This window comes from Colossoma macropomum, unplaced genomic scaffold, assembly GCF_904425465.1.
Source record: "Colossoma macropomum unplaced genomic scaffold, Colossoma_macropomum, whole genome shotgun sequence".
Lineage (NCBI taxonomy): Eukaryota > Metazoa > Chordata > Actinopteri > Characiformes > Serrasalmidae > Colossoma > Colossoma macropomum.
The window spans coordinates 8,811,461-8,955,639 of NW_023494801.1; the positions used below are offsets into that span (position 1 = coordinate 8,811,461).

At 38.7% G+C, this 144,179-nt stretch overlaps 5 protein-coding genes across 6 annotated transcripts in view; all 5 read right to left on the reverse strand.

Moving 5' to 3' along the window:
• znf385c (zinc finger protein 385C) overlaps window positions 1–3,113 on the reverse strand; it is a 140,107-nt gene extending 136,994 nt beyond the window's left edge. The window contains exon 1 of the mRNA XM_036590549.1: window positions 3,015–3,113. Within this exon, the coding sequence (XP_036446442.1) occupies window positions 3,015–3,057 (43 nt within the window). The 5' untranslated portion in view covers window positions 3,058–3,113. The remainder of the gene's footprint in view (window positions 1–3,014) is intronic.
• Window positions 3,114–33,124: 30,011 nt separating this feature from the next.
• On the reverse strand, window positions 33,125–45,296 carry dhx58 (DEXH (Asp-Glu-X-His) box polypeptide 58). The gene is made up of 12 exons (XM_036589925.1): window positions 45,191–45,296; window positions 43,714–43,887; window positions 43,274–43,478; window positions 42,296–42,486; window positions 41,128–41,241; window positions 40,838–40,964; window positions 39,775–39,960; window positions 38,671–38,918; window positions 38,026–38,337; window positions 36,331–36,521; window positions 35,426–35,519; window positions 33,125–34,742 (listed from the first exon to the last, which is right to left on the reverse strand). Exons 2-12 carry the CDS (start codon window positions 43,885–43,887, stop codon window positions 34,554–34,556), a joined length of 2,031 nt encoding a protein of 676 aa, XP_036445818.1. The 5' UTR covers window positions 45,191–45,296; the 3' UTR covers window positions 33,125–34,553.
• Window positions 45,297–46,525: 1,229 nt separating this feature from the next.
• Window positions 46,526–65,568, reverse strand: kat2a (K(lysine) acetyltransferase 2A). Its single transcript, XM_036589587.1, has 18 exons — window positions 65,068–65,568; window positions 63,326–63,449; window positions 61,814–61,959; window positions 61,520–61,609; window positions 60,721–60,902; window positions 60,179–60,370; window positions 58,895–59,001; window positions 58,695–58,784; window positions 58,267–58,403; window positions 57,426–57,634; window positions 56,028–56,154; window positions 53,978–54,088; window positions 53,622–53,765; window positions 53,034–53,148; window positions 52,873–52,909; window positions 52,681–52,744; window positions 51,683–51,767; window positions 46,526–51,554 (listed from the first exon to the last, which is right to left on the reverse strand). Exons 1-18 carry the CDS (start codon window positions 65,290–65,292, stop codon window positions 51,361–51,363), a joined length of 2,379 nt encoding a protein of 792 aa, XP_036445480.1. The 5' UTR covers window positions 65,293–65,568; the 3' UTR covers window positions 46,526–51,360.
• Window positions 65,569–68,732: 3,164 nt separating this feature from the next.
• rab5c (RAB5C, member RAS oncogene family) lies at window positions 68,733–90,337 on the reverse strand. Of its 2 annotated transcripts, none has more exons than XM_036589254.1 (6): window positions 90,193–90,337; window positions 79,211–79,578; window positions 73,227–73,378; window positions 70,154–70,276; window positions 69,950–70,043; window positions 68,733–69,189 (listed from the first exon to the last, which is right to left on the reverse strand). In XM_036589254.1, the coding sequence occupies exons 2-6, from the start codon at window positions 79,377–79,379 to the stop codon at window positions 69,062–69,064; spliced, it is 666 nt and encodes a 221-aa protein (XP_036445147.1). In that variant the 5' UTR covers window positions 79,380–79,578; window positions 90,193–90,337; the 3' UTR covers window positions 68,733–69,061. The 2 variants fall into 2 exon arrangements, with proteins under 2 accessions (XP_036445147.1, XP_036445148.1); XM_036589255.1 differs by lacking the exon at window positions 90,193–90,337 and adding an exon at window positions 89,739–89,834.
• Window positions 90,338–99,895: 9,558 nt separating this feature from the next.
• kcnh4a (potassium voltage-gated channel, subfamily H (eag-related), member 4a) overlaps window positions 99,896–144,179 on the reverse strand; it is a 60,052-nt gene continuing 15,768 nt past the window's right edge. Inside the window, exons 2-16 of the mRNA XM_036590350.1 lie at window positions 128,991–129,224; window positions 127,562–127,693; window positions 126,595–126,719; window positions 124,511–124,772; window positions 119,965–120,122; window positions 116,396–116,603; window positions 115,196–115,390; window positions 113,884–114,083; window positions 109,293–109,542; window positions 108,646–108,845; window positions 108,506–108,544; window positions 105,231–105,562; window positions 103,559–103,644; window positions 103,290–103,366; window positions 99,896–101,174 (exon numbers count right to left, since the gene is read on the reverse strand). Coding sequence (XP_036446243.1) covers window positions 100,257–101,174; window positions 103,290–103,366; window positions 103,559–103,644; window positions 105,231–105,562; window positions 108,506–108,544; window positions 108,646–108,845; window positions 109,293–109,542; window positions 113,884–114,083; window positions 115,196–115,390; window positions 116,396–116,603; window positions 119,965–120,122; window positions 124,511–124,772; window positions 126,595–126,719; window positions 127,562–127,693; window positions 128,991–129,224 — 3,416 coding nt within the window. The 3' untranslated portion in view covers window positions 99,896–100,256. The remainder of the gene's footprint in view (window positions 101,175–103,289; window positions 103,367–103,558; window positions 103,645–105,230; window positions 105,563–108,505; window positions 108,545–108,645; window positions 108,846–109,292; window positions 109,543–113,883; window positions 114,084–115,195; window positions 115,391–116,395; window positions 116,604–119,964; window positions 120,123–124,510; window positions 124,773–126,594; window positions 126,720–127,561; window positions 127,694–128,990; window positions 129,225–144,179) is intronic.

Below are 144,179 nucleotides of genomic sequence, written 5' to 3' on the forward strand. Positions count from 1 at the left end.
TCTCTCTGTGCCTCTGGCTCAACGAGAACATCATAACCATACATCAGGCGAGACACCACAGAGAAAGGGAGAGTGCAGTCAGTAGCCATGCTGTCACTAAACTAACCTAAGTAGCTGAAAGGGCCTCAAAGGACTATCGAAAACCTGCAGAAACTACGGCCACCAAAGTGAATGAATTAACTTTCATCAGTTATCTTAAGCACTCAACAGGCTCAGCACATTTACTTAGAACTGACGTTCACAACTTCTTATCATCACTGTCACAACAAAAATGCTGAAATGGGAACTTTATATGAGAAGGAAGTTGTTCTTTACTGTAATAGACATTAACGTAATAAGAGTTTATTCCAGGTCATTTTGGACCCTTTTTTGGTCCATCATAATACATTCACACAATGTAAAGGACAGCTGGTCTTTTCAGAAGGTGTAAAGACAATGAAACAACAAAGCCACACATTACAAGGTTTTGATAAGACAGTGACAGTATGAATCTAGGTCGTACCTAACATTGGCTATGTTACAATCTAACATATGTTATCTTAAAATCATCTTAAATGTTAACGATGTTACATATCGTCACTGCCCAATGAAAACCATCTCCATTTTTGTCGATTTTTAGTTTTCTACATCATTTCAACACACCAGCTGCCCTTTATGTTGTGTAAACATTGTATGATGCATGGACCAACAGAAATGTTCCAAATTCAATTGGAATAACTTACATTAACATGAACTTACCTTAACTTGAAAGGTATGAGTGTTTTTGCTCTCTCCTGTAAAGTTACTATTTTGGAGATACTTGTTTTTCTTTGGACAGCGACGATTTGTCATCTTAAATTCAACCCAATAATGACGAGCGTAGATAACCAAGTAAACCTAAGCTTGTACACACTCAAAGACGGTTATTCAAAGGTTCTTTAGTAAAAATGGTTCATACATGCCTAAATGTTTTTTTACACAGTGAAATGGTTCTTCAGAGTGATGGAGACTGTTGTAGATGGTTCTACATAGAAACTTTTTAAAAAGGGTTCTATATAGCACCAAAAAGGATTCCTCTGTTGTTACGAGCTTCACATCATAATGATAGCAGAACCCTTTTCAAAAAGGTTCCATATAGAACCATCCACTGCTCCTTCTCTATCTGAAGAACGATTTCATGATGCAAAGAACCCTTTAAATCACACAAAGCGTTCTTTGAGTGTTCATGGTTCTATACAGAACCATTTTCTTTCCTAAAGAACCCTTGAAGAACCATCTTTTTTAAGAGCAAAGTTTAATTTATAGAAAGTAATTACAACTTAAATCCCAATCAAACAGCAATTTTCTCCAGATCAATCAGCCCTAATGCCACATTTGCTTCATCACTCCTATCAAAGATATCCTACATTTCTCTTGTATTTTATTACCTCTCAAGACCCAATTATAACATTTCTGTGATTTTATGTACCAAAACCAGTCATAAGTCATTTTAAATGAGCATTTTCCAACTTCTCTTTATCCCTTAGAATTAAGCAGGCTGGTTTTGTTACTATGCATTTAAAAGTGCTATAAGATAAATGAGCTCTGGTTTGATTGGCTGCCAGGTATTGTGTCTCATCTAAAAAACCCTTAGAGCTGAAATCCTCCTTACAACTTCAGCAAGAAGTGGTGGAGCCTAACTGTTGTATGCTGAATAGATGGATATATGTAAATGAGCTGATTCATGTGATCACAGAAAAAAAATGAATTTAAAAAAGCCTATTTTTGCAGCACACTTTCCATATATGGACTGTATGGACTGGGACGTGAATGGCACGTTCTGAAACTTGAAGCATTTTTAACAAGAGACCCAGAGAACTAAACCTCATTTATAACAGTAAACAAAGGCTGAGAGATACACTGAATGATTGTCAAGTTAGTCCTGATGTAGACTGGCTACAGAGGAGCTAGAGTGCTAAAATAAAGATATAAACAAACATACAATAGAACATATATAAGGTAATAAACTAGCATGAATTTTAAAAATAAATACCCTACAGAAATTAAAATGTGGATAATACATAAAAAATAATAGAGCCTATTTTTGGGACTGCTCTTTAGGATTCATTTCATCAATTTATTTATTTATCTTAATTTTTATCCACTTATCAGATATTCTACTTGCTTAACTGCTTTTGCTTACATTTTAAACGAGTTCTCACACACAGGCCGCGCGCTCACGTCTGAGGAGGTCCACGCGAGCGAGCGCTCACAGAGAAGCGCAGGAGAGCAGAGCAGCAGCGCGTGAGGGCGCGCGCGCGCGAAAGAGAGTGACACCGAAAGAGTGAAGCAAACAAGGCAAGCAGACCAATTCAGACACTCAAACCAGCGCGAAACGATACGGTTTAAAAACAGTTACAGATAAAAGGCGGGAAAGGTCGCTAGAAGGAACGTTTAAACCTACACGCTCACTCACAGCGCGCTCGCGCCGCTCACACATTCTAGAACAGCCCCTCAGTTGTAACCGACAATATTCCGTAACGACCGTTACGTTCACACAGTGAATCAAACACGCTGCTCACTGAATACTGACTCATTCAGACACCTGAGATGTTTGTTTTACCTCTAAAACACAGCATCAGCCTGACTTCTGCGTGTCACCACACTGAACACTCTTTCCTCACCTCTCCTCACGAAGTGCCGTGTTAGTTGTCAAGTTAGCCAAGTTTGCTAGCTTCCTTTCTAAAAACATGACAGCAGATAGTCAAAGTGCTGAAGTCGTGACCCGGCGACTCTGAGGGCACTAAACAAAGCTCTGCCCATACAAACACTCTCCATGGACGCTCGTGCTCACAGTGGCCAGCAAAGGATTTCGCTCCTCTCAACAGTTTTTCATTCAAGACTAAAGTCAGTCACCTTTCAGCTCCACTACGAACGGCTGACTGGGGTCAGTGACCGTTAACCTGAACGTTCCTAAATAACGGCTCAGCAGGATTTAAAAACCTATCTACTGATAAAATAGGGCGCCCAGCGCGCAGATTCCCGTCGGTCCTTACCGGTTCCGTTTGTCTCCTCCGCGTGGTCCTCTGAGCCCAGCATGCTCCCGTAGCTCCTCCTCGCGCTCCCTGTCACCGCGAACTGTAGATGGAAGGAGGCGCGCCGTGCTGCTGCCGGAGCTCGAGCCTCGCGCCCCGGAGACAACTCGCACGCGTCACTGCGCACGCGCCGCTGCACTTATGGTTCGGCACGCGCCGAGACGTGAACCAGACACTTTACATTTGAAGCTTTTTTCGCCGTTTTTGTTTATTGTGATGCTATTTTATCAACAACAAAACGGTAAAGGGCGCACACCAAGACCTGCACTGGAAAACAAGTGTTTTATTTCGCTTTCTGCATCAGATTTACGTCTTTGAAGACCCGCTGACACTTTGTTTTGATGCTTTAAACTAAATAAGCATTATGCAAATATGCATTAACATCACCTTAAATTTTCCTTCATGCATCAATGTTTACTGTGCATATTGGTCCACCTTTGGTCCAAACGCCCCCTGTGCTTGCCTGATCAAACCATGTGACTAAAAAGTCAATTTCTGTCGTTTATATTATTATTATATTAAATCCTCTGGTTTCATGGAACTACTGTTTTTAGTAAAAAGTAAAAAAAAAACAAAAAAGAAAAAAAATAAAGAATCTATGTTTGATTGTGAAGAAAACTATGAAAATCATATATATCAAAACTAATTCACACAAGTACTAATAGATGTTTATCTCAAGCACAATTGTACAAAATTTCATCACTTTAGACCAATAGTGGGTCATCCTTAAACTTAAACCTTACCCAAAGCTCACCCACTTTAAGTATAAACTACATACAATCTGACTGCCTTTCACCAAATCATCTGTTTACGATTTGTGCATCTATACAGAATATATCATATTTATTTAATATATAATTTGGCTAGTCTTCTGGTCAAATAAAGTAGGAACCAACACTTTAACAAAACAATGTTGAGGACAGCTTCAGGCCTCTGTGTTACAAATGATCGGACCATCACATTCGGCTGAGTGCAACTACCCAGGTTGGCTTATATCCCTGTGTTCCTATAATGACCAAATGTCAGTCATAAATTAAGCTCAGTGTTAAATGTGAGTTCCGTCAGTGACTCGCAACCGCTGGCATCAGCGCCCATCCTGAGGACAGGGAGCTAATTACACACCCTGTGGCATCCAACACGTGTTATCCATCTTGGCCGTAAACAACCTTCCTGATCATTTAGTGTGATGAGAGAGGCATTATAGTATCACCTTTATAAACATATTCCTGCAGGTACAGGAGACCTGTAAGCTTTTCCATGTGTCCTGTAGAAACTGTCCTGTACAAATGTCCCATTTAAATTCCTCTCAGAATACTTCCAGTGGGATGATCTTATATTCCTGCAAAAACTGAATTATCAAAGCATATTCTTGGGTAAAACCGAAGCTGCATACAATTTTACAACAGAAATGTTCTGGAAAGAGTTGTACAAAAGTCCTGTAGGAGTCCTGTATGAATGCATCATTAGTCCTGTAACAGCTTTGTATTAGTTGATCATTAGTCATGAAGGAGACCTCCAGGAGTTGTACTTTAATCCTGTAAAAGTCATAGAATAGTTGTACAGGAGCTCTGTACATGAGTCCTGTATGAGTCATATAAGAGCTGCACAGTGGTCTTGTAAGGGTCCTGCAGAAGTTGTACATTAATAATATACAAGTCCTATAAGAGCTGCACAGTGGTCCTGTAGAAGCTGTACATTAGTCCTGTATGAGACCTATAAGACTTGTACAGTGGTCCAGTAAGAGTTGTATAATGGTCCTGTAAGAGTCCTGTAGGACTTGTACAGTAGTGTTGTAGGAGTCCTGTACAGTTGTACAGTGGTTCTGAAGGAGTCTTGTTGGAGATGCACAGTGGTCCAGTAAGAGTTGTATAATGGTCCTGTAAGAGTCCTGTAGGACTTGTACAGTAGTGTTGTAGGAGTCCTGTAGGAGCCTTGCCATCTACTTTTTTCATCAGCCCATTCAGAAATAAAAAAATGTGTGGCTTGCTATGAAATACATGTTGAGTAACAGGATTGCTTGTTTTTTTACAGTGTCAGACAATTCGGAATTTAACTTGGGACAGAATCTACTGTAGGTTCTTAAGTTTCCTTTTCCAAAGCTGCCCACATCTTTCCACTGGGGTTTAATAATAGACAGAACGTTTATAATAATGATATAGTCCATTCTGCATGTTTTAGGGTTTCATACATTGCTAAATTTAAATAAATATTGACATTTAGGCATTGAGTAAGCTTCAAAACACACGCATGCATACAAACACACCCCACAGGCTTGTGGCATAGCCCCTGGTCACTGTCTAACTCTTTGAGGAAGGCTATTTTTTATGCTGGGGGATCAGGGCAGACAGTAGTCTGGCTGTCCTTTGTGTGTGTGTGTGCGGGTCTTGAGTTTTACTGTCAGCACCTGTTTGATAGATGCTGTTGAAAACATACTTGGATCTCCAGCAATGTCCTTTCCCCTGTGTACCAGCACTCTGACATTCTGCTCAACCAGCAGGGAGCAGCCAACCAAAATAAATCCTCAGAGAGAGAGAGAGAGAGAGAGAGAGAGAGAGAGAGAGAGAGAGAGAGAGAGAGTCATACTCAAAATACAATCCACCCAGCCACACCACACCTGATTCAAGCATTCAATATGCAATTTATCAACCACCATTCTGTCTCTTCTGGCATGATTTTTGTGATAATTGTTTTTCATGTTGACATTTTTCTCTTGCTTTTCTATGGGTAAATCTTTAAGAGGCGTACAAATAAATCATCCAGGCTATTATTTGATCTGGGATTGTGTAACATAAATAAAACCATGAGTAAACAACCTGTTCACTATGTCTCCTGCAGGTTTACTAACGCATAAAGCAGATGAAGATGCACAATTAAAGCTGCACTACGTAAAATTTTGTCATTAAAATTGAAAGAAGTAGCAGGAGAAAAAATACACTAAAATACACTAAAATATGGCATGTGTGCACTACTTTGAGTCACTCTGTAAAACCTGAAATAATAATTTAAAAGTCAGGTGTGGATCAGATTACACATGAGTTTTTTTGTACAAAGTCATATGTCTTTACTTGTTAACATCATACACACACACACACACGTCCTTTAGAAAGTTTTGACTCTTCAACACGCTTACAAATGTCAGGTTCATCCACTTGGGGAAGGCATCTGAATCACAGCTGACATTACAAAATGTTCTGCACATTGCATGCAATTACACCAGAGAGGTCTCCACATTCCTAAAAACCTACATACTGTAACTCATTGTTTTTTTTTTAAGTAGCAGCAAAAAATAAGTTCCTTTACTTTTTTTTTTTACTTTAACCTTGCCAAAACATAACCTAACTCTGTGCCTACCCCACAGACTGTGACTAAGAGAGAAGTGCAATGATGGGGCTAAACCAGTACTTAATTTAAGGTAGACTCAACAGGATTTCTTAACAGACCAACCGGACAACAGTGCTCAAATCTAGACTGTTCAGTCCAAAACTGGACACCTGGCAACCTCAATGCACTCTTTCACACTTAATCAACATACAACCCCACACACACACACACTATCACACACTTATTGACACAAAAGCCCACACGCACAAGCATATAAACACACACACACTCATACTCACTTTTTCCCACCCACCTAGACACACGCACAGACTCACACACTCTCAATCACACACAAACGCACATTCCCTGTAATCAAAATGTGTCCAATCAGTCCTGACTTTTCCATTTGACTCACCTGGTTTCCACGGTAACGGGATGTAAAGTGCACATCAAGCTTTCAAACAAAAGGGACTTTGAAATTCAGCTTAATGGATTCTTTTGAGAGCCTGTGAAAAAAGCACAATGAATGGAAAAAGTGGACGTGAAAAAGAAAAGACAAATGTATGCGCTTGATTAAGTCTTGTGTGCCCACCAAATCTACTGTATAAAGTGGAACACCTTACATCTGAACACAGCAGAAAAAGCAAGTTTATAAAGCAGCAGACGACTTCGCAGCCAAAGCAGCATGAGGGCCTTTAGTGTTATGGGAATAAGAATGTAAGGGCTAGCTGGAAGGTCTATTGGCTCAGTTGGCCTTGTAGGTGCCATAGAATGCATTTATTCTCTATTTTAAATTGTTCTTTAATGTCTACATAAAAAGTAGGTTGACTTTGGTCAGGTACGTCAGGAGGTACTTTTTTTTTTAGTTTTTGTGATGTCATGAGCACCAACACATTCACATGCCTAGTCAGCCTACAGCAGCGTAGCCCTCCCCTATTCACACCTAAGTTGTAAGCAGTACTTCAGCCCAGAGTGCTTTTTAAACAAGGCACAATACAGCGCTGCCAATCAGAACAGTGGTCATTTACATATACAGCTGTTTGCATAAGTTTGGGCACCCCTGGTCAAATTACAATTTGTTGTCTACATGAAATAAGTGAATACATTCTCTACAGAGAACACACATCTGCACTTTTTAATGCACACTGTTTATTTATTCAATTTTAGGACAAAAAAAAAACATAAAATGTGGCCTGTGCAAAAACTATGGCACATTTTATATTTTGGTGGGTTTCTTTCCCCCCCACTATGTTAAACTAAACACTAGAATTAGCGAATATATTTAAATGTGTTCCCTGTATTTTCACTTATTCTTCACTTATTTCACAAATCAACAAAACATGTCATTTGGCCAGGGGCATGGGTGCTGCCAGGGATTTTGGGCCCCATGGAAAGATATCACATTGGGCCCCATCACCTCAGGCCACGCCAATGTGGTGACAACAGCAGCATAAAAACTTACCACTAGCTTGGTTACTCAGCTGATAGCCAGCTGGCTATTTTAAACTATAGCCTGAGGCTTCAAAATTAACATTAGCATGTTAATCCCTCAGTGTACTGAAAGCTGTAAAATGCACACTCACTAACATTGAATCACAAATATGATGATATTTGTTTATCTTTCTTACAAAAAAAAACACAACACAGAAGTTATAGCTATATCTAAAAATGAACTGTGGAAAAACAATTACAGTGTTTAAATTATTGAAAATTATTTAATCACTTTTCTTTGAATTTTTCGTAACAAAAATATACATTCCCACAGGCCCCTTGCTGTTATGACAATTTATGTCATTCAACACAGTGCTGCTCACCTCCTTCCTCAGCTGGGAGCGGGGCTGGTTCACGGGTAGGGGGACTGTATGTGGATGAGACAGGGCTGCTGAGCCTGAAGTTGCATCTGTTGGGCTGGACACCAGGCAGGGACAGACAACTGACTACAACTGATTTAGTATGAATAACTGACTAAAAGTTTGCCTGCTCTGATTAAATGTCGGCTAAAAGAGGAGACGAATGTAATCACTCAGATTGTTTTCTGAAGATATTAAGTAACTATTATTAGGGAAGCAGAGTAGCCTTTTTCACTAAGGACCAAGCTAACAAGCTAGTTTCCTCCACTGACGGGACTACACCCATCTCTCTTTGTGAAAAACTAGGTAACAAACTGTCGCCCTTTCTTTTCTTTCTCTTCGTTTTTCGGAAGCCAGTCGTTTCTTTAAGAAGCTGAGACACGACAATCCAGCCCTCATTCGCAATTCACTGCTAGCAAGTACCGTTCGCGCCTGGTTTGGACTGAACCATTTCATGTAAATAGAGAGGGGGGGTGGGCAATACAGAGGCTCTGTGGATGTTTATTTTATGCCAAAAACAAGAAAATATAAAAAGAAAATGTATAAAAATGTTCTATTAATGATGGTATGTTATTAATTTAACATAAAAAAAATTTACCTAATGTTCTAGTAATTTTAGGGCTCCTGTCAGTCACAGGCACTTAGAATCGTCCTAACTCTTCGCTCCTATGAGGCGCCCCTGACCAGCGTTTGCATACGGCTATGTCAGTCTTAAAGGCACAGTAATAAAACCCTGTTTAATTCCAGGAGTTAAAACGAGGTTAAAAATTGCCATATTAAAATAATATATGACTGTTTTTTTGCTACATAAACCCACACAAACATCTTAAGTGGCGCTCAGGGAAAAAAAAAACAAGAAATATGTAGGATATTGGCCAATTAAAAATGTCAAGTAAGAATATCAAAATATCAGAGTGAAATTGGCACTGAGAAGATTTATGATGAAAAAAGATGCTAAATAGGAACACATTTGTTTCACATTTCTTATAGATGCAACTGTTATTGCTGTAATAATTAAAATAATGAAAATTAGCAATGTAATGTTCATGATAGCACTTCCGGTCATCCGGATAAACATGAGGAGAGGTCAATGCGGTCCTAACTATAAATTAATTGGTGTCTTGATGAAATGTCTGCAGATCTGTCAGGAGCACCACAGCAGTGTTTTTTTTTTAATAATGCAAAAGGTACTTTGAGTGTTCATGGCTCTATATAGAATCATTTTCTTTACTAAAGAACCCTTGAAGAACCTTTTTTTTTTTTAACACTCCTGTTTGGAGAAAAATTAAACATATGAATATTCATTGTCTTCTCATTGTCCTTTTTGCCTCTCTGTTCTCTTTTCCCTTCTGTTCCTGAGATAGGGGGATCGGTGTCAGCAGAGAGGAGAGGGACAGCAGCTCAGCATTTCACATTTACAACACTCCATTACCCCTCCAGATTCTCAGAGAGAGAAACAGAGGCGGTGGCGTTCCACGTTAGTGACGCTGCTTTGCTCTAATGCATGTACACTGTGAAAGAAAGAAGAGAGAGAGAAAGAGAGAGTGAGAGAGATTTAGATGAGAACTTGCATCAGTACAGGCAAACAAATGTGACAGAATCTGCCTTGTATTTGCTGTAGTATAGCCCTATTCAAGCTGGATTAGTTTTACCTTGGGAAGTACTATAATTGAAATGATTTCTGATTAGAATCCAGTGCAAGTGCATACTGGACATATAGTGTGTGTATTTTAAAGTCTGACAGTTATCTCTATTGTGTGAAAAGCTTTCTGTGATTGGCTGAATGTGGGGCTTCCTCTGTAATAGTAGTCTGCCACTACACTAATGGAATAACAAAATATGCTATTAGACATACACTCACCGAGCACTTTATTAGGAACACCTCTTTGTTTCTACACTCATTGCCCATTTTATCAGCTCCACTTACCATGTAAGTGCACTTTGTAGTTCTACAATAAAAGACTGCAGTACGTCTGTTTCTCTGCATACTTTGTTTCCCCCTTTTTACCCTGTTCTTCAATGGTCAGGACCCCCACAGGACCACTACAAAGCAGATATTATTTGGGTGGTGGATCATTCTCAGCACTGCAGTGACACTGACATGGTGGTGGCGTGCTGGTATGAGTGGATCAGACACAGCGGTGCTGCTGGACTTCTTAAACACCTCAGAGTCACTGCTGGACTGAGGATAGTCCACCAACAAAAAATATCCAGTCAACAGCGTCCTGTGGGCAGCGTCCTGTGACCACTGATGGAGGACTAGAGGATGACTAACACAAACTGTGCAGCAATAGATGAGCTGTAGTCTCTGACTTTACAGCTACAAGGTGGACCAACAAAGTAGGTGTGTCTAAGACAGTGGACAGTGTCTCCAGCAGCAATGCTGCGTCTGATCTATTTTTACCAGTGTAACACACACTAATACACCACCACCACGTCAGAGTCACTGCAGTGCATTGATTCACCACCCAAATTCCTGCTCTGTGGTGATCATGTGGGGGTCCTGACCATTGAAGAACAGATTGAAAGGGGACAAACAAAGAATGCAGAGAAACTGCAGTCTATAATTGCAGAACTAAAAATTGTACCTACAAGGTAAGTAGGTGATAAAAGCTCACTCAGTGTAGCTCAATAAGTATAGATACAAGGAGGCGTTCCTAATAAAGTGCTTGGTGCATTGCTATGTGCTGTGTTGTTATTGTTAGTGAGTATGTCCTGTGGAATGATGCTGATGTGTACATCCAGACTAAGACTTTTCAATCCAAGCTATCTGTGAGAATTTGGAGAAATTACACTGAACTGGTTGGGGCATTTGTGGTTCCTTGCGCATACAAGCAAGGAACACAAGGCCATAGGGGGTCCTGTTTTTCATTTCAAGACTCAAAGGGGTGCTCACAAGTATCTTTTATACACTCCTAGTGCACCTTTTTATAGCATCCTTTTTCCCCAAATTCCTTGTGATACAGGCTGGGATCAATCATAGCAACTGGGGTTGTTCACAGCTAGTGGAGAATCTCAGAATCAGTGTGTGAAGCTGCTTGTCTGCCCTCTGTTCCTATTCTTTGCTGATGTTTGAGACCTCCAAAACACATAAAACAGATCAGATGAAGTTATTCTCAGTGCTAAAAAATTGGACCGCTCGACTCATATGCTTCACTAGAAGCCTTGAATACTGACATTTGGGTTTGAGTCAGAACAAAATGGACTGCAGTTGTGCTCCTTGAGGAGCTTTCATCTCCACTTGAGTTTAATTCGTGATTCATTATTCACAAATGAATCAGAGCAAGTTTTGGACACAGAGTTCTTCTTCCTGACCAGCCACAGTGAATGGAGTTTTTAAACCAGCATATACTTCACTAAGCCTCTGGACTTGTCTAATGAAGCAGACAGGTAAGGAGCCATTGAATTCTGTAGTGCATTTAAGTCCATTACTATATTATATTTTGCTTTTTCCCAAAATAACTAAAACTGAGCGTTTAGGATAGCTCCGTATGTGGTTAAAGCAATAGTTCAGCATGCATAACCATTTCCCCACAACCTCAAATGTAGTCGGACAGTGAAGACATGTTTGATGTCTGAAGTTTAGTACTGCTCCTTGCCCAAAATAACCAAAATTTTATGTTTAGGATAGCTACACATAGGGTTAAAGCGATAGTTCAGCAAAAATAAAATATACCATTTCCCCCTACCTCAAATGTAACCGACCAGTCAAGACATGTTTGATGTTTGAAGTTGAGTTTTACACTTCAGCTATGAGGCTATTGTAGCCATCAAGTAATTAAAACGCAATCAATTAGCGCTGTTCAATGGCACGTCTATAAAAAATGGTAGAAAAGATATTGTATAACTAACACACCTCTGCCATGAAATGACTTGCATGCACACATTTTATCATCGTTACATGCTGCCAACAGTAATTGGTACAATGACTGACCATGAAGATATGCACATGCACAGTTAAGCATGATGTGTTGGCACACCTCTGTACAAATCTGTTCTGTATTTACATACCTCTAAAAACTCATATGTTCACAACACTGTGAAAATTAGAACTGACACAGACCTTTGAAAAAATCTGATGTGATCACATACCTGTGAAAATAATTAGATCTGTCATCACATACCTTTGAAAAAAATCAGAATTGTGTTCATATACCTCTGAAAAAATCAGAATTGTGTTCATATACCTCTGAAATAATTAGACTTGTGTTTACAAACCTCTGAAGAAATCACGTGTTCACAAACCTCTGAAAAAATCACGTGTTCACAAACCTCTGAAAAAATCAGATTTGTGGTCACATACCGCTAAAGAAATCAGATTGGTGTTCACATACCTGTAAAAAACAGATCTGTGTTCACATACCTCTGAAAAAATCAGATCTGTGTTCACATACCTCTGAAAAAATCAGATCTGTGGTCACATACCTGTATGTGAAGAAGCTGGCCTGCAGGTAAATGTGAAAAAGATCAAACAAAGAATCAACACAACAAAGACAACAAACACATCAATCAAGAGAAAACTAGTAGGATGAGTGAATAGGTTTATGTGTCATGGAGCTGGAATAAGGAATGAAAACCAGTGTCTGATAAATAAGACCCTGACAATCAGTGCAGACCATATCTTTCTGTACATTAGAAGACTAACGTAAGCTCACCGTGATCTAATATGTGATCTGGATTCCTCTGAATGAGGGAATCTGAAACTTGTCTGCTCTTTCTACTGGTAACATACTAGTTCTCTCAAAGACACTTCATCATTGCTTAATTAACTTAAAATCAATTACGTTCCTAATTGAACGGGGGTCATCCATCACTTGATCGTTTTTAGGATCAATGAGTAAATGATAATTTATTCCTCTAAGCAACTTGATGAGTTAATTGATTAATTAATTCAGTGACAAATTAAGCAGAGTGAGGCTCCTAATTTTTGGTGAGACTGCTCAGCATTCTGTAATGAAGCACTGATGTGGATCAGCTGATAACACAACCAGAGGCAGAAGCCACATTCACACCAGTACTTTATTCATCACTTACATTGGTTTAAAAACTACTGAGGGCAGAGACTTATTTACAAAAAAGCTCTTTGTTAACACTTTATTTGAAGGCTACTTACATAGGTACTTTGAAAAAGCGCTAAATAACACCTTTATATGGCAATATGAACAGCTTATGACAGTAGATGAAAGATGATGTGTGATGTTTTATAGATAAATGGCATTGCAGTACGAGGCATTGTATTGATATAGGGGGAATTAAACTAAAGTGATGGACACTGCTATGAAGCATCATTCCCAAGTAAGACAGAGGCCTATACACTGAGACTGAAATGCCCAACTAGACTTGTATAATGAAGCAGCCAGTGAAGTGACCATTGTATTCTCTTGTACATTCAGTCTAGTGTGCTCAGTTATGGTCAGAACAGTGTCCAACATTGGTATTGGCTGTTTAGCGAGAGTGAGATACGATTTTTGTTAAAATAACTTTAGAAATATTGAATTAGTAATTTTCTTTTGTACATGCAACCATGCAGTGTGGTGTGATGCAACATGCTGTGTTTGATGGCCACGCTGTCCCTGTTTTTGACGTTTCACTCTGCCATTCCACAAACTGGCACAACGCAAAGACTAAGGCTGACATTCCTGACAATACTAGGAGCTACAATGGACAATAAGGATGAGCTCAGATGTGGCCTTGTTCATCACCCCAGCCAAACATTTACCTCTGCACTCTGCAGTCAGTTCTTTTAAGTTTGTTAAGTTTAGTTTAGTCATGGAACGCTAAAAGCACTTCAGAGTACTGTTAAGGTGTCTGTGTGTATGTGTGGAGAAGAAACAGAGTGAGTCACTGATTGAGAGAGCTGGTCTGCGTGTGGGAGCAAACAGAAAGAGCATCATTTGATTCCGCTTGTGAACACACACACCTGCCCTCCGCCAAGTGAATGTGTGTGTGCACAATTACCACAGAGTGAAAAGAAAAGAGCCGTCTTACCTCAAATCACATTATCAGCCCCTGTTTCATCTGTTTTTCTTTTTCTCTCTACAAGGGCGAAGTCTCATACCTTCATATTAAGCGTTCTAGGTTTTAGCATATGCGCTTCAAAGGCACATTTTGGTTACTTGGACGGAGAGTGCTGTGCAATTATTTAATTTCCACTCAAAATAGTCTTTAAGTACAAGATATTTTTCAATATTAGGAAAAAAGCAAAAAACATATATCTAACAAAAATAACATGAAGAAGTCTGAAGAAGTCTCAACATATATTAATATATATATATATATCTTTCTATATAACTTTTGGTATAATTTTGAGCTCCAGTTTCAGAAAATCTGCATATAAATACCTTATCTTATATCTGTTCTCCTCAGAAGTAGCTTGTGCCTAATAGCTATTTTGAAAATTGAATAAATCTCTGGTCTTGCAAAATGTGAGGAAATTGATATGGGCCCTTTAAAATGTACTCATCATATTTATTTTATTATATTTAGGCTTGTCAGTTTTTAAATAAGGCTTTCAAAACATCTTGTTTTTCCAAAATTGTTTTTTCAAACGTGAACTCTGTTGTAACATGTCTATAAAACGGTATAGCACCTCACACACGTGTTGATATCCCCTTCAGGGTGATTAGAAGTGCTGTGCTGGAATGATGTGATGTTGGAGAGTCTCTTGATGTGACCCAGAGTGGGGCAGGATGCTGAATGTCAGCCTGAGATGATGCACCTTTCGCTGGACACTTTAGCACTGAGGGCCCTCGACAGGCACTCTCAGGAGAAGCAGCTGAGTGGCTGTGAGTGGTTTTACCTAACCCACCCACACAAGCACATTTTAACATGCACACACATTCACACATGCTAGAGTCTCTCGCTATGCACAATTCCCCAGTGTTGAAGGGTGACATTCAGTTTTAATACTGAAGTGTCTGGTTTAATATTGAGGTACAATACATTTGTCCATTATTGGGGTAAACAACATTTTGCACTAACCCTTTAACCTTCAAAATACCCAAACAGCTGCTCAAAGACTTTTCACAAAGCGTTTTGCTAACATCTTAGCTTATCATTTTGTACTGCCAAATGTGTCTATATCCCAATAATATTCTATCTTTAAAATCACATTTTTCATTGTGTATAATGAATAAGGTATATGAATAAGGTATATGAATAAGGAGGGTGGGTGGGGGAGGGGCTGACTTACAAGATGAAAAGTGTGTGAAAATATTTCAACTTTAATCGCAATTGCAAATGTTGAGGTAACAAAGTATGTATATGTTCACCGTGTTTGATTGAACTGGAAAGTATGGCATAATTCAATTGCAAATCTCAACAATGTTGGCACTGTATGTGAAATGCCAATTAAAATAGAATGCAATGATTAGTAAATTCTGTTTTGACCTATATTAAATTGAAAACAGCACAAAAAACATATTTGTCTACCTTAATTAACATTTTTTTGGTAAAATATACATTCATACCAAATTTTTACCAAATACGTTTTCAAAAACACCAGTTTTTAAACTTTTTTTTTGTTGTTCTTCCATTGTATGAGTCTTCAGCTGTGCAGCCAAAACTCAAAAGGGCATCAGTTGCGGGGCCTTCATTGTCAAATTTTATGCTTCACAATACAACACGTTTTCAAAGGGAGACTTTAGGCCTAGAGACTTTAGGCCAGTCTAGCACCTACATTCTCTGATTACACAGCCCAGCTGTGGTAACATGCAGAATGTGGCTTAGCATTGTCATTTTGAAGCAGGCATTGATGTCCCTGACAAAGACTAAGTCTAACTGCTTCAAAATCTGTATATCTTTCAGCGTTCAGCACAATGGTGCCATAACAGTTACCCATGTCACTGGTACTAGTAGACCCCCATATGATGACAGATTCTGGCTTTTGACCTTTACACTGGTAACAATCTGGAAGGTCCTTTTCTTCTTTGGCCTGGAGACACCCTGTCTGTTACTTCCATAAACAATCTGAAAGGTTGACTCGTCACACCACAGTATATGTTTCCACTGTACATCAATCCATTTCAGATGAGCTTGAGCCCAGAGAAGTCAGTGGTGTTTCTAAGGCTACTGCTGTGCATAGTACAGTCTTAAATTGCATTTGAGGATGCAGTGACAAACAGTGTTTATGGAGATGGTTTGTCAAAGTATTCTGAGCCCATGTGGTGATATCCATCACAGAAGCATGCTGAGGGATTGAAGGTCAGAGGCATTCAGTTGTGGTTTTCAGCCTTGCCTTTTACGCACATTTATTCAGATTTCTCTGACTTTTTTGATGATATTATGCACTGTATGAATCTAGTGAATCTGGTGAGGGTGAAATACCTAAAATCCTTCCAATTACTCACTGAAGAACTTTGTTGTGGCAAAGCAGGAAGTCTCAATCCTACAAAGGACTCTGCTTTTATGCCCAGGCATGATTACATCCCATGTTTAAGATGTTTTTTTGAACATTTCTTGTCTTAAAATGCCCATCCTGACTTTTTCAGAATGTGTTGCAGGCATCAGTTTTAGAATAAGCACATATTTACAAAAAAAGAACAATGTTAATAAAGTAAAGTACATATCTTTTCTTTGTAGTGTTTTTGTTTACGTACGGGTCAAAGTGGATTTCCAAAGCATTGCTTTCTGTTTTTATTTGGATTTGGAATTGAGGTTTGCACATATATACAGTGAGTTGATTTTTTTTATTATTAAAAAAATCATTATAAATCATACATATCCTTTGATATTAATGGCCATGGTTGACATTGCTATATAGTTGAATAAATTAATGATAAAAACATACAAATTAAATACAAAAAATGTAGTTTTTAGAATGGTGTTTTTTGTTCCTTTGTTCATTGATTTAATCTTCATCATATTCCTGTCCTACATTGCCAGACTCGGCTTGTAGTCTAAGTCAGAGCTGAACAGTTGAAGCATTGCTGTGAAATGAGCCACAACTTCATCTAGACACACAGATAGCATCAGCGAGCCAAGGGAAACCACTTCCTCCCACAATGCTCCTCTGTTGCTGACCCCTGCCAGCATGAAAGCGCAAAACTGGGAATAACACTTGGACTTTTGAGCCCTAAACTCTTAAATATAGTGTGCTTTGGATATACAAGATATAAGACATACAGTTCAAGTCTACCTTTGTGGTCAAAGGAATAGTTTAGTGAAAAATCAACCCAGTTTCCCCCTTTACATAAAATGTAGTCAATCACAAGACATATGTGGCATCTGAAGCTTCCTTAAATTAGCTACAAGCTACGAGGCTAACGTAGATAACAGGTAATACAACCAAATTCACTCACTCTCAAAATTATGTGGGAGTTAAATCAGGAGTGTTAGCATAAGAAGTGAGCAGTAAGTAGTTCGATTTACTCAGTTACATGATGAAAAAAGACTTTTCCTGCATTCCATGTCATTTATTTACATTTACTTCCTAATTATGTTCTGTTGGTTCAGCACAAGCCTCAGTACTAATAAACTTCAGTTCTATGCTGGACGAGGCAGGATAAACTAGGTTCTTCTGCAGTTCTATAGAGAACATTGTACTTTAGATTATTTTTTGTTTGTTCATCTTTTTCACTCATGTTTTTCCAAAGCTACTTTTACTTCTGAGTCATAAGTTTAATGACATAACACCTTTAGTTGAGTTAAGGTTTTGGCTTCTCTGCTCATCTCTGGTTAGAAACCAAATCATGTGGCAGGTGGACTCCAGCAGCAGGATTAGGACACCCTGATCTAGACAAATCCTGCATTCTCCACTTCTGATTTGATGGCTTATTGTATACTGGGCATCTAACACTGTAGCAGTTTGCACTACGTGATAGGTTTGTACTACGTGCTGTCAGATGCTCTATGATCAGACATGCAGTGATCAAAGTAAATGACAGTGAGATAATTATAGGAGCACACTGGATTCATCAACACTATCTCAGCTGATACTTTAGTGATTATATGGACTTACTGTAATATGACTCTACAAACCACACTGTCAGGCTGGTGTCTGTGAAACACCAGTGCTGGGGTAGTACTAAAGAAAGTAATCCATTACAAATTACTAATTACTTCTCTCAAACTAGAGATTGGATTTACTTTGCTTATTACTTCTTGGACAAAGTAATCTCATTACTCACTACATTACTATGATATTATTGTGACTCTGTAAAATCCACACAAATCTGTACCAAGTGGAAAGTACAAGGAAAACCCAGACATTCAGATGTTTATTTAGAAAGAAATAGCCAGTTAAATGTCATGTAAAAGACCTGTCAGTATCCCTGCATTTGAACAAGACAAAGACAGTTACACTGATTAAAATGATGAACAGCTTCTGCTGTTTAAAACCCTGAAACTAACTACTAGAATCAGTCTAAAATAAAACCCTGAAACTAACCACTAGAATCAGTCTAAAATAAAACCCTGAAACTAACCACTAGAATCAGTCTAAAACAAAAATCTGCAATACAATCTTAATGAAAGAGTATAAAGCTTACAGAGCTGCTTCTGAATGAGAATTGAATCTGGTCTGTTGAGGTGAGGTTTGGACTCTCTCTTCTTCATCACTGGGATCCACCAGCTTCATATTAGCATGATTAGCAGAGGTGGGCAGTAACTAGTAACATTGTGCTGCTGTCCAAAGAAAAACTTCTCTAAATTGGTGATTTTACAGGAGAAGGGAAAAACATTCATTTCCAAGCAATTTTGAAGCATTTCTGTTGGTCCAGTCATCATGAAATTTTCACAGAATGTGAAGGGTAGCTGCCTCAAATAAAGTAAAAGAGTAAATATGGAAAAATGGAGACATATATATTTTTTTCTTTTTTTACTTTAGTATATTAGTGAGTAAAGAAATCTACTTTTTACTTAAAATTACATTATTGCCATTCATATTGAGTTAACTAATTCCTTTTTGTGTTTAATTTCATTATAGATTGATTGGTCATATCTCTGACTTTGAGCTTTAGCATTTTATTTTTTTCTAAAAGAATCCCAAAAAGAGAAGAACACTCCCTCCCTCTGCTGATAGACGCTGGATGGCCTCCATAGTTCCACTGCATTTCTGTAAGTTACTCAGCACTTGAGTAGCTTTTTGACCTGAAGCTTTTGTACTTCTACTCACGTTATTTTTGAGATACTTTTACAGAAATGGAAATGTTGCCACAACAGCATTACTGACAAAAATGGATGATTATCAGAGGGGAGCTTTAGATGTCGATTCTACATTTAAGGTAAAAAAAGAAAAAAAAAAAAGGAGGAGGATGCTCTGTTCACTATGCCACTGAGGGTAGTCGGATTGTCCACTGTGACTGCATTGAAAACAACAGAATATCCTGTTTGTCATCGTCCGTGTACCACCAGCATGCAGCGCATTATAAGAATTTATTCTGTAATGCATTATATTACTTAATGACAGGAGGAAGTAATTACATTACTGTAGAATGTTAATTTGTACTGCTCAGGCCCAGATCATTAGGTTATCCGCCCCCGGGGAACAAATGTTTAGTGGGCCCCTACCTTTTTTAAGCGGTCAGTGATTTTTAATGACATCACAGTAGTTTACATGCTGTAAACATTGAGGTTTTTTTGCAATCTAGGCAAAACTACAGCCAGATTACTTTAACATTAATGACAACGCAAGAAACAATGCAACGCTTCCCTATGAAGCATGCATCCGCTCTCGATCAAGCACAACATTTACAATACAAGATGACATTGGACAGCTAACATACAAAAAGATGGAAAAAAGCAGCAAACTTAAAATCCAAACTGGCAAATATTCTAGAAAAATTGTACTGCCATGGCAGGCATGAAAACTTTTTTTTTATATGTATTTTGGTGTCAGTATGGAAGAAAATGCGGAAAACTTATGTGCATATAGGCGAAGGCTCTTTTATTTTGAACAGGCACTTAAACAGGCAGCAAGAACTGTCAACTCAGCACTGCCCCTACATGCAACACAGAGGAGGATACAAGATGCGAGGAGTGTAGACACTTCTAACCACTAGTTACACTACAAAGCACAACAATGAGCGTCCTTCTTACCCAGGAGTGTGGTGTGGTCCTAGATCCTCTTCACATGGCGGCAACCCCTCTAAGCTCCTCATGGCAGAGTGGCCTGTCGATTCAAAGGAACACTAGCTTACTGCCAAAAACCTGAAAGCTTGACTGATGAAATGGAGGAGAGTGAAACAGTTCCTAAGCAGTGACTTGAAGAGAAAATTAAATAGATGTTTAGAAAATACATGGAGAGTGTCAGGATTACGATTGGCCACAATACAATCACACATTACACTGTCCTAACAACAAGTGAGTGTTCAAATGTAGTATCGCATCACAGGGCCTTCAGGACGACTACACTGGAAACGTCAAGTGCGCATCAGGTCAAAACGTGAACAAACCACAGTCCCATCAATAGGTAGCTGCTTTACTGATGGAGCTGTGCAGCTGTTTGGGGCATGAATGTAACAGGTTATGCTTTATCCCTACATCAGTAGTCTGAGTAACACAGTTTAAATAGCATTAAAATAGCTGTTTAGATTTTCTTACAACTTCTTGCGAGGGTCAGCTCGTGGCTCAGGCCCCTGGGCACATGTCCATAATACCATTGGATTATCCAGGACTACCACTTTACCTCCAACACTGCATAGAACACACACACAGGTAAAACAAGTCAAATATCACATACTGTTATCTACAAAAAATGGGCAGACGTACAGGCAAAATTCAGGCTTCAGTATGAAATTACATGGTCTATCTGACAGTTTGAGTGCATGATGATGTAGGCATACATTTTCCATGATGCTACACTATTATAAGCTTCTGTTACATATTAGCTACACTAGCATCGTAACTGCAGTGCACAACTAAAGAAACACATTTCAGACATCAAACATAGCATAGTTAGACTGAAGTTTTCACCAGAGTATTTCTTTAACATACAAGGCGGCAACAATCAGAATAGAGGTTTTAGCAGTTATGTCCACACAGGGGCAGCTGAGATTTGTTCCTAGAAGGCAACTGGCCCGACAAACCATCTAACTTCTGCCGTTAATCCCCCCACCCCCCTCTCATTCCTCATTCATTGCGTTTTTTTGTGTTTTCAATCTCAACACCCCAGTAAATCTGCAGCCTAATCCTCCAGCGCAGCACTGATTGAAAAGCTGCAGCAGCTCGTCGATGCTGAGGGTTTTTACGGATGTAAGTGATCGTCTTCAGTCCAGCAAACCTGCTCGCTACAGGAGAGAGAGCTTGTGCTTTCACGCCACACCGGACGAGCGTTTCGAATTCCGAAAACAACCTATCAGCTGAGGAGTAGGAAAACATGAGGCATCAGAAAGCTCAAGAAGTATTGAGCTGTTGTTTATAAATGGACAGAAGTAAACTGCACCTATAAACACAAGCGGCCTGAATTTTGTCCATTTTTATAGATAACAGGAGGTCACATAAAATACACAAAACTATTTAAGATTACGTGACAATTTGACACAGTTGGAAGCAAGTGAGTAATGATTTAAGCATGCAGTTTGCCAATGCTAATAATGCTAACTGGTGCAGTATAAGCTTCCCTTACTTGTCACGTACATTAGCCTTATAGCCGTGCCTGGGGGAATGTACTTACACTCCCAGGGTTACCAGGGCCCTACGTTCCCAGAGCCCAATGTTAACAGAGGGCCCTATTTTCCAAAGCAATGTTAACAGAGCTCTATCAATCAATCAACCTCAGACTCAGAGTACATTGAGGGTGACCCTCATTTACAGTGTAGCTGAGCATTATATAAAAAAGAAAGGACTGAAAAGAGTAAATGAACGTTTATGATAGTAAAAGTACAGCAATAAAATATGACGAAGGAATTATTAATAAAACAGTACATACAAATAAAAATAAGGAAACATTATGACAAATAAGTCAAATCAGGACAACCAATTAAAACAATTAAACAGATTAGTTAATAAAATAAATAAATAAAAATGAAAGTACCTAAGCTTAGGAAAAGAACCAAAAGAAAACAATACTAAAATAATAATAGTAATGATAATATATGTATATGTTTCCGTGGCCCCTATATTCTCAGGGCCCTTTGTTAACTGGGCTCTATGTTCCCAGGGCTCTATGACAACAGGGCCCTATTTTCCCTGGCTCTATATGATACCAGGGTCGTATGTTAACTGGTGCCGATGTTTGCAGAGCCCTACATTGCCAGGTTCCTATGTTCCCAGGCCTCATCCATCCCTCACTGCTCCAAAGAGTCATTTTAGCTAATACTGTAATGGAATGGGCCTTTGGCAGGCATTGAGGATTCTCTCAGGGGGAAATGGTGAGGGCAAGTTGACAAGGACCTATTAAAAACTGTGCTGACAGGTTATTGAGGATGTGATCAAAGATTCCTTTGTTCGCATCATGGTATTTACTTTGGTAATGTTTTGCTATATTTTTAATCCTGTGAAATTAATAAAATCAAGCAAAAACATTAATTACTGATGTCGGTTCACATTATAGATTAAACTGCAATGTAAAATTACAAATCAAACTTCAAATGTTGGTGATCAGCCAAGACATTTTTGTATGGAACACTTATCTACAAGAATGGAGAAAAATACAGACAAAATTCAGGCTTCAAGATGGCTGGTGCTGGTTTTTATTTAAATCAAAGTAACTTTAGCTATTTTTATAGATAACAGTATGTCATACAGTGTCAGAGACCACATAAGCAAAAAATCTTTATTTGAGATTTTTTTAACAACCCAACATGAGGAAAGTTTGAGCTTCCATTACTTGTTAGCTTTTAACCTCGTAGCTCCAGCACAAAGAAGCAAACTTCAGACACCCACTGTGTTGGCTGATGGACTACATTTGGGATAAGAAGGAAAATCATGACTCTGAACTGCAGTGAAGGTTAAATGCCTCAGAGTTCTGCATATGTTAGAAGTGGAATAATGTGTGAGTGGCCACTTGTGTCCGAGTGAACAGGGGTGCTCCAGAGCTTTGCAGGGAACACAGGGGTGCTTGTTTGACATCAGAAATGAACGGTGCTCAGTGAAATTCCTGCAGGCAAGTCCGGCACCAATACCGCTCCAAACACACACACACACACTGTGCCAAACCCCTGCTCACCCACCGCTGCTTCCTCTCTCACTCCTTTCCACTTTCTTTAATGGCAGCGATTGCTGGTGAAGGTTACCTGTGCCTGCAGGGCAGAGTCTCGGAGTGTGTGTATACGTGTGCGCATGTTCATTCCATTTTCAGCTACATAAATAGCCATTTCCCACCAGAGCAAACCCACTTTTACTCCGCCGTCCCACCGCCCAGCTCACACAAAAGTCTCACCAGACACACACACTCACAGCGAAAGTCTCCTGTTGAGATCATTGTCAGCTCTAGCCAGACAGTCTGATGGTGTAAGTTTGAGCTTCGTCCCTGAGGCTTGTCTCTCTTGGTGTAATGATGCAGCTTGTGTATTAGATTTATCCACTCTGAAACAGGTACACTGAAAAAAGTGATGTATTGAAGGTACTTGACTCAAACATGCATCATTTCCTTGTGAATAATATATTACATCATGACAATTTTGTCTTTCAGTCGACTTTCCTTTGCTAACAGTTCTGTTGTAATACAGTTGTATGCAGAAGGTAAATTAAACACTGTTCAAATGACATGATTTACTGATTTTCTAAGTGAAAAGACATTCATTCTCTACAGAAAACACACTAAAATATCACAATGTTCTACAAATTTTATTTTAGGCTGAGCTTAACATATTGGGGAAAAAATAGAATATAAAGTATAAAGTGTGACATAACTTTTGCACAGGCCACATTTTGTGTTTCCCCCCAAAAATAAATAAATAAATTCAGCAATAAATAAATTCAGCAAATAAACAGTGATTGTGAATTCAAATGTGCAGAGGTGGCAGAAGTGTGTTCTCTGTAGAGACTATGTGTCAAACATAAGGCCCGCGGGCCAAGTCAGGCCCGTGACACAGTCATATTTGGCCTGCAAATTTATTTAAATTTTCTGTTCTTATTAGCCCGTTTCACCCTAAGATGCAGCATGCACTGCAACGTAGTGTGCATTCTGACCCCCTTCCCCCAACAACAGTCACTGGGTCAGTGGTTACACAAAAAGAAAAGATGCCTGGTGTCTAGTTAAAAAAAAAAGACAGTTACCAATTACCTAAAATAAACTATTTTTTATTATTTAGAATTATATTTGAATACGTACTAAGTGCCTATTTTGCTGTTGCAGTTTGGTCTTGGCAAAATTTTAAGTAAAAATGAAATAAAAACACAGCTGGCCCTTGCTGATATTTTTTAATATGGCCCTTCTAGTGACTCAGTTTGACACCCCTGCTGTAGAGGAGGTGTTCACTTATTTTCAAATACAAAATCAACAAAACATGTAATTTTCCCAGGGCGGCCAAACTTTTATGTACTACTGTACATGAATATAATACTACTGTAAGAGCAGTGGCGTAACTACTGGCAGTGCAGGTGGGGCTATCGCACTGGGGCCCGTAGCATAGGGGCACCTATGGGAACAGGCCCACTAATGTCTTTATTGGGTCTCTCATGGATAGTAGCAGTAATTTAAAATCTACTTCAACCACTAGCCGACTTACTTGAGACATTTTTTATTATTTATTGAAGAATTTTCATATGAGAACATTTAATTTTTGGGGCCCATTAAATCCTAGTAATGCCACTGTGCAAGAAACTTTGGTATCTCCGAATGGTACATTTTAAAGCAGCAGTGTGCAAGATTTGGTGGCATCTAGTGGTGAGGTTGCAGCCAACTGAATACCTCTCCCTCACCCCTCCCTTTCCAAGCATATAGTAAAACATATATAAGCCACACCGGCAGCAACCACTGATCTTTCAACTGATGCTATAGCGCCACCAAATGCAAGCTGCCGCTTCAATGTAACGATGTGAAAGGCACTCTCTAGAGTCGAGGTTTGGTTTGTCCATTCTAGGCTACTGTAGAAACATGGTGCAACATGGTGGCCATTGGAAGAGGACCCACATCCTGTGTCTCAGTCTCAAGCTTAAGAAAACATGTGATTTATAATTACAGGTGATTATATGCTAATGAAATGTGGATTTGTATTGGGATGTGGATTTGTTGTAACAGATCCCCCTAAACCTTACACACTGCACCTTTAAGAGGAAGGAAAGGGAAGTAATTTTGGCCTGTTTTAGCAGATGATCTTAGCTCCTCCCTCACGCTGCACTGCCAAATTCTCTCTTCAAGAATGGACTGAAACTAGATTTTGTCTATACAATGTCCATTCAAATTCAGCATCACTTCATTGGTCAAGTACAGGGTGTGCACACAATAACAGAAACACTATATGAAGTACTCATACTGTAATGCATTAAGGGTATGGGGGGCAGACAGATGGGCTACAGTCATTAGCCGACTTACAAAGAGAGGGTGTTTCTGATAAAATGGCCAAAGGTTATTATCATTACCTCCTGTATATGTGCATGAAATGCAAATGACCAATAAATTATAAATATAACATACAGTCTGTTGCTGTCATAAGAAAAACTGGTATTTCTGGCCCATTTCTTTTGGCCCACTCATCACAAAATGTTCACACAATGTAAAAAGCAGCTGCCGTTTTCAGATGGTCTAGAAAAAGTAAAAAGAGTTTTGTTATGACAGCGACAATATTAGATTCATGTGGAAATGAGGTTTACATTTGAATTTAATAAACTGAATGCATTACACTGTACAGTGTATTCAGGATCCAGCCAGACTCTCTGGGTCTCTCATTAAGCTGACCTTTGAATGAATGAATGCTTGTTTAGTTCTTCCTTCAAAAGGTGAACGTGACAAATTCGGCCCCCTACATACACAAACAGCGTATAGCATGACAAGATACGATAACAAGCTAAACAAAGTGGACCTGACGCACAGGCTGCACTCAGAGCTGAGAAAGAACGAGAGGCTTGATGGCAAACAGAGAGAGGGAGAAAACAAAGGAAACGAGAGATAGAGAGAGAGACTGAGAGAGAAAGAGAGAGAGAACAAGAGGGACAGAAAGAGAGAGAGAGAGAGAGAGAGAGAGAGAGAGAATGGCAGAGTATTGGCAGAGTATCTCTTCACTGTCAGAGACCCACAGCAGAGACAGATCCTGACCAAGTACAGGCTCAGTGACCACAGTCTGGCCATAGAAACGCGCAGATATAAAAAATCCTGGCAGCCCAGAGAGAGAAGACTGTGCGGTCACTGTGAGAGTGGTGGAGTCGAGACAGAGCTGCACTTCCTCCTTCAGTGTGAAAAATTCAAATTGGCACGAGAAAATTTCATAATAAAATTAAAAAACACTCTCCCAAATTTTGAAATTCTAACAGATTTTGAAAGACTACCAGTCTTCCTTGGAGAAGGCAGTACAGCGTATCTCGCTGCGAAATATGTGGCAACTTGTCACGGCCTGAGGGACAGTAACACACTCCACACCCCCACCTCCCTGACCCCCCCAAACACTGTATATAGGTTAAATACATCGATTGTAATTATTTTTACTATATATATGTTGTCTTATTTTATTTATTTACTGTATTTATTTATTTACTTTACCAAGCTTTACAACATGTATTATATTGTCTTATTTCATTTATTTACTTTATTTATTTTAACATTGTTGCTGTTATTTCAATGACCGTTATCATCGTTACTATTAATTCTATATTTGTTTTTTAGTTCTACAAAATATGTTCCGCTGTGAGTTGAATTTTATATGCTTTGGCAACATTGTACTCAGAACAGTCCTGTCAATAAAGCTACTTTGAATTGAAAAAAAAAAAATGAAGAGAGAGCGAGAGGGGGAGAGAGAGAGAGGGAGAGAGAGAGAGAGAGAGAGAGAGGAAGACAGAGAGAGGGAGAGGAAGAGAAAGAGAGAGAAAGAAAGAGAGGGAGAGGGAGAGAGAGAGAGAGAGAGAGAGAGAGAGAGAGAGAGAGAGAGAGAGAAAGAGAGAGAGAGATAAGCACAGAGTGATTCTCCTGCTTGTTCGTAAGCAGCAGCTCTTTCATATTCTAATGAGGGATTAGAGGAAGCGAGTGGAGCGCGTGCTGCTTCAGAGAGACAAAAGAGGAGAGAGGGAGCGAGTGACAGCACAGAGAAAGGAATGGAGAAACACTTTCTTGGATGGAGGAGAGGAAGAGGATCGGGTCATCGTCACATCGCAGAGGAGAGAAAAGCTGCGCGCTGTGCGGCTCCTTTCAGCTCCTTTTTCATTTCCTGTGGATGTTCGTGTATATATGCATATCAGTAAAGTCAGATCACGGAAAAATGAATTCTCTGCTGCTTTGAAACAAAAGATGAACTGTAAAGATTATTTATTGTTAAAATGTCCCATTCATACACAGATCTTCAACTCAAGACCTTGGTGGTTAACTGAACTGAAGATGTATCTGATCAGCCACTTGGTATCATTAATACCAGTGATTAGACAAAGTCCAAGATGGGAATCTGAACACAAGGTCCAGAACTAAAGCCCAAGTATACATATCACCACTGTCAGAATAAAACCTTGTGTCTCTATTTTTGTAATTTTTCAGTTTTTGACATAATTTGAAAATGCCTATTGCTTTTTACATTGTATGTGAATTTCATAATGAATGGACTAAACAGAGTGACTAAAAATGACTTGCAAAAAGTCTGGTTCCATTGGCTTACATTAAAAGTAAAGAAGGTTTTTTACTTCCTCTGTAAAGTTACCATTTTGGAGACGCAAGGTTTTCTTTCAACAGCGGTGATATGCTGCCATCCAGACTGCGTCTTTTTCAGGGAAGGTCTTGCTTATTTCAGCAAGACAATGCTAAACCACATTCGGCATACATTACAACAGCATGGTTGTTCTAAGATGATGCAACACAGTAGTAAACATGTCCCTGTCCAATCAAAGTCAAAACGTGTATATATTTAAACATTTCTCAGTTTTAGCACTGGATACGTTGTCTTTGTAGTATTTTCAATTAAATAGAGTATAAATGATTTGTATATCATTTTTTTGGAAATGGGGTTGTGTGATATATATATACACATACACACACCATATATTTACATATAGCCACCCATTTAGCCTATTCTTCAGGGGGAAAAAATGAAAATATATTTAAAAAAAAAAAATAGAACATTGACCACATAAAGAGACTCCAAATTTAAGGGTGCCACACCGTAAAAAAGTGGTGGTGCATGTTTTTTTTTTCTTTTGCAACAAATCATCTGATTGAATTCAGTTAAAAAAGTGGTGGGCATCACTCCAGCAGGTCAAATACCCGCTCACACTGTCGCCCTGGCAGTCATGCGCAAATTTAATAAAAAAAAATACTTTGAAAATTGATAAGAAACCATTTTATCATATAAAAGTCTTCATCCATTACATGTCTAGGCATCTGTAACACTATAACAGTTGGTGATGGGGTCTAATCCCCTCCTATACATTTGCACTAACACTCACACCCTCACACACCTGTTTGTTACTTGTGTGCTGGCTGGAACACTGATTGCACAGCGCAGATGTGAAATTACCCAATTTGGGCCAATTTCCCCTTTTTTCCATGCTGTTATTGGCCATGTGAACAAAGTGGAGCACATATACATTCACATTCACATTCTCTCTCTCTCTCTCTCTCTCTCTCTCACGCACGCAGCCTGATCATTAATATGCTTTCCAGAGACGAAAATGGCAGGCTATTACCTATTGAATGGAGAAAGCAAGGAGACAAGATTGACAGGGTGTTTTTCATACACTGCGGGAGGACGACAAAAAAGAAAGGGGGGCTCATGAAGATGTGCAGGAGGGAGTGTGATGGAGGGGAAAAAAGATAAAGAATGAACAAGGAAGATAAATAGAGTGATAGTGGTTATAGATAGATAGGAGTTCTTCCTCTAAACCTCTCTCACTCTCTGTAGTCTAGTGTTTTCCCCTATACTGCACCACACACAGCCCAAACATGTCATTACTGTGGTCAGAGTGAGTAAAAGTGGAACACAAGACAAACTTTACAAGCTCCATCTTAACCAAAGAGAGTATGTGAGTGCATGTGTGTGTGTCTCTCACACAGCAGTGAGCTCCTGGAGGAATAACGCTGCAAACAGAGGCCTCAGATTAGCTTTACATAACACGAGTTCACTACTGCTTTAAAGTTCTCTTTTACTGACAGTCTTTTTGCTCACAAACTTGCAGAAGGCTGAGTCGCAGTAGTTTGGAGAGATGTCTCCATTCATTTCTGAGCCATTCTAAGTGACGTAAAAGAGCACTGCTGCTTTCAAAATCCATCCATCTACATCTCCGTTCTGCACCTGCCTCGTCCCACCGCCTTCTCATAAAGGAAACAGGACGCGCCTACCTTCATTAAACATACACTAATCTACTTTTAACGCATTCCTGTGTTAGCATAGCCTCCTAGCTCTGCCTCAATCTAGCACAACTAGGCAAAACTATCATGAAAGATTTTCCCCTTACAACTAATTAAGTTGATTAGCCAAGACAGTGAGTGTGTTTACATGCACTTAATAATCCGAAAACTGCAGAAAATCAGATTTTGTCAGTAATCTGATTGAGTTTACATGCACTTGAGTAATCAGATAATGGGGAAACTCCAGGTCTAAATGAATCAGACAGTAATTGGATTTCTTACAGAAGAAGACTTACAGAGTAAAACTTAAACTTCATGCCGCAGCTTTTTTTTTTAAAATATCGCGCCACTTTACCTGAAAATATGAACATACATCATCTAGAAGATTAAGAATATTTAAATCCTTTATTTCGTATTTGGTTTTTAGCGCCGCTCCAAAAGTATTTTGCTTCCATCTCGTGGAATCGCTGCTTACTTATTTCTGGTACCTCTGTCGGTTCTCGCGCGTCCGCAGACTGAGAAATCCAAAAGAAATCAGAGTAAGAGTTTGCATGCACTGAGAGATCTGATTACTGAGCTACAATCCAGCTCTCTTTATCAGATTTCTTTATCTAGATCAGGGTATGGTGTTTACATGACCATTTGAAGAATCGGATAACCGCAGAAATCTGATTATGATTGGATTACTGAGTGCATGTAAACGCACTTACTGTTGGTGTTTGATGCATTGTGCAAGCTGCATGTCGAAACGATCTCACAACTGAAGCAAAAGGGTGTCCGTTGAGAAACACTAAACAGACTTGCTTATGTGGTGTTTGAGACTTTAAGATGTATCGTTATCTACAAAAATGGACAAAACTGCACTACTCGCTAAAAACAGAAGTAGCAGCCACCTTGTAGCCTGAATTTTGTCTGTACTTGTTTCTTGTTTTTAACCGTTTTTCTCAATTTAGTGGTGGCCAATAGGCCCTTTTCATAAAAAAAACTTAGTGTGTAAATGTTGGGTAAAACAAGTTACGCTACTGCATTATAGACAGTTATTAACCTCAGAAATACAGGCGTTCATATCACTTCAGCTCACCACAGAAAGGGGTCTCACTTTATCTTTGTCATAGTTGCCAAGATTGGAATTCAAGGATGTGTTCAGAATGTTTGGAGAACCAAACACACAACAATGTGGCAGTCTGAACTAAATAAAGGATATAATAAAAGATATAAATGATTAGTGGAAAAATTCCTTCCCAGCTATTGGAATTCAGTAGCATCAGCTATTGTCTTCAGCATGATAAATCAATGGGTGAAAAAAACTAAAACGCTAGATAAGCCATGTTAGAGATGCTGAAACAGCTCACTAACAATAAACTAGTTGACAAAAAAGCTAAACGTGCACACATGCCAGCAGGAGGGTGCACCGGGTCGTCAATGTCCGTAATGCCACTGTAGCTGTTTTCCACAAACATCGAATGAACATCAACTCCTCGCTGAGCTCTCGCTTTCCCAGATGCCAACAATTTTTGAGGGAGAAAATGAAAACTGTTCCTCTGAAAGTGGCTGTAGCAGCAACTTTCAAGCGCATTAATGTTGATCAGCAGCGGCAAAATGCTGACACGGGTTCTTTTCCTCAGTATGACAAAGTTTATTCCTTTGTTAAGTGCACGGTCTCATTTTTCCTCTCCTCATGGTCGGCTGACGAACCTCTGAGACTGAGCTAAGTTTGTTTTCGCTTCAAACTTCAAGCTGTACATGCTCTACTCATCATTATTATTGTTGTTACCCTTTTTCCCTTTTTTTACAGTTTGAAAATGACCTTTACATTGTGTTAAAATTTCAACATGAATGGAGAAACAGCTCCAAAATTACTGTTACTTGTTCCCCTAACTTCCATTCAAAGTTAGGGTTTTTTCATCCTCCTGTAAAGGTGCCAATTTGGAGATACAAGGTTTCATCATAGGAGTGATGATATTCTTTAAAGCACCACCGCCTTTTTCAACACAGCTCAGCGTGCTTCAATGAGAAGATTAACTGCTAATTCTGTAATGTCAGCAGGGCTGCTGGTTTGGTTCTATAGTTTCCAGCCAAGAAATCTTTCAAAATCCACCAAAATTCATCAAAAAACAGCCCAAATCGTGACACATTAAAAAGAGTTGAATGTCAGTATTTCATCTATAATACCAAGTAATACATAAACAATAAAGCACTCAAACCAGGATGTCATAAAGAGTCAAAAACCACACAAGTCTATTAGAAACAACATAAGGTAAATGTAGGGTTTTTGCATGCAGTTTCAACAATGCTAATTGGAAGCTTCCATTACTTCTTAGCTACATTAGCCTTGTAGCTCTGGTGCCCAACTAAAGAAGAAAAGTTCAGACACTAAACATGGCTGGACTGATTGACTAAATTAGGAGGAAAGGGAACACTGCATAATTTTAGTTTTGGCCAAACTAGAGCTCTAAGTGTTTTCGCATGTACTCTGGATGTCCTTGCCAGTGGGCGTGTGTGTAATGTGTTTGCTGTGGGTGCTGATGAGGCACTGATCCGTACAACACTACACCGACCCCAGCACAGCCCACTGTACAAACCTCAGGCCTATTCTCTGTCTCATTCTCCCCCCTCTCATTATAACTCACTTGCATATTGTGAACTCAGTAAAGTTAAAGTTCCATGGTACAACATGCACATATGTTGTCATTTTAATTTATATACTTTTTTCTCCCAAAGCTAGTCCAGGGGTCAGCAACATGCAGCTCTTTTACTGCCCTGTTGCGAATCCACAGCAGAATTAGATTTTTACGTAAATAATAAAAAAATAATCCTCCTTTGTAGTAAAATAAAGCTCTGCTGGTCGTTCTAACACAGTTCTAACAATAAATGGTCTTAAACGCTGGAGTTAATATATAACTGCTAATTCACTCTTTAACCCTGAAGGCTGGCACGCAGACTGCTGGTGACCATAGCAGCTAAGACAACAATCTGGCCTAGCTAGTGGCTAACAAAACGGCATAGGGCAAGATTTAAGACGATCGTCGATGATTTGGAGATGAATGGACTTTTTGCATTTATAAGCACTCTAGCAAGTTTCCTGATACATTTAATCTGCAACGAGAAACTGTCAAACACTAAAAGGTCACGAAGCTGAAGTCAGCTTCTCATTCGCCAGCTTCTTGTTTGAATTTTCTTGTTCCACCTAAATAGTGCAGCAGTTACATTCTGGCACCTCAGGCAGCATTTACTGCCAGAGATGCGAGAAAAGCAGATATACCTGGGCCACGGCTCAAAGCAGAGCAAAGTAAGTCTGTGTTTTCGTTTGTATTTTTTAGTCTACACTAGTATATAGCACATAATGTAACACATTTACAGACAAGATGGTAAAGCATTACTTCAATAAAACAGACATGAAATGTTGTGGCTCCCAAGATGGTTTGGTTTTTGTTGACAGGACAAAATGGCTCTTCTTAACGTTTGAGTTGCCGACTCCTGCTTTAGGTGGACCAACTTGCACACTCTACAGTTCTCGATTAAAATACACTTATTACTTATACAGTAAAAGTTAATTTATTTCATAATATACAGGAACATGAAAAGTACACCCACCCAGACATCAACAGACATGAAAATAGACAGTAGCAAGAAATACATTCACAGCACCCTTCAAGAGTCAAGGGTCAAAGGTCATTCTTGGCTGTTTGCTCTAAGGGAAGAGTTCACACGTTCATCAACCACCGGTTTGTTATAGTGTCAGGCATTCAGACACACATTCAGCAAGAAGTAACAACACTAACAGGCTAGTATAGTGATTAAATGAAGAGGATTGGTGACGACTGCTATAGCCTATCAACCTCAGAGAGACATGGGCACTATTCAAACAGAATTAGTTTTACAGCAGCTTTTACCAGCTGCAAAATGAACTGTAGAAATAACCCCTTTTCAAACAGATATGTTGGTAAATATTTCATCCTATCCTGCAGGAAAAGAAGTTGCACTTCACTGCATTTTTGTAGGGGAGTGGTACACTGGTACACGGCATATATCCACCTCTGAGGACACCGATTTACCATAAACCCTATTCAGATGGGATTAAATGAACATGGGGTCCTGGGGTAATTTCCTCTTTTACAGGTGCTGCTCTGTGATTTTATTGCTGTCTGGATCAGCCATGGCAGTGTTTCTCTCCCTGCTCCATTGAGAAAATTACAGGCCGAATTACCTACCATTTTTCACCAAACTCGGTGGCGTTCTACTCATTTTTGACCTGTCCTTACACACTGTCACATGTTTTTCCAGGCCTCACATTGGGGGAAAAATGTTTTGACCTTTGCTACTCTCTGTATATGGTCTCCTAGTGTGTGACTCAGAGACCTTCCCTCAAATATTGAACACTTTCTGAACTGCGAAACAAAAAAACTATACTTTTGGGGAATCACCCAACCATTTTCTCTGTCTGGGTGGCAAAACTTTCCACTATCTGGGAGAGCATTATCAGGAAAAGATGCACGATATGAAGGTTTTTAGAAAGTACTGACTAGTTCACTGTAAGTTTCTTAAATTCTGATCAAATAAAACAGAACGTACTAGAAAGTTGCTTGTCCTGACAAACCCCTGATAAACTAACCCAGCCCGAATAGGGCTTCTAACTCACCCTACAAAATACCAAGATACTGAGCTGGGAATCTCTTACAAAGCACAGTATACATCCCTCATCCAGACACCACTACAAAGCTGAAAAACTCATCCTGTCCAAATGGCACTACACATTGAAAATTTCCATTTTGGAGGTCTTTATAATAAAATATTGCACAACAGGGACACCTAATGGTCAAAGTGAAGTAATACAGTAAAAACAAGAGATGATACAAAGCTTCATGCTTAGCATCTTACTATGCCAAAGTAGCTGGAGTGGTATCAGTGCTGTCACAGCTTAATGTCATCATCTCTCAGACTGAGCCAGAGCTGTGTGAGTGGACACACTCACTCTAGGTCCAGGTCAAGGAAGCGGCTGGACACGTACTCAGTAAACTCAAACTCTTCCACAGCAAACTCCACCTCCTTCCACTGCTTGGCTGTGCGGTTGCCCTGAGGAGTCTTCATTGAAAAACTTTTTATTTTTAGGCAGGGCAGTACCACCACCTTTCTTAATTTGACCTCGAACCCCCACTCCTGATAGAGAGACAAACGAGAAAAAGAAAGAAAAAGAGGACAATCGGTCATGTGTCTTTGTGATCTACTGGGTCATATAATATGCATAAGCAAATTAATCTTTACACTTAAAAATGTCATTTAATCAGAAACACCCAACATGTGTGTGCATTTTGTAGGATTACAGTTATTATTGCAGACCATCTGTTGTACAATTGATCAGACACCCTCCACCCTTTCCATTAATGGACAGAGACCACCACTGGACCACCTCTAACCAAATATTATTTGATACATACAGCATAGCAGTGGCATATTATTGGGTGCTGAACTGGTATCAGATAGTCTGTAACCGCAAACCTACAAAGTGCGCCTAGTAGGCCTCTGAAGTCGTGTCGTCATTCTGTAGTTGGCATCAGGCTCATATTAAGAATTCAGTCTAATGTTTGAGTTGCTAGTGTTGGTATATAACTGTGTTTATGTTTAATAGTAGATTTACTTTCACGCGACCACAGGGTGCAACGGCTGAGATTTCCAAAAACAGCACTGATTTACCCCTATAGAGGAAAACTGCTCAGACGTAAAGTTTCTAATATGATCATGACGCCAACTAGAGGATGATGACACAACTTCAGAGGTCTACAAACTGGCAACTCAGTGTGTGTTGGTTCACACCCATGCACATACACAAACACAAACATTACCAGTCCACAGGCAGCACAGCTGATGACACGACCAGGCTCCCAGTCTTCAAACATCCGGTCTATATGAACCTGCCCTCCTACCTGATAGTAATTTCTGTAAAACAGACAAACGCGGTCAGTCTTACAGTCATGAGTTATGAAGCTGGTGTAAGCTTATATCTCACAAATTAGCCCTGGGTGAGCTGCATGCCTAAATGTGCCTCAAACCACAGAGTTGTTAATAATCTCAAATAGACTTGTATGTGTGCTTTTTGACACTATATGACATATTGTTATAAAAAGTGTTATTACACACCCTGTAACCTAAGAACAGCTCAGCCAGTTTGCACTAAAGTCCCTGTATTTACTGAATAATAAGGCCTAGTATGTAATAAGCCTGGGATTTTAAGGTGGGTAAAACAGAATTCCACCTTATTTCCCCCCCAAAGTTTCTGTATAATTCAATGCTTGTAAACAAGGTAATTAAGAGTGGTTTTATGTGAAATTGTTTATTGTAGAGAAACTTACTGATTTCTTTACAGTGGTGATGATGGGAGCTAGGGGTTGTGATGTCTATACAAATACAGCCATTTTATTTTGATCAAAAATGACCAGTAAACCTACATGTGTCTTCTGATGATAATGGTGAACAGTTACACAAAAAAACCCTCTTTGCCATAAATAGATTACCAAAAATCTTTTAAGGGCCAACATATATAGGCACTGCAAAATAATATGTCAGGGATCAGGTAATGTTTTCGTAATCAGTAGGTGTAATAACTTTCCGTGAGGAAAGTCCTCAGATGTACTAGAACTGCCTATTTCACATCAAAGCACTCTGAATGACTTTGTGTAAATTCTAATGATTTAGAGAATTTACTGGAATTCCCCTTTCCCTTAGTGAGGCTGATGAGGGAACGACTCACTTGAAGTCAGGGTTGATGTTCACGTGTTGTGAGTTGTTTACGACTCTCATGTCGTCTCCATGGGCGACAGGAGTGAAGCAGCTTCTGCAGACGAACTGCACCTGGGATGGATTGTACCGCTTTTTCTTCTCCTCTCTCCGCCTGCAGGTTAGAATCCTCTCCATCACGTCAGCCCTCTGCAGCGCGTTCACCTGCCACCAGCACAGCATGTTAAGAGGGTCACAAAGGAGATGCCACCCAACCCCAAGGATCACAGTAGTACCACTGTCATGTGTGGTGTATATTTCCACCATACAGTAATATATCATGAATTGTGACAGTTATGAAGATGATGTTAGACAGAATGCTGAAAATGTCAAGGTAAACAATACCTAAGACTTTAAAATGTGCATTTAGTCATTTCATACAGTAATGTAGGCTAAATGATCATTTCAGACTAAAAAGACATCCTGTTGGTGGTCATCTGTCTGTGGTTTGGGGCAAGTAAATGAGTGTGTGTGTGTGTGTGTGTGTGTGTGTGTGTGTATGTATATATATACACATATATATATATATATATATATATATATATATATATATATATATATATATATATATAAAGTGTAAGTATAATGCTAACTAGTGGAGAACAAAGTAAAATAAGCAACCAAAAAGATCTGAGATATGAAAGTATAAATCAATGTGGGCTCACTATTTGGCAAGCAATGCCACTGTTTCCTGTTTTAAAGTGTTTATGCCCTAAGTAATATAATTTATAAAGGTAGTACCCTTAACACTAACACTAAGTTTCAACTTAAAGCCTAAACTAAATGAAAGCCTAAACTAAACTCCCCCCTTCAAAACCGAGACAGTTTCACGACTTCCACGCTGTTGACTGCATCTTAGTAGTCACGTGTCCATGTTTTTTCATTTACTTGTTTATTTATTTTGAAAGTTCTGATAGATTAATTGTGCAGAACTATTTCCGAGCCCCAATAAAATGCAGATAACAGTTCTAACGTTTTTTTTTTTTAAATAACTAATGTAATTAGTAATTGTACTGAATGTATTTTTTTCAAAATACATGGGGGCAAGGGGCAAAACACCCATCACGCCACATTTCAACAACTAGACTGGCTGCTGCCCTGCAAAAGTTCATTTACCATTTAAACCAAAATTAAGTGACTGTACTTTCATTAGTTTGTGTTACATTAACTTGTTCCTGCCAATCTATTCTTCACCAAAAAAAAAAAAACTGGTGGTTGAGGGCCCCCTAGTGGGCCCTGGGCACATGGCCAGCAATTTATCCCCGCCTTTATCCCAAATCAGCCATGTTCAGTGTCTGATATTTGCTTCTTTAGTTTTGCACTTGATGTGTGAATCTAATGTAGTTGACGAGCAACTTGCAGCCACCAGTTTAGCACTGTGCAAACTGTATGTCTAGATCATCATACATGCTTCAGACAACATCTATGCCTATTTGAGATTCCTTAACTCTATGCAGTTTAAGTCAAGCCTATGATGCGGTTTGCATGGTGCAAACCAGCTGGCTATAAACTTGTTATACTGCATTAAACTCACAGCTCTATTGCAAAACTAAAGAAGCAGCCAACACGTCTCGGCTGAATGGGGCAGGAAGAAAACTGTGGGGTAGAGAAAGAATTGTGTGAATCTGATTTTTGGCCAAACCATTTCTTTAACACAACCTAAACAGACCTTCCTGCGGAACTCTTCAGGGGACATGCGTTGTACTTCCGCGACCGCTCTTTCGGTCAGCTCCTCCAGGTACTCGTTGGTCTTTTCCCTTCGCATCTCCCGCCCACCTGCCTGCGCCACCACTGAATACACACTGTCCTGGGCCCGGGCCCGCCCGCTGGCCTGCTGCTGAGCGATCTCATTGGTCAGCAGCCCATAACGCACCACCACGTTACATTCTGGAATGTCAAGGCCTTCTTCAGCCACACTGGTGGAGATGAGGAGGTTGAGGTCTCCGACTCTGAATCTACAAATAGTTTCTCTTTGACCGCTCTACAGAAAGAAATAAACACAGAAGCACATAATTTGTTGTTTTCACATTGTTTAAATACAAAATAAAAACCATCTAAAAGTACTGCTTCGCACCTAGTTTATGATATTATAGTCTACACTGTTCAAGTTACTACTAAATGAAACAATTATTAATAAGACAGATGATTGCAAACCAATCATCTTACTTTGGACACAGTAGTGAATTCCTCCTTTATTTTCTTTAAAACTACAGACTTGTTTGACTATCATACTAATTTGGTCTCTAAGCAGGATGTTATTGTGCACTGAAAGAGTTCTATAAAACAATTTTGGCTGAGTTAGTAAGGGTCCTACCTGTGTCATGTGATTGGCACCATTGCCAGCTCCAGTGAGGATGGCAGCGCGGATGTCGGCACGCTGCAGTGCTGGGTTGGCACGTACCCAGTCGTACAGGCAGCGTGTGCCCTCTCTGGTTTTGGAGAAGAGGATGCCACGCGAGTTTCTGTCCTGAAACTGTTCCAGCAGGGTGCGCTGCAGCTGGACCAGCTTGGGGTTCTCGTTTCGAGCATCTGAAGCCAACAGCCTCAGCTCTACTTGGTTCTCTGTGTGAGGAGCAACATCATCATTACTGTAATGATCATTAGGAACAGCAGCATCACTGTCAGCGGAGCTAAAAGAGTGTCTTCGAAATACCACGACCCCCTAATTAACCTCTTGGACCCCCTCGATGTCTCTGAAAATAAAGTATTATGACATAATGCTGTCCGTGAGAGAAAATGTTGCCTTGAAGGGGAGAGTTTATTGGCAATTGCTGATCGGTGGAACAACTGTTCAAAGTCAACTCCCGCCCTCGCACTTTTGTCCTGCCACCCTGCCAAAATTCTGTGCCACCCCTTTGCTTCCCCCATAGTAGAATTTTCTAGAACTGCCACTGTGGGGAAGACCGCATTACCAAACTAGAAAAGAACATTTCCAGAAGAGGAATTGTTAAACCAAACATTTTGTTTCCAATGAAGCTAGCATCAGTGCTGCCATGGCGAGTGGTTTAGCAGCCTGCAAACACTGGAGTAGCCAGCCAACATGGGACCCCCTGAATTCCAGGAGGTATTTAACACACTGCTAGATGGCATGATGCGCGTATGCCATTGCTCTGCCAAAAGTAATAGCATCAGCTTCATTGTTAATGTTACCATTTAGCACAGTCAACTATGGGTTAGCACTATTGTAACTAACTACTATTATAAACAGAACTGTTTTCTAGCTAATGTAATAGCTTACTCTTTAACCAGACACAGAACTTTAACCAGTTACATACACCAAAAACACCCACTAAGCAAAATGAGACTTCTCTTTTAAAATCTCATAATCAGGTCCATAACTATTAATATTTTAAGATCTATGACAATGTCCACAACAATCAGTAAAAGCTACTTTTTCACCAGCACTGGAAGTTCATACCTTCAAAGAGTCCAGAGAGGAAAATGTCAGTTGCGTCCATTCTGTTTTCGCTCTTTGTGCGGTAGAAGTCCTGCAGAAGCCGCAGGGCGTCCACCATGCGCACGGTGTCGTTGATGAGAAGGGCGTCATTGTATTTTCTCAGGTGTAAGGCACACTGAGCCAACAGCCTGTTCTCCTCCCGAACACCTGAGAACACCACACACACACACACACACACACACACACACACACACACACACACACACACACACACACACACAAAATTTCTTCAACACAGGTAAAAAAAAAACAAAAAAAAACCTTGTGTTGTCCAACTGCTTGGAAAGTTATGTTACTTAGTTAAGTTAATTAGTGCAGTCTATGAGCAGACAGTCACTAGATTGGCAAGAAGAATTATTTCTGATCCGGATCAGGTTCTTTTCCCAAAGTATCAGCTTCTTCCTTCAGGCAGGACATTCAGAACGCCATTGTGTAGATTATATAGGTTTAGAAGTTCATTTGTACCTACATCCATCATGATTCTTAATTCTTTTAGCAATGCTGTGTTTTTTTTGTTTTGTTTTTCTCCATGGTATGTTATTATTGTTGTTAATCAGGGGGTGAGGGTGTATGTCCAGTGTATGTGTACATCTGGTGGTTCATGATATGCAGTCTTGGGTTGCCTAAGAAAAATTCCCCTTGGTGGGAAAATAAAGTCAATCTAATCTAAATCTATTCTAATCACACCTGAGACAATTACCTCTTTTTACCCTGTTACTCCTTTCACAACAATAATGTGCGTAAGGCAGAGTCTGCTTTTAACTGACCTCAGTAATTTTGAGCTGACCTCTCAGTAACAGGTGGTCTACTTAAAAAAAAACAAAAAACTGTCAGAAATTTAGAGACTCCTTTCAACCTTAATGACCCATATGTGAGCCCACAGTTCAGCTCCTCATAACTACAGTAGTAAGATATTAATTTGTTAGTAAATAATTCATAACATTACTGAGACGTATGTCTTGAGACATATTAGTGTGAAGTCTTAAGCCTGCGCAATGCAAATGCATCAAAGATTAACACAGACCTTTCTTCTCCAGTTCCACCACATCATTTTCATACTCCTGAGTGCCCATCTCGCGAAAAGTGACGTCTGACGCCATGTACCCATGGATCATCCTCATCATCTCCTTCAGATGGTCCCCAAATGGGTCCTGAGAATGAGTAAGACACCAACACACATCAAAATTCTGAGCAGAAATGTTCCAACATTATGTTAAAAGAAACATTTATGACAAATACATTAAACAGGGCTGCACTAAATTGCCCAAAAAATGGCATTTACAACTCAGACAGATGCATGAAAGAGGAACTTACGAAAAGCCGGGTATCCACAATGTCGTACTTCTTTATGGGTCTGGGAACAACCACTCTAAGCTCTGGCACATAGTTTTTTGTGGATACAATAACAGAGTCCAGATTCGCACAGATCTGTATGAGAAAGCAGAGATCAAATCAGTAATAAACTGACTATTGTAATGTGTTGATGAACTCAGGGGAGAGTGACGAGAGTACGAAGCCAATCACGGATCATTCAAGACTGTATATGTTTCCTGTAAAGGAATTCTCCAGTGTTTTTCAACCTAATCTCTATCTCTATCTGTACCATGCCATCAGTTAATACAGGCAATAGTTCTGACAGGTTTCTCTGCAGTAAGAATGTTGAATATAAACACATTTATAACAGAGGCCAAGCAGAGATTGCTTTTGTTACTGTCTTTGACAAGATGGATAAATGTAAATGAGCTCTGATCTGATTGACTGGGCCTGTATTGTGCCTAATTTAAATGATCATTCCTTATAACAGCTTAAATAAGTGGGGCTACACTGCTGTAAGATGAACGGTGCCACGAAAAACTATTTAAAACCCCCTTTGATTTCTGCAATTTTTTTGCATATTTGTGACATTATAATTTTCCTTGTCATCTCTTCCACAATGTCTTTTGATTGCAGCATAGTGCGCGGCTTGTCGAGAGCCTTTATTCTTCTATTTAAGTGATGTTTACATTCAACAGGGCTGGCAGTTATCAAGCCAGGGAGTTTTATTGATCTCAAGCATTAACTTAATTTGGTTAACTGGTTTACTGGGTGATTAAGGGACTGATTACTTTTTCACATAGGGTCAGTCAGTGCTGGATAAATTTCCTTCTACAATAAATGATCATTTTAAAACTGTATATATGCAAAAACTTCAATCAAAATGGGCTGACTAGGACGAGGGTATAAATGGTACATTTTGCAAATCTAACAATGTTTACATACAATATCAAACTCTTTTTGCAAAAAAAAAGAAAGCAAAATATGTTTTACATGATACGGCCCCTTAAAGTTAAGTAAAGTTAATGCTTATTTATTTGCTTTTTTTGTATGTTTTTTCTGTTGTTTATTTCTACAGGTTGGTACAATGGAAAATGCTCATTCATTCCATCATCCTTGACGCAAGACCATTTCAAAACATTTGTCCCACACTACTACAGAAACATACCTGTAGCACATGGTTGACGGCTCCCTCCTGTGTCTTGGCTCCGCCGGTGCCTGGTGAGGCAGTGAGGCCCAGAATCTGAGGCAGATTCCTCGCTCCCTCCATCTTCCCCTTCACATAACGCGCCATGATCTTATTATACACTGCATCCTTATGAGTGTGGTGGCACTCGTCTATGATTAGCAGTGTGAAGTCTGAATACAGGGAACAGAGCACAAAGACACAAAGCTAGTATAATAAACATAACATGAGATGCTCTGCTGAAGGAAGTAAAAGTCACTATACTGCACAATGTTGTAGCTTGGAAATTGTATGGGGGGAAAAAACTGTTAGATAATTATTCTTTTTAATTTTATTTGTTTAATATTTCTGCAGATTTATATATAAACAAAAAAAGTATGTGTCATTCATTTTTACATCATTATTTTCTGCTTTTCTTTATCCCTTAGAATTAAACAGACTGTGTTTTTACTGTGCCTTTCAGACTGAACACCCAGTCAGTCCACATGTTTTGATGATTTTCTAAGTGAAAATAAGTTATCACATCCTCTACAGACGACACACTTAAATAAGGCCTTTTTCTGCAAATTTAAAAGCATATGTTTAACATATTAAAGAAAAAAAAACAAAATATTAAGTGTGCCATAACTTTTGCACAGACCACATTTTACGTTTTATTTTTTTCCCCCAAAATGTTAAATTCAGTAAATAAACAGTAATTGTGTTAACTTATTTTCACTTAGAAAATCAACTAAACATGTCATTTGACCAGGGGTGCCCAAACTTTTGCATATGACGGTCTGGAAATGACCTCAGTTCTGTCCTGTATTGTGCTTAGTTCATGACAATCCAGGCTGAAATGATGTTTTTCCCTTACATCTTCCACTTCAATTGCTTTATAGAAGACTGTCTGCAGTAACGGGTTGTCATATGAGACAACATGACCATGAACACATACTTTTACATATACAATTCTTTCACCTGTGAGCTCCACATGCTTGTCCTCCTCTGTGTTTATTATGGCGTTCTCCAGAATCTGAGCGGTGCAGATGACCAGGTCTGAGTCCCTGACCACACGGCCAAAAAAGTCCTTCTCCTGGCTGTCTCCACTGATGGCCACGATCTTTACAGTATGACCCAGGTGGGGCCGGAATTCCTTCTGATAGTGCTGATCGACCAGGTGCACCTAAGAAACACATAAGCATAGACAGCTGTACTTTTACAACATGAGACATATTGGTGAGGAGATATGAATCAAGGTTAAAGGTTAATATACAGTACATTTTATGAGTTGCTACACAACGGGACAAAAATCCTTCAGACTCTTACAAAGGCAGAGCTAATGACCAGGTTTTGTAGTGAGCTGCAGTGTCTCCTGATTGGCTCCTGGTGACCAGGCCTACTTTAAACAATGTGGGTACCTTGTTGACGAGAACAGCCACTTTGGCATCGGGATGCGTCTCCAAGTGCCTTTTGGCTACGTACACTGCAGCTCGAGTCTTTCCTCCTCCGGTGGGCAGCCAAATGATACTGTTCTGCCCCCTCAGAGCCACCTCAACCACCTCCTTCTGGTACGACCTCAGTGAAATCTCCATCTGCACAATCACACAAAACAAACACACTGTAAACTCATCTGGTGCTGGTTATCCGTTTAAAGTTCAATGACCTGTCAGTGCATTCACGCTTCAGTTCCTCACTCTAACAACTACTTCACTACATTAAAAATGCATAACAATATCAGAATATACAGGAGGAAAAATCCAGCAGAGCAGAATGTTTAGAGCATACTGGGCCTTTAATTCATTTTACTGCATTTGGAGCCTCATAGAAATAAATGGTTTATTTCTCTGTGATACAAATCTCTGTAGACAAAGTTGCAATTTCCGCATTTTATACATGGTCGTGTATCCGAATCATTGATGATTGTTGGGGATATTGGCATACAGTCAAATGCAAAAGTTTGGGCACACCTGGTTAAATGGGTGAATATCTGAATAATAAGCCTGTAGCTTAAGAGGTTAAAACAAGAAAAGGCTTTAAAGGGTAATTCCACAAATTTTCTGCATAATTAAATGGCTTACATGTAAACAAAGTCATTTAGAGTGGTTAAATGTGAAATGCTCTGTTCTAGAGAAACTTGTTCACAGAACTGTTCCCAACATAGGATAGGAACCAGACATCTGAAGAGTTTAAAGTGTTAAAAGCTACTTAGCAGAAACAAATAGGTTGCCTAATGCCTGAGATATTATTTTTTTTTTTACAATACTTTTTTTTCCTACAGTAAGCCACTTCACATAAAACCACACTGAATGACTCTGTTTACTTTTCAATGATGCAAGAATTTTTAAAAATCTGTTGAATTTTAATCTTTAAGCCTCCTTTAGAGAATCATTATAATCTGGCCTTTTAGCTTTCTATCCAAAGGCACACTGCAAAAGAGAAAGAGGAAGACTGTCAGGCATTTTTAAAGGAGCAGTTTAACCAAACTTGCAGAATGTAACCTACAGCCATAGTGTCATCTGCATAATGGACATTTTTAATTATTGTTAGCAACAGGTCAGATCAGTCCTCCCCGAGCTTTTACAGTTAACAATGGATCACAAATATGTCTAAAATTCTTCTGAACAACAGGTTATAAAATCTGTCAAATGGCAAGTGCAGTATATTCCTTTAAATAAGAGGATCCTAACATACTAGCTAGATCTAACTGTCCTTTAAGGAGCACAAGCATATTCATTACTACTTCATACACAGAGCAAAACTCCACTCACAGTCCTTTAACAGATAAAGTAAACGTGTCTCAGCTTCTACGTCCAAAGCTCCTCATTCTAAAGGTGTATGAACCAGATAAACCAAAAACAGCTCAAAAATTAACTAGAGACAACCAAGATCACTCACCTTCACTGTGCTGGGGATTTAACAGAGCTCTCAGTGGGACACCTCAGAGCCTTCTGAGGAAATGTCACCGCCAAGACTCTTAAAATGGACTGTTCGATCTTCCGGCGTCCTGAGAAACGAAAGTGGAAGCGTAGGGTAGAAGAAGGGCCCAGCATAGGGGGGTTAACGACATACAGCAGCAGATGGAGGAGGCAAAATGCCAGTTAGTCTGTGTCTATTGTGGGGAGTAAAAACAAGTGTCATGATGATGATTAGCTGCAGGAGAAAGAGAGGAGGAGAAAGAGAGGAGAAAATGAAGCAGCTTCAGATCTGAAAAAATCCACAGGTGTTTTTGGCCATCCTTCAACTGTGAGAAGACAACTCAGCGCTATGAGTCTGAAGGGATGTGTAGCTGTCAAGAAGCTCTTACTGAGAAAAGAAAATACACATAAAAGAAGAAAATCTGCATATCAAACAAATAATCTGCTGACAGAACAATGGACTGACCACCCCAGAGTCCAGACCTTAACATCACTGAATGTGTTTACAAGCACTTAATAAGCTGATAACTGTAGATTTTGTCAGAAATCCGTTCAACATGTTTGCATGCACTTGGGTTATCAGACAATGAGAAAACTCCAGGTCTATGAGTCTATGAGGACTTCTGCTTTGCAACCAGCCAATAAATTCACGGAAGTCGTCGTGATGTAAACGTAATGTAAAACTCGGCTTTTTTGTTAAACATCGAGTCACTTCAGCAGAAAATATGAATATGCTGAGAATAGGGAAGATACAACTGCTGTGTGAATAGGGCGAGTATACTGACCCGTATAGGAACAGGAGAGACCCTTGCTGGGCCCCGCTCATGTACACAAGTGACATCAGGAAAGGGAAACTGAAGGACTAAAGGGATTCCCCACTTGTACGAAACGCAAGTAAACACACAGTAGCGCAAGTAAACACACGCACCAAACAGTTTAGTGTCATAGTTACTTTGCCAACAGGGTGTGAATCTTTGGTCCTGCAATAATATGATGCTATTACAGATCTTTTGGAAACAAGTCATTCTGAATCGTGAAAAAAATAATCATCATTTTAAATGATGATGAATTTTGAGATTTTATGATGCCTTCATAAAAATCTCAAATTCCACCCCAACTTGATTGAATTATTTCTACAGTTTTATTATTTTCTACAGTTCTAAAGAACTGTAATAGAATCAAATTATTGGGGCCAAAGAATATAGAGATGGCACAACACCAGTTTTATTAATCCAATACCAATAATTATTGAAACCTTAACATAAAAATGATAGTTATATTTTTAGCTATGAAACAAGCAGATAAGAGATAAATGTGCCTTATAAAAAAGTTTATTTTTTTTAGAAACAGAAAAAAACAGAATTACAGTACAAAGACCTGCAGCAATTTACATGCACCATAAAAATGTAACCAAAGCCATGAACATCATCCCCTTTTCTTCTTTGGGAAACACAATGTGTTTTTGATCTTCAGACACAAGCCTGTATAACTAAACAAAAAAAAACAAACAAAACAGGATATAAACACTGCAGCACTTCCTCAAAGCTAGTCATGATTCAAGTATGTGACCAACACAAGAACCAAGAGAAGAGATGGGGGTGGGGGGCATATCAATAAGTTTGCAGCATCGCTGCGGAAAACACCTCGGAACAGAACTCGTCAGTTAATGTTGTGAACATCGCTTCTACATGTGAAGCGTGAAGTTGTTGAGAGCATGCAGCATCAGAACAGGCAAGACACGGGTACACACGGTTGTGTATGTGTGTGTGTGTGTGTGTGTGTGTGTGTGTATGTACTGTGTAATCTGTAAAAGAACCATTCAACAGACACTTCAAATCAAACTCCAGGCTACAGCAAATACTGTTCCCAGATTTGATCACAGCTTGCAAAACTATACTGATTTTTTTTTGCTTTGTTATGTTAACAACCATTACACAAGAGCAGAATTATTGTACAAATACTCACTACTTGGTAGAAGAGCTTGGAAACGTCAAACAAAAACTGGCATGTCTTGTAAAGTGTCATCAGAAGATGGTAAAAGTCAGTGTGTGGTTATTTCAGTGAAGTTTGGCATGACACCATGGGTTCTCAAAGCACTAAAGAAAGACCGTAATGACAAATATGGCTTTTACTTGCAGTATACATAAACAATGGCACCACCATAACCAGCAGCCCAGACCCTGAACTCCAAAGGAGACCACCACCAGTAGTTCACAGTCACATGAGTAGTAACCCTGTGTGGGTGAGCATTAATGAAATGGCAAACATAAATGCACAAAATCTGATGCGTTACATCCCGAAACCTGAACCTGACTAAAGCAACCAATCCTGGGAAGTGGACAGCAAAGTCACCACAGAAACGGGCCAAAGCTGCTGTGCCAGTCACTTGAGCCTCTGAGTATCGGATCTAGAGATGCACTGAAATTCCAGCCACCAAAAGAGAAGAAAGGCTAAAATTTTGGTCCAGGAAAAAGAAAAAAAAAATTCTAAGTATGTTTCAGGGATTTGGAGACCTCTCTGGTGGAAATGTGTAACTGCAAGCAACATGCAGAGGAACATTTGTATTGTCTGTTGTATTTCGGACCCCTTCTCCAGGCAGATGAATCTGATGATTGAGAGCGAGTTGAAAGAGCATTCAAAGGAAACTCTGTCAGAACTTGGTGAAGGATGTGTCGTCCGAGGATGTAAGTAAATTATCTATTTTTGTCATCATATCTTCATCAGTGTAATGCTGATTTTGCATTTTAGACCTCAAGCGGGACCTTCTTTCTGAGTTTCTGTATGTGACATTAATATGTAAAAACGCATGACGTGGTCTGAAAAACCCCCAACCCGATACCTCTGACTTCTAACTTAATATTTCAGGTTTTACAGGGTGCCTAAGAGCAGCACAAGAACACCATTTCTTTTAAAGTGCTTTCTTTCTGCCTCCTGACTTAATGCTACTTCTTTCAGTTTTAACAAACCTATCTTACATAGTGCAGCTTTAAACAAGCCGACATGTCAAAATGTAAGACTTCACAAACAGTTTTAATGGTTCTAAAAATGAGAAATATTGTGTAGAAAGGCTGTTTGCTCCCTGGTCAGTGCAGGCAAGTTCAAACAGTTTGAGCAGTGGCAGATCAACGGTTAAAAATGTTAGCTGTGTGGAAACACTTAGACAAGTGATTTGTGATCATTTCATTCTAAGATATTAAGGCTGATCTGATGTCCAAGAACTCCTCCATTACAAGTTTGAAACCACTTAAAACCATGACACCTCAATCAATGTGCAGACGCACCAGCAAAAACAGAAAGCCCCTGCGAGCACAAAGACAGCATTTGTAGACACAGTCTTGAATTGACCAAAATAAAACCAAAAAAAAACAAAAAAACCCCAAAAAACAAAGAAACAACATATAACTTCAAAAATGATTGGATTTGGATGCCTTTGATGACAATTCTCTTTTGTTGAGGGTGTGGGATTTATGGCATATACAATAGACTACATACTGTGGAATAATTTTAGCAAGTGCAACTTATCTATTTTTTTTTTCATTTATTGTCAGCTTTTTTGGTTTTTGTTTTCTGCTTTCGGGACTGAATTTTAGTCTTGGCTTCAGCCAAGCGTTTTCATTGTGGAGCATCACTAATCAGGGCAGGGTTTGCCAAAAGCACAACAGACAGAGTCAGCATCACATTAAACATTCTCTCTCTCAGTTAAAATGATCTTAACACTTACAAAGCTTTTGGAAAACTGTGCCCAGATCACATTTCATCCTTTCACTGCAGTGCAACAAGTAGACTGATGTCAGAGATTCTAGTTTAGAGGGCGATATTGTGCATTTGTTTACTGAATTATATAATTATATAAATTAGATCAATATTTTAAATGCAGTCAATCAGCCAAGACATGTTTGGTGTCTGATGTTTGCTTCAGTTTTGCACTGTATTCTATGAGGCTAATGTAGCTGTCCATTTTCAACAGTTAACTACAGATAGTGCAACATCACTTTTTCTTTTCTGATATCAGTACCAACTGAAATCGTGAGTATCGGCTGATACAGATACCACGTGTCTTTTTAAAAAAACTCCTACGCCCTAAAACAAGCTGTTAAACACTTAAAAAAAAAATACATATACACCTCTAAAAGTAAAAATCATGCTTAAACTAATCAAATACTCTACTACCCCACAGGAAGAACTGTGTGAGTGTGGCTTTTTAATTCATTCTTTTTATCTTGTTAACATACAACCCAGCATTTTAATGCTGATATTGGCCTGATACTGATACCCACTGACATCCTCAACAGAGAACAATTTTTTAAGAAGCTAACTTTTGGCATTCAAATAAATAACAGCACATCATACCACATCAAAAACTACACAAGAAAGTCTATTTGAGATTACTTAAGTTGATGCAGTTTGTGGCAAGTGTGCACAATGCTAATTACTTGTTAGCCTCTTAGCTCCAGAAGAAGCAATCAAGTCTTGGCTGACTGACTACACTTAAAAACAAGAAGACAATTGTGTGCATTCGATTTTTCACAAAACGTCTCCTTTGACCAGTGGATCACGCCACTGGAGGGCCTCAGTGCTCCATGTTTAGCTCTTTTTGGAAGAAATACAGCACATATGTAGCCAGCCTAATGTTCCACTTATTCTGAGTCAGTTGTGGACCACACAGCGTGTATGACACATGCAGAAGTCCAAGTGTCTGAGCACTGTAATGAATAAGGAGCACTGCTACGAATGAGCCTCAGTATGCATGAGTCATGCTTTTGCAACGTCATGTAGAGGGAGCAGAAGGGAAACAGAAAGAAAGAAGAATGAATAATGAAAGGCTTCTCTCCACAATTTAAAGCACTTAACTATCCATCACTCTACCCAGAAACATTCGTCTTAGCCCCATCCCTTCCCAAAACACCCTGCTGAGTCATTCCTCTTCCCTCTCTTCATAATCTTGCATATCTTATATGTATTTACACAGTACATGTGAAAATGTTTGAAGTCGGCCAAGAAAATTGTTTAAAACTATTTATCTGGGCAGTAAAGTGTGTTTTTGATTGTAAAAACACAACCTAACATCAGACTAAATGCAAATCAACAAACACAGCAAAAAACTGAATTATTTGATTTCAAAAGTTAGATGAGGTTTGGTTCCTCTTCTCTTCGGTGCAGATACAGCCACTGCATGGACTTAAATTCCACCACCAACACATCTAACTTAACTCTAAATTATTAACATGATTTTAAGGAGAATTTTACAATTTTTACCCAAAACCTCTGGGTATTTGCATCATTAGGTTATAAACAAACTCAGAGAGGTTTCATATGAAATGTGTGATTGTAGAGAGTCAATGGTGGTGACAGGAACCAGATGTTGGAAAGTTCAATGCCTCTTAAAGCTACATTCACAGAAAGCTATTATATGGTCATGAATATGCTGCTTTACAATAGTTCTGAGTTTAAGTTTTAACCTAAAAATTATTTCTAAAAAACAGGCAGGCTAGAGAGGTATACGCAAGGTGCTGTGGGGCAAATTAGTACCCAAAGAATATGTTTTTGGGTTTATCACTATTTTATTATTCTTAACATTACATATAAAAACTCTATCCTGAATATTTTGGGCACCAAAAACCAACTATATGTGCATTTGCAATGTAGCAAATATTTACAATGTAACACCACCTCTATAAAAAATGCAGAGCTGGTAAGTTTCTCTACAATTTACCATTTTACATCAAACCACTCTGAATGACTGAATGTGCACATCTGAACGACTGAATTACGCAGAAATTTTTAAAAATTGATGGAATTCTCCTTTAATCATGTATAACTTAAGGAAGTACTGATTGGCTGTATTGTATTTTGTAGTAACAAAATACTCGGTTGCCTCAAGAAGAGGATTTCAAAATGTTTCAAAAAACACACCGACAGAAATAAATGATTCTTGATGACGAACCTCTACATGTATTTACTCTAATGTTAGCGGTTTTCCTGTGCAAATAAGCTCCCAGGTAAATCATTTTAAATATCATTTTCTCAGGTGACTATGACTTTTATACAGTACTATATGAGTGAGAATTCTGGTGGTTTCTGCCACACATGCCCAGCCCCTTTAAGAAATGTTGCACCTTCTCTGGTCCCTTACTCTCTGGGCATTCGCCTTCACTTGTCAATGAGGCCGCTCTCCTTAAGTTTGAAGTAGAAGAACTTCTCCAGCGTGTTGGCGCATTTGCAGTACTCGCTGTCAGGGGGGTTGTACTCCCTGCAGTTTGTGATCACTCTCTGCAGGTCGGCGATGAACAGCTTCTTAGTCACATAGTAGCGGTTCTTCAGCCGCTCCGTCATGGTCTTCAGATCTAATGGTGGAAGCAGAGGCTGATTATGAAATTGGCCTGAATCACATAATGGGGACAGTAAAAGTGGTACTTGTCTGCTTTCTGAAATTAGCTGCACTTTTACGCTGTGAATAAGGGGATGCACTGACCAATGGGAAATCGGATGATCTCATAGTAATCTGGAGCTTCGGACTTCTTCACTGGTTCCATGAAAGGCCAAGCGTCAGGGTGGGTCTAAAATTCACACAAAACAATCACACACTGAAACATTAAGCACATAAAGGTGATTACAAGTGGAGATTTTTTTTTTCCTTTAACTACAAAGCTTAAAAAATGGCAACTGTTTTAAAACTATTTTTTAAACTTAAGCACTGAAAAAAAAAAAAAAACTGCGCCAGGAGCTTCATGGCTTGGGTTTTCATGGCCGAGCAGCTGCATGCAAACCTTACGTCACCAAGCACAACGCCAAGTGTCGGATGGAGTGGTGTAAAGTGCCACCACTGGGTCTGGGTTTGGCTAATGCCAGGAGAACATTACCTGCCTGACTGCACTGTGCCAACTGTAAAGTTTGGTAGAGGAGGGATAATGATATGGGGTTGTTTTTCAGGGGATGGCCTGTGAAGGGAAATCTTCAAGACATTTTGGACAATTGTATGCTTCCAACTTTGTGGGAACAGTTTGGGGAAGGCCCCAAAGTGGGGACCAACTCCATATTAATGCCTATAAATTTAGAATGGAATATCATAGTAGTTCCTGTAGGTGTCCGAAAACTTTTGTCTATAGAGCCTGCAGCAGTGTAGCCCTTCCTATTCACAGTGGAATGTTTCAGCCTGGACCGCTTTTTGAATAAGGCACAATACAGGGCAGCCAATCAGAAAAGAGGTCATTTACATTAGCTAGCTACTCATTCTTAAGTTAATATGGCTACTGTTTCATGTAACTTGCTTTACTCTGATTTATGCTGTGCCAACATTTTCTGCTGGTATCGGTCTGATATCAACACTATGTATTTCCTTTAGAAAGAGAAAGAATTTCAGGGTTTCAGGTGACCTGCCTGGTCCCAAAAGAGCTGACAGGTCTGACAGATCCGATTTCAGAGCCAAAGCTGGCACTAATGTATTTGTGGAAGTAGGAGAAAGATTCTTACTTTAATTTGGGCCAGAAGATTCTTCAGTATGTTGTAGAGCAGGTCAGGATCTTTCAGCTCTTTACTGGAGAATAAAATATCACTCAGATCATAAAAGTTATTTATTATGTATATTAGCAATAATAAAATATATAATAAACAGGAACGTATAATAATAAACACACGTACGATCAGTCTATAACTGTCACTTACTTTTTCTCTTTGGCACTGGGCTTCCAACCAGTCTCCCCTGTGGGAGAGAGAGGAAGAGATGGGAAAAAAGAAAGAGAGATAGAGAGAATGCACAGATTAGATCACCTGTGGCATGAAATCATGAAGTGCACATCCATACTCATAGACACACAAGCACTTACTGATTCCAGGAATGCTCTCCACAGGTATCTGTCGGACTCCCTCCTTAAAACAGGTAAGTCCAGGGTAAACCTTCCTGATCTGACTCTGCTTCCTCTCAATCAGCTTCTTAATGATCTGCAGCACAAACACACAAAGAGACCAATGATCATCAACACACAGTAAGACTGTGAGATCACATGCAACATGCCATCTTCCGATTGTGCCCAACTTTGAAATAGCACTAACTTAACATGAAGCTAAGTCAGTTTTTATAAACCTAGACTTTAAATGCATGTGGTCTTGATATTAGTATTATAGATACTATTCTTCTACGTTTCATAACGACGTATTTGTCAACAAATAAGAGTGACTAACCTTACAGTCTCACACAGAGCGAAATTTAAGCTAACAGTACTGCACATTTTAAAGTTGGCTCTGAGTATTCACACAACTCATCAAAAATGGTGCTATTCATTTTGAGAAAAAAGGTCCCCCCCAGCGACTGGGTATCCTACACCGTCACTGTCTATCAGTTATCTCCAGCCCAGGCGAGCTGTCTCATATCGCAAGAACACAGAGGATCCTGCAGGTTTATGTGTGGGACTCACCTCTTTCTGTCTCTTGATGATGTGCGACAGCTCTGTGTAGGGAATTCTGGGATTGAGCTCACACTCCATCAACGTGGCACCTTCATAATCCTTAATGTAGCCAAGGTAGCGACTCTTTGGCACTTTGATGTCTTTGGAGAAGCCCTTTCATTACATGACGGATAGAAGAATTCACACATTAAAAAATCTTTCAGATGAACATAAAGATACAGCTGTAGTTGGGATGCACTAATATGGGGATTTTGGGCTGAGAGAGATATTTTTCACGTGCATATCCACTGATGCTGATACACAAACATTTATTGAATGCAGAAACTGGGCTGTGAGAAAAAGAAGAGGATGAATGTGAGTAATACCTGCTTCTTGAAGTAGCCAATGGCATATTCATCAGCGTAGGTTAGGAAGTAAAGAATGCCATGTTTGATGTGATACTCCTTTAGGTGATTCATCAGGTGTGTACCATAGCCCTGCCACACACACACACACACACACACACACACACACACACACACACACTTAGTTGTCTACAAAATACCCAAAACTAATTCAGCAAAAAAATCTATCTAATTAGAAATCTAATCTAATTTAGCAAGTTACTAAAATTAAAATTAAACAAACTAGGTAAGGTTCGTAAGAAAAACAACAACAAAAAAAAAGAGAAATATAATAAAACACAGCTTAAAAATACTGATTAGACCTGATGCTAATGTGAAAAGCAGCAAGCAAGCTACCAGAGTAAATTAGCAAGCTAATTTATAGCCTTTTAAACATTCAATTTCAGGAATACAGAGGACATCTGCAGTGAGACGACAGCAATGAAGCACAAAGAGCACAGAGCGCGAGACACACAGGAGAGACATGCACATACACACACAGCAGCAGAGAGAGAATATTTATAATGTTGATGTACTAGGCTTAATACATATTAAGAAATATACATGTTGTAGCCTTGTGTTATCATACTGCTTTTTTCCCCTTATAAATGATGTCACACAATATATTTATCCTTATCGTCAGACTACTTTTCTCATATGCATGTAGCGAACACAGTGCAATACATTTCCCCACAGGACCATATTCCCATACAGTATGAAAACTCAACATGTCAGTATGAGGACCATATAGGTTTACATTATGAAATTAAACTGTTCTGGTGCTTATTTCTTGATATTTCCTCATGACTCTCATCTAGACAGAATTATATGATAACACAAATGCAGCTCAGAAAATGAATATGAAAGTTTTATATAAAAATAAAATGAATGTAAAACAGTGCACTAAAGTGTATTACACTGAAACAGCTGCCTTGATTTTTATGTACATTTCATGTATTTTAAGTATTTATGGTAATAGAGTTTGGATGTTGAACACTGTGGTGAAGTTTCCATTCCACAGTGAGTTTATTCGCAGGTAGAATCTCATACTTCTAAATTTAAAGAGAGCACTTTGAATGAAAAGGTTCTATTTTGGTCCATTTCAGAAAAGACTATTTTCCTAAGTCATAAGTACCTCCAGGCAATGACTTTATTAGGATATGGAAGGTGACTGTACTACATAAGTGTTTTGCTATTTTTGAAGTGGAATTTTTGTTCCCCAATTTTTTATTTCAAAACAGCAGACCTGCACTCAGTCAGTCCATTACTATTCTAAGCCGACTATACACAGACAGTGTTGTGGACCCTGCTGTGTCCATCATTCAAATATTATTCAGCTTTAATGTGATGACTTAAAGAAGGCTCTTGTTCACTTTATTGCTGGTGCGGCTGGTTAAATGAATGAATGAACAAACTGATGTCAGGCAGACAAATGCTTGCTAAGTTTGCCTTCGCTTGGTTGTTAGCCTACTCACAATACTTTTCTCCAACTAGAGCAAGGTTAACATACTTAAAAGGAAAACAAGCATTTAGGTTCCCTGTGGCTTTAAGTCAGGCATATATGACTGGTAAAATCCTAACAGAGAATGGAGAACATCTTAGTGTCATTCTTTTACAGAACTGTTAAGTGCGGCCAAAAGAGAGAATCACACAATTATTGGGTTTAAGATATGAAAAAGAAAACAAACAAAGCTGAAACTGGGCCAGACCTGTTTGTGCACATACAAAATGCCTAACAAAACTACAATTTGTGTATGAGTACGTGGATGGAAAACATGAACATTTTATTCTGCAGTGAGAACTGGACAAGCATTTTACTAGGAACTGAAAAGCTGACATATGTCCCTTCACCTTGTTTCTCTTTGCAAACTCTCTCATTGGCTGTTGCCTGAATCACCTGTTAGCCTCACATCTCCAGTGCTAAAGTAAAGAAGCAAACTTCAGATGCCCAACGTGTTTTGACTGAGTGATTTGGGGTAAAACTGTAGATTTCGACAAAACTATTCTTTTCAGTAGTTCTATGTTTTCGTACCTTGACTTGCTCATTTGAAGTAACAGCGCAGAAGACAATCTCAGTGAAGCCCTGAGTGGGGAACATTCGGAAGCAGATCCCACCGATCACACGGCCATCTTTTATCAGAGCCAACGTCTTGTGCTTCCTGAAAGTATCAAGAAGTCAGGGGATAAAACTGACTGCTACAGAAGGCTCTAACATCAGAATGTTGCTATAAAATAAACACAAACATCTAAAAGGGAACTATTTAAATAATACGTTTGCTGATAACATCTTAGCTGTCAGCTGAATGTAAAACCACTTCAAGATTTTGTTTGTTGTAGTCAATGTACTTTGGCCAAGCTGATGCGTTAGGGTGTTTTCACACTTAGTCTGTTTTAGCATTGCAAATGGTCTCAGACAGATGACTCAGCATTTCTATGCATATGTGAACACATCTAACAAACTCAGACCCCCTAAAATAAGCCACAAACACTGTTTTTGGGCATCATCCACAGACGACCTATGTATGGCTCACCTGCGGTTTGCTTTTCGGTCTGACTGATTAATGAACTGAGAAAACACTTAAATATGAAAACACTTTTAGATGTTAAATGTCACAGGTCACCACAGCAGCATAAGGAGGTTTTAATAAGCAGTGTTACGAGTGGGGGTGCATATAGACTAGTTGGTGTGTCATCTAGTAAATCTAATAGTTGGTGCTGTTGGCAGCAGTCAACAAGTTGAGGACAGTGCCTGAAATAAAGCAGCAGTAAAAAACCACAGAGAACAGAAATAATGCTGTCTGGTAAACACAAATAACAAAGTACATTATTTGTGTGGAAACTAATTCCACTGATATAAACTGTAAAAAAAAACAGTATATAACTGGTTCCACAACTGGGCCTGTACTTCACTCAGAAAAGCTTTCTGGTGAATAGAGATGCAACTGCTTACTACAGTATCACAAACAATTGTTTGTTTCCCATTAATTTAACACCAGATTAATAACACCAGTGAATGGAAGCGCAGAAAACCAAAACCAGTTAAATTCTCTGTGACAAGTGAGATTTTGAGAGCTGTGGCGATTTTAGTGTGCAATTTACATCAGATAGTCATAGTGTACTTATGTGGGCAAAGTGTTTGAGACTGCAACCTACTGAAATACCAACTTAAAAAAAACCCAAAAACAACAGAATAACAAAGAGAAACACAAAAACAAACAAACAAAAAAAACCCCATAGCCTTTGATGCCCCAGTCCCTCTTAGCCCACTCTTCTGCAACCTACAACTTTTCTTTTCAAATGTAGTACCAACAACTAATCTACTAGTTTTTAAAATGACTAGTTAAAGAGTAAAAATTATTCATTTTGCAACCCATAGTTAATAGTAAGTAGCATGCTTGATTTAAGGCAAAAGGTTAATTAATGTACTCACGGGTCAAAAACCAGGCGTGTGATGTACTCTTTAGGCATGCGTGGCAGCTGATGGGAGAAAACGTTCTGAAGTCCGACCAGCCACATCAAGATCTTCTTATTGGACTTCTGAGACAACGAGTTCCCGATCACGTGGAACTCAATAATGCCCCTCCTCTCCTCCAGACGCGCCGTTTCATCCCGTGCAGCGTTAGCCGAAAGGAGACTTGTCTGAGGGACAAAACAAAGGCATCACTGCTAACATCCTTTCAGCATCAAAAGAACACTCTGGTAAGCTACATGCCTGAATCACTATACATTTGCCTCAAACTGCATCAATACTTTTACCACAATTCAGGCATCAAGAGGCCTGTCACTACTAATTTTAGCTATACAATGTACTTTTCTATTTTTTATAGATAACAGTATGTTATAGAGGGTCATAAACCACATAACACCGAGACAAGAGCGTTAAATTTAGGTATGCACTTTGCAAGGTGCTAATTGGCAGGGTATAAGCCTTACAGCTCCAGTAAATCTTAAGAAGTAAATTTTAGTCATCAAACACCTTTGCTGATCAACTGCATTTGGGGAAATTGCTGTTATTCATTAGGGTATATGTCGATTGCATAACTATCCATCCAACTGTTGTCTTGTTAGTCACAATGCTGATGACCAGAAGTGCCAAGATATTCTTCTAAGTTTTGTAAGGTTCAGTAAGGACTAGGTGGAATACAAAACTATAAAAGTATAAGAGTGCCTGGGCTGATTTAAGCGCTGTTGTTATGCAGAGTGAATTTCAGGCAGAGCCAGCAGCTGTGGTGTGTGTTGTGAGTGCTGTACAGCAGAGACATTCTGCTGACCTCTGGGCCCAGCATGGCAGCAGGGTCTGTTATAGTCATCATGACCTCGTTGACCAGCTCCATGGGAATATCCCCCATCACCCTGATCCGCTTAGCATCCTCCAGCGTCAATGCCTCTGGCAGTTTCCGCTTCTCTCCTGAGAGACAGAGAAGACAAAAGAGAGCAGGGAGAAGAAATAAAGTGAGAGACAAGACAGACAGACACACAAGACAAAAAGGAGAGGGAAAGAGTGAAAGATGGGGAGAGATGGAGAGATGGGGAGATGTTTAAGACAGGCATAATTATGGAGTTTGGCTCACAACGTTTTCATTTGTACTGTAAACAATAAACACTGTCATTAATTTTTTAATAATATAAAAATAAGGACAGATAATGCTGGACTTCACGTGTTCTGGTGACTATTAGTGAATCATCATTTGCTGTGTACCTGTGATGGGTTCGGAGGTGGCTGTATCCAAAGCAGAGCCTGCTGGACCTTTACGCAGAGGAGAACCGGACACCGACACAGGACTCAGCACTGCAGAGGGCACCACACACACACACACACACACACACACACACTCACTCAAAATGGACCACTTTGGAGAAGAACATACTCCACAAACCAACAGGCATTCACACACAAACCTGTCTGAGGACCCAGCTGTGCCCCCTCAGAAGCTGGCATGGTGAAGTCAGCATCCCAGATAGGAGAGTTCTCACCATAGATCTCCTCTTCTAGCATGGAAAGAAACCTAACATACAAAAACACAGAAAGACAAAAAGATCTAAAATGTCTAGAAATCAGTGTTTTTGTAGTTATTTTCTGTGGATTAAGGCTGCATCAGGCACAGACTTTACAGTAGGCAACCAGCCAGAACTCCTACGAGCCAACAGCTCCATAAAAATACAAACTAGATATATGCAATGGACCAGCATGAGTAAGCAAAGCAACTATGCTAGCAATGACAGTGCTCATGGAACAAGTGAGTGAGAATGATTTCGGTAAATCAATGAGGGGAAAAAAGGAAAAGAGGTGTGGAAGGGCCTCAAAATCATTAAATTTACCCTTGGGTTGCATACATGGGGCAGGCAGGGTTTTTTTCACGATAATGATTTTTATTTAATTTTCAATCATAGGAAAGAAAAACAACACCAAAACAAGAAGAAAAAACAAAGGAGGGTAAGAAACTACATAACTACCCCCCTACCCCATCCCACTCACAACAAAAGACAGCTTGCTAGACATAATGGTGGACATTCTAGGCATCCAAAAACAAACACATGCAAATAAACTTAGCCATCCGCCTTAATAACACTGTCAAGTACAACATCTCGGCCAAACCTGAGCACATTCAACAATTTCACATATATGACGTGGAAGACTGGAAAGGAAGGGAGAACAAGGGCGCTCAAATTCTGTATTGTTACCTTCAATTCTAGCACATAAGCGCTCAAAGGGAAGGATTTTCATAATTTCATTATTCCAAAAGGTAAACTGTGGGTGGTCTGTCATCAAGCCACTTAATTAAGATACATTTATGAGCAATGAACAATAATTTGACTGGATTTGACAAGGTGTAAGATTAAACTTATCCTTAACCATACCTAGTATAAAAAAACAGGGGTCGCTCTTTATGGAGCAACCGAATACCTTTTCAAGCTTTAGTCTGATCCTATTCTAAACGGAGGCAATGATGGGGCAGGATCAAAACATATGCGAGTATGTACTCAGCTCTTTTTTGCATTCTGGGCAGACTGATGATTTTAGTGGGTCAATATTATTTAGAATATAAGGTATGCAATGTAAACGATACAATATCTTAAACTGTGTTTCTAAGGTTTTATTGCAGACCAGCACACTTGTCAAGGGGACAGGCAGTTTGACAAATCTGTCAGGTGTCTGTGAGCGTGAGTGTGTGTGTCTCTTACTTGGGAAAGTGAGTCAGAATAAGGGTCCGTTTCTCTGGGGGAAGTTTGTCTTTCTCCACCCTGAACTTCTCCAGCAGCTGCCGGCGGGTGACTGTAAAGATGGATTTGAGGAGACTACGGCCAAACACCTGACACGTCTCATAGCGGGGCAAACTGTCGTTACTCTGCGGGACATGGCAGTAGCACAGCCACCTGTAGAAAACATACACGTGCACAAGCATTAGATCATTACTGCAAAATGATTTATCGATTCTTACTAAACATCCACAGAAATATTTCACTAACAGAAAAAAAAACATTAAGCCATTACAAAGTACACATAAGAGCACATTATTCAGTGCAACAGCAAAAAGAACCAACATACTTTACATGCATTATAGAAATGAACAGCCAACGTGACCCACAGCTCCCATAATGAAGGACTGTGTGAATCTAAATAAGTCCTCCTCTTTTAAACAATAAACTATATGACACACAGATCATTAATATGTCGTGACCTGACATCACACATCAATAAAATTCTTAATTACACCCAAGCCCACCTGGTATAATCCACTTTGTATGCGGAGGCGTCCTCTTTCTGGGCCCGCTGGCGAAACTGAGACGGTGTCTCCAGCTTCCAGTAGTTCAGACACAGCAGAAACATCTTACTCAACTCATACATCGTCTGCCTCTCTTTAGGAGCCAAGTGACTGAACTTATACTGCACAAAGTTCAAAACCCCCTGAGAGAGAGACACATACAGAAAGAGAGAGAGAAAGAGGAGGAAGGAGAGAGCATGAGCAGAGAGACAGGGGGAGAAAAGGGAAGAGGAAGAAAAAGAAGTGAGAGGGAGATGAGTGAGAGAGAGCCAAAAAAAGCAAAAAGAGGAAGAAAGATAAAAAAAGGGAGAGACAAAGAGAAAGATACAAACAGAGGTATGCAAGAGAGGGACGGAACGTGCGGAAGAAAACAGAGAAAGAAAAGAGAAAGAAAAAGAAAAAAGAGCGAGATGAGTGTGAAAGATGTGAGAGCAGGGGGGAGGGAGAGAGAGAGGAGAAAGAAGAGGACAAAAAAGAAAGGAGGGAGAGAAGGAGAGCAAGAAAAAGGACGAGATGGAGAGGGAGGGGGGAGAACAGAGAGGGAAAGAGATTAAGAAAAAAGAAAGAAGAGACATACAAAGAAAAAGAGAGAGAGAGACAAAAAGAGCAAAAGGAGAAGGGAGAGAGGGAGAGAGACATAGAAAGAATATATTGAGCTTAACATTTCTTAGAAAGATGAAATAAATGATAAAGTATTTTCAAATTGTTATCAAACAAATATATACGTTTCTGTCTCACCCACAGCCGCCCTGATACCCACCTGTTCTATGTTGGGTTTCTCAAACGGTGGGCTTCCAAGTGAGCCCTCTACTACCGGCTTCCCCATCTGCAGAATGCACTTCCTCAACAGCTACACAAACACAACAGGCACAAAGCATTGGTTTTATTCCCATACAAAACAATGTGCAATTATGTTTAATTACAGAGAGCTACTGAGTACCGAGCATGTTACTATAGTCCAATTACTATATTATTAAAAGTTAGGGCCAAAACTGTTCATGTTCTGAGGTGTAAGTGTGAAACAGCACAGCTGTGTGAAATACGAATGTTTTACCTTAAACAGATAGAAGTAAACCTGCTTGGTGTCTGTGTCCTCCTCTTTGTGCACAGACATGAAGAGATTCTCTACATCCACCACCATTCCTAGGAGCCTGTTAATCTCCTCTTCTGACACATTTTCTAGGTGAGACACATGCTCCGCTACACATTCAAGACACAAACAAACACACACACACACACACACACACACACACACACACACACACAGAATATCAGGTAATGCAGTAATTCACCCCTTGTGTTATTATTCAGTAACTATAATGACATTTTATTATTAAAAGTTACGTAGTTACAAAGTCAGAAACTAAAGTGTGACTCAGGGCTGGCTTCTCAAACCCAGATTAAGGTTAACTCTGGACTTCAAAGATATTTCAAAGGTAATTTGGCATTGGAACTTCAATTTAGCCCAAAACTAGACTTAATCCATGTCTGGGAAACCAGTCCATAGCGTTTACGGCACGTGTCAGGTTCGAGTTCTCGCAGACCAAAACACTGCTGACTTTAGAACTCTGCCTCATTAAAGACACCTGATTCAGCTCATCAGCTAATTAGTAAAGCCTTCATGAACTGAATTCAGAGTGTTAGATGAAGGTAAACGTTAAGCAGCCTTTTGGCCCGGAAGGTCCCCAGTTTGACATTCCAGGTTCAAGGAGTTAAAACAAGAATCAATCAGCAATATCTTCTCATTTTTCATATTTAGAGGTGAAAACAACAAAAACCCATTTGCTACTCTAATCAGTATAACCTGTTTATCTAAGCTGGTGTCTAATTCTAGTCCTAGAGGACTTATTTTATGCACTGATCACAATTATTAAGCTGACCACTGTTATAATCTACAGTTGTTAGCTAACAAGCCTTCATTGTATTTATTAAAACCATAAAAAACTTCTGACTGGTGCTATAACATGTTTAGAGGGCAGTGGTGAGTATTGTGGGTTTATTTGAGCTCAGGCTGTGTCTGTCATCAGTTGGGAGCTACTAAGGATCAGTCAGGAAGTAAGACAGCTAATCAGCCAATTCGGCCACATTAAGCTTGTGCTTTAATAGCTGCATAAAATAAACAAAAAAAGACAATCGTTCTTCGCAGCTATCTTTATGACAATTAACCGTTACCCAACATTGAATGTTACTGACAGGCCTGTGGGGCTTTCTGCTAGTGCAGTTTGATTATTTCCCTGCTCTACCACACCTACTAAATACTGCCAAGAGTGATGGAGCTCCACCCAATTCCTTTCAGAAAAGTTAAACTCGAAATCCCCGAGAACATCAGAACCTGATGTCATCTTGTAACTGAACGCAGTCAAATCTCCACAGCAAATGTTCCAACATTTAGTCTAAAGCCTTCCCAGAATAGTAGAGGCTGTTACTGCAGCAAAGGGGGACAAACCCCTTATTAATACTCTTCATTATAGTAAAAATGTTGGACATATAGTGCACATCACGCTACACAAAATATCTTCAGTTGAAAAAAAAACATTCAGGCTGCAGCTGACTGATGGAAACATACCCAGGGTATGGCCACAGCTGCGGCATGCTTCGCTCAGGTTGGCCGCCTGCTGCTGGAGCTCCATCCGGGTGGCGGTGGGAGGATGGGGGTTCTTCCAGCCATTACACTTACAAGAATCATTAGCCTGAGGTAGGAGAACATCACAAAACAGTTTGGAAACAGCTTTGTTTATATAGTGATACAGACTAGTGCAATGGTTTCTAGTCTGGAGGCACTGTGTATTCTGAGATGTTCCCTCCTCCTTGATAGTAAAGTGGGTGACTAGAGAGACTAAATATAACAGCTGAATTCTAACACATGAAATTATTTAACATCTAATTTGAAGGGTAGGTCTAGTAAACAATCTCCTGAGGAGAACCAAAGCTTTGAACCAATCCACAATCGTTTTTCCAAACATACACTCTTAAAAAAGATGGGTCTCCAAAGGGTTCTTTAGTAATGACAATCAAATCACGTTTATTCTTACATCACATTTACGCAGGTGGAAGGTGAGTGAAAATCTTAGGTGCGTAGCCCCCTTATAGAATTTAAATACAAAAACAAAAAAATAATATATATATATATATATATATATATATATATATATATATATATATATATATATATATGAAGAAAAAAAGAAATACATACACACAGACTCTAAATATATACAATACTATATACACTAGTATTGTATTATTTTCAATGTACAGTTATACAGTAATAAGTTATGAAATAAAACTATGAAATGGACGGTTGTACACATTCTGTATGTGCAGTTAGTCTGAGGTAGATAAATAAATGAGTTGCAGGTACACAGGGGACAGAATATTGATATAGAAATCTTCCAGATTAATCAAGGTATGGATAGAAGATGTACAAGATGTCAATCTATTTGTGCAAGTACAGATTTGCTAGATTAGAGGTGCAGAAGATCAGAATGAGTCTAATGAGATGTGGATAAGGTGTAGATTGTCCATGGAGATGATGACTCAGAGGCGCAGTGACAAGCCTATAGACGAATATATATATATAAAATATATAGAACCCAATGGTTCTATACAGCATCTTGAACACCGTATAGTATGCTTAACTGGTCCTTTGCATAGTGAATTCATTATTCAGACAGATGGAGAATGTGTTGTATAGAACCTTTATTAAAAATGGTTCTATACAGCACCAAAAAGGGTTCTTCTATTGTGATAATGTCAAGCTTGTAAAACAGAAGAACTCCTTTTTGGTGCTATACAGAACCATTTTCAAAAAGGTTCTGTATACAATCACATACAACACATTCTCTATCCATCTGAAGAGCAATTTTACCATGCAAAGAACCATTTAAACATAAAAAAAATGATTCTATACAGAACTTGTGGTTCTTAATAGAACCACTGCCTTCACTAAACAGCACTTGGAGAACCACCTTTTTAACACAGCTGCAAAAACTGTGCTTTCAACAATAACGAACTAATTTCATGGACTGTTGTCCACAGCAGTGTAGCAGCCGGACTTTGGGGACAGTCAGGAACACAGAAAGTAGGACACTGCAAAAAAACAACTTGTAAGAATGGCTGCATGAGGCTGTCTGAGCTACTGGGGCAAGTCCGGCTGAGCGGACCGGACGGTTTTAGTCCCCAGGTTTGTTAACGCTAACGTTAGCTAGCCGTTTGTCTCCCATGCAATGCACTGTGCACAATAAAGTGGGCTAGTTCGGTCTTTGCTATAGTGAGGTTAGCCTAGCTAACTTAGCTATAGCTAGCTACCTTACAAGCCGAAAACACTCCGAGTTTCTCGAGTTTCTTGGCCCGAGGAAAAGCGCGAACTTGGGCCTTTTTCTGACTCGCCCACTGCTGCTGGCTCAGGCCGGGCCGGGCCGGGTCGCTGCTGCCGGATCCGGAGCCTGAGTTGGGGCCGGAGCCCGCCGAGCCTCCGCTCGGGCCCTGCTGAAGCCGGACTTGCGTGGAGGCTTGACCCGCCGGTTCCGCCATACCAGCACGGTGCTTCTCCGTCCGGAGAGTCGATGTGGTCAGATCTGGGCGCTACAAGCTTAATGGACCAGTACCTGTTTTTTATTTATTTACGTTTTTTTCAGGCCTCGCTGCCGCCTGTCTCCACGAGACACAATAGTTACATTGCGCATGCCCAATACCAGCTGTCTCTGGGTAGTGTAGTTTCCAATGGAGCTCTTACTATCGATCATTCCCGGTATGCAGTCTATCACAACTTTAAATATAAAAGATATTCAGCCACGTGAACTTAAATGTCAGGTATGTACCACCCCTACTGTACAGGCTTAACGTTTCACAGGGCCTATATATATTTCATTTTGTCACGTATAATCTTAACTCCACATTCATGTGTATAATTATACCTTTCTTCACCCTTCTGAATGAAACAGGCCGTTTTCATCACTGTTTATAACATATATGTTATTGCTGTCTATATCTGTTTTTTTTTTCAATTTGTATTTTTCTACATCAGTTGAACACAGCAGCTGTCCTTTACACTGTGTGATGCTAAAGAATCATGATTGTTTCTTGTATGCCCAGTTGTGTGTAGACACTGTGGAATGTAATTCCTGTATGTGTTGTTTATGTTTCTTTTAATATATTTTGCTAGTTGTGCAGTTTGAATGGCGTATTATACCTCACATTTCAGTGTTTATTTTGTATTTTTAATGTAAACTGTCTCTTAATATGTGGCCATGGACAGCAGATGAAAATTAACCCTTTCAGCTAACTCTGGTTCAGTTTTACAGTTCTGTTGATGTTTATTAATGGCCATTGTCCCTGACAAATAAATTCATAAATAATATGTATAAGCATCTTTTTCCCTTCTCCTGCAAAGTTATTTTATTAATTATTTTGTAGATGCATGTTTTTTTTGTTTGTTTTTTTGGACAATGTGTAAATAAATTCTTCTGATTGACAGTTTTTTATTATGTTTTATTTAGTAAGCTGTCCAGGTTGAAACACTCATAACTTCAGTGTGAAATGGCATGGCTAAGCTGCTACTGGCTGAATGTGCAGATATATGTATTGCATTTATTTTTGTGATATCATGGATTGGACTTTCACATCTCTGCTAAAACCCTTTCTTTTTTCTTCTCTTCAGTCTTCTTTTTTTTGACACTATGTAAAGGGTCCCCAGGTTTGTGAAAGGCGCTATATAAGTTGAACTTATTATTATTATTATTATTATCGTGTGGTCTGGGGTGTAATGGGTAAATTTTGACAGTTTAACTAATTTTAGATGTTTAGATACATCAAACCCTTTTAATTCAAAGAAATGAGGTAAATGCATTTAAGTTTCTAAACACTTTATTGTTTTATTGTTGTAAATCTGTTTTTGATTAAACCTATAGTTTGGTTCCTGTCCCCTTAACCATTGCACCACTGCATCCTTTTGGTTTTTCCATTTATCCTGAGAAAAACATGATGCAGTTTACACACCTACTGCAGCTCAAGCTGCTGCTTTCAGCTCCTCCACTTGAAGGCACTATAGCATTTCACTTATGATGCGAGACAATGAATGAATCAATAACTCGAGTGCTCTCTAAATGTAACATGGTGCCTCTGTCCAAAAATACCCGAAATTAAACTAGGACAAAAAATATTGATGCAGATTTGAAAGAGGAGGGAAAAAAACCACAGCCTGCACTTTCCAAAAGCAGATAGGCCAAACTAGGCTTAGCTATTGCGAGAATTAAAATGCTTAAATAATAATTAACAGAAAATTTAAACTACAAGTCCACATGAACAGATTTAGGATATACAGTAGGATGCAAAAGTTTGGGCACCACTGGTCAAATGACGTTTTGTTGATATTCTAAGTGAAAATAAGTTAATCCTCTACAGACACACACTTCACATTTTAATGCACAGGTACTGTTTATTTGCTGAATTTAAGGTATCGGGGAGAAAAAAAAGACAATGTGCAAAAGGTATAACACATTTATATTTAACGCCCCCCCCACATATGTTCCAATAAATAGAAACTGTGAATTAAAATGTGCAAAAAATGGCATATTTAAGTATGTTTTCTGTAGATGCATTAACTTTCTCTTAGAAAATCAACACATAATTTGATTGAGGCCATTCAAACTTCTGGATATGACCGTATATCATTTTAAAGCTAGTTCATGATCTCTTTGATAATGCATGATTCAAAAGTCCTTTGAATAGTTTGTGAAAATACAGCCAATTTACTGTGTAAGAAAATAAGCACACTGATCCCCAGCAAAATACCTTCCCCTTTGTTTATTGGTAAAATTACAAGTACAAGATTTTTTGTTGTTTTTTTGTTGTGCCCCCCATCTAATGAATCCCACAAAACTGTTTGTCCAGACCCTGTTAAACTGGGCCTGGGCTGTTGCTCTCCTTTGTTGTGCTAATTCACAAGAGATGGAGAAAATGTTGGTCAAAAAAAACAAAAAAAAACAAAAGAGACCTTTTTTAAGAAAAAGAAAAAAATATTTTAAAGAGAGAGAAATAAAGTCACAGAAGACAATAGACAGCCAGTGCACTCAGAGAGACCTTCATTACAAAAATCATTTCACAGAAGAAGAACATCTTCACAAACAGAAAGAAAGAAGAAAAGACGATTGATCCGTTTTTGGGAAGGTACTGTATTGATAATGGCTAGTGATTGGGTATACTTTCGCAGAAGAAATGGAAGAAAAAATACAGAGTACAAATACAGCAACATAGTTACCTTTTTCAATACACAAATTGTGATTTGGTCAGAGGAGGCAAATGTTGTCTTGCATTATCAATGGGTTTTTTAACGCGAGGTTTGTTGACTGAATATTTCAAAAACATCTCATTTCGTTAATGCTAAAAGACACTGGTGTTACGACGTCCGTTAATGCGTTATGCATATACAGTCTGACATCTCACATGTAAATGATTTGGGGGGGAAAACTAGCCTATGAAATCATATTCATTATTCATTAGTTCCAGAGTAGTGGTAGTCATAATAATAATTACAATAATAACAACAATAGTAATAACCAAGAATAATACAGAATCTACAGAACTGCTGAGCATGAAGGGAAAACATAGCCTCTTGTCCCCTTTCTCTCGTTTTCCACTCCCTTGAGAAGTGGAGCGCCCTTTTTGGGCGTAGTGGCCCAAGAACAACTGACAAGAAGTCAGAAGAGCAGAAAAAAAAAGAGAAGAACTCAGTATTCTAGGTGCTGTAACTTCCACCCAGAGAGCGAGATCATCCGAGTTCAAACATTAAAGATTAGACTGAACTCACGGGGGATAGAGAGAATGAGGAAATAAAGTGGAAGAAAGCTTGTTTTCCCCTCCTGCAGCACTTTTGATTTTCTTGCATGAATACAGACTAGAACAGAACTTTACAGCTCCGCTTAGGTGCGATAGAATTGATCGTTGTTTTCCCTCCTTGTTCCCCAAACGGCATGTCTCTTTGTTTTGGTGGGGGCGTAAATGTTTATTGTTTACAGCAATGCCAGTCGACTGATTCTGAAACACAGGTCTTATGGAGGAGTCTGTCTACTGGCTGGAGGGATAATTGGTCAAAATATTTACAAGTGGTTATGAATATCAATGGCCCCTTTGGTCAGTTCAGTAGTAGAATCTGCTGGGCTGCTGATGTACATCACAGTCTAACTGACTAGATTTTCCAATTAGGCTGTGAATAGACATAACTGTCGAACTATGAGTTGGTACTGTGTTGATAATGTGTCTGCGTTGATCCTCGGCCGTATTTGACAGATGACTGGTTGGATGCTTAGTTCCCGCCTCCACAGCACTGGCCGGATCTGCCCTGAGGTGCTGCCTCCTGCAAGTCAACTCCTCCTCTAGCTCGCCCACCAGGCCCTGTCCCACCCTGTGGCTCGTTCTTCGGAAGCTTCTTAGCTAAAAACAAAAAAACATTGTTAGAACATTGAGCAAATTAATAGGAACATTTGGGGTCCAAAGCTAAATTTACAGAATTTTCCTCTTACCCCTAATGTAGTCGATCAGCCAAGACGTGCTGGGTGTCTAAAGTTTGCTTCTTCAGTTGTGCCCTGGAGCTACGGGCTAAAGCAGCTAGCAAGTAATAAGCTGTTTATGCTGTGCCAATTTTTATTTGTTCATTTTGAAGAAGAAACGCTCATTGTGTCTGTGTCCTCAAATAACGTGTACAATGTGAACCCCTCCCAAATTATCACAATGAACCTCACTGAATTGTTAAGACTTAGTATTTTCTGAAACTGTATCACATAGCAACAAAAATGAACAAACATATGAACAAACATCAGGCTTCAAGATGCCTGCTGCTATTGTTCTGAGCTATTTGTAGGTAATTGACTTTTGTAGGTAACAGTATGTCATGCAGTGTCACAAACCACATAAACAAGTCTATTTAAGATCGCATAACCACCTCATGTGGTTTCAAGCTAGTGAGTAATGATAAAAGGCATCTAGTTCGCATGATGCTAACCAGCAGCTATAAGCTTCCATTACCTGTTAGCTGCATTAGCCTCGTAGCTTCAGTGAACAATTAAAGAAGCAAATTTGACACCAAGCATTGGCTGATCCACTACATTTGGGGTAAGGGGGAAAACCAAACTAGATTTTTTGGCCAAACTATAGCTTTAAGCCTTTACTTTGCTTCATGATGGCCACTGCTTACCGATGGCCATGAAGATCTCGTTGACATTCATGGCGGTCTTTGCAGAGGTCTCCATGAACAGCAGACTGTTGTCATCCGCGTATGCCTGTGCTTCCTGGGAAGACGTGTGTAGAAGTTATAAACACTTAAGCATGTTTGCTCCCTGATCCAGGCGCTTTCCTGCTTGCCTTTCTGTTTCTCAGTACAACAAACATGCACACATACCTGGAAGTCAACAGCTCTCTTGTTGGCAAGGTCAGCCTTGTTTCCAGCCAGAGCAATGACAATGTTGGGGCTGGCCTGTCTCTGTAGCTCCTTTACCCAGTTCTTTGCTCGAGTGAAAGTGTCCTGGAGTTAAACAATTCAAACGAACATGGTTAAATAATAATCACAGAAACAATAATAAACTATATTTATATAGCATCTTTCAAATGTTAAAATTTGCCTCAAAGTGGAAGAGACACTAAAAAAGCTTATGAGACTTAACAGATATTGAGAGAAACAAAAAATAATGAACAAACACCAACTGACCAGATTCAAAATACTTATACTACTGCTTAGAATCAAAGCTTCCAGTAATATAAAACCAACACTTTTGCACAAACAGTATTGTGCAAAGTTCAGAGACCCTTTTTTTTTTATATCCATTCAAAACTTCAATTATTTACAATTTTATAAGATAATCCATTTGCATATGGAAGGGGAATGTGTAGCTGTCAAAAAGCTGTTATAAGAAAAGGAAACAAACAAAACAGAAGGAAATTTTCAAATGGACTGTCCACCTTAGAGTCCAGAGAATGTGTTTGGATCGTGAGAAGCAGAAAATGCAATCAACTTCTAAGACTGAACTTTGGAGGTGTGGAAAAAGATCCCTGCATAATTCTTTGAAAAACTGTGAGCCTCCTGTAAGTTTCCTAAAATGAATGGAAGCTGTAATAAAGTCAAAGCGTGGACACACTAAATATTGTTGCCAAGTACTTTTACTGTCTTCAAATTTCTTTCCCCTGACGCTGAAATATGAACTTATACATAATGTACAAGTTAAATAAATGAAGAGTGGTCGCTGACGTTTGCACAGTCCTGTACATGTATAAAAACATTATAATGTGCTAGTCCTGTGCAACTTCATATGACTAAGAAAGATGTATAACAATAAGAATGAAATTATGATTAATAAATTAACATCCTGAATGCCTTGTATTCCAAGTGCTGATCAAATCTCAAGTAAAAAGTACCTGTAAAGAACTTAGTCATGCATACAATTATTATCTGCAACTACAACATCAAATTTTCCTGATCATAGTGGAACAAAATGTAAGCGATCACACCGAAACTGCACAAGAGGTTTAACAGCTGTTGTTCCAATGACTCTATGCTCTAAATCAACTACTGCAAACGCCAGCAGGAAATGTGAGTAAGTGTTGAGGATTGCTTCTGTTCTCTGAGCAAAGGTCTTTCTTTACCACAGTGAATTATCAACCCTAGCAATCAGTCAGCTGAAGGCTTACTACGCACACCATTCTGCTGAACACAAGGTTACACATCAAGAGTTTATAGAATCTGTGAGTCTGTGTGTGTCTTAAGGCTATTATGCCGCTTATAAAGGAACTTCAAGGCTGATCACCTGACTAGCATTGTGCCACTAGAAAATAATTGGTCCTACATCTGACAAGTATGCAGCATGTACAACCTTAAAATTCCTGACTGGATCTACTGAGAGAGTGAATGTGTGCTTTGGAAGAAATAAATTACACAGGCAGAATATCTCACATTTCTCGCTGTAAAAACTTGTGATATCATCAGTACTTATCCCTATCAGTCAAAGTCCAGCACATATTTTTCTATAGCAGAATGTCATTCTGGTTCAATGTGTCAGCAAGCATGACAGATTTACAATCAGGCCTTAAATGCTCATGAACACAATCATACCAGGTAGGGACAGCTGATAGTGTTTCGTATGGCTCAGAAATGCAGGACTATTCCAATAATTCTCAAACAAACATAATTGAAATGAAGGAATGAGTGAATCAGCACTAATAAACACATCAAAATAATATATTATGTTGTACCCCTGGTTGAAAAGTGAAAGATCTTTTTGGGGTTTGAATTGATATTTAGCAGATATAATTGAAATAATAGCAGATAAACAGTGAGAGAAAAATCATCGGCCGTGTGGAACTATTTCACAGTTCCTACAAGGAACAACAGACAAACTATTTATAGTCTCTGTTCATCCCAAATACCAAAAGAGTGTGTGACGCTCAAGAACTTCTCCACTGCAGGTTTGAAAGGAAAGGCAAATCTCCACTGACATGCTGCTGCAATCTGCAGCCTCAGTTTTTTTTTTAAATCAATTAATATGTGACAGTGGCAAAGTGCAAGATATATGTAAAACATAATGAAATTCATTGCCTTGAATGACCAACTGTTCTCTACGGTGAAGGATGTTGGATTTCATGGCACTTATTTCATAACCTGCATACTGTAATAATTTTTGTAAGTTTATGTAAACTTATTTATTGTAAGTGCGGTTTCGTCCTATAGAAAACAGATTTTATCAATAATAATCTTTATTATAGTGAAGTTTTATGTTTAGCATATTTCTTCCAAAGCACTAAAAAATTATGAATAAATAAAAAACAAACAATTACACAATAAAACTTAAACTGGTTTTGCTTTTTGGCCTGGTATGTCTTGAATTTCGATTTCTGACAGGAATTTTCATTTTGGTGCATCACTTAAGTTGTTCATCTAAACTACAATTTTCACTTAATATATTTGGATTCCACAAAAAACTAGTTCAATTGCTTGTTACCACATGAATTCTTTGTTACCACATAATTCTTAGAACAAACCATTTTTACAGTGTATTAAAACTAACAAAAAACCTGTAATGCATATAAAATGTAAATTTAAGATATCTAAGTATAACAATACATTTAGCCTGCGATTCGATCCAGTCCTCGATACTGGATTCACAACTGCAACTTACTAACACTAGAGCTGGGAGGAGCGCTGGAGTGAGTTGTTGATTGGTGCTGACCGTTTGCAATTTTAGCATTCAAACACTGCAACTGCATTAGATAAAATAAATAACAGAATGTCCATTCTAAACAATGCACTGTCACAGTTTTGCACTGCGATATTATGTTATCACAATGCATTGTTACACCGCTAACCAGATGTCTAACATTTAGTAGTTTAATCTGACAGTCACTACCTTAGTGTGTGTTTTCGTGTCCTTGTGTACACATGATGATGTAGTGGATGTGTGTTTGTGTGTATTTTGTGCTCTTACTGTGTTAGTAATGTCGTAGACTACGATGGCAGCCTGGGCTCCTCTGTAGTACATTGGGGCCAGGCTGTGGTATCGCTCCTGCCCGGCTGTGTCCCAGATCTCAAACTTTACCGTCGTATCATCCAAACAGACTGTCTGTGTGAGGAATGCAGCTGCAGAGACAGAAGAAAGAGGACAAAGAGAGAACGAGAGAGAGAGAGAAAGAAAAAAATAGATAAAAAGTTACAGATACGAAATGATGGTCAACATATGCTGCTTAATTTCAATCCAAAACAACATTTATGATAGTTTTAAATTCACTCTCTGATGTTGGATGAATGCAAAAAACAAAATGTCACAAGCAAACTGGGCCATTCAATTTTATCCTGACTGACATGCAGCCACATCAGGCCCAATCACTGAACGAGCCTTTACTATTGAATGAATAAATACATTTGAACTTTCTGACATACTTAAAGTACAGGGATGGGCAGAAACGAGTTCCATTTACTCTGTTATACGCACTTTCATTTTGCTCAGTTTAATTCTGGTCCCTAACATTTACTTACAAATTTCTTTTTGTGTTTAATTTCATTATATTACATTTGTGATAGCAACTGCACTACTTTACTATCAGTCACATTTGCGACATTTGACCTTTATCTTACACCAAGAGTGCGTCAAAAACAGAAGAATAGATCCTAACAAATTTCACTTCCTATGCTGACAGATGCTGGATATACTAAGAAGTTCCACTGCAGCTCTACAAATTACTCAGTTCTCAAGTAGTTTTTGGACCTGCTACATTTGTACTTCTACTTAAGCTGTTTTTTGGAAATATACTTTTAGAGCTGAAACAAATATTCAACGTAATCAATAACGTCAACAATAAAGAATAAGTCAACAAATATTTTTGCCACAGATTTTTCACTGACGTCCCACCTAAAGTGAGTTAATGGCTTAACCTAATGAGGGCAGCAAAAACACTTCTAGTAAGAATTAGTGTCCAGAAGCATTTTCTTAAAAGAAAGGATAAAGTAGCAACATTTGCAAGTACGACTTGGCTTCTTACAGAAGCACAAATGTTACCTTGGACCACCAAAGGAGCACACCGGCCAGCACAGAACATTGCCAAACATTTTACTATTAAAGCTCTTCAGACTGATGCTGATTAATGAGTTATCAATTGATTAATTCACAAGAATGTTTGCAGCCCTAGATACTACTACTTTTATTTGATTGCTTATGGCACCAAAGGTTGTTGTCCAGTGGGTTTTTAGTTGCAATCACCCACCTGTTTCACCAAATTGCGTCATGTTTTTGCACACCCTATGTTTGTAGTACATGACTAAAAATACCCAGATGACTTGCAATACACGTACCTTCTCTGCTTGTGTAAATCAATCTGCTTGGGACGAGCCCCAGTAATATACAACAGCATTTCTTTTAGTTGAAGATGATTTTTTTTCCTACACTGTTTGACAGGTAGGGCTTAACCTCACAAGACTACAGTCATATTGGTTGTGACTAGGGAGGTGCTGCAATGACAGAGAAGCTGTAAAATAAATAAATAAAATAAAACACTGCTACTGTCAAAGTGAGAAGGAGAAAAGCCTGGGGGAAAAAGTGTTAAGACAGATGGGCGAGTGAGTTTTCAATCCAACTGAACGTATGAGTCCAGAGTCAGCAGGTCTGCTCACATGACCACAGCACACATACATTTAACCACAGCAGTGAGCCCTGCAACCTCTGACCCACCTGCTGACAGGAATGAAATATTAAAGGGAAAAAAGAAAAAAGTTCACTGGACGAAAAAAAGTGCTGACTCTTTCCGTACTCTTGGGCTGATGTAAGCATGTGGTATCCTGTCCACGAATTTTCTCCCTCACTCCATCTCTGCTCTCTTCCATTGTAAGTCAAATAAGCTGACTGGACATAAACTGGTCAGAGGCGAACAACTCCACCATTGTCAAATGGCCACTTCATCAAGAGAGGCAAGTCTAGAGGATTTCTTGGAACAGATCACTTTAATATTAAAAGATGGTAAGAATATTTAAAAAAATAAATAAATTAAAAAAAAAAAAAACCTCCAAAGACGGTTTACTCTGGAAATGTGCACAAGCATGCTAGCACACATGCACACAAATCCAGGAAATCCCATTGTCAGCCTGCTTCCTCTTCTCTCAGCCGAGCCTGAGTAACTGCTTCCTGTCAGCTCTCTCGCAGGGAAAACGTCAGCTCATTTTCTAATGACATCACATAGGAGTAAATAACTTACAAAATTGTGGGCGTCAAAGCTGCACTTCCTCACGAAGCCGAAACTTCTGTTTAGATCCCATTTTGTTGAACGGGCAGACATATCATCTAGGGATGCACCAGTATCAGAATTGTGGGCCGATGCCAAAGCCTAAACATCATATAATGCAGGAATTGGGACCTCCAACTGGATAAGCATTACGAAGAAAAAATAATTATTTCTGTAGGATTACAGATTAGGGGTGTGCACAGGTACTCGGTTACTTGTTCAACCATTCAAGGTGCCAGGATTCAAATACTGAAATCACTAATAGTGTTACAGTGTTATACATACTCATTCTGTCTCAGCACAGGAAGACACAGAAAACAGAGACTAGCAATTCAGTTAAATGTCACTTATATTTTAAAAGTAAAGCAAAATGTTACAATACTGTACATATACGCGAGTAAGTATTACATGTTGCTACTTTGAAACATGCTAACTTTACTGCTAACTAGACTAACTACTCTAACTGATATTAACTATGCCCAGAAACAGAGGAAATATATTTTTGACAAACTAACATTTTGGCACATTGTCCACAAATGATAAAGTCGTCATCAGCATCCAGTTTTGCACCAGGTAGCTTTGGGTTTTGCTTAAAACTGAACAGAAAATCTCCGTTATTCATCCAGCATGAAAACCAATGTTCCTCAGCTTTTTTTGATTAATAAAACATGTTTCTATATGTATTCGTCTGCTTGCAGCTAACTTTTTGCACTGTTTTTAACACCAGCGCTATCACATTAAAAAGCCTCTGGTCATGCAGTCCTTTCAGTCACTTTGTTTCTTCCCTGTGGTTAACCAAATATCGGTTTATTACTCCTGCAGACCTTGAATATTCAAATTAGTCAGAACGAACACCCCTATTACAGATGCAATAAATAAAACAGACCTTTTGGCACAGTAGCGCAATGTCACCTTCTAGAGTAAATAAGAAATCAAACAGTGCTTTTTAAAATACTATTTGATATCATCACACATTTCTAATACCATTGCTGTCATTACCCATTTTTTTCTTTATACCTTTTAAAAATGCCTGCTGCCCTTTGCATTATGTGAACATTTTATGACTAACAGACTAACAGACCAACAGAAATTCCAAAAAGCCAACGTCTGCCAGATACTGTCTTTTTTCCTTTCCCATATAAATGTACCATATTGATATGAGGTTCTGTTATGACCAGTGTTTGGGCAAATATTAAAAAAAAATACAAATTGTGTTTCTCAAAGATGACTTTTTCCAGGAGGTAATAAGTAATCTCAATACTCATTACTTTGCTTCTAAGTCACTCTCTAAAATCCACACAAATCTGCAACAACTGGAAAGTACAAGGAAAAAAACTTTTTATTAGAAAGAAAGAGACAATCGCAAAAAAACATCATTTAAAAGGCCTGTCATGATCCCTGCCCTTACTTTGAACACACAGCCTGTTATGCTTGACTAAACTGATGAACGGCTAAAGGTGTTTGAAAACAAAGAACCAGTTAGTAGAAACGGTTCAAAACATAATATACCATAATACAACCTTTATGAAAAGAAAACGTAAATCTTATAGAGCTGTTTCTGGATTAAAATTAAGGCCTGCTTAGCTGAAGTCTGGACTCTCTATTAGCTCAGGGATCTTCATCCATTAGTTATTTATTAGTACAAATCCTTCAGCAGAGTGCTGCTGAGTTCACAACGCTTTTGTTTTTCCGCATTCTTGAAAAACTGACAAACACGACATGTTCCAAAAAGCACATCATCATGATGAAATGTATCACAATAATGATAAAACATTGTCATATTGCCCACCTTTAGTCAGCTGTAGCACACAAGCACACATTACATACAAGGACAGGTATAGATCATCTATGTAGAGGAAATGTGTGTTTTAAATGTACTGCTTACAATTAACATTGTTAATTACTATCAAGACACATGACTAAGTCAGTAACTGTAACTGCAAGAATTTATAATGGAATGCATTACAGTACTTCACTACAGGGAAATGTAATCACGTTACTGCAACATGGTATTTTGTACCGCATCACCACCAACTCTAGTTATGAACTCAAATATACTTTGAACATGATGTGCAGGATACTATGATAAGCCTACGCAGTGCATTAACATTAGAGATGTGCATTTTGCTCATGCTAAATCATCATCTGCTAGCCTGGTCAATACAGGCACTCAGATAAGGTGACTCAGCAGTAGCTTTGTTTATTAATGTGCATTTTCTTCCCACTGTGGCTCTTTAATGTATTAATGAGGCTGAAGTTCTTATCCCAAACAGTCAACAGAGAAAATAATAATATGAAAAAAACCTTCAGCCACGGCCAAAATGTATAAAGTAGGCTAAATATTTCACTTTGTTTTCCCAACCAGGTGCAGAAGAGAACTCACACATCAGTTCACCTATATATCCCAATATCTGTTAAAATGCACTGTGTGAACTTCCCCTATTGGATTAAATGTCATGCCACAATACACTGGCTGTCCTTAACGAACACTTTAAAGGGTAACAAAACCTGGCAGTTTACAGGACACTGCTCCCACCACCTTTTCATTTCTGAGAAATTCTCAAAATACTCATGGTGGAGAATGCTGATCAGATAGTACTCAAGCAGATCTCTGTATAATCTCTATATAGACAAACTATCAGCCCCCTGTGGCTAACAGTAACTTTCACATATGCACCTTTATGCAGGAATTCAGCTGTAATATAAGGTATATTACATTACACATTATTCCTGTTGCTGCCCCTTTCATACTATAGCTAGTCTGAATACTAGAGTGGGATTCATGTGATGGTCAGGTGACTGAGGAAACCAGATTTTCTGTCTCTGATCTGGATAAGGCCTCAGATAAAAAGGACATAAAGCAAGAGGCAGTGCAGCTACACAGGAAATCCTTGTATTTTATTTTAGTAAAATAACATGCCCCATAAATCCACATTTAAATGTACATTTGAAATATTTCCCTTGTGTGCATGTAGCTATATTATGCCTTAATCACTACTGTGACATTGGCTCTTACAAAAAAAGAAACATGCTTTTATCAATTTACAATGCATAAAACAAAGTGCTTGCAATTGTAATACAAGTAGCTATGAGTATTACATTACTTTTTGTTTTGCACAATAGTGAATGATGCTTTCGTAATTTTGTATTTTTTTAATATTTGCTTAAAGTCGAGGTTCTGTTTCTGTTTACAAAAAAAAACGCAGCAGGTCCAGTTGGAGATATTGATTTTAGTTGAACTAATTCAGGCATATTTCAAATTTAGTCTTTAGAGGTTCACCAGTGTGTTTTAATACATTGCAATGATATCACAATTGCAATATGTAGCAAATATTATCACAATATCAAAATGTATTGTGTACATATAATGTGTAAAACAACTGTAATATCAAGTTAACCAGAATACTGAACTGTAGTGTCAATTCCTTCTTTTAAACATGAGTTATAATTACAATACAGTTATAGCTACTGCGATTATATGCACCTTGTGGACATCTGGGTAAATCTGCCTCCTTTTTTGTTTTTCAAAATTCATGTTTATCGTGAAAACCTACAATATAACAACGTGATGTTTCCCCACCCAATATTCAGTCTTAAAGCATGAGTGACATCAATAATTCAATGAATAATGACATTGTCAAAATTGGGTTCAATCTTTTATCTCCACATATACACATAGAAATGCACACAGCAGCCTCACCTCCGATGGTGCTCTCCTGGTACTCATGGAACTGGCCCTTGACGAAGCGTAGGACCAGGCTGGATTTGCCCACAGCTGACTCCCCTAGTAAGACCAGTTTAAACTGGCAGATTTTGTTTCCGGCGGTGGCGGCGCCATTGGTTCGCGCCGGTCCTCCTCGCCCCGTCATGCCGACAGGCCGACCAGAAGAGGAGAGGTCTGGCTGGGCTACACCCGCTGCAGGAGTGGGTCACAGGACGGAGAGCACTGGAGCTCAGCGCAGAAAAGGACCAGGAAGATGAGTAAGGCTGATGGATGGAGAGGATAACACCAGGACCAAGAGAAGCCAGACAGCTGATGAAGGGATGGCTGTTGCTGGAGGAGCAAAACTAGAAATAGACAAAGGAAAATGTTAGTCTCAATAGAACACTTAAAAACAGAAAAAAATCTTTACCTCTATGCATATGGAGAATATGCTGTAAAAATGTTAGCAACATCAATTTTCATCAATTTTGCCTCAAACAAATGCAGACATGACTGAAAACAATCCTCACAGTAGGGCTACAGCTATTGATTATTTCTCCAGTCAACCTTTTTCTATAATAGACCTATCAGCCATTGTTCAATTAATCGTCCATCAAAACCTATTTTGGTCCACTACCTTATCATTTCTTGGTGCACCTAAACAAAAGCTGTGATATTTTATCCTATTAGCATTTCGCTAGCTAGCTTATTTCGCTTGTATTATTAATTGCAGTCCGGACACAAAACGATCTAGAGGGATTTGAGTGGGTTTCAGAGGAGACATGCCCTTGTTAGCAGCAGATTTCAAAACAATCCAGCACCAAAAGTTTAACAAGATGTCCAGAGATGTGCATTCTTGTTACTAAATCACCTCTTGCCCCTCGAGTCTACCCCCCGCTTGCTACATCCCTGCTCAAACACATCTGAGCCATCTAATCAGCTAATTAACACGTCCTTCCTGAGTTGAACTGGGTTTGTCAGTCCAGGGAAAACACCAAGACGTGTCATTTGCTTTCAAAGTAAACATTTAAAGCAAAGCTTAAAGCATCTAGCTTCATTTATGATAAACATGGGATGCCAATCAGTTTAGCTGTTGACTAATCTCAGTGTACTTATCAGTGACCCTTTTCTAAATGAACTTAGCAGTATGATAAGCTGGCGAATAAGGTCTTGGTTTGAGCTGTAATTGTGAGCTGGTTTATTTTTGAAGCGGCAGTCTGTTTGTTATTGGAGTGACACACAGACCTAAATTGAGGTGTTTACATAGATGGGCAGAAAACAGTGTAACTCATCGTTTAACACTGTTTACCTTCTCGGCAATGAGCAAATAGAGCCTGGTGATAAAACGCCCTTGGGAGCAAAATCGTGATGCAGCAACAGAATGGCTTTATCAGCTTGTTTTTCTAGGGTCTTTGAAGCCAAATCCAGAGTTTAGTGGTTAATTAGACAGCAGGTCACAGCATTTGCTGCACGCCTGAACCAATATCCCAAGAGAGAAAAATAAAACTTTTTGTACTTACTCTGCTAAAACATAGTTGTACTAGTAAAGTACAAAAATAAAGTGATGAAAATCATTCATTTAGGAAAGGGTTATAAAAGCTTCGTCCAAATAAAAGAGCACTTTTTTAATTAAAATAATATGCCTCAACATTACACATAACTACATGGACTGAAGTAAAGTGGATTTAAGTGGCCACTGCTGAAAAACATGTTGAGTCATTATTTCAGCGCAAATGGCCTGAACAATGGTCTGGCGCAGGATAACCCTGAGCTGAGTGTTCTTTCTGCTACAACAGACCCAGTAATGGGGCAAAGGCAGCAAATGGAGAAAAGAATGGAGGCTGGATTCACCCTGGCGGCAGTGTAACATCCAATATCGCTGAAGCATGATTACTGAGTTCAACGGGGGGAAAAAAACAGGGCCACATTACAGAGACAGTGGGACAATTCTGTAATGACTTCAGAACGCAGCCACTGGCAGGACTCATAAATGAGTCTGCAGGAAGCAAAATTAAAGTGAGCATTAGGGGCATAATGAAGGAAATCATTAGGCCTTGGTGAAAGAGGGAGATGAAGCAGTTATCGCTGGCACCAGGTCCTAAGGTTGAGCCTAATCCCCAGCATGTGACAGGAGTTTAAATCTCTAACTCGATCACATGTTATTTTCCCACCAGCAACTGGCTGACTTATTTGCCACTGGTCTCTAAACCTGTTACAGCACAAGGGTACACATTTATCTGTTTGTGGTGCCAGTATTCGAATACTGAGTGTTATACCGTGCCTCTCAAACTTAAGTGGGTGAAAAGTGAGTGCCATGCCAAGGATGCACTGCGAAGGACACGGCAAGGAAGGCAGAGCATGCGCCGTATCACTAACTACTCTAGCTAAAGTTAGCTAGGTCTAAAATGAAATGTAACATTGCCCACTGGGGAGAATATACTTTGTGTAAAAGACAATGAGTCCTCAACGTGACACTTGTAAGCTCTGTTAGCTCTCTAGCTCATCTGAGGAGCCACCCATCAGCTGTTTTATGCAACACAAAAACCAACCAATTTCCCTCTGCTGTTTTTGAATCATAAAACGTGGTGTAGTGTATTTCTCTGCATGCTGCTATATTTGTGTGTAACACCAGTGCTGCCACCTAAATCGTCTGCAGCCCTACTTTGTTTCTGACCAAAGTCTGTTTTTTTCTGCCATTGCATCTTCTTTCTTGCAGGATATATTTAATGAATTCTTACGGATATTTGACTATGAAATTCAATGAATACAAATCTCTAATTAGAACTTTTGTTATTTTCATCAAGATGTGTCTCAATAAATGTTTTAAGTGTGTTTTATTTTCATGCATTTGCCACAATCCAGCTGATGAAAGAACACCCACACTCTATTGCAAAAACAATAACCGTGGAAAATAAGTACAGTCATCTTAAGTAGTTGTAAACAGGTGATTATGTAATAACAGTGACAGACCCACACTCTAGTAGGGCTGCACAATTAATCATATTAAACTCACAACCGCAGTTTGTTTCTCATTGCAGTTTTTAACAATGACAGTAATAATAATAATAAAATTATTATTATTATTATTATTATTATTATTATTTTGTTTTATTTTAAGAAAAAAATGACTGTCCTGAAGAAATTTACATGTGTGTAGTTATATCTGAACAATATTTTTAAAAGCAAATATTTGTTTGGAACACCACAAACTTCTTTTGGGAAAGGGGAACTTTGAGTCCATTTACTGAATTGGGCAAGTTGGGTAAAAAGTTAATGTTGAACCGTGACTGAGCAGCCCAGTACCTTTATTTACTTCTTAGAATTACTAAAATTATGAGTTATTTTATTTAGAAAGCAATTTACCTATGCTTTTTGTAATAACTGTGAAAAATGTACATTTGGACGCCAAAAAAAAATGCGTGATTATCAGATTAACTAGATTCTAAACTAAGAATGAGGAAATAGTCCACAAAAAGAGAACAAAGGTGTTTGTGTTTCTGCTAAGTTAGTAATAAGGAAACAGACACTAGCCTCTCATTCTAATTAGAGATGGCATGTTGGTATCAATGCATACTGCTACTACTGATACTATAGATATCAAGAAAGAGAAAAAAAGACAATCAAATTTAATGTTGTAACAGATCTAGCCTAAAACAGCACTCACATTACGTAATACGCGTCTTGTTGTTAGCAGTGTATTTCTTCCTGTAGGGTAGTACAGTGTTTGAGCACAGTCCTTGGAAGCCCCCTAACCCCCTACGGCCACCCAAGGATATTTAATCCCATTTTAACAATATCTAATTTCCTTTTCACCCCATTCTGACAAAGTCAAGAGTCAAGAGCAAGAAAAAACACCAAACTGTGCTGGGCGCCGACCCGCAGTTCCTCACCCCTGACATAAATCTTTAGCCAAGTCTATAGGGGGCTTCACATGTAAAAATAAAAAAAGGAGGTTTAATAATGACTTAATGCCTCATTGAACAAGCCAAAGAAGCAAATAAACACTATGAGGAGTTCAGATACCCATACATCCAAATAGGCCTGCATGATATAGACATAATACTAGTACTGTGATTACATTGCTATATATGCGGTTGTGATATGCCTTACAATATGTTAAAACACACTGGTGAATCAATGATGTGACATGATTAAAAATTAGCCTGCACTATTTTGATTTCTGTTGATTCGCATAAAAACATCCACATAAACAGTAATGTGGAACTTGGTCAAGATGCTCAAAGCACACAGTCAAAAATACTTTTACATATTGCAGCCTCTCCAGTATAAGCACTGCACAGACCAACATCACAATAATGATTAACAACCAATATTTTGTGCAGCTCTACCGAGTGATTACAACGAAGAGAGCGATGGTTCATAAAGACCATGAATCAGGCTTCTGTCTCAATCTTTTGAAACCCCTATACATATGAAACCCACAGTGTCACATGCTGCCTGTTTTTCACACTACACTATAACAGAACCATAACAACGACTACAAACTAGCGTCAGCAGTGCGAACCAGACAGTCCATTTAAAACTCACCAAGGCTGCAGTCAAACCTGACATGGTGTTCAGATTCACTGACTTCACTTTCATAAAATTTCTTCAGCATGTTGTCCTGCACTGCGCAGGTTCCAAGCTAACCTTCACACCTTTGCCACTATATTAATGGATATTTAAGTACTTTCTGCTTTCATTCAATTGCTTATTTGGCCACTAACCCAGATGTTGCGCATCCCATTAGCATCAGATAAAGTGGATTTATTCATAACAGTTCCTGAGCTGATCAAAGTTCAAGCAAACCTCACACGGAAGCAGAATCCTCATTCCACAACAGAACAGGCCTGGGCGATAGGGCAATGTAATCAGATATCATTGATGATGGACAACTAACTCAACGGTGATGAGTAAAAGGCGATAATCTCATTTTGGAAAAAAAACAGAGTATTAGAAAAGACTAATTTACATATTTAACGGTAAATACGTTGGAAAATTGGGGTTCACATCTACAAAGTGTGCACAGGAGCGTCCTCCATTAGTCTGTTTTTGTCTGTATGAGAGAGAGACAGATAGTTTTATGAAGAATTTGTCTGTGTTACTGCTCTCTTCTACGCACTGTACTGCTAGCTTTACCTACTGCACAGCTCTTGACCTTCTACTTATTTTACATTAAGAATCTTGCAAGAGTGTAACAAAAATAAATGCCGTCATGCTTTGGAACTTCAACTTGTTTCAGTGTGACTCGCTGCAGTAAAACAACCTAAAGCTAAAATAGCTGGGTTTTACCCTACAGCAGTTAAGTTAAAGCCCAGGAACCAGTATCTGATAAAAGTAATAAATAATGTTAAATTTGTACACATATGTACACATAATCCTAAATATGTACACATTTTGTTCACTTTTACTCTTAAAATTCTGAGTTATAATGGGGCCTTTAAAAGACTATGGTAGTGTAACGTCCCCACTGTCTCTGCTGCCTGTAATTCTCTGAGTAAAATTTGCAGTATTTTCTGTATAGCTTAATCATCCCATTGGTTAGTTGAATTATGAAAACACCACTATAAGAACAGAAAGCACTGTTTTTTAAATATGTTTAGCGCATGAACATGGCATTGGAAACAGTCTGCAGTCTCTGAAGTACCTCCCGAAAGGAGCGCTATTAGCACGCAAGTCACCATAAACCTTCATCAGAAGAAGCTCATGAATGCACAAATTTACAACACCTATCAAAATGACAGGTGAAGTCAGGCAGTGGAGAAGATACCCACATCAATATTAGGCCAACACCAGCAGAGAATGCTGAAGCGGATATCAAAGGGGAAAAAATATCCAATATAATTCCATAACAAATCTAGTTATTGATTGGTTATCTATTGTAGAGTCACACAATGCAACATGGCTAACATTAACATAACAAAAATGAGGTCTTCTTCTGATAGCCAGCTAAAATCTGATTTTGCAGCATGTCTGATTTGAGCAGGACAGATCTTCTGCAGCCAGAACAGCAACTGGATTAAAGCTACATTTATAAGCAGTTTCAAATCTGATTTGGATCTCTGGATATGTCAGACTGTTCAGATTTAATGCATTTTGTCATTCAGAGTGTGGGGATTCATGACATCAGAATGTGTGACAAGAAAGTCAGTGTTACACATTTGTATAATATATAAGCTGAAAACATAAAGGTAGACACTTGTTGCATCTTAATATGAAAGTACTCACTCATAAAACAAACAGGTCACTACATGTCTAATTCAGACATGAATGTAAACTCCAATTTATAAAAGCACATGTATTTAAAGTGCAAGTTTAATACTTACCACAGCAAAAAGTACACAAGAAAGCAAAAGTATAATCTTGCCACATGTGAACGGTGAAAATGGGCAGGTGTGAGCAGGCTGTTGGGATTTCATTAATAACAGCTTTAAGAAAGTTCTGACTAAAATGTAGTGAGACAGGATATGATAATCCTACGTGCTAGAGTGTGAGATTTACTTTCAGTTTATGAGAAAGGAAGAGTGACCTCACCAAGCACAAAAAAATAGGAAATGCTTTCCCAGAAATCGACCACCCAGAACATTACAGTTTCCCCTATGAGAACCTGTCAAGGACCTGCTTCTAAAGCGCAGGCTTGAGAGAGAGAACTGTTAGCTTATCTATATTAGCAGAATGCTAACTTGACGATAGCGTTCTGCAATGCAAATGGTCAGATAACTACCGTCACCTTTACAGCCATACTGCCTCACATCCATCAAAGCCATTAAGAGTGAGAGACCTTTTTATTGTAATTTCTCCATCCATAGTAATGTTGGCGGAGTACATCAGTTGCTGCCACCCAGAAAAATTCTGAGGCACTGCCTTCTATTAGTTTCAGCTAGATTAGCCTCATAGCTTTAGTGCTAAACTGAAAAAGTAAACTTTGGACATCAAATACACCTTGGCCTAACTATTATGTTGTGAGTAAGGGGTACATCTGCGCAAATCAGATTTTTGGTGAGCCATTAAAAATCAGTTTGTTTGTACAGAGGTGACTGAAAGAACACAGGGTGGTGCACGCTTTCAAAGGGCTTATTAGCCAGTTAATGCTGTACAAGTTAATGAGCTAGGGCTCATAAAAGTTAATTAGTAATGTGCTGTGGGTTTGAACTCGTGATAAACCCAATGGCCAGAGCTATTTTATATAATACTTATGCAGACATTGTTGATCTAAGAGATAATGCTCTACTCGCATGACAGCAATTTAGTATCAGTAAAAATGTCAGAATATTACAACTGGCCATAAAAATAGCCTCTCTTTTTAAATCTAGCTCTTCAAGTCTGTTTTCACAGACTATCTTAAATAAAAAGAAATCTACTCACAACTGTTTAGCATCCCTAAAATCACACAGTAATAGATCAACTACCACTTACATCTAACAGTCCAGTAGGAATGGAATGAATTATATCAGCTTATCAGTTTACTGAACTCAAAGGCATTGGACATCCAGTGTGTATGACAGGATGTGAGGGACACAGTTCAGAACTGGAGGAAATAAAAGTACAAAAAGCTGACCGCTTCGAACTCCACCAAAAATAGCATCAGAATTCAAGCTAGTCATTTCTTTTCTAGTAAATAATATAACCACTGAGACAAGGTGATGGTGGTGGTGGGGTGTGTCTGTGTGTCTGTGTCTGTATAAACAACAGTTAAAACCCCAAACAGGGGTTACTAAAGCAGCATAACAGCCACCCAGGACTAGCTCAGAGAAAGAAAGCCCAGTAACTGCCCTGCTTGCATGTAGGACTACACAATATATTGTTTGTTAAAGTCAACTCTGCTTCATAACACTGACGTAACAATACTATTAAGGTGTTATGACAGAAGTCATATGCCGTCATGATAGATTATGTTCAGCAATTTAACAGCGTGCTGTTACTATTACCGGTAATTCTCATGTCAGATGACAATGTTTGATGTCATGACAGCTTGTGTCACAAGCTAGTTTTTGCTAAGTATATTCTTGTTTGCCAAACATTATGACATTTTTCATAACAATTAACAGTAATTTATCACATGACACTGCCCTCTTACTGGACAAAAATCAGTCATGACGACTCATGACAGCATATGACATGTTTATGCCAAGGATATGTCAATGTTATGTAGCAAGGTTAAGCGTTACTGGCCTTTTTTACTTGTCAATTCTTGCCCTGGTCATATTAAGCATGATTCGCCATATAATACCAGTGATATAATACTAGTGACTTTTGCTCAGGTTTCAACATTAATCCCCCCCAATGTGACCAGTCGGGAAAGTGGACAGAAAGTCTACTGTCCCAAACATGGGTTATACTGTCCTGAACAAGTTTTGATTTTAAAAACATTTTTTCAAATATAATCAAATAAATAATTTTTACAACTATTTATTCTTAAAAGATATCATGCATTACCAACAATTTGAATAGCAATTAATGTTACAAACAAGCACCACCAAGCATTTTTTGATTTAATTTAATTATGGCAATATGAGGTACAGTTGTTCACTGTCAAAAGTAGCCTATGGCTGAATATCAGCTTGCCTCACCAGCAAATGGCAACAGATTTTCACAGCGGTTGCCTATTTTTACTGCCCCAGACATTTGGGCAATCATTAATGTTGAACCCTGCTTTTGCCTGCCTCCAAAATGTCTTCAGAATACAGTTGTCACCATAAAATAATTCTATTTTGACACCGAGTGTGGTATTACAATGCTGGATTCCAAATGATACCATGGCAAAAGTTAAAAACACACATCATTGTCTGAACACCAAAGGTTTACTAGACTGAAAACAGAAAAAAATTCACATTTTACAGCTTATTAAATTTTAACCTCTCTCTTAAGAAAAAAATAAATAAAATAAACACATACAAAAAAAACTCTTAAAATGCCTGCAAAATACAATCAACCCGCTGACAGCTTATTTTTGACCTGCAAAGTAATATCATGTTTCACCTCCCCCCTCTTGTGCCACCCACAAATCACTGAGAGAAAACACGGTTCAATAAATACTGCCTTTCAATATGTTATGGTACAGAATTCTTAAAAATGCATTACGATTTCTGATTCAGATTGACTTTGTTATTATGATCTTGACTTTTTCAATACTGATATCGCACTGTACACAAATTAGCCCTCCAACCAATGTCTTTTACTATGTGTAGTGAGCATCCTGACCAAAAACAGTTCCAGACAACATTTTTGTGGGTGTTTATAAGAATCAATGTATTTGTGTGTAAATATCATCATATCACATACTTGATTCACCAATGTGTTTTAAAATACTGACATATTACAATACGTAGCAATACAATCAAGAGACTAGTATCTCGTCCATATCATTGAGGCCGACTGACATCACAAGCTAATATGCGACTTCACATGCCGCTTTCATGTGGGGGAAAAAAATTCTCCACAATGATGTGCCAAACCACAACTCTACATATGTCAGTTGTTAAACCACCACTGCAAAAGTGAGATTAAATTCTCACAGATAAACCATAAGGCGTGTTCACGTGTTCCCTGTTACTGTGCGTCAGAGACCAAAAGTCCACTTCGGTGCTATATAACATGTCCTTGTGCTATGTGATGTTACTGGGTATCAAAGGTTAGGAATAAGCTGTGAAATGGACTGCTGTCCAAGAGACCGAAGAGGGGAACGAGAAGAAGGTTTCACACTGATTAAACATGAAAGTGGCCACAATGTGTTCAGACCAAATGAGACAAGTTAAGACAGGCGTGGGCAACAGAGAACTTGGTGAAGGCTAGAGCAATGACTCAGCTAGCTGGCTAACAGTCAGCTAGCTGCTTTAGCCTCAAGGTTGCTTTTGGCTTGCTGTTCCACTTTTAATGCTCAAACATGCTGAAGTGACACACGTACAATATTTTGTACATCCTTGGTGCTGAACTTAACTGTGAGCCTAGAACTGGGATCAAAAATGAAAAGTAAGGTGCAACTTTTCTATTCGTCAAATGGGACGTTTTGATCCTGAGCTGTGGTCCAACAAAAGACGAAGTAGGTTACGTTAATTACTGTTTCACCACTACTAAATAATCCTAAACACTCAATTCCATAGTGGTTCATTTCCATAATCGTTCTCTGTCAAAGATAACCCGGCTTAGCCAGCTAGCCGCCCCATCTTGCCCATCCCTAAAAGCCCTAAAAGCTGGGCTTTCTCTGGAGATGCAAGGACGAGCAAAGTAACTAGTTAGCACTTACCAATCTAACGCAATCTGTGCTCAGCATTAGGAAAACGCCTTTCAAAATGAACGTTAAATGCCTCAAACTCTGAAATACGTGTCTGCACTTACTGTCAACTTAGCAGCACTGAGCCCAACTGGGGCAGCAGCTAACGCTAGCTGGATTCTGCAAAACCATTTTATTTCATGACGGCTATAGAAATAATAGCTTTGAATCAAAAATAGAGAGATATTTGACTGCTCTTATACGCTTTCAATACAAAGAGGAAAAGAGAATGCGACGTGGTGGTCCGCTACTTACTGTAACGACGTCAAAAATCTCGAAAAAAGCAGAACCTGGCTTTCGAACACCAATCCCTCCCCGCTAGCTAAGCTAGGCTAACGTTAGCTTTCTGCCCATAGAAACAAGAGCTTTTGTTCAGTTATTTGTTAGCTAACTTTAGCCAGCTAGCTAACTACGTGAGACAACAAAACTAACTTACGTTGAGTCTTCAGCTTTACTACAAGCACTCCACAACCACAAGCAGAGACGAGGAGTGTAAAAAAATACGTTGTCAACACGGAGCGCTGTCGTTATGAGTCTAGTTTTAACTGTTCATGATAGAGAGTTGATGCTAATGTTAGCTATCTAGTAACGTAACAGGTTAGCATCGAGCTAGCAGGCGTTAGACAGTAACGTCCATCCGTCTAGAGAGCGATTTAATACTTGCGGTCGACAAAGTCAAGAGCAAAGACGTCGACTGAATAAACTTTACCTTTGTGGCTCTCTCGGAAGAATGTAAGCCGGAGTGAACTGTCTCCTGCTCGCCGCCCCAAAATCGCCGCTCTCCAGTCGACGGGCCCCGCCGGCCTTCGCTTCCGCGACTTCAGCGATCCTCCTATTTCCGAGCGGAGGGACTTTTACCGCTGACGGACTTGGAGCAGCACCAGTCACGTCAGCTTCACCTGCAGCGGTAGAGAACAGCTAGTTACTGCTCATCCTCAGGTACAGCAGCAAAAACTGAAATACGCGTAAAACATCCAGTTCTAACTCACCAAAAGTCTCTTTTTACAAGTAGGAATGATATTATTATTACATGCAAGGATACCGTTGACACTACACTCATAAAAAGATGGTTCATTAAGGGTTCTTTAGTAAAAAAACCATGAGTTCTATACAGAACCATTGGATCAAATGGTTCTTCAGATGGTGAACTTGTCGTCAGTGGTTCTAAATAGCACCAAAAGGGCTCTTCTGTCATTACAAACTTGACATCTTAACAGGAGAAGAACCCTTTTGGCGCTACATAAAACCATTTTCAAAAAGGGTTCTATATAGAACCACATACAACACATTCCCCATCAGTCTGAAGAACATTTTCACCATAAAAAGAACCATTTAAACATGAAATGGTTCCTTACAGAACCCATAGATCTAAGTAGAACCATTGCCTTTACTATAGAACCTGTCTTTTTAAAGAGTGCAGTAAAATAATTTTAAAGAACCATTTTTATCAGTATGGATTAGATTTAAAGTGCACTATTAAAAAAGCTGGTTCTTCAAGGGTTCTTTAGTTAAGGAAATGGTTCTATAACCATAATGAATCATGGAAAGGATTCTTTGCATCATGAAAGGGCTCTTCAGATTGATGGAGAATGTGCTGAAGATTAAAAGGGTTCTATATAGCACCCAAAAGGGTTCTTCTATTATTACAAGCTTGACCCAAAGTTCTATATAGAACCCTTTTCCAAAAGATTCTATATAGAACCATCTACAGCACATTCTTTAGAACCCTCTCATGATGCAAAGAACTCTTTAATCATGCAATGGGTTCTTTGAGTGTTTATCGTTCTTTATAGAACCATTTTCTTCACTAAAGAACCCTTAAAGAACCATCTTTTTAAGAGTGTAAATTGAACTGATTTCTAATGGGTGAAGGCTGCATTATTTGTAGTTATTTTAGTCTAAAAAGAGCTACTTTTATACATCTGATGTAATATAAGGGCAGGGAAAATAAAGGATAATGTAGAAAGAACCATTTTTTACAGTTCTCATTTTTGAAGGAGATCTGTGATGCATGTTGGAACAAAAGCCTTCATATTAAGACATGATTTTAAATGATCTTGCTGTTCTCTCCTACAGTAAGAGACATTCAGTAATTACATTCTCTGCAACAAAGTGTTTATCTAGATAAAGTTCAGTCTTCAGGTTGGTTGCATTTTCTGCCTCTCAGCATCCAAGTAATCTTACATTCAGTGATGTTTGGGACTCTGGGGTGGTCAGTCCATTGTTCTGAGAACACCAGCTGATGTTTTTTAAGGCTCCTTTTCTCAGTGAGGGCTTCTTGACAGCTACAGTTCCTTTCAGACCCATAGTGCTGAGTTGTCTTCTCACAGTGGAAGGATGGACAGAAACACCTGTGGATGTTTTCAGATCTGAAGCAGCTTGATTTTCTCCTCTCTCTCGAAGATGAAAGCTGTAAGTGCTGTTTATGATAAGGGGACAGTTTTGTGTCTACCAGGTCTTGCATGCTTGTCAGGAGCCCCATTTTCTCTGTATAGTTTAGTACTTTTTTAACTCCAGTTTTGGAAATTTTCCACTTATCACTGCTGTCAGAACAAAACCTTGTATCTCCATTTTTCAGTTTTTGACATATTTTAAAAATGCCTGTTATCCTTTACATTGTGTGTAAATTTTATGATGAATGGACCAAAAGAAACAGCCCAGAATGACTTGGATAAAAGTCTGGTTCCATTGACCTACATTAAAAGTAAAGTATTTTTTACCATTACCATTTCCCATTTTGGAGATACGAGGTTTTTCTCCTGACAACAGTGATATTTTCCTTTGACTCTCTCCTTCCTTCTTACATCTAATCTCCTCTGAAAAAAAAAATGCTGAAAAATAAGTACCTTAATGGCAGTTTTGACCAGAACAGAACTGTTCTATGACGTTTGCACAGTGCTAAATAAGCTACTTTAGAAATCCAGCTTATTATTATTATTTGAGTCAGTTTGACTGATAAAGTAAACTATTACTGTGTCTGGAACAACTGATTGACCTGTAGGTTCAAAAAGGCCAACAGTGTATGATTGAAGGTCATGTAGTTACCTCTCGTCACCTATGGATGGCACTGCAGACATAAGAAAATGTCCTACCTAGTCCATTCTCCTTAATAAGATTTAACCTCTTTCTAAATCAAAGCCAGCAATGCCTTTCTCTGAAGATTAATGCTCAGAGTTATTCTGGAGTTTTCCCTTTGTGTGTCTGTCTGGCTTCTTCTGTTTTACTTCAGCGAGACTGTAAAAATCGAACACACTCTGACTTAACTCTTTTAATAGTTTCCTTTCCACCCACTCTCACACTGTCGGGCAATTAAATTTGATATTTTCACTTGGTTTCAGATGACACAAACCCTGCTAATTACAGCTAAGCAGTATCCACTGAATGAGCACACAGAGTAGGCCATCATTAAAATGAAAGGGGGAGGATGAGTACTTACACATTGGCTAACCTTTTCCTAACCACTGCTTTATGGCGTTAATAAGAGCCTGTCCTGTAGCTGAAGAGCTCCTCTGTTTCCACCCAGATTTTCTGTGTGCTGTGAATACACTGTTTCTCACGCTGTTCTCTGGAAAGTAGGCTACTGTTCCAACAGCAGATTTACACTGCATACCTACAGCTCCACTACACCAACAGACAGGGCATGTTCATTTAATATAGAGGCATTTAAATATTCATACTTTGTTAAAACACAGTGGAAGTCCACTGTCACCAACCGCAGTGCTGTCAGTCAGTACTGAGAAAAAGGATAAATGAGCACAGTAACATGAGCAGCTCTAGAAACGTGTTTCTAAAATGAGATAATTACAGCATTAATGCAGATTATATAATCAGAATGAAAGTAATTAAAGTAATTAAAAAACAATAATATCAACAATAATGACAACAATAACACACACACACACACATTATCTGAGCCACTTATGCTCCTGTAGCAGGGTGCTGCAGCTTATGCAGCATAATAATATCAATAATAAAATCAATATCATAATAATAATAATAATAATAATAATTATTATTATTATTACTATTGTTATTATTTCTTTTTTGTGCTGTCTTTTATTCATTTTATTATTAATTTGATTAATGTTTATTATATGAAATTTCATTTAGAAATAAATCAATAACTAATTACTATAAGTACTATAACTATGATTAATAATTGTAAAATAAATAATGACTTCTATTATTATTATTGTTTTTTGTGCTGTCTTATACATTTTTTTATTAATTTGACTAATGTTTATTATTAAAATTTATAAACAAACTAATAACTAATTACTATAATTACAATAGCTATAATAATATTAAAATAAATAACTTGACTTCTATTATTATTATTATTATTATTATTATTATTATAGTTTGCTATCTTTAATTCATTTTATTATTAATTGAATGGTAAAATTAATTATTCAATTATTATAAAAATATTGTTCCATTTCTATTTATTGTTTCATTGAATTGTACATCACTTTGATCAACGCCTATGGTTTTAAATATGCTCTATGAATAAATATGATGGTTATTATTATTATTATTATTATTATTATTATTATTATCTTAGAATAATAGAGCATTTTGGCCAATATAAATTGTTTTAAAAGTGCTCTAAAACCAAATCTGACTTATTAGTACTAATATTGTTGTTGTCATCTCTTCAGTACACAGTACAGCTAGTTAATTTTTCGTGTCTTTTTCTCTCTCTTAATGTTAATTTCTCCCCATGCGGTTGTTCCCTGTGTGAAAACCCTTGTTAATTTGATTTGTGAGAATGTGCTGTTGCCTACAAGCAGCTATTTTTACCTCTAATGAGGAGGGCAAATGGAAAGCATAGCTCTGTGAGCAGATAGGCTGCTAGACCTGACACCCACTCTGAGACCCCATATGAAACATTCCAGCTGTGATTCACATACAGTCAAACTCTCTCTGTACTGCAGGTCCACATCACTGTCTCATTATAAACACAATAACGGTCATAAATACAGAGCAAGCGCAACAGCAGTGTGTGTGCCAGTCCTCATCCTGACTCACTGTAGCGCTAATTATCAGTATGAGGGCTAATATCTGATCTGCATGCGTCTCACAGAAGATAAACAGAGAGAGAGAGGGAGAACAAAGTTAAGCTCAGCTGTGCACAGCCTGTTAGTGACACTATCTCTCTGGCAGGCCGTCTGCGTGGGAAGCCCCCTGCATCTAATGATGTGTTTTGTCTGAAGCAACATGTCTGCAACATTTAAGCTGAGGGGCCAAAGAATCTGTAAATATGAGGGAAAGTAAATAAATGGTAAGCAGCTCTATAATGCCCTCAGCGTACTGTTACACAGCACTGAGCCAAAGTCAGAGACCACCCTTCATTTGTCTAATTTCCAGGTGAAACAGCCACAACTGGTACAAGCTATTCTTTTTTTCAGCATCAGGAAAAAAGCTGAAAACTTAGATTTAACTGAAAAATTATACAGAAGCTTCAAAGACTAAATATAATATCAAATTTGTACGGTGTTTATTGTGTCCACACTCTGCCTTTATTACAGCTTCCATTGTTTTTGGCAGACTTGCTTTCAGTTTTTCAAAGAAATCTACAGGGATATTTTTCCACACCTCCAAAGTTCAGTCTTAGAAGTTGGTTGCATTTTCTCACCATTCAGGTAATCCCTAACACATTCAGTGGTGTTGAGGTTTGGACTCTGGGGTGGTCAGTGCATTGTTCTGAGAATATCAGCAGTTTAAAAGTTTCTTCTTTTTAAAACCTATTTCATTTTCTCAGTAAGAGCTTCTTGACAGCTACACATCCTTTCAGACTCATAGTGCTGAGTTGTCGTCTCAAAGTGGAAGGATGGACTGAAACACCTGTGGATGTTTTCAGACCTGAAGCAGCTTGATGTTCTCCTCTTTCTCAAAGAGGAAAGCTGTAAGTGCTGTTTGGGGACAGTTTTGGTCTCTACCAGGTCTTACATGATTGTTAGTAGTCTCATTTTCTCTGTATCTTTTAATAGTTTTTATAACTCCAGTTTTGGAAATTCCTGTTTTCTCACTTTGACTTTCCCCTCCTTACGCAAGCAGATATATATATATATATATATATATATATATATATATATATATATATATCACACCCACACACTCACATATATATTCTCACAATGTATAGTCGCCACCATTTTGAAGACCAAATCAGGGAGTGACTGCGCTGGTGCAATGTCTTCAATTTGCTGTGCTTAGTGAATGATTCACCTTGAAGATGTTCAAACATCATGTAAATCTACAGAAACAGACAAGGACAGTTATACCCAGCTGTTTGCAGCTCCATTAGGGGGGCGACTGTTTATCTCTTGGCTGTTAACATTAGCAAAGTTATCTAAAGGCTAGCATTGTTCACATCTGTGTTAATTAGCTCATGTCGTTACCCTTCCTATGATGAGTTTTTTCTCCTCTTTATGCAACACTTTACCCACACTGACGTAGAATCAGTGTATATAAAGATATTTATTTCTGTGTACAGGACGAGTTTGCATTAATGCACTGAAGCAAAACATCATTACAAAAAGACAGAGTTGATCTGTCAGGCAAGTGAATACAAACAGAACACAAAAGCCTTACAAACACATGACTTTATGTGGCCATTCAAAGCCTGTAAAAAGCTGTAACTCTTAACGGAGCAGGCTGCCTGCTTTTACACTCAACATGCATTAAAGTGATACTACAGCTTTTTTCAGCTTAACCTCTATCTGTCACACCTGTAGTATACGGTTCATCGCCACTGACGATCATTTTGACATGTTTCACTTCATGTAGGAAAGAACAGAAAACCCATTGACATACAGCTCACATAACAGAAGTCAATGGGCAGCTGCTTCAGCTGCTGTTGTAGCTAAGGTTGCTTCAGCATCAAAACAGACCTCTCCATGCTCTGCCCACCAATGCGTTCTTTTATAGCTACTGTTGCAAGGTTTAAAGAATATTGGCAAAACTGTTAATCAACTTAATATGAACTTGTCGTGCACAACTGAGTTTTGTCAAGATATTAAAATTTCGAATGATATGTATTTTGCGCCACATACCAACCGGCCAGGTTTGTTTAGTAACAAGTCGACCTCGGTAGCGTAGCATTTTGAAGTTGAACTCTAAACTCCAAGCTAAATTTATTGAGTCGAATGAGACTTTTGTCAACATCCTGTAAAGCTTGTCCAACCTAGAAACAGTTGCTTTGAATGAACCCATTTGTGGGTGGAGCATGGACAGGTTAGTTCAATATACAGATGCAGCAGATAGAGGCCAGGTTGAAAGACTTTGGAGTATTACTTTAACAGGCTGTAACAAAGCAGTTAGAACCTTTGCACAGACTGACATTCGTCAATTTGTAAAAATAAATAAATACAAAAAATAGGGTAATCAGCCAACTGTGATTGCAATAGAGCCTATGCAATATTTAGAAACCTTTCCCATTGAAAGTACAGAGAATAATGCAGCATTTAAGTACTGGTGCCTTGTGCATTCCTGAGTGATAGGCTACCCAAAGTGAGCCTGTAGAAACTTCAGTTCATTCAGAAAGGTACTTTTTTTTCTGTCTGTCATTGTGCTGTGGCTGTAAACAACAGAAGCGAACAAAAACAGAGCACAGAATCCACAGAAGGCAAGCTCTCAGTAATATCATGCAGCGTGAGGCTTTAATTAGCACGGCACACAATTTGCCAATGCTGGCTTCCCCATAGTACATGACTGTAGGCTGTATATATCCACCCCATGCAGACACTTATAGTAGAAAAATGGTGTAAAGTATTTAAAAGCAGGGGTATTTCTCAGCCCACCCTATGGAAGGCCACTGCACACTACACTAATGAATATACTTATTTAGACAGTGGCAGCTGATTTGAGCTCCGGCCTCTCAGAGGAATCCTCATTTCATTGTCCTTCCTCTGTGCCAGGCACAACCCGTTATCTTCAGTCTCCATGGAGACTCACTATCTGTGACATTCCTCCATATGGCCTATAAATATCATTTTTTTAAAGCGTCTTTCAGTCAGCTCTCCGACACAGCCTCGATGCTGTATCACTGCGGCAGTGCATACCAGCTCCAAATCACACCCGGCTTACGTTCATCACTTCATCAATCCATTAGTCCAGAACAGCTTGAATGTGAGAAATAAATCTGTCTCCTTTTGAACTGGAAAACCAGACATAGTCTGGTCACTCAGTGGAACACACATTTAGTGGATGATTCTTGCAGAACATGTAGTATGTTGAGCCTTTATCAACATACTAAATTTATAAACCGTGAAAGGATGCCAGCGAAACCTTTAGTGACCCCAGAAAAGTGCATACAGCACACACACACACACACACTTAGAAGTAAATGTGCCAAAGAGGGATCTTTGGAGCAATGCCATAGCTCAGTGGTCACCAACCAAATGTTTGGTTCCAACCTGCATCTAATACCCTGCCCTCCGTTACCAGTCGAGCAGGAGAGGCAGGTTCTGGTTGGATCTAGACTCCACAAGAAAGCAGATCTTCAGGACCAGGGTTAGTGACCACTGCCAGGGAAGAACCATTTTTGGTTCCCTAAAAACTGATGATGTTTGTAAATGTGTGAAGGACATTTTTAATGTAAAGAATCCCCACATAATGTAAAGGTTCTATACCAACTGAAGGCTTTTCCCAGAACCATACATCTAAACCAAGAGCCATTAACCCGCCTATTATCTTCAAATGTAATAGCATCTTTTATCCTTGCACTCAACAATTTAAATCTCCAAGAAATGTCAAAGTTCTGGTGGGAATTATGTTTTCTCCTCCTCCATGTCATGTGAACTATCAGTGGTTCTTGCACTGCTACAGGTGTGGTTATGTTATGTTGCTGCCCTAAAGCAGATGGAAGTTTTTTTTGGGAAGATTATAAATTTGCATGTTATAGTTTCCTCACTAGCATCCAAAAGAACCAAAACAACATTTGTGTAAAATGCTGATAATTCTTATGTTTAGCAAAGAACACAGATGCATACAAAATGTTCATTTTATGTTTACCCACTTGTTTGCATTAAATTAGGAAAAGTTGTTAAAAATGAAGCATAGAAATGTATGTCAATCATTTATTTAGAGCAATTCAATATTAAATGGGGTGATATGGCCAAAAATTTGATGTGATCTGGACAAAAATGTCTATCACAGTATAATTAAAATATTTTGATGTATATCATGGTATATATGTATTATATATTCAAGGATGTCCCTTCACTTTTACTAAGAACCAGCTGAAGTATATCTAACATTTTATGTCATGCAAAATAGTAAAAAACAGAACTGAACACAATATAGACAGATGTCAATATTGCTTTCTAACTTTCTAACTAGGCCCGTTTCACACATACCGAACTAAATATAGTGAAATAACTTAAGAAAGTCAATGAAAATGAAGCAGAATACCAAATAAAAACTATAAAAATGTCTGAGAGCTTCAATTCATGGTTGGAATCAAACAAAATACTAGTCAAACCTTTTGTGCTGTGTACACATTTTCCAGTAGATCCATCTGGGTTGACAATTGGCTAATCACAAGTCATAAAACTATCAAAACTATTCTTTTATGATTCATATTTTATTGAGTAAAGTAACTGATTGGACTGTTTATCTATTTGGAAATAGTATGCTTGTAGAATGTGATAAAAATTAGAAGACATTCAGACTATCGATAGCAGCTGCAGAGTTCCAGGCCCTGAGACCACGGCAATGTCTGTTGCAGCCAACCGAGGGAGTAACTTTAACATATTTATATAAGCCAAACATCAATATTTCCTTTATTTTTGCTGTTCTCACTGAAATGTGCTTTTTCTTAACAAATCGTCAGTTTCTTAACAAATTGGCAGTAATTCTGGTTTGTGATGTGAAAATTGACCTAATAATCTCAGTTTTTTCCTACTTATGGACATAAAGGTAGATAAGACGTAGATACTTTAAAGGGTATCTATCTATTACATATTTAAAGTACAGATTTGAAAAATATGCCATTCATCTTTGGTTTGGAATGCCATGAAAGCACTCATTCTTTGGTGAAGGTATATAGTTTGGATTCAGGTAACGACACCCACTGAGACTAAGCAACCCAAAATCAGGAAACCACCTCATTTTTAATAAACTAACCCCTTAAACTGCAGGTTTATTAATCAGATATTCATCTTAAAGAATTTTATTCAGTAACTAATATAAATAATACCTTAACTACTAAGAATGGGTGTTTTGGTACATATATTACATCATATATTACATACCTGAGGACATTTCCACAGTACATGATATGTTTCACGATATTTAGTTTCAGATATGTGAACAGAACAGACCAAACATTTAAAAATGGCAATAAAAAAATTATTTTTCAAGTTAATGCAAAAATAAAGTATGAATAAAAATAAAAAAAAGGAAATAAGAGAACCAAAGATTATGGATAATGGTCTGCTACTCATCAGCTACTTGTTTCTGTGTAGGTTATGTAATTACTATAGAGTGGTCCCTGAAATTCATCTAAATCAATCTTTATGATGAATGCATTTGTCCAGAATTCTAGAAGTACTGATAATACCCAGGATATACTCAGAAAAGAGTCCTGAAATGCAATCACAGCAATGATATCATTACATTGCCCACCCTTGGTAATTACTATGAAGCTAATGGTATGACACATAAGGGTCCTTGCTGTTTAAGGGGTTAAAACTGAAGTGGAGCTGGTATGCACCGCATTTCTTCATGATATGTTTCCTCGTGATATGTTGTCACATTTGGACAATGTTAGTTCCCAGCTTGTCCCAAATCTCCAGTGTTTGTCATTTCCCCTGCGGCAGTTTGGACATGGTCATGCATGTGAATGGGACTTGACCCCACTGGGTCATTCTGTCTGGGCCCTGTGGGGAAGTGTGATGTGCTGGAACTACAAATCCCAGAATGCAGCAGCGGACTGACAGCGGTGAGGGGCTGAGGGTGGCCAGTGGGCGTGAGAGAGATGTGGATGGGCGTGGCTGCTGTAGATTGTTGACATGTGAGGTCAGGGGTTGTCTGCAGGTTCAGAGAGGGGTGAGACTGGCTGAGGTTGCCATGGGAACACAGAGGATGGGCTTTGTTCTGTGTTACAGAGGCCCCAATCCCCAACTGAGGGGCCATTCTGGTGGGACCGGAGATAGAGGAGAAGTTTGGGGCCAAGCTAATGAGTGAGGGGACTGGCCGAGGGGCTTGATGCCTCAGGTAAGGTGAGTTGGGGGTGGTCCTGGAAGTCTGAAAGGGGTTTGTCTGGCTCTCCAGACCCAGGGCAGCCACTCGTTCCTGATCAGCACAACACAAAGAGTGCGGGCAGGTGCTGTGGGGACTGGCGGGTCGATGGACATGCTCCCCTTCTTGACCCACCACGGACCCTCTACCATGGGCTGGTCCCCCACTGCATCCACAGCTGGCCCGTAGCCCTAAAGTGTCCCTGGTGGATTGTTCTGTTTGTCTACAGGGAGCTGGGGTGGCCATGCTGAAGGGTAGCCGTGTGGGCCAGTCCGAAGGTGAAGGGGACAGGCTGGTGCTGCTGGGCTGCGCGTGGAGGCTGAAGGATGAGTACGGTGGGAGGGTGGAGGAGAAGTGGGGCAGGGTCATGTGAGTATGAAGGAAATGCATCATCTCTTGCAGCTCTTTGGCCAGATTGGACACTTCTTGGTTCAAGCGGTTCATCTGGAACATGGGTTGATGAAGAGATAATTACTCAAGGAAGAATTACATTCATATTGCTGTCATACTATTAGATTTTACTTTATCTGGGTAATATAAAAGCACATGCATGCATGTTTGTGTGTTCTGTTGATTATATTGGTAATCAAGTAATCTAATGATGATTTTTTAAAAAAGACAAACAATAAAAATAGACTGAAAATAATAAACCATTCACAGCGTTTCAAAGTTTCCAAAATATTCTATATGGCAAAAGTATGTGGACACCTGGCCATCACACCTATATGCGATTTGGACACCCCATTCCAAAAGTATGGGTATTAATATGGAGTTGCGGCTATAACAACCTCCTCTCTTCTAGGTAGACTTTCCACAAGATTTTGGAGTGTGCCCATTGAGTCAAAAGAGCATTTGTGAGGTCAGACACTGACTTTGGACAAGAAGGTCTAGCTCACAATCCATGTTCCATTTCATCCCAAAGGTGTTCACTGAGGTTCAGGTCAGGGCTATTTGCAGGTCACTGGAGTTCCTCCACACTAAACTCATCAAGCCATGTCTTTATGGACCTTGCTTTGTGCACAGGGGCACAGTCACACTTGAACAGAAAAGAGGCTTCCCCAAACTGTTGAGACAAAGTTGAAAACATATAATTGTCTAAAATGTCTTTGTCTGCTGTAGCATTAAAATTACTCTTCACTGGAACTGGGTCCAACCCCAAACCCTGAAAAACAGACCCAGAGCATTATTTCTCCTCCACCAAACTTTACTGTTGGCCCTATGCATTCTGATAGGTAACATTCTCACGTTTCATCTATCAGACTGCCAGATAGTAAAGCTTGTTTCATCACTCCAGAGTATAGGTTTCCACTACTCCAGAATCCAGTGGCGGCGCGCTTTACACCACTCCAGCCAACACTTGATATTGCACATAGTGATCTTAGGCTTGTGTGCAGCTGCTTGGCTGTGAAAACCCATTTCATGAAGCTCCTGACACACAGTTCTTGTGCTGCTTCCAGAGGCAGTTTGGATCTGTAGTGTGTGCTGCAACATAAGATTTGTGTGCTCTTCACGCTTCCTCACTCGGCACCCCTGCTCTGTGAGTTTGCGTGGTCTATTGCTTTGTAGCAGAACTAATCTTGTTACTAGATGCTTCCATTTCACTGTAATAGCACTTATAGTTGACAGGCGCAGATCTAGCAGGGCAGATATTTCACAAACTGACTTGTGGCAAAGGTGGCATCCTATGTGACACATTTAAAGTCACTGAGCTCTTCCCTGGGACTCATTCCTCTGCCAGTGTTTATCTATGGAAATTGCATGGCTGTATGCTTGATTTTGTACACCTGTTAGTAATGGGTGAGGCTGAAACACCTGAATTCAACAACTAGGAGTGTCCACATTACTTTTGACCATGTAGTGTACTATGGAAACAGATAAACGAGAAAACCTTTAAAAACACTTTAAACATTTTTAAAAATATAAAACACTGTGTGGAAAAAAATGTGTCTAAATGAGTTTGTCAGTAAGACTCTGTTTCTTACTATACACCCTTAAAAATGATGGTTCTTCAAGAGTTCTTTAGTAAAGACAATGGTTCTATATAGAACCACAAACACTCAAAGAACACATTCCATGATTAAAGGGTTCTTTGTGTTGTTAAATGGTTCTTCAGATTGATATATGTCAATGGTCCTATATAGAAAGTTTTTAAAAAGGGTTCTATATAGCACCAAAAGGGTTCTTCTATTGTTATGATGTCAAACCTGTAACAACTGAACAACGCTTTTTGGTGCTACATAGAACCCTTTTCAAAAATGGTTCTAAATAGAAACACATATAACACATTCTCCAATTATCTGAAGAACGCTTTCATGATGCAAAGAACCCCTTAATCATGCAAAGCCTTCTTTGAGTGTTCATGGATCTACATAGAACCGTTTTTTATAAAGAACCCTTGAAGAACCATCTTTTTTAAGTGTGTAAAAATTTAAACATGCATTATAATCATGAAAACACCCAAATAATAAATGGTGGTTCTGTAAGAAAGTGTATTGTAATTGTTGACTTTTCAAGCAGTCTTGTGTCTTTCCTGACAGCCCTAGTGTTTTAATTGAATACCTCTGTGTTGAGCTGACAGATGCTTTGTCTGACTTCTTCAGTCTCAAGCAGAAGGTTTGCGTTCACCTGAAAGGGGTCTGAAGGCACAAGCACACATTTAAAAGTGAGTTGGCATCTGCCGTAACTGTGAATTAAGTCTCATACGAATGACAAATAACAAGGGCGTTTCTAAGAACATCATTATTGCCATCCTCTCTAAATTCTGCTCACAATTTCTAAAACATAGCATGGACATGAAAAGTTGGCCAGTCAGTTAATGTTGTCCTCACCTTTGACCTGTGTGTTAGGGTTGACCTCACTGGGCTCCACATTGAAGTGAAAAGCTGGTTCGTTATCCTCAATACCATCAACAACCCTGCAGGACATCAGCAAACTCTCAGATCATCTCTTTTCCTGATAACCAACTATATTTCTCTTCTTTACCCTGAGACCTACAGACCAAGCTGTCCAGTCTAACCAAAAGTTTACAGCTTAGTTTATGGTCCACAGTCATAAATTCACACGGCCACTTCAGCAAATGCCATTTTCAGGTTTGAAGAGCCCTTTTAATTTGAACATATCATATGTCTATGTGACCATTTCCTTAGAGCAGTGCCTTTAAAGGAATAGCAAAAACAGATTTACAGATTTTGTAAAGAACATCTGGTGGCAATTTACTGTAGGGCAGTATTTATAAGAATACATAACACCTACATAAACTCATTTTGACAACTGACTTAAACCTACATAAACATTAATAAAGGCTTATTGCAATAGGCATCATCTGTAGGGCAGTATTTATAAGAATACATAACACCTACATAAACTCATCATGACAGTTGACTTAAACCTACATAAACATTAATAAAGGATTATTCCAATAGGCATCATCTGTCATAAAGGCTGCTTTTGTCAACTTTGATGTCAAGTTGACATACCCTATGTCAGGTTACATCGATTCTTTCTGAGAATGGGTTGTGTCAAAACACTTTTTTCACATTATAACTGTTAACTTTGTAGCTTAGTGTAAAAAGATGGTAAAATGCAGTGGAGAACTGTCACTATTAGAGCTAGGCCTTCAATTTGGGCCATAAATCTCAAAACATGAGAAAAATACCCACCTCTATGATAATGCTAAGTTCTGCTAGCATCTCTATGGAATTTCTATAGCTTGTTAGCACTTAGCTAACAGTAGTTCACATAAGCAGTGCTGTTGTACTTGCAGAGTTTAAATGCAAGCATGATTGTAGTAAATAAAAACGAACTAATAATGGCAGACGTACTTTTTAGTACCCAGAAGCCTCCTCACTGTACCCAAGGGCCGCAAAAATGCTCACTTTGGTTCAAACCTCTTAAAATGTCAAGCTATGTCATATTAATAGCATTATGTCACTGTGAAATAGACAGAGCAACAAAGCCTATGTCATTTCACCTAAGAAAGTGTCATGACACAACCTAATGACAGAAAAAATAATGTCAGCTGACATAGATGGTATGTCAATTTAATATCACAGTTGACAAATGCACCCTTTACAGCAAATGGTGGTTCTTGGAGTGTTTATAGATGCTTATGTAGGTCTATATCAGCTGCCATCAAGGGCTTATGTAGGTGTCTTGTAGCCTTATGAACACTGCCCTACAGTAAAGTGTTACCAAAAGTTTCGTTCTTTAGTATCACACTAGAGCTACGAGGCTAATGTAGCTAATAATGATAGTACACCAGTTATCACTGTGCAGTCTGTGTGCTTAAATTAACACACACTTGCCTCAAAACTGCGTTCTTAAGTCATCTTACAAAAGACTTTCTTATGTGGTTTCTTACAAGCCTGGAAGCCTGAAATATTTCTATACTTTTGATCCATTTTTATAGATAACAGTATGTCATACAGAGCCAGAAACCACATTAGCATGTCTGAGCTATCCCTATAATTAATTCATAGTTAATGCTGTGGATGTTGTTACCTGGGGCTCAGGTCCAGCGGGCTGACGCAGTTGAGGGATGGGATGAGTAGCTTGGCCGGCCGGTGGGTGGGGCCTGTGTCGACCACAGGCGCACACAGCTCTTCACTGGCTGGCACTGGCGGGGCGGGGCTCTGTCCCCGGTAACCTTGCGTTGGAGAGCGGCAGAGGCGGAGCATATTAAAATGTCGCAGCTCCTCCCCCAGCATGGCGCTCAGAGTGGACTGGGATGAGGAGCTGCCCATGCTGGAGAGCAAAGGCTGCCTGCCCACTTCCTGTCCAGCATCATCCTCTTCATCCGCTTCCACGATGAAGGGCAGCTTTGTATGAAGATCCTGAAAAGATGACAGAGGAAACGAGAACAGGAAAGAGAGGCAAAGAAAAAGAATCTTTTGAGTGTAAGAACATTATAACACATAGAAAAAGGGCCATTTTATCATGACTCAACCTTGAGGCAGTCATAATAGGCAAATTATCATGAAATCACTAATGAACTACGAGATAGAAAAGAGAGAGTAAAGTAATGGAAAACTGTTTGTCCAAGTCATTTGGAATTACTATTTCTTCTTTCAGAGCTCATCTTTTCACAGTACGCCGTGTGAGACCTTGAGGCAAGGTGACATTTCCTAGAACAACCGACAATGGTGGTCTGCCTTCCACATACCCAATAAAGCACATTACGGTACACATATAGAGGAGACAATGAATTATAGGAGGACCCCCCCAGCCACAGGTCAGCAATGTTTTCGGCATGCCTCTTTTCAGTTGATGTCCAATTATCCTGACCTTGTGTGACCAACTGCTTCACAGAAATGTTGGTACAAATGAATTTTCTGTGTGTGTGTGTGTGTGTGTGTGTGAGAGTGAGTGAAGGGCTAATAGGTGGTACTACATGCGCAGAGTATTGTTATTTGGGCTAATCCAAGATTCAGCATTATCACAGGTAGCAGTGCTCAAGACACAGGCAGGGTTAAATTAGACTTATCCTCACTCATATAGACATACATACTTATTATATAACTTATTATATAAGAGGAATATTAATAATCAAATCCATACATTTGATTATTACTCATAACTATACTCATTAACATAGTTATATTTTTACACATATCTACATTATTAATATCCTTACTCATCCTTACTCGGTAACACAATCATATTCATATTCGTAAACACAGTCAATTTCTTACTCATATCCATACTCTATAACACAGTCATATCCTTACCTATATCCATACTTGTAAACACAGCCATAGCCTTACTCATCCATACTCAACAAACACAGTCATCTCCTCATATCCATACTTGTTAACAGAGGTACATCCATGTTCGTTAACGCAGGCATATCCTTACTCACTTTTTAAAAATCATTTGTAAGTGACAGCTGCCCTGTACACTGTGTCAACACTTAATGATGAATGGACCAATAGAAATGGTCCAAAATTGCTGGGAATAAAATCACATTAATGTACTTTGAAAGTTAGGAATCTCTTTTCCCTCACCTGTAAAGTTATCCTTTCAAAGATACAAGGTTTTGTTACGATACAACAACGTATATGTATGCAAGTGACAATGTGTGGGTTGAGCCATGGACCAATCAGGAATGAATTAAACCCTGGGACACTCTGTGCGCATGCATGTTCAGTAATAATGTGGAAGCAGAGTGTGCATACAAATTCAGCTGAAGCAGAAAGCTGATACTTCACATCCTAATTTACTTCCAAATCAATAGCTGTTGGTCTTTTAATCTCGCTCTGTGTGTCACACACACACACACACACACACACACACACACACACACACACACACACACACACACACACACACACGCACGCACATACGTGTGTGTGGAGAGGAGGGTAGAGTAAAGCTGAGGGAAGCTAGCATTATCAGTTCATGTAAAAAAAAAACCCAGCAAAAATGGAGATACAAGGTTTTGTTTCCATAGCAACAATGTATATATTGCATTCAAAATGTTTGGAACCCCTGTTTTGTTGATTTGCTAAGTAAAAACAGTACATATCCTCCACCAAAACCACAATTCTGCATATTTAAACACAAAATTACCGTTTATTTACAAATTTTATCTTATTGGGAAAAAGTTAAAACAAGAAATTTGGCCTGTGCAAGAGTCCAGTTATCCTTTTCCTTGTATTAAAATGGAAAATAATGAAAGGACCAATGCAAATGGTCCAAAATTACTTTAACCCCTTAAAATCTCAGGCTTATTACATAGTAAGGCTTACTGATCAGTAACTACAGGGACTAAAAAGCAAATGGGTTGAGCTATTCTTAGGTTATAGAAGTGTGTAATAAAGTTTGACCCTGCTGGCGGGCCCATGACCATGGAAGGGGTTAAAAAATTGTGTTACATTAACTTCTATTATAAGTTAAGAACGTTTTGTCTTTCTACTGTAAAGTTATGATTTTTGGACATGAGAAGTTCTGTTTCAACAGCAAAAAATGATTTAAAAAGTTAGAATATTAAAGTTACTCGGTATTCAATTTCTATTTATTTATTCTGTTCCTCATATTGGAAAAAAAATAAAACATAAAACATACCACAACTTTTTGTCACGCCTCAGGAGGACTCAGACTACATTGCCCACAACCCCTCGGGAGATCATATGACTTTGGATGGTTGTGCACGCACCTATCAGCGCTCACATTCACCGGAATACTAAACACATTCACCTGTGTTTATTGTCATATGACCCACGTAGTATAGCTTATAAGCCCGGGCTTTAGTCTTAGTCATTGCGAGGTATTGTTTCTGCTAGAACTTGCTGAGCGTTTCTATTATTCTGTTTGCTACGACCTGTTATGACCTACGTATTGTCTCTCTGACCTTGATTTTTGCCTGTCCCTTCTTGTACTTTTGCTGATGGTTTTTGGATACGTGTTTTGATTGTTTGGCCTGGTTTTTTGACTACGATATCGGATCACTCCCTTGGATTTGTTTGTTTTGGTTATGATCACTTCGGTGATCTTGTACTGCTTTCTGGTTACGACCCACGCATGTTTTTTGACCTCTTCTTTGTCGCCCTCGAATAAAGCTTGGTGTACGCTTTTAATCCGCAAGCGTCTGAATCCTGTTGCATCGTCACACTTTTGCACGGGCCATGTTTTATTTTTATTTTTTTCATACGTTAAATTCAGCAAAAAAACTGTAATTGTGCATTACAGTGTATAGAAATGTGTTCTGGAGAGGATGTGTAACTTTTTTTTTTTCACCATTAAACTTTTGCATGTGTGTGTTTGTACAAACATGTTACCTGTGAGATTTTTGGTGAGCGAGGAAATCGAGTCTGGCCCTGAAGAAAGAATACAGAGACAGAGTAAAGATAATAGCACCACACAGTCAAACAGCTGCTGTGTAAATAAATGTAACACTGAGTAGAAACACAGGTCACACCTCTCGGAGGTTGTAGGTGAGGTTGTGATGAATGTCCTCGGTGAAGCGGCTGCCGTATTCAGGATACAAATCCAGCACCTCACGCAGGGCTCTGATGCTGATGTACTGCAGGTCACAGTAGGTCAGAGCCTTCACATCTGCATTAGCCTTGATCACCTGGTCCCGGCCCGGCAGGTCTGCTCCGATCAGATCCCCCTTACCTGAACACGACATCCACTCACATTCCTTAGAGTCCTACAAACACTGGGCTGCCAATTTATGAGGTACTTTCTTTGGCCATTTTATCTGAAACACCTCCCATATATCGTTGTATGTGGATGTTTGAGCACCCTTGGTCAACATTTTGTTGATTTCCTACAGCAAACTTTTCTGCAGGGAGGCTGATAAACTGATAACAGATGGGATACAGTCTATAACTGTAAACCTACAAAGTGCACCTGTATGGTAGGTGTTTCTAATAAAATGGCCAGTGAGAGCAGGCACAAGATTGGTGTACCTATTAAACTCAGTGTGTATTTGTGCACAGGTACAAAGTAATCCAATGGTGAACTTCCATATCATAAATAGTGCATGTGTTAATGTACAACATGGTATTTTGAGAATTTGCATTAAAAAATAATATGACTTAATTGCTAGATGTGACATACCCAGTATGGCAAGCACCATGCCGTCCTTCAGCACTTCTAGGGATCCGGAGCAGACAAAGTGGTGGGCGTGCAGGGCATCTCCATGCCGGATGAGGTACTCGCCCGGGGCACAGAAAGAAGTCTTGATGTGCAGAGAGAGGGAGCGCAGGCACCCCCTACTGGCAGAGGAAAAGAGTGGCAGCTGCAGGATGTCCTTGTTCAGGTGCATGGCGATATCTGCCCGCAACTCATCAGGGAAGTCGTGCAGGAGCTAAAAGAGACAAGAGACACACTGGTTGAATATCTGAGGCTAAGACTCACAAAATTACATAATAAAGAAAGCGTGACATGCTAAGCACCAATGTTCTCAGTTTTTTTGATATGGGGGTTGTGAGATGATACACGCTGTGAATTGACTACAGGTTTATTTCATACTATAAAATGCATGGTATTCCTAAAAGTAACAACCAACAACATAAAACACTGCACTGCTGCGCTCAGAACTGGAAAAAAATGGTTTGGTTAGCCTACCTTGGATGAACCTGAAGTTAGCTTCTTATTCGCCAGCTACTGTTTAGAATTTTCCAGTCCAGCTTAAATAGTACAGTAGTTACACTCTGGTGTCTGAGGATAATTTGAGTAAGGTGAATGGCTGGCGAATAAGAAGCACACTTGAGCTTTGTCTACCTTGGATGGTTGATTAGCCAAGCTGAGAGAGCAAACTTGAGCATGACAAAGTGAAGTTATCCTCACAATAACGAGTTATCTCCTGTTTTGTGACCATATCTCATTTATGAAGACATTGGCCAAATGTTTCTGTTACCAGAGCAAGAAGAAAATGCAAGTCATGGTGGGATTCAGCCATCAAGTGCCGATTCTGAATGGGCTAAACAAATAACTCCACAGGGATGTTCATAGCTTCTATTTGCACCTCTACTCGGTTGCAGAGAGTCTTGGATTTCGCAGTTTGTGCAGATTGAGCCACGGAAAAATCTCCTCTCACTTATTTCAGCCAGAAGGTAAGAGTCATGGTTAATATGGCAACCTGTTCAGGGTGACTGCTGGGATAGGCTCCAGCACCACCCCCCGTGACCCAGAAGGATAAATGGCATAGATAATGTGTGTGTGCATATAAGTGTTCTCATTATGTATTCATATATATATATATATATATATATATATATATATATAAATCCTAAAAATTGTGGCCATCTTAGCGACTGCTCCATGTACATCTGTGTGAGATTAACACATGCATAAAACTTGAAAACACAGGAATGAAACACATGCAAAAATGACGAATACAAATGAAGTATAATGTTTGTGCTTTGAACAGTGCAGTGTATTCTGCATTTGGTCTAAAAGTGACATCCTGACACATTTTAGACCAGTGTTTCCCTGCCCGGTCCTGGACGCACTACTCTCACACACCTCATTAAATACTGCTCAAGCCCTTTTTCAGCTTGATTTAATAAGTTAGTGCAGGAAAACACTAAACCAGCGGAAAACAGAACTAAAACACTGGAGCTAGATTGCACCAAAACTTCATGGGAATTTTTATCACTGACATCAAACATTCAGCTTAAAAATAGGGAATAAAACAATGCATGGCACAGTTTTCTGCTTCTTTGAGCAATCTTCTAAAATGGGCACACAGCAGAGTCTGAAAGTGGAGAGTGCAGTTACACTTTAGGCTAAATATGATCTCCAAGCATGCTAACAGCAGCGAGGCGACATGCTAGCAACAGTTGTTAAGAGGCACAGAGTTCCTGTGAACTGTGTGAAGTGTTTTTTTCTGTTTTTTTCTAATCACTGAATAAATTAGTACGCAGACAAAGTGCAAATGAGCTAGTCACCACTCATCTGTTTTTTTCCCCTCCCTCGAAACCTCTACTCTTCTGTGCTAGCTAATTGGCCGTGCCTGCTTTCCAGTGTGGGCTAACCACTGATACAGCCTAACAAAGGCTCTATTCAGCGAGGACACGTTGAGTGGTAAATTAGCTCAGTGAAAGTAGATGTGACCCAGATTTTGTGTGATACTGAATGTGCCAACAAGATACCTACTCTGTGAGTGTGAGGCTGCTAACATGCAATCAGAGGTAAGCTAAAGGTACTTTTTGATGTTCCTCAATTCAGCTCTTCACTCACTCAACTACAGAACACACATATTAGCTTCATAGTAGTTAATTCATAGTCATTACAGAAATATTTCATATTATTTACTAAATATTTACAGTGGTTACAGAAATAATTCATAACAGATACTGAGTAATTCATATTAAGATCTGAATAATTATGATATTTACTGAATAATTCATAGTAGTTACTGAGTAATATATAGTAGTACATTCTAAATTATTCATATTAAGTACTGAGTAATTTATATTAGTTACTGAACAATTCATAATTGAATGAATGAATGAATGAATAATTCATAGTGGTTATAAAAATAATTCTTAGAGATTAAAGAATAATTCATAGTTAGTATAAAAAAATCATAGTGGTTATAGAAATAATTCTAAGTGATTAATGAATAATTCCTAGTAGTCACTGAATAATTCATAGTGGTTATAAAAATAATTCTTTGTGATTAATGAATAATTTGCAGTAGTTAATGAATAATTCATAGTGGTTACTAGAATAATTTATAATAGTTACTCGATCATTAATAGTAGTTAATGAATGATTTGTAGTAGTTACATAAATAAGTCATAGTAGTTACTGAATAATTCATGTTAATTTCTGAATAATTCATAGTGGTTACACAATCTTTCATAGTAGTTACTGAACAATTTGTTGTGGTTGCATGAATAATTCTTAGTAGTTACTGAATATTTCATAGTTATTACTGAATAAATTAGTTACTAAGTTGCTGAGTTATAGAGAAATCTTAACATCAATAACTGCTCAATAAGCCTGCCGTTTAAAGGGGTAAAGACCCACAGGAAGTCCTCTAGTGAGCCTAGCATTGCTTGAAACAGCAAAGCTGAGTGTATAACTAGGTGGAAATGAAGGAGTGTGTGGCTTTGTGCTGGCAATAAGCTGAACTTTAACCCCTTAAAATCCCAGTCTTATTACATACTAAGGCATATTATTTAGCAACTACAAAAACTCCAATGCAAACGGATTGAGCTGTGTTTAGATCATATATGTGTGTAATAAAACTTTGGGCCTACCAGGTGGGCCCTGGCCATCTGAGGGGTTAATACAACTCCCTGTGTGAAATGCAGCACGGAAGCTTTGTTGTACTAAATCTAATCTTTCTTGAATGAGCTCGCTCGCTCTCTATTTTCAAATCCCTCTGAGTGCTGCTTTAAATAAAATCAATTATAATCCTGGCCTTGCTTTGAAAAATCTTTAATTGTATCATTTAGCTTAGTCATTGTAATTAGTAGCCTATATGCTCCCAGCACTTAACGGACATTCGGCTGACACATTCTCATATTTGTCTCAAGAAGCACTTCACATAGTAGCAAAGAAAAAGTTTGCATAGCCCTGTTTTATCCAATTAATTATAATCGGAATGCAACATAATGTTTTGATCAGTTTCATCCCTAGTTGCACTGCTGCTACATGAAAGCTTTAATACTCAGACACCTACTTTAGGTATGAACTACAAACCAACTTGTGCAGAGTTTAGACAGACATAAGATCAAAGTTTGACCTTTCCTTTCCTTGTGCACAGGGCTGTGTCTCGCATGGTATAATCATTTGCTTAGGGACCCTGAGCCACAAAGGACCCCACACGTATGTAGTCATTGGTAAATGTTTTTGTGTCACTCATGATATTGGTGGAAAGTATTGGCATCACTTTACTTAAGGACAGCATTCATAAGACAGCATTAATAAGACTACATTTACATTCACACATTTGGCAGATGCTGTTATCCAGAGTGACTTACAATTTTTAGGAGTCTTGCCCTTATTAGTGTAGCTTAATGAGTTTCCGTTGGGGTCAGGGAAACTGAGTTAGTTGTGTTATTTCAATGAAATTAAGTTAGTTGTCAGATTTACTTCATAAGTGTTTGTCTGGTCAATGCAAGTCAACATCTTTCCCATTGGCTCCTGATATCAATTATTTGCATATTGTTTTTCTTGTTTTACTCACCTGCTTTGTCCTTCCCCATGGCCTACCTTCCACTCTGGATGCATCTTTCTTATACATCATGGTTAATGGCCTAGACACTTACTGTTGGCTGTAAATGCAAGCTACTCTGTAACCTACTGCTGAGTGTAACTCTATAACAGCTCGATATTACCTTGATGTAATCTAACTTAAACCTGTTAACTTTGTTATTTTTCTACTTTAATTAGTAAAACATAACCATATTAAGGTTTACTTGATTTATTGAACTCATATTCACCACAGGAAATGGGTTATTGTGTTATAAGCTGATTTGTACATTATTTGAAGTTTCCAAACGGGGTCAAACAGTGACTACCACAACCTTCAAGTCACAAAGGAGGACAAACGCCTTATAGGCATCACTCCATTATGTGACTCATGGGTGTTGGAAATTGGACTAGAACAAAACTGTGTAGCTCCTTGAGAACCTGACTGAAAAACTTTGGACTTAAACATTAATAAAGCCGCCCGCGGAGCGTCTCTCACCTCGTTGGCGTTGATGCCGTTGTTGACGGACCAAGTGGTCTGGAAGTACTCCAGCATGCGCTGCTTCAGCTGCCGAGGCAGACGGTGCACGCGGATGAAGTCCTTCAGGTCCTTCATGCGTGTGTGGTAGAGAGAACGGCGTGAGTACATGCGCTGGATGATGGCTGTCACGTTGCCAAACACCACCGCGTGCATCAGGGCTGCAAGAGGAACATAAGAGAGCTTATAGAACATATAGCTGCTTAGACCTTATAAGGTTAATCTTAATTGCATTTATATTGCATTTATTACTGTCCGTATATATATGTGTGTTTATGTGTGTGTGTGTGTGTGTTTGTGTGTGTGTGTCCCAAAGTATCCAGACATAGCTTGTATGATCTCCAAGTAAAAGCATTGCCGATAGAATGGGATGCTTTGGAACAGCCACACATTAGCCTAGCATGAGTCACCATGCCCAAGCATTGTCCTCTGGAGTGATGGAGCGCCATTCAATACTTCTGGGATGAGTTGGATCCAGAACTAGTCATCCAACTTCAGTACCCAACCTAACAAATGCTCTTGTGGCTGAATGCAATCACATTCTCTAGTGTAAATCCTTCCCTATTGACTCCCTATTACATACCCTTGATTTTAGAAGAAAAGCTGGATGAGCAGTTGTCTACAATCTCTTGGACATGAAGTTTATTTAAGCAGAGAAAGTCTGTGGAAAGTGCAAATTCTAAACTTCTAATCAAAACCATTTGTGTAGTAAGTAAAAATGTAGATTTTTAGTGATTTTAATTTGATTTAAAGTTACTGTTGTGCATACAGTCTTGTTTTAAGATGTTTTTTACCATTGAAACAAATGCAAAAAAGTTTGAAAAAGCTGGGGTTTGATTCCCTGCTCGGGCAAGCATGCCATGGTCCTACATTCGCCTACCTCCGTATGATGCACACATTTGACTAGTATAAATTTGCACCACTTTTTTAAGTGAAAAGTCAAAGTCAGCTTTATTGTCATTTCTTCCCATCATAGATGTATTAAGAGAGGAAGGCAATGTCATTTTTTCCAGACAGCAGCAGACGACAGTATAGCAAAGCATCAGCCGCAGACTAGACTTATGATTAAAATGGGTTAAATCAGATGTGGTAGAAGAAACACCATATACAGTGCAGGAGGACCCCTGACCAGAACTGGGAACCAGACAGATGGTGCTGAAGTTTATGCATTAACAAGTAACATATTAAATTGATTATCTGCTTCCTGCAACAGATGTTCACCACTAATTAGTTGTTACGGAGATTTATTTCAGTTATTTCAGTAAATACTCACCTCCGATGAGCATGGTGCAGATGGAGAAGATCTTCTCCGCGTCGGTGTTAGCGCAGACATTGCCGAAGCCCACGCTAGTCAGACTGCTTAGAGTGAAGTAGAGCGAGGCGATGTAAGCACTGCGCATAGAAGGGCCACCGACTGTGCCGTTGGTGTAGGGGGTCTCCAAACGCTTCCCCAACTCCTGCAGCCAGCCTGAGAGAGAGCAAAGGGAAGGTCTAGGAAAAGAGCTAAGCTGCCGTTCATATAACTACAGGCCAAAAGACTGGAAGCAATACTAACTTTGCAAAAACAGATCTAATCTAATGCAAGACCATGTGCTGCCTTACAAAAGCAAAAAAGTAGTCACTACTAGAGTCTCAACTTCAAAGTAAAATTCCAAAAAAATAAAGATAGGAAATCTGTAATATAGATGACAATCTTAAGAATTTTAGAATTGATTTCCCATATTTAAAAATGCAAACTCTTAAAGCAATAAGGCATAAGAGGCTAAGTGTTACAGTGATGTTACCACTGTTAGTAGGTGTTGTTAGTTCTGATGCAAAATAACATAATACAACAGGATAAAATATATCAATGTTCAACAAATAATTTCATTTATAGTAGCAATTTTCATTTATTGATAACTCTTGGAAACATATGATGCCCTCTGTAACATGCGTATTAAGCCTTAACAACCCAGTAGTTGTTTATTAATCTATTTAAGCTGCTTATTACTACATTATTAAGGAGTAACAAGAGTGAATTATGCATTTTTATTTGGCCTTAACAAACCATTAGTTGGTTATTAGCAGGCTGCTCAAGATTACATTATCAAACAATAACAAAAGTGAATAAATAATGGTTTCTAAGCCAAAAGCTGGTAACTAATGTATCAAGCCAATAACATTCACTGCTTATTACTTATGTACTTACTACATTATTAAGTGGTAACTATATGCACAAGACATAACTCACATACACAACATATCATCACTGTCCAAAGAAAAACATGTATCTCCATTGTTGTCAGTTTTTACTTTTCTACATCATTTGAGCTCAACAGCTGCCCCTTACATTCTGACAAAAAATTCATGATGAATGGACCAATAGAAATGCTCCAAAATTGCATGGAATAAAATCTATGCTGTCTTCTTCAAACTCACCATTTTGAAGATACTCGTTTCTTTGGACAGTGATGATATACACATGTAAGCTTACCGATGTCCCAGGTGAGCGGGTCGTTGCTGGCCAGTTCTTTGCGGCCAATGACGTACCAGACACAGGCAAGCCAGTGGGCAAGCAGGGCGAAGACAGACATTAGAAGAGTGAGGACCACTGCGCTGTACTGTGAGTAGCGGTCCAGCTTCTGCAACAAACGTAGCAACCGTAGCAATCGCACTGTCTTCAACAGGTGTACCAACGACGTCTGCAAGACACACAGCGCTGATCAGATTAAACTGCTAATTGCTAGTTCTGTTACACCAGCTAACAGATTCTCACATTGGCCAGCATCGCACTGAGTGATGGGGGGAGATAGAGGAATGTTTTACCCACTCAGAGAGAACAAGGCCAGTTAAAGTCTCTTGGACTCCCAGCCACAGATGGCTCTGGCATCACCAAAGATAAAACTTATGATCTCCCAACAGATAAAGGCTATGTGAGGCTAAAGTTCTCCCCATGCTAAAAGCCTTCATGCACTCCATTCTGATGAATCTGTCTGAGCAAAGCATGTCGACTTATATAGTAATCATATAAAGGATAAAGGAAAGTAAAACAGAAATGACAGGTGTGTTTATGTAATTTTTTTCCCAGTTTTTGATTATGTTTAAAATGATGTTTAACTATTGTAAATTGCTCTCTGTCAACGGGTGCTTTTCCAGGGGCTCTTTTAAAACTGCCTTGATGAAGCCTCCCATTTTTGAAAGAACTACACTGGATATCTGTATCTTTCAGGACAGATTTTAAAGTTCTGCTAATAGTTTTTAAGGCTCTAAATGATCTTATAGCACCGCTTACATCACAGATTGTCTGTCTGTTTATGTTCCAACATGTGATCTTAGATCTGCAGATACTGACCTTCTGCAAACACCTTCCATAAACTACAGAAAACATGGAGAGACTCTTTTAGTTATTCTGCTTCTAAACTGTGGAACTCAATTTAGCCTGTTATTAGACAGTCAAGCTCAGAGCTCACTTTTAAGAAACTTTTGAAAATGGAATCTCTTTAACTTAGCGTTTAATTAAAACTCTACGTTGTGTGGTATTAATCTTTTTAAGCTGATTTGTGTCATTTTCTTGTATAGTACAGTTGCATCTCATCTGGTCAAACTGGGGATGCATTTTAGTGAAAAGTGCTAAAGTTTATCCAGATACCATCTGGACACAAAACACATGTTAATGCAAGGTGTAAACAGGCTCATAGTTCCTCTCAGTGTCTCTGCCACCATCTCCCTGGGTGGTGCTTATTAGGGGTCTGCACCCACATGTCTGGAAAGCTGCTATAGGACAGTGTCTAATGTAAAACGCACTGGCATATCATCAGGACAAAACTTTGTATCTCTATTTCTCCCGTTTTTTTTTTTTTACATCACTGGTAAACACCAGCTGGTCTTTACAGTGTGTGAAAATTCCATAATGAATTCTAGACAAATAGAAATGCTCCAAAAATACTTGAAACAATTCTTACTGTACCTTCCACTGAAAATTAAGAGGGTTTTTTTTTTTTTTGCTTCTCCTGGAGTGACCCTTTTGGACACTTGGTTTTGTTCTGACAGCAACAATATAGAAATGAAATTTGACTGAACTCAACTTCTGTCACGTATTCGGCCAGCTAGCCTCAGAACTACGATTCCCAGAATCCTCCGCCTCATCACCTGACTCCGGAAAGATCATCAGCAGCCTATCACCGCTCTAGTTCTCCTGAATATTGATCAGTTTCACCTGTATGTTATCTCACAGGACCTGTATTAGCCCGGGCTATAGTCAGGTTCAGTGCGAGGTATTGCTTTCCTAGTGAAACTACTGAGCGTTCTTTCTGGTTTTGATCTTGTGTTTTGACTCTATTTCTCGTTTTTCTCTGCTTTTCGGATTTGCCCTTTTGGTACTGTCGTCTGGTTTGTTGGATATTCGGTTTTTGACTTTCGCCTGTGTTTTGGACTCTGATCTGCCTTACCCCACTTTGTTATGATCGCCTTCTGTGTTTTGTTGCTTACGCTGGAACTGACTCATGCCTGTGTATTGATGATGATATCTCTGTTTGAATCCCCAAGTAAAGCTTTTTCACTGTTTTACATCCACGAGCGTCTGCTTACTGGTCGCACATTACAACTTCATTGAAGTGAATCTGAGAACTGTATTCTGTACAAATATGGTGGAATAGAGTACAGAACACTGGTGGTGTTATCATCGAACATTGAGTAAGGTCTTCACTAGGGCCACAGCAAAGTATTAGGACACTGTGAACCTTCCTCACCAAATGTCAGTGTGTCTATATACGTCATAAAGCATATTAGATGACACAAGAGCCTCCAATCTTAAACTCAAGTGTGTTCTGTAATAATTCAGTCATGCTGAAAGATTCAGATGATGGCTCATTTTTTCTGTCATGTAGCATTTTCTTACAATAGTAGACATATGTTGTTTTCAAAAGATTCCATGAACATGAAATGATTTTCAAAGTAGGAAAGGTAGACTTAAGAAAATAAACCTTGTGCAACCTTTTGTTGTAATATATTATTCAGTTTTATCTAAGGAAACCCACAAAGCCAACAGGGTGAGATATTCTTTAACAAAATAAATGGAAAACATGAGAGACATCAGATCTTTAACTGAAGCAAATTTAGTCTAAGAAAATACAATCCACCTGAGTGTTCAGAAAGTGGGCAGAAGAAATCCATCTAATCAAGAATGTCAGTATCTGGAGTCTGATAGACAACAGTGGAACTGGATTTTGTGGTCAGATGAGACCAAAATAGAGCTTTCTAGAAAAAAACATAGTTTTGCTACAGAAAAGATAGTTTTGCTTTTTTGTAGCAGATTGATCACTATGGAGAAAAGAACCTCATCCCCACTGTTATGTATGGTGGAGGATCTGTGATGTTTTGGGGCTGATTTACCTCCAAAGATCCTGGAAACCTTGTTGTGATACATGGCATTGAGAAGTCAATGAAGTATCAGGAGATTTTAATGAAAATCTGTCTGTGTCTGCCAGAAAGCTAGAACTGGATCATAGTTGGATCTCCCAGCAGGACAATGATCCAAAACTTACATTGCTCTGCTTTAAGCTTTAGCTCAGCTATAGCTGCGTTTCTCACATCTCTGGCAGGAAACCTTTCCTTAAAAGTAGAACAGTTTCTTGTAAAATGCCTCTCAACATTTGACGTTTTACGAGGCTGAAGTCAGCTTCTCATTCACTAGCTTCTTGTTCAGATTTCCCGTTCCACCTTAAATGGTGCCTGATTTGCCTGAGTTGAGCATCTCATAAGCTCTTATGCTCTTACCATGTGTCATTTTGATGAATTTGTGTAATATATATGACAGTATAGGTGGACTGTCATAGCACTTAGCAGAGTTCTTTATGTTGGATAATACAACTAAAACATTAAAACAACTAAATGAGTACATTGCATCTCCCTATTTCCCTATTACAAGATCATACCTTTAATCACTGACAAACACATGACAGGCGAATGTATTTGTGGAAAAAGCATGAATGCCATCATAAGGTCCACAGATAGATGAGTCATCACTAAGGCAATGAAACTACACTCACCCACACATCAACTCACCACTGAGACGTTGAATGCATAGAGGAGGTCAAAGGGCAGGGCAGCGATGAGGTCCAGGACGAACCATGTGGCTGAGTAGTGCAGGCAGATAGACCGAGAGTCATACACCACCTGACCCGCTGGCCCCACGTAGGTGGTGCGGAAATTCAAGATGATATCTGCAGCAGGTGGTATATAAAAAATGATTACATAAAGCTAAAAAGCATCTATAAAGCATTTGTTCATTCTGACTGCACTTTGTGAAAAACGGCTGTTTGAAACGCACAACACCACATTATACAGTTATTACATGTCTATTAAGCATCTATTGAACATCTTTTTTGATGCAGTGCTGAAAATATGCTTCATAATGCTGTTGATTCCAGCTGCAATTTGTTGAAGGTAACGTTGAGAAATGGCTGTTAGAAATGCACACAATGAAACACAGCTATTACATGTCTATTAAGCATCTATTAAACATCTTTCATGATACAGTGCTAAATATGTATTTCATAATGTTGTTCATTACAACTGCACTTTATTCTATTCATTGACTGTAAAACTGAGAAAAGGCTGTTTGAAATGCACACAGGGATACACAGTTATTACATGTCTTTTAAGCATCTATTAAACATCTTTCATGATGCAGCATCAAATTTAAGTTCCATACTGTGGTTCACTCCTGCTGCACTTTGTTCTATTCATAAAACTGAGAAATGGCTGTTTGAAATGCACAAATGCAATAATACAGTTATTACACGTCTATTAAGCATCTATTAACAATATTTCATGATACAGCCCTGAATATGTATTTTACAATTTTGTTCATTACAACTGCACTTTATTCTATTCTTTGACCGTAAAACTGAGAAAGGACTTTTTGAAATGCATATAGCGATACACAGTTATTACATGTCTATTAAGCATCTATTAAACATCTTTCATGATGCAGCATCATGTATAAGTTCCATAATATGATTCACGCCTGCTGCACTTTGTTCAATTTATAAAACTGAGAAATTACTATTTGAAATGCACAAATACAATACAGTTATTACGTCTTTTAAGCCTCTATTAAAATCTTTCATGATACAGCACTGACTATATATTTCATGGTGTTGTTAATTTCAACTGCACTTTATTCTATTCATTGAACGCAAAACTTGTGGCTGTTTGAAATGCACAAACACAATAAAGCAGTTATTACATATATATAAAACATCTATTAAAAATCTTTCATGATACAACGCTGATTATGTATGTCATAATGTTATTCATTACAACTGCACTTTGTTCTATTCATTGAATGTAAAACTGAGAAATGGCTGTTTGAAATGCACAAACACAATAATACAGTTACTACCCATCTATTAAGCATCTATTAACAATGTTTCATGAAACAGCACTGAATCTAAATGTCGTAATATTGCTCATTACAACTGCACTTTGTTCTATTCATTAAATATGCACACAATGATAGACAGTTATGACATGTCTATTAAGCATCTATTAAACATATTCCATGATGCAGCATTACATATAAGTTCCATAATGTGGACAAACATGATAGTACAGTTATTACACAAACACGATAGTACAGTTATTACAGGTCTATTAAGCATCTATTGAACATATTTCATGGGTTTCATAATGTTTTTAATTCCAGATGCACTTTGTTCTGTTTGTTAAAATCTGAGAAATGGCTGTTTGTAATGCACAAACGCATTAATGAATATGTAAAGAAATATGCTAATGGTGGTGAAAACACCATGTAGACAACACACAGTGCTTTATGAATATTCAGCACTCTTGATGTTTGCATATTCTGAATGTTAAATGCATGCTTATGCACAATAGATGTGCCTTTTGTAATTGTGGTCTGCATTTCCTGCACTCATTGTGGAGGCTTATTGTGAGATAAAACAAACAAACAAAAGCTAATAAAACCAAATGAAGACCAGTAATCCAGAGCAAATATCCCTTTGTGTAAAATGAGCCTGTCAGGGCTCAGCCAGTCAGAAATCAATTTAGATCAGCTATAATGTATTAAGGCAGTAATCCCTTTGAGTGTTTGTCTGTGTCTCTGGTATCTGTAGTCTTAGGCTTCCTCTGCTGTTGTAAGAGTGTGTGTAGAGTGTGAAGGAGGGGTTGGGTGTAATCATCACCTCGTCTTCACCTCATTTACACTTTTATGAGAAATGCAGCTCTGATGTCACACCCTGTATAAGTGCAATAGAGATATGAGTGGAAGACTAAAGATTGAAAATTGCACTAAGGGGTTTCTGACTCAACATACAGCTAAAGACAACTTTAACTGGTATAGAACCTTTACCTTTAAAATGGGGTCTCAAACTTGTACATCTCATTTACAGAAAATTGTCCATTAAAAGGTTTATTAAAGGGCTTTTAAGACCTACATTTTTCTTGCGTTTTACTTTTTCCCTCAGAGGTCCACTTTTGTCCACTTATTGCCTCCAGAGGCCCATTTTTGTGTGGGTTTATGTACACTGTAAATATCAAATGTCTGTATAGCTTTTTGAGATTTCTCTGGTGTTTGTTTTTTAAATTCAATAAAAAAGCAATGTCCTTTTTAAAAGGTGTTAATTTTTTTAGTACTGCATCTCAGGTACATCAACAAAACAGTTGAGCTTACTTCAAAGAGACCCTAAACAATAAATTAAAAAGCAAAACTAAAAAAAACAAAACATTGAAACCAATGAATGTGGTTGCTTCCTTACTGACATTGCTTAGATCTATTACTCAGTTCTTTCCTCTAATTTAGCCATTGCCAGTTCCCATGCTCAGACTCTATATTGTATCTTTAAAGGCTTCAGTACACTACATGACATTTAACTTAACAGATTATAAAAACACTGGGCATCTCACACTATACGACTGTTTTTGCAGTTTTTTTGGGGCAACTGAATATTGGGGATCACACACTAAAAAATTAGGGATCACATACTATTCAACTTTTAAGCTGCTGCTGAACAGAACGGAACTCACTGAACTTACATAAACTCATGCGTTCTCCTGTTAGGAGACCCAAATAAACAAAGGTGGCATGGCTTACTGTGGCTGTTTTCTCTGGCGTTTGCTCTGACACAGTAAAGAAGCTGTAGGTCAACGTGTTTAAGTGAGGGTCATGTTTTTAATGTGATCAGAGAGATATGTTTTTAGAGTTTTAAACGTACATAAACTCGATTGTGCATGCGCCTTAAACTCAGCTCATTAAAAAGCTTTGCTCCATTTTTCTTTGTTTACTTGCTGTATTTTCTTCTGTCACACTCTCAGTTTTCATCGGCTGTTTGGTTCAGATTGAGTTGTTTACCAGTTTACCTACTGGAGTATGCTCAGAGTCGGATCAATAAAAGCAATTTTTGGGATTGGGAGGCCAAAAATCTGAGTCTGTGCTGTTCGCCCACTACTCGATTCTTTGTCCAACTGTCGACTCCGACTGACCCAAAATCTGCAGACTAGAGCCCACTCACACAGACTCAGCCAGACTGAAAATCATTAATCCATTAATTCAAATAAACATTAATTGTGTATTTTTCTGGATGGAACAGAATGTGACTTAGAAAATTGACCAGGTTGGCCAAACTGTATGTAAATGAGCTCTGTTCTGATTGACTGTCCTGTATTGTGCTTCATTCAAAAGTCAGCCTGGTTTGAAACACTCCTTGTAACTTCAATGTAAATGAGCAAGTTCAAAATCAGCTGGGAAGCGAATGGTTGGTTTGAAACTTTTACAATGAGTGTCTTTACATGCACTCAATAATCAATCATCACAGTTAGATTTCTGCGGTTATCTGACCATTTAAATGGTCACGTAAACAGCACACTCCAGTTTCTTAGATCAGAGTATGGTCTAGAAGTCTAATCAATAAATCTGACAAAGAGAGCTAGATTTTAACTCAGTAATCAGATTTCTCAGTGCATGTGAACTCTTACTCGGATTTCTTTCGGATTTATCAGTGTTTATCAGTTTATATGTGCGAAACAAACAGCAATACCAGAAAAAAGCAAGCAGCGTTATCCCAGGAGAGCAGCAAAACACTTTTAGAGTGAAGCTGAAACCAAATACATGCTTGACAAAATGAAGGACATTAACATTTTTACGATTCAGTATGCATTCAGTATGCGTTGCCAATGCTTATTGTCATTGATAGGAATCTGCCTTAGTGTATTTATGAGTGTGAAAGAAAAAACAAGGACCCCTGCCCTGTGATCAAACTAAAATTGCAGAGGCATTTAACACAGCTCTAAACATCTAACACTTTACAAATCCTATTAGAATAAGAAAAAATATATAACCAAAAATATTAAAAGTATATATAATACATAAGCACATTGCTCCATAGAAGCCTTTTAGTACCTTTATTTTCAAGAGTGCAGAGAAAAGTGAGGGGGTAAAAAAGGAGGAGAAGTTTGGGTGGACACTAATTGCTATCTGTGTGGACAGTTAGGATGCTACCATGGGGCGTTGTCATGGCAATACATGTCAGGTGAACCACCCCAAACCCCTCAAACCCACACAAACACACTCACTCTCCCATATACTCACCCAGGATGAAGAGCATCTCCACAGCTATGTCGCTGACGATGGTGCTCCGGGAGGTGGAATCACACTCTGGGTCGTCATGGTTACTGTCATCAGGGGTGGAGAAGCACACATTGTACGGGACGGTGACGGCCACGTAGAAAGTCGCAAGGAGAATTAACCAGTCCCACAGTGCTTTGCACACACTATAGTGGAGCAGGATGAAGCGGGACTTCTGGACTGATGCCACTTTATACTCCGGTAAAGTGGGCTTGGAAAACACGTTCTGTGAAAACACAAGATGATTTTATGCTAGTTTTGAGATAAAATTGTTGAAATCTATGTGTCTTAGTAGTGAGTATATTTTGCCTGTAAAAATATTATATAACAACATAATAAACACAGTAAATATAACAAGAATTTCACATCAGTTATTACTATACTGGTTACTAGAAAACAGTTAGAAGAGCACAACAAGAAACTCTGGCCAACATGAATTTTTGTGTAACACATGCTGGGTAGTGAGAACACTGATGGACGAAAACACAAAAAGGCACAAATTTGTGAGTTACAAAACTCAATGGTAGGGGTGCTTTAACCTGCTCGTGAGGTCTGGAGCTACAGGTGGTGGTGGGCAGTCTAGCTCAAATCTTTAAAATCAATATAACTCAACATGACACAACTGAGATTCCTTTTGACCGAGGTGGACAAATTACATCACATTTAGTAAGCATGGAAAGAGGCAGTCACATGACTAACAATCAGCATCTGAGCTGTTTTGAATAAATCAGGCCAATCAACAACCATAAATATGAATGAGTATGAGGATAATCATTAGTGTATGTGTGTGGATGGATGGAGGGGAAATAAATAAATCTAGGATAAAAAGGATAGTAGAGGCCCTGAGTTACTCAGGGCATGGGATTCAGCTGAGCCTGTGCATTAAATCGCCCCTGCTCAGTGGTGACCTGATCATTTTAGACTCGTCTCTAGGCAGATATCTCTTCACATTAGAAAAAAAGATTTTCTATGTTCAGATGACCATGTGTGACAAAAACATGTCACTGTCCAAAGAAACTTGTATCTCCAAAATAATAACTTTACAAGAGAAGGAAAATACATTCTTAACTTTACAGGAGAAGAAAAAAAAAACATTCTCAACTTTCAATGTAAGTTAATGCAAAGAGGTTGTGATTTTGGGGCACTTCTGTTGGTCCATTCATCATGAACTTTGCACAATATTAGGGCGCACCATGTTTACATGGTATAGAAAATAAAAATCGGAGATATTTTTATTTGTACAGCAACAATATGAGTGTGTAGAAAATACAACCCACTAGAAACTGCAGTCATTTTATTGCTTTCCAGAAGAGTTTTATCACAGAGGTGTGCTAATTCTATGACAGACATCACCCTAAAATATACTAATGTAATCAGGATCAGGCTGCTGTCTCATAAAAAGTGTTATACAAATAAAAGTCAGTAGAGCAGCACTGACTATTTTTGTTACTAAGGCATTTTCTATGGGAAAAGAGCTTTTAATAAACATTGATGCTGTCCTGCCTCTGCATCAAAGTGTACAAAAATGGTCATTCATGATGGAGAATTACTGCAATGAGGACAGATTTCTCCACATAGTTACACACAGTGAAGCCAAACTGCATTCTCCAGCCTAAAGATAGCAATGAGAAGCTTCTTCTTGTATGAACGAGGTTTTAAAATCTTCAGATGAAGATCACAAAGGTGGATATAGCGACAGAACTTCAGACATCCGGTGCTGACATTTTCATTTTTACACTGGAAATATTAAAGGTCAAGTTTCTGTACTATTTCAAACACGCTGTGACAGACGTTTTAGTAAAGAGGAAAGACAAGAAAAGGCCTTTCAGGTATCAGAAAGGAACACAGCCAGAACAGAACATTATATGCAGAAAAAGGACAATGAACTGTGTGTCTTGACCCTTCGCTAAGCTCTTCCTGCCAATTAAAAAAGTGAGCAAAGCGGCGCAGCTCCAAGTTTGCAGTAGCCAGAGAGATGCAGCAACGTACGCATGTTTCATTAAATGTGAGAACAATCTAATAATAAGCATGCTGTCATGGTAACCTACATTTGCCAGCTTCCCTTTGCTCCTATTGGTGAACTGACTGGTCAGGTGGTACAGAACGCTCCGCCCACGCTCGCGTGCACGACTCAGATGTGAGCGGCTGGACTTCCTGTGCTGGATGCCATCTTCTGTCATAGCAACGACAAAAGAAGAACACACTTTAAGTAAGATTAATTCAAAGTGGAATTCCACCCATTTTTCAAAATTTCTTTCCTCACAATTTACTTCTCGAGATGTGAAGTCATTCAGAGTGGTTTTAATATAAAAAGAGTTCACTGCAAATGTACTCATGACTCATATTTCTGTACAGTGGTATTGACAGGCATCAGGGGTCACAAGATGTACAAAAATAGCCGTTTTATTTGCAATCCAAAATAATCTGTGAACCTACATGTGTCTTCTGAGTTTTTATATGGAATCTTAATGGCAGTAAAGTAGTCTATGGGTACTAGTTTGTCTTCCAACAGCCTCCATGTACCACTGTGCATATGCTTTACACTAAAATCTTATCTCAAAACCACTGTAAAATAATAGTTCAGACATCAAGCTGCATATTCGTAAACTTTTTATGTTATAACTTTTTGTGAGGGAACTTTTAGAGGCATTGAACTTTTCAGACGTCTGGTTCCTATCACCACCACTGTGAGCAATTCAGACTCTGGATGTTTCTCTAGAACAGAGTATTTCACTCTGAATGGCTTCACTCTGACTGATTAATGCACCCTTCAAAAAAAGGTGTCAAAAAGGGTTCTTTTGAGCAATACCACAGGAAAACACTTTTAGTTCAATACAGAACCTTTTAAATGATTGATTTCAAAGACCATCCACTCAATGGCCCTTTAGTGAACCGAAAGTGAAGAAGTTCTTTTATAAAAAGGACACTTCTGTCCCCTTTTTTTTGAAAAGCATGCTTGTACTTTGTAAAAAGTTATCATCTATGTACGTCAGGTTATTTCAGCTGACGTCTTACCCTGACTCTTGGAGCAGTGGTGAGTCTTGCTGTAGGAGTCAGTGATGTCTTTGAAGGAGAAGAGGAAAAGCACTACCTCTCCCTTCTCATTCTTTATGGGTACAATGTCCAGCAGGCACCAAAATGGAGTTCCTGAGGTCCAACAAAAGAGAAGAAATTAGATTTCTCTCTGCAGCCCATGGAAGAAATGAGACACAGAGATGGTGTATAATGGTGTTAAACTTTGACCTGAGCTAAATTGGCCTTGGTCTCTGCTCTGCTCAAGGACACTGTTTGTCGGTCCTAATTCTAACTCTGATAGATTTTACAGAGTTTCCTGCATCCAACACACCAGACACTAATATTAGGCAGTACTGGCAAAATTCAATATCGCAAAATTCCCCAAATATATCACAGTATTAGATATTTTACAACAGTTAATGACCCCTTGTTTCCTGAGCACTGCTTCTCTGTGCTAAAAGAATGACTTACGAATTCTCTTCTTAAAATGACACCAAAAGGAACCTTACAGAGGAGTGCACATGTTAACCAATCAGATTTCTAGAGAGGAGGCTTTGTTGTGGTTATTTACATTTTTTTTCAAAACAATCAGCAGCATCTACATAATGACATTACACTGCAGTTCACTGAGTTCTTGTTTTTGTCACTGTCTCAATATCTGTAAAATCAATACAGTCATGTGACACCAATACCAGTACGCCCTTATGGAAGCTATGTCATCCAGCACTCAGACACAGCTCAACACCAAATGCTTAATTTATGTAAAAGTGGGTGAAACAGAGCAAGGAAAATTCATGTGTGGATGAACTGGGAAAACGGGAATATGCTGCTGCTTTATTACCTATGAATTCAATGTTACTATTTCGTTTAATACATAAATAATAATATATAAATGAGTTACAGTACTGTGCAAAAGTCAGAGACCACCCTTTAGATCATTTCATTTCCAGTAAAAATGGCCATTATGTACAAGTTTTGTCAGTAAAAATGCAGGAAACACATGTTAAATAGAAAGTTACACAAAAGCCTCTGCCACTAAATATTATCTCATAGTAACTGAATGCAACTTAATTTGTCCGTTTTGTACACCTACTACTACTTTAACTCTTCTATTCTTCCAGTCACAAGACCAATCAGTTCCAGCTGAGTCCTCAAAATGTAATGGCAAAAATGTAAAGGATGTTTTTTTTCCTTTCTGCAAACTTTTTATTACAGAATCTCTCCGTCTACCTAAAAACACAAATGTCGTTTAGCCTGAAAGTTAAGAATACAAATGAAAAATGATGAATGTATAATATTACTATAAGACTATACTTCATGTTAACACTGCTAATAGGGCCAAACGAAGTCCAGAGAGCCTTAGAGAGCACCAAACCCTCATACAAAAACAATCATCCAGTTTAAAGCAAGGTCTCTAAATGTGGCGTACCATTCTTCTTGTAGTAGCGGACTTCAGCCTGGTACTCCCTCTGGCCCTCCAGGGTCTTCTGAACCTGCTGGGTCACTCTCTCACTCGTCTCCGTGCCGTGCAGAAAGTGACACATGCAGGTCTTCTTCATGACCTCGGTCCGCGCAAAGCCAGTCAGCTCGCAGAAACCATCTGAACAGTAAACAATGGGGTAGCCGCGAGAGCCCTGAGCATTTCCCAGCAGGAAGTTGCTGTCTGTGAGGTCCAGCGAGGGTCACAATGACAGAGAAGGACATGGAAAAGAAAATATATCACATTAGGGGTGCACAACATGGACAAAATACTTGCATTGTGATTATATTGGTATATTTTGTGGTTGCAATACGCTTTGCGATAAATTAAAATGCATTGTTGAGTCAATAATGTGACTGGCCTGCATTATCTTGACTAAAATAATCGACATGAATGCTTTGATTCTTCAGAGCACCCACAGAACCACTCATCTGGAACTGTGGTTGGTCAAAATGCTCAGAAAAACTGGGAAATGCAGGGATTGGTTAGAGAGCTCATTTAAATATTGGAGCATCTGCAGTATCTCTATTACAATGAATAATATTCCAATGATGACAGGGAAGCAGGATACGGGTTTTCAGAACTGTTAAACTGCTATAAACAATAAGAGAATAATAACAAAAGAACAGAGCTTTAAACTATTTTGAGCATAGCAAAGATCCATGTGTGCTTGTAAATGGTGGGTTTGTTGTTACCATTCTACTGAACTGGTTTGACCAATGTTTTCTTATTTGGCTACACATGCTGAAGAGCACAAAGGTGTGAACGATTCAACAGTCTAAGAACATGTCATGAATCTGACACAGACTTTTTCATAGGACCTTTCTCAAGAATTAATTTAAGAAAAAAGTTAGGGAGATATTGGTGAATAAGGGCCAGTCAGGCCAATTGGACACACTAGATTGCCCCTAGGTGTGAATGTGTGAGTGACTGGGTGTGTGGATGTATGTGTCTGTCTGTCTGTCTGTCTGCCCTGCGATGGACTGGTGACCTGTCCAGGGTGTGTCTTCCTTTCCACCCAATGACTGTTGGGATAGGCTCCAGGTCCCCCCGCGACCCAGAAGGATAAGCGGCTTAGAAGATGTGTATATGTGTGTGTGTGTGTGTTGTTTCCAAGCAATTAAAACACATGCTATGTAGCTTGACATTGCAGTATACGTCACCTATACATGGCTAAAAATTTCAGCACCCTTGAGTTAAAACACCTTCTCATGTCCCTGAATGACGATTAATAAACGATTACTGATTGTGCAGACCTATATAAAAGTACACCTACATTTAACTTGCTCAACTTCTTTCTCTCATTAATAGATCATCTATGAATCACATTACTCTGGAGAGCGATGCACAAACGCACAAAAACTGCCCACGCCTGGCAACCTGGACCACATACAGGCTCCATTGTTTGACCACACAGTGAGACAGTAATACTTTGATCAGTCCAATGTACAGGAAGAAATGAATACAGCTGCTGTAGAATGAAGAGGTTGTAATGGCATCAGTGGCAGCTCTCTCTCTCTCTCTCTCTCGTCTCTCAAAGTGTTTATTTCCTTTCTCTCTGTCTCTGTCTGTCTTTCTCTCAGTGTCTCTCTCTCTCTCTGTCTCTCTCTCTCTCTCATCTCTCAAAGTATTTATTTCCTTTCTCTCTGTCTCTGTCTGTCTTTCTCTCAGTGTCTCTCTCTCTCTCTCCTTCTGTCTGTCTCTCTCTGTCTCTCTCAAACTCTCTCAAATAGTTCTTTCAGCGTCTGTCTTTCTTTCTTTCTTTCTTTCTTTCTTTCTTTCTTTCTTTCTGTCTTTCTCTCAAAACACCCTTCTCTCTGGCTCTGTCTCTCTTTCTCTGAAAGTGTCTCTGTCTGTATCTCTTTCTGTCTTTCTTTCTCTGGAAGTCCCTTTCTCTCTGCCGCTCTCATTCTTTCTTTGAGACTCTCTTTCTCCGTATCTGTTTCTCTAAAAGTGTCTCTGCCTCTCTGTCTCTCATTCTCTAAAAGTCTCTCTCAGTCTCTCTCTCTCTCTCTCTCTCTCTCTCTCTCTCTCTCTCTCTCTCTCTCTATCTCTCACTCAATCCAGTTCAATTCAAAAAGGTTTTATTGGCTTGACTGTATCACATGACAGTGTTTCCAAATCATGTAACATATAACGTGTATTTAAATATTTATCTCTGATATGTTTGTTTTTTTGAAAGTAAAGGAGAAAGTGCATCTCTGTCTCTACCCCCCCATCTCACAGTGACCACATTGTCTCTCTTCTCAGGCCAGCCAGGTTTTTCTCTCTCTGTCCTGCTCTATGGCCAGGCTGTGGTCACTCAGTCAGTCAGCCTGTATTTGGCCAGAATGTGCCTTTGCTGAGTTTCTTTGACAGAGAGGAGATTGAGGGCCACTGTATAATTCTCTCTTAAGGTTTGATTCATTTATTCATTATATTGTTGCTTTGTTATCTTGTCTAAATGTTTTGGATAAGAATGTGGTGTTTGATCGATCATTTGTTGAGTTTGAATTTGGTTTAGTAGATGTGGTCTGAGTTTTGAGGCTGCTGTGTGAGCTCTAAGACCAGCTGACACGGAGGACTCTTCTCAGGGTTCAGCTTCTGGGCTTGGAGTGCTTATATCAGGGGAATTTGCTGTCAGATTCATCCAGAATTTTAGTGCTGTTTTTTTGGATTTGTAGTGCCAATAGAAAACAGCCTAATTCACTGTTTGGTTGCATGTGCAGCCTCTTTTGGATGCATGCGCAATTGATTCTGCTGACTGGACCCCAAATTCACTTCCATAAAGTGCTATTTGGGGATTAAGGATATCTTCATTATCCCTGAGGGGCAATTTGTTGTACAGTCAGCATGATCCACCCAAAGACACCAGACAAGCAATAATAAATAAAATAAACAGCAAATCCAGCATAAAACTCTTGCTGGGTTAACGTCAAGAGCCAATGTATGATAACTGCAACATAAAAATCACATTATAAGTTGTTTAAAAGGCCAATAGTAGCTCTTAAGTCTTTTTGTTCTACATATGGCCAAATTGTATCTTAAACAAAGTGTGGATATGATCAGCCAAAACTGACTTGGCCTTTTTCAAAATTCCTGAGCTTGTACAGATGAGTTAAGTCATTAGAGGTGGAGCTGCAAGTAACAAGTAAGTCTGAAGTCTTCACACTTAAGTCCTGAGTCAAGTCCCAAGTCAAGATAGTTGAATCTCAATTCAAGTGCTGAGTCAGTGAAGGTGAGTCTCGAGTCGAGTCCAAAGTCAAAAGTTCTAATCTTCAAGTCCTAAACAAGTCAGTCTGCATTCTTCAGCTAATTTAAAGCCATAACACGGAATAATGGTAAAAGTACTATGGCCTTTCAATGACAGCATGTTAGCAGTGTATGGCTGTATATTAATTTGATTATTATTATTATTTTTATTTATTTATTTATTTATTTATTTATTTATTTATTTATTTATTTTACCCTTCTAACTACAATACAAAATCCATGATACACATATATCCATGATGGACATACTGGTATACACCAAGAATAGTGCAACTACACATGAAAAGAATTACAAAAGTACTACTACTTAAAAAAAGTATATATTCAAAGATATTTTTTATGATTTTTGGGAGCATTGGACCACAGGACTGTGCTTTCTAATGCAGTGATGGTGAGTCTGGGGAATGTATAATTTAGTTTATGAGCTGGAACAGCACTGCCTAGTTTGAAAGGGTATCTCTCTCTCTGTCTTCAGTGCCAGAGAAGCAGTGTTCAGTTTCTCCTGGAGGCAGATGTTGTTTACGTTATGTCTTTTACAAACATATACAAAATGTACAAACAGTTTTTCAATGATAGTCTATCAAATATAGTGCTGAAATGTTAAAAATCTTTGAATATTATCATCCCTGTCTTTTTCCAACAGGACACTTTCTATTTAACTAGACATGGCACACTGGTCTACAAGTGTGTGTGTGTGTGCGCGCTACTGAGGATGTGTCAGAGAAGAAATGTGAGTGTGTGTGTGTGTGTGTGTGCCTTTGAAGTCCAGACCACCTTTGGTCGGAAGATCAGAGAGAAGAGCTGAAGCGAGGGAGCTGGGCAGACACAGGCAATGGAAAAGGAGAGATGGAGTAAACGCACAAAGAGAGAGAGAGGGAGAGAGAGAGAGAGAGAGAGAGAGAGAGAGAGAAAAGAATCCACGGTCACTGAAAGGTTCAGTTAGTCATCAGGAGAACTCGTCCAGCACTGAAATATCCAATATAAACCCAATAATGAACCCACAGCATTGGCTGAATGCAGGCTCTCTCTTTGTCCTCCATTCCTCTTACTTCTTCATGGACCTCCCCTTTCTTTTCTCTCCCACACTCTCTACATCAAGAGTCTTTCAGTCTCTCTCTCTATCATTAGTGAGCTTCCTCTTTTGGAAGTTACTTTTATTGACTGTACATTAAATTAAATGTCTCGACTCATTTAAAATGAAACATGTCTTATTGAGCGATGACTTGAAAACATGTACATTGAATTGAATTCTTCAAATCAGTTCCATGTGAGTACAGTACATTTTAGCAGCACACCTAAGGGGGAAATCCATCATTTTTTTCAAAATATCTATATATCAATTGTCGAGATGTGAACAAAGTCATTCAGAGTGGTTTGATGTGAAAGTGAAGAGAAACTTACTGACTCAGATTTCTGTTTTAATTGTGGTGACGGGAACCAGGGGTTGTGATGTCTGCAATTCTGATCATTTTATTTATATGCAAAACAACAAGTGAACCCTGACGTGTGTTCTGAGTTGATATGTAATGTTGATGATGGTAAAACAGTGATAAAGTTTTCTTTGGGTACAGTTTTTCCTTACAATGCCTTGTATGTGCCTCTAAGCATTCTCTTAAAACTATCGGGAAAAAATGTGATGGGCATCAGTCTGCGCGTTAACAAGCATTTCATGTAATACCTTCATGCGTGGCAGCTTTTAGAGGCATTAAACTTTTCAGATGCCTGGTTCCCATCACCACCCCCCTGTGGAAATCAGTTATTTTCTGTTGTTTTATTGAGTCCTTGTGATATTTGTGTCTTTATCACTGCAAAACAAATGCTGTTTTCTCAAGATATCAAGTTATTTATATCATCATCATGACATAACAAACATTGTTTTATTAAGGTAACATTAGCAATTCAAGATAATGGCATAAAAATCTTGAAATCTTGAGAAACAGCATTTGTAATGTCATGATCATTGATATAAATAGCTCAAGATTTCAAGACAATAACCTTTATGTTGTGATATTTTTATAAATAACTCAAAACGATATTCAGGTTGTGATATTGATGTAAATAACTCAAGATCTCAAGAAAAAACTTTAATATCTTGGGAAAACACACTTTGTGTCGTGATGTTTAAATAAATAACTCAAGATCTTGAGAAAACAACATTTTTTATGTTGTGATATTTGTATAATTAACTCAAGATCTCAAGAATAAAAACATTTTTGTGTCTTTAATATTTAATATCTCTAGAAAACTATGTTGTGATATTTATTTAAATAATAATAGCAAAAACAAATTATCATGGAAGATCATGCAAATCCATGGCCTTTAGAGCTTCCTTAGAATCATATAGTAAGTACTTTAATTCAAAGCCTGTGATATTAATGGAGGAGTTGTTTAGCCTGTTATGTTAACCTGTTATCTTTCAGCCTTGCTAACTAACGAATCAGCTTAGTTCTATTTAAGAAAATAAATTGTCGGCCCCTCAGTGTCTAATATCATCAGTAAACTCAGTGGTCCATGTGAGCAGCATTACAGTCCACTCTTATTCCAATAACAATTCATGGGTTTGTCATGACTTAGTGCAGTAATACAGAACTCAGTCTTTAAACACAGCTTAGCCAATCAGATTTTAACTAGAACTCTCCTTTTCAGAATTCACTCTAAACTGCTCTGATTCACTGTTTTAATGATGGGATTATGCAAAAAATATCATCCATTTTCTTTAATTTTGGTTGATGTAATATAGTTTATTTCTATGAAAGTGGTAAATAATGTAAATTCAGAGCACAACGTTCTTGGCTGCTTTTGCTGCTTTTTAGCTCAAAGCCAACTTCATGCTAATGCTGCTTCCTGCAGGTTTAATCTTTTAGTACATGAGACCAAAAAACCAAGGCAACTGTGTACTGTGTCCCCATGGCAACCTCGCTGTGTGTTTAACCTCAGCCTCTCTGGCTTCACCATTACGTAAGACCTGCTCTGGCGGGGGTGCTGGTGTGCGTGTGTATCTTCATATTTGCATATGCATGTGTTTTTATGTGAGTGTTGGCTCTTTGTGTCCGTGCGTACGTGTGAGCTGTTTTGAGAGTCTTCTCTGAGCCGCCTCTGGCTCTTTCTCCTAAATATATCATTTAATAACTCACATAATTTATTTCATCATGTTGGACCCCCAGCCATGTGCTAGCGACCCCCTTTTCCTCAGCCTAGCACTCAAACGTGTTCCAGTTTGACAGTTCATATTAAAAAAAACACAGAGGATCTCTCTCTCGTAGTGAGTTAAAGCTCAGAACGAAACTGACAGCAGTGGAAAATGATCAAGAGCGCTCAATGTTATTGGGTGGCTACAATTAAGACAGGAGCTAGTTTTTAAAAACAACGCAAAGCATTTTTAGTATTAAAGACTGATAAACAGAACCGTGCGGACCCTTCATTTATTTAATTTCCAGTCCAAATGGTCAGTGTTTCAGTGTTTAGTGTCCACCCTCTGCCTTTATTACAGATTCCATACTTCTATTGTGCAGGGATATTTTTCCAGACTTCCAGAGTTCAGTAACACAGCAACACAGCGACAGAGCAACCAGCAACAAGTTGAGCTGAAACTGTCCCAGGTTTATGCAAATGAACTATGATGCAGTAATGTGGCTCAAGCTAAATGGCAAAATGATTGGCTCAAGCTAAATCCTTGGACCAATCACAGACACAGAGGTCCAAGGTCTCTCTGACCATTTTGTTCCTACCAGCATTTTATTTTGGTGGTCAAACTCAACCAATAAATTCAAATTACTTGAAGCAGACCTTGTAATATTACATAAACATTTGAAATATTCAGAATTTAAATGTCTCCAGGATCTAAGTCTATTAAACCTATCTATTTGCTTGAACGGGACACCTGGCATCCTTTCTTTGCTGCAAGTTCATTAAGAGTTGGGCTCAGTTTCTGAGCTGACGTTCAGTGTTTATGTTGGTTAAACTGCAGCTGAAATGAAGCTAATGTGTTTGGTGATATGACTGGTGAGGATTGCGCAGAATTGTGTAGAACTGAGGTGTAACTGCTGTCCCATAGACTGTTGTTGGGGTTGGAGAGTCAGAGCACACATTATGTTGCAGTACATGTTAGGGACTGTAGTGCAGTGCATTGTGAAACAGGATAATATAATATTAATAATATTAATAGAAAATTAAACTCCTTTTGCGGGCCAGATTCCTATTGACACATGGGGTCTAGTAGTTCTTTTTCACTTATTTATTACTTGCTCCTGAATAATGAATAACTTATACTTAATGGCTATTTTGACTGAAAAATAAATAAAGGGTCATCTCTGATTTCTGCACAGTACTGTATATGTTCCCAGTCATGTCAGACTCAAGCTTAACTCCTACATATTCACTGATTCATTCATTCATTCATTGTGGAGTGTGAAATAACAACATGAACAGCATTGCTGTGCATTAGTGTGAGCCTAGTAATTTATATAGACACAGTTTTATGCATCCATTAAGGGTGTAATGACCTCAATACAGTGTGGAAAATACAGTATGTTTTTTAAAAAGAACATTAAAAACAGTACATCAATATTTAAAATTTTTTGTATTGCCGATATGCCTCTCGATCTCGTCTGAGAGTCTAACCAGAGGCCACAATTTGCAGCAGCAGCAGCCAAAACATAATAGCAAGCTAAGCAGTAAAGTTAAATTTAATAAGTCACATTTTTTTCAGTCAGTAATTAAACACCACAAATATCACATTCTGCACACAACAAGCACTAAATGCCAGATACAACTTTACAATGCAACAGAAATGGAATACAAAGTGGGGACATTCATACTATCCTATTTAAAAAAAAGTGTCTACTCAAAAGGGGTTTTTGTGTTCTGTAGCTCATAATTGTATGCAAACTTTTGAGCATCCCCAGTCAAATTACATATTTCATTGATTTCTTAATCCTCTTCAGAGAATAATTTTTTGCACAATTTCTGTTTATTTGTTGAGTTTAACATACCAGAAAAAGTAAAACATAAAGCATAAAATATGCCTTAATTTTTGCACAGGCCACACTTCATATTTTTTCTAATATGTTAAACTCAATTAACAACAATTGTGCATTAAAGTGTCTTGTTTGTTTGTTTACATAGAAAATTTACACAGAAAATTGCCAAAACATGCTTTTTCACCATGGGAGCTCAAACGTTTGCATACAACACTATATGTATGTAGGCATACAAGTATGGAAGTGACTCATCTCTCATGTCACCAAAGCATAACTGGCAGTTGTTTGCATTGCAGAGGTCTTTGTTAACTGGAAAATTTATCTACACATAATCTATACAGAACAATGCTAGTACGTAATATCTGCTGGGATGGACCAATGACATCGCACACCTCAATAATAAGGTACTGTTGGTTGTAAACTGATAGGGTCTGTGTATTCATTACAGGTGGGCTCATTGTTCCAGCCATTTATAAGCCATTAGTTGAAGTGTTATTAGTATATTTAGGTCTGTTTACCAGTTTGTTCTATTGTGTGTACACATATACGTCACAAACTTCAGGTAACATGAAACCTCTCCATGTTCACCACTTATACTTACAACTTTGCCAGCTATTCACATTCGACTTCATTCTGGTTAATTCAGGCATTTCATTTCATTTCAATTCATGCACACAGTAAAGAACAAGAAGATGTGTGTTCATTTGGATTCATGTGATTGCAGTGTTTATGGAAATGCACTTGATGATCTTTCTGAAATAGAAGCTCACCTTGCAGCGGGTGACATCATCTGAGCAATGGATATAATCAGTACAGAAAAAGAATCATCAAACAATACAGAGAAAAGACAATTAACCTCCATATCCCATTACAAACCAAACACCTACTCGGATAACCAGCACATATTATCAACTAGTGTTCCGTGCCCTCGTCCCTCCATCTTTCCAGCTGTTCTATTATTCTGTTCACTAGCCCCCTGCCTCAGTAGGCCAGAGTAGATCACACAGACTCACTCAACTGTCCATGTGCACGATAACCCATATTGGAATCTCTCAGATGCTGTGACAGTGTCACTTAGACTCCCAGACACACTGTTCTTCTGTCACCTGCCAATATTCTCAGAAAAGCTGCCTTTCCTTCTGCATTTCTGATAACGGACAGTCTCTCCCAGTGCCAGGGAAGAAAATAGGATTTAGAGTGGAGAGAAAACGTCTGAGGTCTACATTCGAGCAAAGAGGGTCAAAGATCATACATAGATAAATAATAAGGTATATAGTTTTTCACAGAGTACACAGGAATCCAGAATAGGGTACAGCAAAAACTTCTGAGGCCACTGTTCTTCTAATAGGTTCATGTACACATTGCATCTTCATTGACACAATTCATTCTTGGTTCATATAAGATCTTAAATGTACACTATGTACTTTTGATCTGGGACAAACTTATTTAAGGTTCACAATTGGACCTTAAAAGTGCTGTAGTACCTGAGGGTACATTTACATTGTTCATACCTTGATTAATTAAACATGTACTTGCACATTACCTTTATTTGTAACAGTGTATGCATATAATTACCCTACCAAAAGGAATCATTCAACTCTTACAAAACAGGCAGGGATTGCCTAAAGCATGCACCAAAAGCTTTAGCCATTCATAGTAAAGCCTACTTTGAACGGTGCAAATACAGCAGTGATACTTGGAGAAATTCTGTGGTAAACTAGATTCACCAAAAGAAAGCATGGAAGTCTAGAGAAAATATATCCTGCTTTTTCTTGCTCACTAAAAGTGATTAAAAGTGACAAAAACCTGACTTTTTCCACCCTCTGTTTAGTTTTTGCAACTTTCGCAGTGACATGAACTCAATGAAAAATCATGGCTGGCCCTGCCATTGACATGACGACAACCAAGATGACAAATTGGCTGGAACTGGAACAATTTTACAAACGCTAGAAGAATTAGAATCTTCAAAAGCAGCTGAAACAGGTCTCAAACAGCTCAATCGGGGCCCAGTGCTGTTCTGCGAGGAGCAAAGGAGACTTGGCCTGTTTGTTTTGTGCTTCGTCTCGTGGGAGCTGCATCTCCAAAATCAGCTCAGACTGAGTTAGAGAGATCTGAGCTGTGAGTGACAGAGTTATTAAAGTTTAGCTCCTGAATGAGGAGGTCAAACTCTCTGTTGTCCTTTTTTTAAAGTGGAAAGTGTCGTGCACAAAGTCACAGTTTGCCTGTTTTTGAGAAGCCAACAACCTTTCAGTAGAAACTATGCTGGTTTAAACTGGTTTGGTGCTGGGTCAGCTAGTGCTGGTTGACCAGCATACCAGCATTCAAAACACAACATTAGCTGTTTTGCTGCTGATCAGCATACCAGCAGACAAATTTTAAAGATTGATAAGTACATAAAATATTTGGGGCACAGTTTTTTAAATTTGTATAAATTAAATTAATGTTTTGCTTGATTTTTTTTTTTCACAGAAATCTATGAATGCTTACAAGGCTGGTGTGGAATGTAAGGAAAGTTACGATGTGTTGTGCAAATGTGCATCAGTTTCACTCTGCTACTTCAGGACAGCAGTGTGTGCTCACTGCACAAACAGTGCCAATATGACACCCATCGGCATCTACCTCCGTCTATATCACCCCACTGCCTGTCTCACTCACTAAGATTAGGTATCAAGGTATTAAGACAAGATGTTCCTGGTGTCCAGTTGCTATGGTAATGTGAAAAAGAAAACATATGGCATATTTCTGCTGGGGAGGTTACCAGGATACAGCGACGGGGGTTTTTTTCTAAAGAGGAAGTATGAAAATAGAGTTTCACATCAACCCACGTTTTTTTTTTCTTCTTTTTTTTACTTTTAATTATGTTAAATTATCTGAGTTGAAGCTGTGAATGATGGAGGAGCTGTTATTTATACTTTTGTGGCAGAATGTAATATATATCATGGCAATGCGATATGATCCAGCAGGTAAAAGGTCAAACAGGATTTCTTCACCATCAAGAAGAAGTTTAATCTAATGTAAGCAAAGAAGTAGATGCATACAGTCTGTCTGCTGGTGGAAATTAATATCTCAAATGCAATATCCTCCATACTTCCATAACCTTTACTGATCCCAGATAAACCTGTTGAATCTATAAATGTATTTAGAGGATTTCATGGATTTGTTCCTACCTGAATGATTTTAAAGGACACTTTTACTTTAACTTGACAAATCTACTTCTCTGAGTTCCATTTTAGTCCTTCATATTTAATTTCTAGTTCCTTACATCGGTTGAAAAGAATACTCCATCATTTTGTCCACACCTCTAAAGTTCAGTCTTAGAAGTTGGTTGCATTTTCTGCTCACAATCCAAGTAATCCTTAACACATTCAGTGATGTTGAGGTCTGGCGGTGGTCAGTGCACTGTACTGAGAACATCAGCAGCTTCTTTGTTTGATTTGCGATTTTTATTCTTTTTTGTCTATTTCTTTTCTCAGTAAGAGCTCCTTGACAGCTACACATCCTTTCAGACTTATAGTGCTGAGTTGTCTTCTCACAGTGGAAGGATGGACTGAAACTCTTTAGCAAGAGTGAAGCTTGATTTTCTCCTCTCTCAAATATGAAAGCTTTAAGTACTGTTTATCCGATGGCGACAGTTTTGTTGGTCTACCAAGTTTTGCAATTTGTTTTTTATTTACTTCAACTTCCTCTTTCCTCATAAATGTGGATTAATCTCATCTTTAAATGCATTAGAAATATCTCCTGAAAATTTAATAAATTGTATTTTATGGCTGTTTTGACTGTATTTCTCTGAATTTTGCACAGTACTGTAGAAATAAAAAAATAAAAACCTGCTAATTCAAAATACACTTATATTAGAAGCCATTAGGCAATTGCTGACACTTTCCTATTGACTTCTATTATAAGCCAGTTTTGAGTCAGTGGTGTTCTCAGTACAAGTACATGCCATGTTCTAGGTACAAATTATTGTCCATGGTAATGAATAGATTACCACTTTGATATTTCGTTCAGAACAGCAGTGGAAGAACAGCGTGAGCTGTTAAAAAATTGATTCATGTACTACTCCAAAAAATCGACTCATGTACTGACTGTACTTTAGCAGTGCACACACACAGGCCATGGTGTGGGTAGAAGAGTCAGGTCAACGGATCAGAGAAAATGAATTTATTTAACCTTGAGGCAGAGAAAAAGAGAGAGAGACTCGTGGCCCATCTCAGATTAAGGAATCAACCCTGACTTGAACCCCAGAGACAACAGACTCGACTCAGACTTGAACCCCAAAGACAAGAGACTCGACTCAAACTTGAACCCCAGAGATAAGTGACTTGACTCAGATTCAAACCCCAGTTACTCAATTTGCTTTCAATTTGCCCCACAGAGACTTGAGACTCAACTTGAGACTAGACACTTGACTCATACCCATAGACTCAAAATTTGACTTGGACTCATACCCCACAGACTCACGATTTGAATGGGACTTGCACCCCAGAGATGCAAGATTTGACTCAGACTCGGACCCCAGAGACATGAGACTCGACTTCAACTCAAACCTCAGAGACTCAAGACTCAACTCTGAATCAAACCTCAGAGACTCAAGACTCTTCCATGAACCCAAGAGACTCGACTTGGACTCGCACCTCAGAGATTTAAGAACGAACTCAAACTCTAAAGACTCAAGAATTGACTTGTACTCGAATGCTGGAGACTCAAGACTCAAACCCCTACAACTCAAAACTTGACTCAGACTCGAATCCCAGAGACTTGAGACTCGACTCAGACTTGCACCCTAGGGACTCAAGACTCAAACTCTAAAGACTTGAAACTTGTCTTTGACTTGCACTCCAGAGTCTCCAACCTTGACCTGGACTTGAGCCCCAAAAACAAAAGATTCAACTTGGACCCACACCCCAGAGAATCGGGACTCGACTCACACTTGAAGCCCAGAGATTTGAGACTTGACTGGCATAAAGTGACTGGAGAACATTTCTGATACACTGCAGTGTGAACAGCAAAAGAGCCACTTTAGCAGTGCACACACACAGGCCTTAGTGTGGGTAGAAGAATCATGTCAATGGGTCAGAATAATGAATTCATGAACATTGACGCAGCAAAAGAGTGAGAGAGAGTGAAATAGAGAAGAAATGAGAGAGAGAGAGAAAGAGGCTCTAGGACACTCACTCTGTCTCAGACACCACATTCACTCTGTTTTTCACACGCCTTATGTTCTTTTAGACTGTATGTCACGACACGTCAAGGGAGCAAAGACTGTGTGTGAGAGATGGTGAGGTGAGGATACGGGACAATGTGTGTGTGTGTGTGTGTGTGTGTGTGTGTGTCAATACAGCAGAGTGAGTGTACGTGTCAGAATCATCAGCACAAAATCTCATACTAAAACTGTACATGGAGTACAAATCGTTCAACCTTACAATAGAGCTGATTAAACTGACCTACAGCATTTCACTCACTCTATTAGTGTCAGCCTTCTTGTTCAGGTCCAATAGTACTGTTCTCTGGACATACCAGCACAGTGGACAGTGAAGTCAAACTAATTTTCATTTTTGCCATTTACTCAAACTCTTTGGAATAACCTCTTAAACAGCTGTCTTATTATTAGGTTATTAATTTTATTATACAGTTATAAGTCTTAGGACTTAGATGATTGAGTAATTGCTGTAGAGTGAGGGACTGAAATAAGGTCTAAACGCAGGTTCTGGACTCTTTAAGTTAAAGCTGTAGTAAGCAATGACTGCATATCTGCCACATGCTATGTCCATGCAATGTCAAGAAGGAGAGATGGCCAAGAAACAGCCAAAGAGGAGACAATCTGAAGAACAAAAACAGCAGAATGTAACGGCTGCACAATTTAAGGTGGAACAGGAAAATTAGACATATAATTAGACATAAGAAACTGGCAAATAAGAAGCAAGTTGAGTTCAGCTTCACTGAGAGTTGAAAGGCATGAAAAGGGATGAGGAGGTTGCTCTGTTTCTGCTTCTGACCAATAGGTCAGTATTGTTTTGTTCCATTTGCAAATTTTTTACAGCCACGAAGACCTAAAAACAAATTTGCTAGTCCAGTGTCGTTCACCCTGGCAATGCAAGTCCATGAATTTGGGGGGTGGAACTTCTGATGGAGCACTGAAGGGAAGGGAGTATTTGTTTTGCTGTTAAGTTCAAATACCAACAATCTTTCTCCAGAAATACCTTTAAAGGTAAAAAGGCAAATATCAGGCAAAAAATAAATATTAATAAAAGCATACATTTTCATTTTATAATACTTTTCAAACTAAATCTTAAGCTTTCAATAAAAATGATGAATAAAAAAGGGCAGTGGATTGATGTGTGCCTCAGACTAGAATATACCTGGTGGCCTTGGAGAGCAGAAAATGTGTGCAAATACAAAGGAATGCTGTCATCCAGTCAAAAAAAAAAATTATCCCTCTTAAAAAACCTCAATATTTCTTTTTCTTTCCCTTTGGATTAATGGCATTGCATGATATCACATAAGATGTGTTGAGAAAAGGTTCATGATTCAAATGTGTTAAGTGGTTGAAGACATATAAAATATCTTTTGTTAATACAATTGTAACCTTTAAGTTTACTTGTTTTTGTATTTTATTCATTTAAAAACCACTTGATAGACAGATTTGTCACCCATTTTTCACAATTTTCGCATAATTAAGTCACTGAGATGTAAACAAAGTCATTCAGAGTGGTTTGACGTGAAATAGTTACCAACACAGATTTCTTTACGCCATGTCCCAATGTCTACAATGCAAATATAGCCACATTATTTACTATTTAGAATGAGAAGTGAACCTACCTGTGTCTTCTCAGTTTTTCTGTGTAAAGTCCATGATGGTAAAACAGGGGTAAATTTAAAAAAAGTTTTTTGTCTGAACATTGCTCTT

Bases quoted from the DNA above. Each gene is read 5' to 3' on its own strand.
- dhx58 (XM_036589925.1), bottom strand. From the start codon at position 43,887: ATGGAGATTTCACTGAGGTCGTACCAGAAGGAGGTGGTTGAGGTGGCT. The intron at 38,338-38,670 runs GTAGGACCCTTA...TTCTTTCTGTAG, and splicing joins GTGCCAATCACATGACACAG to AGCGGTCAAAGAGAAACTAT. The intron at 36,522-38,025 runs GTCTGTTTAGGT...TGCTGGTGGCAG, and splicing joins CTGAAGAGTTCCGCAGGAAG to GTGAACGCGCTGCAGAGGGC.
- kat2a (XM_036589587.1), bottom strand. From the start codon at position 65,292: ATGGCGGAACCGGCGGGTCAAGCCTCCACGCAAGTCCGGCTTCAGCAG. The intron at 60,903-61,519 runs GTGGGTATCAGG...TCTCTCTCTCAG, and splicing joins AGAAACCCAACATAGAACAG to GGGGTTTTGAACTTTGTGCA. The intron at 57,635-58,266 runs GTCAGCAGAATG...TTTGTCCCTCAG, and splicing joins CTGCCATGCTGGGCCCAGAG to ACAAGTCTCCTTTCGGCTAA.
- rab5c (XM_036589254.1), bottom strand. From the start codon at position 79,379: ATGACGGGGCGAGGAGGACCGGCGCGAACCAATGGCGCCGCCACCGCC. The intron at 70,277-73,226 runs GTAAGAGCACAA...GTTTAACTCCAG, and splicing joins TCTACGACATTACTAACACA to GACACTTTCACTCGAGCAAA. The intron at 69,190-69,949 runs GTAAGCAGTGGC...TTTTGTTTTTAG, and splicing joins CGAGATCTTCATGGCCATCG to CTAAGAAGCTTCCGAAGAAC.